General features: G+C 53.1%; 3 protein-coding genes and 3 long non-coding RNA genes across 14 annotated transcripts; 4 read left to right on the top strand and 2 right to left on the bottom strand.

Moving 5' to 3' along the window:
- The first annotated feature begins 652 nt into the window (after positions 1 to 652).
- GPR31 (G protein-coupled receptor 31) lies at positions 653 to 3,100 on the top strand. Its single transcript, XM_003986719.4, has one exon. It carries the CDS (start codon positions 776 to 778, stop codon positions 1,715 to 1,717), a length of 942 nt encoding a protein of 313 aa, XP_003986768.4. The 5' UTR covers positions 653 to 775; the 3' UTR covers positions 1,718 to 3,100.
- An 11,720-nt stretch (positions 3,101 to 14,820) lies between these two features.
- CCR6 (C-C motif chemokine receptor 6) lies at positions 14,821 to 43,207 on the bottom strand. Of its 4 annotated transcripts, none has more exons than XM_023254575.2 (3): positions 42,932 to 43,207; positions 17,609 to 17,714; positions 14,821 to 17,510 (listed from the first exon to the last, which is right to left on the bottom strand). In XM_023254575.2, exons 2-3 carry the CDS (start codon positions 17,615 to 17,617, stop codon positions 16,389 to 16,391), a joined length of 1,131 nt encoding a protein of 376 aa, XP_023110343.2. In that variant the 5' UTR covers positions 17,618 to 17,714; positions 42,932 to 43,207; the 3' UTR covers positions 14,821 to 16,388. The 4 variants fall into 4 exon arrangements, with proteins under 4 accessions (XP_023110343.2, XP_011280849.3, XP_023110342.2 ...); XM_011282547.4 differs by lacking the exon at positions 42,932 to 43,207 and adding an exon at positions 41,182 to 41,533; XM_023254574.2 differs by lacking the exon at positions 42,932 to 43,207 and adding an exon at positions 31,134 to 34,666.
- Positions 43,208 to 83,254: 40,047 nt separating this feature from the next.
- LOC123385614 lies at positions 83,255 to 90,103 on the top strand. The gene is made up of 2 exons (XR_006598492.1): positions 83,255 to 85,767; positions 87,942 to 90,103. It is a non-coding gene; the product is annotated as an uncharacterized LOC123385614 (long non-coding RNA).
- A 428-nt stretch (positions 90,104 to 90,531) lies between these two features.
- CEP43 (centrosomal protein 43) lies at positions 90,532 to 121,132 on the bottom strand. Of its 5 annotated transcripts, none has more exons than XM_045058354.1 (13): positions 120,945 to 121,127; positions 120,304 to 120,357; positions 116,583 to 116,637; positions 116,025 to 116,113; positions 115,008 to 115,145; positions 110,431 to 110,511; positions 108,281 to 108,340; positions 99,671 to 99,897; positions 97,691 to 97,821; positions 95,442 to 95,510; positions 93,009 to 93,048; positions 92,118 to 92,214; positions 90,532 to 90,991 (listed from the first exon to the last, which is right to left on the bottom strand). In XM_045058354.1, the coding sequence occupies exons 1-13, from the start codon at positions 121,044 to 121,046 to the stop codon at positions 90,947 to 90,949; spliced, it is 1,188 nt and encodes a 395-aa protein (XP_044914289.1). In that variant the 5' UTR covers positions 121,047 to 121,127; the 3' UTR covers positions 90,532 to 90,946. The 5 variants fall into 5 exon arrangements, with proteins under 5 accessions (XP_044914289.1, XP_023110340.1, XP_023110341.1 ...); XM_023254572.2 differs by having other exon boundaries at positions 90,532 to 90,959; positions 120,945 to 121,124; XM_023254573.2 differs by lacking the exon at positions 108,281 to 108,340 and having other exon boundaries at positions 90,532 to 90,959; positions 120,945 to 121,124.
- A 234-nt stretch (positions 121,133 to 121,366) lies between these two features.
- LOC109500047 lies at positions 121,367 to 122,236 on the top strand. Its single transcript, XR_006598491.1, has 2 exons — positions 121,367 to 121,568; positions 121,917 to 122,236. It is a non-coding gene; the product is annotated as an uncharacterized LOC109500047 (long non-coding RNA).
- Positions 122,237 to 127,598: 5,362 nt separating this feature from the next.
- On the top strand, positions 127,599 to 135,008 carry LOC109500046. Of its 2 annotated transcripts, none has more exons than XR_002157692.2 (2): positions 127,599 to 128,112; positions 134,673 to 135,008. It is a non-coding gene; the product is annotated as an uncharacterized LOC109500046 (long non-coding RNA). The 2 variants fall into 2 exon arrangements; XR_002157693.2 differs by lacking the exon at positions 134,673 to 135,008 and adding an exon at positions 131,326 to 131,475.
- The last annotated feature ends 6,271 nt before the right edge of the window (positions 135,009 to 141,279 follow it).

Genomic DNA, 141,279 nt, shown 5'->3' with positions numbered 1-141,279 from the left:
CCCCCGACATTCTGGGGGGAATCTGTGCGTCTTGACCAGCCATCGGTGTTATGCGGCTCTCAGGGCCAGTGGAGGCCCATGGGCCCGGACCCTGATCCGGGTAGAGTGGGAGGGGAGGGGGGGCCCCTCGGCAGAAAATCAAATCCGGAAAGTAAGGGGACAAGCATCAGGGGCCAGCCGTGAAGTGGCCGGGCCTCCGCAGAGCCTCCTCCGTGACGGCCGTGACCCGATCGGACCGCCCGTGTGGGAAACGAGCCCCGTGCAGAAAGAAGGGTCTCGGGAAATGCCCCTTCCGTGGAGGAGGAGAGCTTCCCCGCAAGGCTCTGCGACGCTCGCGGAGCCTGTGGTCGCCAGCGTCCCTCTGGCGGCCGAGGCGAGAAGCCTGACGGAGCGAGGGCCTTCCGGCTCCTTCCGCGGCCCCCGCCGGCGGAGACCTGTGCTCGCCCGGCCCTTGAGGGCCTCGTGGCTTCAGCGGCGCGCAGATGACGTGAAGCGAAACACAGCTTCTCCTTTCTAGGGCGAAACCAAGCAGAACAAAACCGAAAGGGTGTCTTCCCCTCCCCTCCCCGGTCCCCTTTCCCCAGACACGTTTGCGCTTGCTTTTGACTTCATCCTGTTCAGTGTTTCTTCCTACTGCGAAAATGCAGAACTCCCGTCCCCACGCGGCAGGGAGAAGCCCGCATCTCTCCCTCTGCAGGAAGGCGCGTCACCCGCAGCCCGGGCTCTCGGCCCTTGGCCACCTCGCGGGGGACCCCGGCGGCACGAGCGGGGGGACATGCCGGGTGCCAACGGCTCGTGGCACAGCGACGCGGTGGAGGGGACCGTGGCCGTGCCGCTGGTGCTGGAGTGCGGGCTGGGCCCCCTGGGCAACATGGTGGCCCTGTGGCCCTTCGCGTTCCGCCTCAAGGCGTGCCAGCCCGACGCCGTGTACCTGCTCAACCTGGTGGCCGCCGACCTCCTGCTCGCCGTCCACCTGCCCTTCCACGCCGCCTTCTACCTGCGCCACGAGACGTGGCCCCTGGGACACGCGTCCTGCCGCGGCCTCCTGTTCCTACAGGTGCTGAGCCGCGGGGCGGGCGTCGCCTTCCTCACGGCCGTGGCCGTGGACTGCTACTTCCGAGTGGTCCACCCCCGGCTCAGGGCCAACTCGCTGTCCCCGCGGGCGGCCCGGGGGGTCTCGGGGTGCGTCTGGCTCCTGCTGCTCGGCCTCAGCCACCGGAGCCTGCTCGTGTCGGAGGCCGAGTGCCCCGGCCTGGAGCCCCAGGGGCAGCTCTCCCTCAGCGCCCTCTGGCGGGAAGCCCTGTTCTCCGCGCAGTTCGTTCTCCCCTTCGGCCTCATCCTGTTCTGCAACGCCAGGATCGTCAGGACCCTCCGGGGGCGACTCCGAGACCCGGACCGGCAGCCCCAGCTGCAGAGGGCCCGGGCGCTGGTGACCGTGGTCGTCGTCCTCTTCGCGGCCTGCTTCCTGCCCAGCTTCCTGGCCCGGGTCCCGGTGGCCGTCTCCCGAGGGGCGGGCGGCTGCAGGGTCCTGGGAGCGACGGTGCACGTGTCCGACGTGAGCAACGGCCTCACGTACCTGCAGAGCGTGCTGAACCCAGCGGTGCACTGCTCCTCCAACCCCGCGTTCAGACGCTCCTACCGCAGGGTCTTCAACACCCTCAGAGGCCGAGGGAGGGAGGGCGAGGCCCCGGGTGACATCAACGACTCCTACTGCTGAGGCCGGCCACCCGCCCCCGCGGGCTGAGCCGTGACGACGGGCTCCTGGGGCTCCGGAGCAAGGAAATGCCCGGGCTGCGCTACAAAGGTGGGGACCCCGACTCCGGCGCACCCGCAGCGAACGTCTCCTATCCGCGGCCTACCGTGTTTCCCGCGTCTATTGTGCGCGATCGGACCTCGGATCGGTGAGCCAGAGGCTCTTTGCGCCCACGACGACGCAGACGGCACGGCCGGCCTGGAAACACACAGTCGCGGGCGGCCCCCACCGGGGGAAGCCGCCCTCGTGGGTTCCCGCGCTGCCCGCTCTCGGTGAGTCGCCTGCTGTCTGCTTCAGCCCCCGAACGCACCGAGTCTGCTTTCTTCCCACTTTGCACGGACTCGTAACGGACTCGGGAAAGTGGGGACGTGGGGCTGCTCGGCCAGGCTCTGGGCGTGCACCTTCCCGTGCTCTGTGCTGGGCCCTGCCTGGCACGGAAAGTTCTCCATTTCATAAAATTCTGCCTCGTCTGCGCAGACGGTGCCTTATGTCCAAGATCACGCGGCTCCCTAGTTTATCCTAAGAAACGCGTTCCTACTAAGCGAGTCGAAATTGCCTCTGGAACTTCCTTCTCAAGTCGGAATGTCTACATGCTTCTGAAATTCACTTTGCTTCCCTGCTCTGGGAAGTCACTGTACGTAATGCCTCGTGGGAGAAACGCACAGGGGGAGACCCCAAACCGCGGTCCCCACCCGACACTGAGGGGTGGAGGGGGGGCCACCCCAGCCCAGCCCTGGTTCTCCTGCAACAGCTGCATCGTCCCATGTCATACTTCTAAATTATGCCCCAAGCCTGGAGCTCATGATGGTGACAACCTCCTCCCTAACTGCCTTGTCTCTCACTCTCTGTCCAAAGCTGGTAGTGTGGTCCCCAAAACAGACTCCCCAGGATGCTGAGACACAGGATCGGCTTCGCAACCAGGCCCACACCTGTCACCCTGCCTGGAGCCGCACCTGCACTGCCCACGCAGACAGATGGCCCACGCTTCTCCCCGGGCCACCCCATGGCCTCTGTCATACTTAAGGTGGACGTGGGTGACATCAGGCAGTAGAAAATGGCAGATCGTCCCGGGTCTGTTCTACCAGGGAGGCTCCTTCTCGGAACCGAATTTAACATGTGAGTGTGTTCGTCTCACCGTGCCCAGCTCGTGACGTATGTCAAAATCTGCCTCACAGAGTCCCCGGGGGGTCACCGTCTCTCAGCGATGCTCCCTACTTTCGTGGGTTTTGTGTCCTCCCCGGGGAGGGGATTTCAGGGGCCTGGAACGCAGGTGTGACCCGCTGTGCCCGGCTTCCTGCGCGGACAGTCCTACGTGCTGCTTTTTAAAAATCTAACACTTACTGTAAACATTTCCCGCGTCGTGATAAGCTCTCCAAAGGCAGTTCTTCACTCGATTACGCAATAATCCAACCAGATGTCTCTTCACCACGTCCCTGAGCCTGGACGCGATGATCTGCAGTCCTGTCACAGGCAAATCACCCTGTGACATCACGCAGCCCCCACAGACCTCACTGCAGCCGTGCCCTTGGGGGCCCGAAGCCCCCAGCATGGCCACGTCCGTCTCCGGGCTCAGCCGGCCACACCTCCCACCAATCCCTGCTCATTGTTAGCCCGGCACGACGCCCGCGTGGCAGGTGGGGGGCCCAGAAAACCCTGATGCCTCGGCCAACCCCAGTGTTCTGACTCAGTCTGTCTGCGGAGTCCCGGGGACTGGTGTTTTTGAAGCCTCCTCGTTAGTTCTGTTAACGCACAGCCAGAGCTGACGCCAGACACGGGGTTAGTGGCCGAGGTCAGGGCTTTGGGTCAACATCCCGCTCTGTCACTTCCTAGCTTTGTGACCTGGGACATGCCCCCCCAACTGCCCTGTGAATAACAAACCCCGGGACCATTGCACGGTTTAAGTAAAACAATACATACAACGTTGGGCGCAGAGCCCGGCCCACGATCAGCACTCGGTGGGCGTCCCTTGGCTATTTTCAAGCTATCGGTTTATGATCTTAACTTTGTTTACGTCCCAGCCAGACTGGGCGTCCTTTAGGGACACAGCTTTTCAGCTGTGTGCCCTCAACACAGAGCCCGGAGCGGGATGGCCGGTCTTGACCTGGACGCCTCCAGCAACATTCTGCCAGGTCCAAGGTCTGTTACTGTGCGCTTTCTTTCCGGCGAATCCTCTCCAGATCCTCTGCGAGCATTCTGACTCGAGTTTTATTTTGCACATCTGTGAAAGGGGATAACTTCTCGGTACGCTGGAAGGTTCCGGATCCTGCCAACACCCACCTCTGGGGATGTTTCTCTGGCCTCCTGTCCTGTCACTCCCAACACAGAAGCCTCACGAGGTCTGCCCTCAGACGGTTGTCTCCTCCAAAGACATCCGAGGAGGAGCTGTCCTGTTCCAAACTCTCTTCTCTGGGTGAGGAAACGGGTCAGAGGGAACCGTGGGCAGGCAGAAGATGGGCCTCAGAACCACAACCACTTCGCTGCCGGCCGCAAGGTTTACTTTCTTTTCTCCTTTGACTCGCTTCTTCTAATATAGCAGGTGCACAGTCCCGTCTGTGAGTCTTGCAAATCTCAGCATTGTCTGAACTGTGGCAGATCCAGGAAGGACAGCTGGGAGCCCGGATTTCAACTTGAGCGATGAATCTGTTTCCCCAGGTAGATGATGCTATCAGTGTTTGTAAAGTCAGCAAGTGTTGTCTTGTCTTTTTCCAAAATCCAGTCGGCCACTGACTCCTCCCCGGCTACATAGACGTCCTCCGGGTGCTGGGCCTCCTTCACGGAACGTTCTGATCTCTGTCCTCTAACATCCTGCCTGCCCTTCCTGGTCTGACCCCTGAGACCTGCCTCTTCACAGAGCCCCCGACAACACGACACCTGCACCCCAGCACATTCCCCACACCCCACAGGCCACCCTCCGGTGCTCACGCCCGCCTTCCCCTCTGTGTCACCTCCCTGAAGCTTGGGAAATGCCCACCTATCTTTGTGTCCCCAACACTGTGCACAAGGCCTGGCACACGGTGCCCTTGTGGAGTCAATAACAAATCGATGAACGAATTAACCTGATTTAAACTTTATCACGGGCTACCAAAAATGATTTTTTTAATACAGTTTGAAATTCTCAGGCAAGGGTCCCAAGGCAAACTTACAATGTGTCTTCCAGAATCTTCTAGGAAGACACTAATACAAATGAAAATATGACGATTTTTCGTATTTTTTGGAGAAAGATTTTCCTCTCTATTTTCGTGGTCACTTCTGCCAATAGCCAAGTCAATAATTTTGATTTGCTGAGGGGTCAGGAGAATGAACCGACCGCCTATCTGCCCGTGGGCTGGGTCGGGGGCTGAGAGGTGCGTCAGTGGCTCTCAGAGGCTTCTGGAACATTCCAGTGCTCGTGGAGTGCTCACGGAATCCCCAAACAACTTCCTCCTTGAAATGTCTCCTCTGAAGTTGTGGTGAAATGTACATCACAGAAAATGTAGCTTCTTAACCATGTTTAGCGCATAGCCCAGTGGCGGTGAGTCAATCTCACTGCTGCGCTTGCGCCCACCATCCGTCTCCAGAACTTTCCATCTTCCCAGACTGAACTCTGCCCCCATCAGACAGCAGTCCCCACTCCCCCGCCCCTGGCACCCACCCGCCTCCTAGAAATCTGCTCTCTAGGAATGGTGCCCCCGTAGAGACCGCGTGCGAGTGGACTTGAACGGCGTTCGTGGTTTTGTGTCTGGCCTATTGACCTGGCACGACGCGCTCCTAGATTACCTCTCTTTGGCCTTTCACTGCTTACTTATATCTTGATTTTCCTCCTATCTGGTGGCGTCCCAGTAACTGGTCGTCTGGGAGAAAAGCAGGTTTGGTAGCCCCCCCGTGGCCAGCTCGCCGATTCCAGAATGTTCCACAGCTGAGTCGCTAGCACAGCACTGCTGTACCCCGCTTCTGTTCCTTTGCGAGCTGGCATCAGTCCCCGAAAACCCCGCGGGTCTACCCTCCCCCGCTGTCACCGTGCAGACAGGGAGACGGACAGAACCGAGATGCACGGACGAAGACCGCCCACAAAGACACCCACGGAGAAATTCAAGAATAATACAAAGGCAGAGCTGGGGAAGGGAAGCCTCCCGTGTCCCGAGCCAGTGTCACCCTGTCCCCCCCGCCTGTTGTCAGCAGAGCTCTGTGTATGTCCCGTGGAAACTTCTGGAAACGTCCTACAGTGGAAGCTCTTGGTAAAGGCTTCTAAGACGCCTTTCGAAGGTACTGAAAGCCACAAGCTCGGGCGGAAGCCAGACGCTCTTGGGACAAAATCCCAGCTCCTCCCCTCGAGGGCTGTCACTTACCAGCCAGAGCAAGGCCACTCCGCTCGCCTCCTGCCTGCTGATCGAGGTCCTTCTGATGGCACCCACGCCCTTTCCGTCCCCACGTGCTCAACGGCAAAGGGCTCCCAGGTCCAACCTGCCTGGAGACCCCGGATTCCACACCCGCCGGGGGTCAGCCCTCTCCCCCCTTCCGTGAGGAGTGATCGAAACAGCGGCACATCTGTAGTAGGGGATTCAGACGATTTAGAATGAAATACTATTAAGAATATTAAATGAAAAGAAAACTTACAAATGCAGGAGGTATTAACGAAAACCGCCACAGGGCTTCCCTTTTACATACATATTTTATTTTATCCATGTGCAATAACATGGAACAATTTTTTTTAACGTTCTAATCAGGGATAGCAGCAGGGATATTGGACCCAAACTATATTCTTACTTTCTAAGTTAGACCCTCTGAACACGGCGCAGCAGGAATTGGGGAAAGAGGCTGGGTTCACGGTGTCATTAGCAGGACGGTTACCAATTTCCTTACGGTGCTTCCTTCGGTCCTTCCTTCCTTCGGGCCTTCCTTCCTTCGGGCCTTCCTTCCCGCCCCCCGGGGTCCTGGCCTCTCTCCCACCTGCTGGTGAGACGCAGGGGCGGCATTTCCAAGCCGCACAGGGTCGGACCCCAGCTGCTCGCAGGATCTCCTCCCCGAGAAGGTTCCGTCCCCAGGCTGCGGCCTCTGGGAACACCCCGGAATCTTCTCTCCAGTCGGCTGCTGGGAGCACAGAAGGCTTTCCGCATTTTCATTCACTAGGCGGTTTGCCTCATGGGCCACTTTGACTGGAGGGAATGGCGTCACTACTCTGTGACATTTCTTCTGCCGTCTTCCCTTTGCACCTGCAGCAGGTTCAGAGAACAGGTGCATGAGGAAGGCGACAGGGACCCCCAGGGCCAGGCGGCCCCCGCAGACAGGCTCAGGCGGTGGGCAGGCCGCGCGGGGGACCCGGAGGACAAGCGTCAGACCCCCAGGCCTACGGAGCCACAGGAGCAGGGGGGCCGGCGGGGTGTCCCGGTGTGTGTGCGAGTGTAGACGGTTAAATGACTGTCCATCTCAGAATTCTTTTCACTGGCTGTCCAAAGCTGCATTTCAGCCCTACAGACAGGTTCTGATGAGCTCACGAGTTATTTTTATATTTTCATAGTACGTGTAGTTAAAAAAAAAAGACCACATTTTTAAAAGTCTAGGTTTTCAGCGCTTCTTGCAAACTGGAAGATTTACAAGCCCTGGACCCTGATTCCTGCACACATCGGCGAGGGGGCGGAGCCCTGCCCCGTGAGGTGGAGCGTGCCTGCCCGTCCCATGTCCACGGATGTGTGTCATTTCCTGGTCCCTGTGGGCGTTTAGCTTGTGGTCCCTCCTGTACAGCCCACCATGTTCTAAGCATGCTTTTCAGTGTTCCTTAATAAATGTGATGGTTGACTTTGTGTCCATTTGGCCACACCTCGGTGGCCAATGATTCGTGAGACGCTAACCCAGGCGAGGTGTGAAGGTGTTTTATGGATGCGGTTAACATCTGCAGCCAGTTGTCTATGAGTAAACAAAATTGTCCCTGCTGGTGTGGTGGGCCTCGTCCAATCAGGTGAAGGTCTGAAAAGCCAAAACTCTGAGTGTGCCTCCAGACTGGGATTAGCCACCCCGCCTGAGCTCGCAGCCTGTCCCCTGAGTTTCAGACTTGCCCGCCCCACAGGCACACGAGCCACGTCCCATAAGTAAATCCCTGTGTCTGTGTGCACCCCGGAGGGCTGTTTCTCTGCAGCCCTCACAAACTCTCTGCCCTGCTGCCCCCCATTCCCATGTGTCAGAGCAGCGACTTCGGTGACACCTGTCAGTGGGGATTTTCAGGTTTACTTTGTCACTGTGTTCCTGTGGCTGTCACCTGCAGCCCCCACTGACGTCTCCTTCACGTTCTTCAGACTTTCACCCAGGCTCTGTCCCTTCCTCGTCCAAGTGCCCTCCTGTCCCTGGAGCCCCTCATTCCTCCCAACACACGCGGCACCTGACCCCTGACTCTCCTACTCAGTCTTCCTTTGCCGGCTTGAGGACAGTCCAAAGCCCCCAAAGTTTGTCATTTGGTTTTTGTGTCACGTCAAAACCTCACGGTACAGGGGGCCCTGGGTGGCTCAGTCGGTTGAGCGTCCAGCTTCAGCTCAGGTCGTGATCTCGCGGCTCGTAAGTTCAAGCCCCGCGTCGGGCTCTGTGCTGACGTCTCGGAGCCCAGAACCTGCTTCAGATTCTGTGTCTTCCTCTCTCTCTGCCCCTCCCCCACTCATGCTCTCTCTCTGTCTTTCAAAAATAAACGTAAAAGAAAAATTAGAAAAAAAACCTCACGGTACGGCCACACCACGTGGGTCAGGCCACTGCCCGTCCAGCTACCAAACACAGGTGCATTTTTTACCTCTGCACCAAAGCTCAACCTCAAAGCTCTATGATCAATAAACTTGTATGACAGGTTTTATATTTAGCCACAAGGAAACAGCCTCCCCACAGACCCACCCCATTTAACACCTGCATGAAACAGAATCGCCGATTCTGAGCGGTGTGCGCGTTTCTAGTTAAAATACACAAAAGGCATATTTAATAATTGGTAATTACTTCTAAGCGTCAAAAACGCAGGCCGAAGAAGCCACTCTAAGCCTGAGCAGTAGCCTGAGGAGCAAACACAGTGCACGTTCTAGAGAAAATAAATACGCTCCCGGGAAGTGATTCCCCGAGAGCGCAGTCCAGATGCGGGACATGAGACGCGGGGCTCGGGCTCCTCCCTGCCGTCGGGGAGGGACCCAGCCTTTCACGACGCACTGTTTGCATTTTTGCTAGAACTCCGACGCGATCATACCTCTAGGTTTTAAGACTCCAATCGGCTGTGTAATCACAAACCTGTTAGCGTGACTAAATAACTGAAACACTCCCCTGGTTTACTATTTTACCCACAACACGTTACGAGCAGTCAGAGCTTTTTGTAAATTCTGAAACATGGAGTTTCTTTGATTTCAAGCCCCAGCACGAGACCATTTCAGAGCTAGCTGCCTGGAAAAACACATCGCTTATATCTTCTGCAATTACAGGTGAACGCTGTGAAAGTAAAGGAAAGGAACTATAAAAATGATGTAGCAAGGGGTGCCCGGGTGGCTCAGTCGGTTGGGCGTCCGACTTCAGCTCAGGCTGTGATTTTGCGGTTCGTGAGTTCGAACCCTGCATCGGGCTCTGTGCGGACAGCTCGGAGCCTGGAGCCTGCTTGGGATTCTGTGTCTCCCTCTCTCTCTGTCCCTCCCCTGCTCCCTCTCTCTCTCTCTCTCTGTCTCTCTCACAAATAAATAAATATTTTTTTATTTTTTTTAATTTAAAAATGATGTAGTGAAATTCACCGGAAGCCATGGTGACTTGGGAGGTCACATCACTTGAAAACCACATTCCCAACCTGACATGTAAGGGGCCTGGGGGGCGATGGAAAGGAACAGGGTCATTAGCAGAGAGGGAGACAGAGCCTGCCAGCCTCAGTGGGGGGAGACGGCAGGGGAGATGCCCACTCCCACCCAGACCGCAGCTCAGCATGGCCCAGGGGGCGTCCCAGGCTCCCCTCCAGGTCCTGCCCATGCCCCCTCCAGACCCCCTGGAGTGGCTGACCGTGGTGACCGTGGTGACCGTCCACAGCCTGGAGAAGCATCAGGAGCTGGAGCCGCCTGGTGAGCCGCTGGGCTGAGGGTCTCCTTCCGTGTCAGATCCTGACAGAGTCCTCAACACCCCAGGGTGGGCACGCAGGGCGTGAGCGTCCCCGGGAGAGGGGCGGAAAGCCAAACCCGCCACCTCCCAGCAGGGCCCACATCGGACCTACAGAGAGGGCTCCGAGTTTGCTTCTCTGCGACACGTGTCCTTTAATCCACCTCTGCCTTCTGCTTGTTTTTATTAACCATGGCTCAAAACTCAGGGGGTCGGGCGCGTGCAGGGTCCACGGGGGGCCGTTGCCAGGGGCAGCGATGGGCGCAGGCTGGGGGGGGACAGGGAGAGAGGCACTCAGATCAATGATCAACCCACTGCAGACGCCTGGGCCATCTTTGCGGAAGGTGACCGGCCTCCCCGTGATGGCATCCCCTCGGGGCTCCCCCTCCACAGGGGGAGGACAGTGTGGAGGAGTGGGAGGACGGCGCGGCCTGCAGCGGGAAGCATCGTGTGCAGGAGGAGGTCGGCCAGGCCCAGGCCGGGCCCTGCTCGGACGGGCCAGCCCTGTAATGGTAACAGCAAAAGGCAGGTTGGCTCAAACCCGATTTCTTGTTCCCGTGGGAGCACCCGGGAGTGGACCGGCCAGCGGGACCCGGGTCACCCAGCATGATGGGCACACAGGTACCCAGCATCTCCGGCTGGAACAGAGTCACCGGGCGGAAGGCAGTAGGCGTGTCGTGTCTGTGCCACAGTGACGGAAAACCTGGAGCCCACCTGGGAGTCCAAGGGGAAGGGCAGACAGCTGATGGCCTGGCTGTCGAGGTCCCGCGCGTTTCCACAGTGGGGCCCCAGAGCCCCGGCTCCCAGCTCCTGTGGCGGCCGCTGCGTGGCCCTCTCCGGATGACCGAGGCCCGGCTCCGGCTCCGTTGAGAGGCTCTTCCCAAAGGTGAGGCCCGGCTCCTGGCTTTTTCCCCGGTGCCACCGGCGAGGGGTCTGCAGGGGGGACGACCCACCACGCCCCGGGCCATCACGGCACAGACCGGAAGCATAAGGACTCTCCCCGCGTGCTGACTCGCCCACCTGCCACACTCCTGCCCTGTCGTCCTAATAATTCGAGGAAAATGAACCAGGTCGACCCAGAATTTAGAAAGCTAAGGAAATGAGTGTTTTATTTTAGAATCTGAGAATTTGTTTCTGGTGAGGAGGAGACTATATCTCTTCTTTAAAAAAAAATCTATTCTTTATGACTTCAGGAGACCCTAAAAACTGTCCTCAAATATATACTTTAAAGGGTATATAGATACTGTATTTTCTAGATCATTAACAAAATGCATACACATTCATAAACACATATGCATAGACCATGACCTGAAAACCAAACTGTACGTACTCACGTGGAAAAAAATTAAAATAAAGAGCCAATCTACTGTTATGTGACTACGAAAGGCAACTTAAAAATGAATTGAGCCATGCTGCCATCGATTCAAACTTAATAGTTCCTATAACGACTTTATACCAGTTTCTGGAGGAAATACCTCCAGTTTCTGGAGGTTTCTGGAAATACCCGTTTCTGGAGGAATGGTAAAAAATCCCATTCGTTTCGTACGTTTGGTTTCTTTCTGTGAAACAGATTTATTCGTTGCAAATAAATGGTCTCCTACTAAAACTACCAACTCCGAAGGCATCTAGTTTATTTTTGTATCTCTCCCCTCAAAAGGTGGAACTAGGGGCGCCTGGGTGGCGCAGTCGTTTAGGCGTCCGACTTCAGCCAGGTCACGATCTCGCGGTCCGTGAGTTCGAGCCCCGCGTCGGGCTCTGGGCTGATGGCTCGGAGCCTGGAGCCTGCTTCCGATTCTGTGTCTCCCTCTCTCTCTGCCCCTCCCCCGTTCATGCTCTGCCTCTCTCTGTCCCAAAAATAAATAAACGTTGAAAAAAAAAAAAAAGGTGGAACTAACGATCTGGAATCTCCTTTTTTATTACATGCCCCTTTCCCGTCAGAGCCAGTATTTTAGTTCCTGGATCCGTCATCGCCCATTCGGTTACTTTTCCTTTTGTTCATTTTCCAAATCAGGAAGTATAGCCCCACGTTTTGTTAAAGCTTTGCATTCCGGTAACCTACTTCCTGCGGCGGAAGCAAGCAAGGGGAGTTGGCACACAGTCGTGAACGTTCCCTGGAGAGCCTCCTTCCCGGTCCCCACCTTGTTTCCAGCATCATCCCAGCACAACACAAAACGAAACGATTACTCAGCAAGCACCGAGACGTGTGCTACGTAACAGGAGTTAGTAAGGCACGACACAACATCAAGCCCTGGGATGTAGCGACAGAATACAGAGCACAAGCAGAAAACGCGCCACGCTGAACTCAGAAGCCTCGAAGTGCAAGCAGAGTACACGTTTTCAGGCGGTTCCTTTTTTTCCACTTCGAATATTTGTTTTTGAGCCTAACCCCCCCCCCCCCCGCGAAGAGCCCCGGGGCACGCCCGCCACATTGCCGGCAACCCCGGCGACCGTGCGGGGGCGCTGAGCGCTGAGCGGACCTGCGCGCGCCGCCTGCGGCCACCAGGGGGCGGCAGCGCCCCGCCGGGGAGCCGGCCGCAGCCCCGCGGGGTCTCCCGGAGCGTTTGCCCGCCGGGCGGGGGAGGGGACCGGCCTCTGGCCCCTGCGGTGGGGGCGGGGCCTCCCCCCGCGGCTGCACCTGCTCCTGCGTCACGTGAGCGGTACCGCTGTCCTTCCTCTCCCTGAAGTTCGGGTTGCCGGCGCCCCTTCTCCCCTCGCACACAGCAGCGGAACCGCTGTGTGTGCCCTGCCTTTACAGGTGTGTGGACGCGACTCGTGGGCAGCCGGCGGGGGACTCCTCCCCGGCTTTTTTCCCCTGCTCGTAACCCCACGGCGAAGGTAAGGCCAAGGAAGAAGCGACTCCCGCAACTTGAAGGGCATCCCGTTAAAGAAAAGGCCGCCTGCTTTCCCCTTTTCCCCTTTCCGGTGGCCGGGATGGAGACGTGACGGAGGGAGCTGGGGCGGCTCCCCTGCACCAAGAGGACCGCCCTGCTGGTCATCGTGGATCGGCTCCGTGGACTCAAAAACAACAGAGAAGTCAGCCTAGGGATCAGCTTGCCTCTAGCTCCCTTATGGATTTACCGAAATGAAACACGAGACAAATTATTACATCAGCCAATGCAAGCCGGGGAGGAGCGTGAGACTGCGCGCTGGCCGTCGGCTGCGGTGTTGCAGGTGCGCGCACTGAGCCGAGAGATGCGAAAACAAGCCGCGGCGGGTGGTTCCGAGCTGCGCACGCTGCCGCCCCCCGCTGGTGGAAAATCTCTGAGCACAAACACCGCACGTGCCAGGTTCCCTGTAGGGCAAGGCGCAGAGTGTCGGGCTCCATCACAGGAGCTGGACTCGCTGGGGTATGACAGTCCACAGAGTTCACAGTAGACGTGGGACATCGTGGGACATCGTGGGACATCGTGGCTCTTCCCAGCGTTGCGAGGGAGGAGGTGAGGGCTCCCGGAACGGGGCCACGACAGCAGAGGCCACCCGAGCTCGGCCGCGGGAGCGCCCTGCGTGTGCACCGGGGCGGGCACAACCGGGCCCCCCAGGCACCCCCTTCCGCGGCCACGCTGCGTCCCCCGCCCCCACAAGAGGGCGCTGTCCACCCCAGCACAGAGGAGCTGGAGGGCAGCCTGGGGAGGCTGGGACCCACCGGCCTCTGGAATCCTGGGGCGGAGGCTCTCCATGCGGAGTGTTGCGGGTGGGTGGGGGGTGGGTGCGGGCGCTCAGTTACCGCACTGGTTAGGCGGTGGGCGTGGCCTGACCCCAGGCAGCCGCCCCTTCCCACCTTCGTTCCGTGGGGATGTGCGTCTGAAAACCTGAAAAAGGAGCGGGTATTTGCGACACAGCTTGTCAGGAAGGAGGAGACTCCCCGGGAAAGAATTCTCGAGTGTGTGACGTTAACCAGAGTGTGAAAAGTTGCTCCGCCTTCAGAAAACGGGTTGTTAGGAGCTGGCTTGTGGCCCCAAATTCACCTGGTGGAGTCCTCACCTTCGGTTCCTCGGATGGGACCGAATTTGGAGACGGGGCCTTACAGAGGTGAGTAAGGCAAAGTGAGGGCCTGTGGGTGGGCCCTGACCCAACGTGACCGGGTCACACACAGGGAGCAGGCGGCTGTCTACACGGCCAGGACAAAGGCCGCCGGAGAAACCGACCCTGCCCACGCCTGGATCTCAGACATCCAGCCTCCGGGACCGTGAGGCAGTAAAGGTCCGCCACGGCGGCTGCGGGGTCGGTGCCATTTTATTCCGGCACCTTCCCAAACTAACGCGCGATTTGCACGCACGCTGTGTTCCTTTCGACCAGATTCTCTGTTCCTACACCTCCGCGGTGCCTGGAATTGGCACGCGTTATCAGAAATCTTCAAAGGATTTGAAAATATTGTACTTTTCCGGCCTCCTTTTAAAACTAGCCTATCTGTCCGGAAGCAAATAACGACGCTGTCTGCAAGGTGATGCTTCCCTGCCCACGGTGTCCCCTTTGTGGAGATTTATGGGTAGCGAAGTCTCATTTGTCCGGAAATAAGTGCTCAGGATCGCCTCAACTACTCTGGAACAGGAACCAAGAGAACTTGTCTTCTGGCCAGTGCAAGTAGTTGTGCTTGTATACAAATCCGCACGCGTGCGTATGTAATCAACGTAAGCACATGTATACGACTTACGAACAACACACGGGCAAATCCTAAGTCGTTGCCCCTGGGAAGACAGTTCTTGCAAGAACAGATAGGTGATTCCCCAGCCATTGTAGAGTCGCGTCGCCAAGGCGCGGAGGGTGGCTTAATGTGAGACACACGTAAGGTCCAGCCAGAGCCTGTGATGGGAGCGGATTTGGGGAAACCAATGAAAAGAAGACACCGGGACTGTTAAAGAACAAACCAGAGCCACCTAATATGGGAGCGGATCCGTGTAGCTCTGGGTCCCCTGAGGGCGGCAGTGCATTTCGGCACCGAACACTTATGGGTGTGCCCAAGGCAGCAAGAAACAACGATATGTAATGAAATAAAGTATGTGTCATATTTTAGAAACGTTTTTATTCATTATGGCTGAAGTTTTAAACGGGCTAATGCATAAAGAAGTAAGCTTATCTGAAAAATTATACACAAGAACTTATTCCGGCTGTGCCCAGCAGACACGGTGCTTCTGTGCCAGCCGGGGACACACGCCGAGCTGCAGAGACCCGCTCGGCGCATCGGCCGTCCTGAGAGGGGCATCTGAGTAATGTCCCCGTGCTTTGATTTCTGGAGTCGAACGCTGACAGGTTCGAAGGAGGTGGGACCTCTGAACACCACAGTCTCCCAAGTCAGAACACCGATCCTGGAAGACGAATCCTACTTCCCGTGCAAAATAGTTTTATTTTGCAAAGCCAAAACTATCTGTAAACATACAGACGTTGGATCCTAAGCTATCACTTCGAATTTCATAGAAAGATGCGGTTGAAGCTTGTAAGAACAGTAGAAAGTTTCAAATAACACGTGAGTCAGGATTAAACACGTCAGTGTCTTTGTAACACTACCTGCATTTTTGTAATATTCGTCCTTCTTCCACTCGCGTTCATATATTTACAAAGCACTTTCAAAACTTGCGGTCTAGGAACTTTGTCTGCAAAGCTGAGGAGCGCTGTTAAAGTCTGGTTCCATGACTGGGGCGCCTGGGCGGCTCAGTCGGTTACGCGTCCAACTCTTGGTTTCAGCTCAGGTCATGATCTCACAGTTCGCGGGATCGAGCCCCGCATCAGGCTCTGCACTGACTGTGGAGCCTGCTTAAGATTCTCTCTCTCTCTCTCTCTCTCTCTCTCTCTCTCTCCCTCCCTCCCTCCCTGTTTGCCACCAGCGTAAAGCGCTTCCTACCCAAATCCCCCTGTGTGTGTGCCGCTTCTGACCCGCTGTGGACGCGCAGCAAAAGTTCTCTGTGTACTGTCTCAGGAAGCTTCCTTGCTCCATTCTAAAACTCAGATTTAAACACCTAACACTCCCGACTGTACTCCAACCCCCAATTTCACTACGCTTTGTGTGACAAGTATTTATTAAGCCCCTCCGTGGGCTGAAAGTGTGCCGATGGCATGCGTCTTCGTGGAACTCTGTCGAACAGATCTTTGGAGGAGAATTGTCGTATCTGCAGTGACCGTTTTCCCAGGGAAATAAAGCAAACGTTTGCTCTCCCGACGGCGCGTTGCGACCCGCTCTCTCCCGTCCCCCAGGCCGCTTCTCCAGCCCGGGGAACGCATTTCGGCACCTGCCTGTGCTGCCTCGTGTGAGGCTCTCGTGTGACGTTCTCTGCAAACCCTGCACGTGTGTGAAGTGACCAGGAGACACCGTGCTCTAAGGGGCGGTTACGCGCCTGCTTCCGAAAACGTCCACGTCTGCCAAGAGTCCTCTCTGCTTTGGGGAACGCCAGCCGTGGGGAGCCCCGGGGGGCTCGGGGCTGCGGGGAAGAAAAGTGGGGACACGCCACGTGGGGGCCCCGGCAGCCCCGTCAGGATGAGACCCCCGCGGCCGGTCCCACGGGGGGACGGGGTCCCGGTCCAAGTGCACGTTCCCCGAGCCGCCGGGGGGGGGGGGGAGGCCGCGGCCCCGGGCCGGTCACATGGTGAACGACGACGCGTTGTCGTTGTCCGCGGTCTCGCTGTTCTGCCTGGAGGTGAAGGCCTCCGAGTGCAGCCTGGAGCAGGAGAAGCCCGACGCCTTCTGCTTCCTCCGCACACACCACAGGTCCTTCACGATCTTCAGGAAGTAGCTCCGAAACTTCTGGCCGATGAAGGCGTAGAGCACGGGGTTGAGACAGCAGTGCAGGAAGGCCAGGACCTCGGTGACGTTCTGGCTGTAGCCCAGCAGCCTGGCGCCCTGGCAGGAGCGGTTCATCCTGCCCAGCTGCGCGGCCGTCACCAGGAGCACCATGTTGTGGGGGATCTGGCAAGCCAGGAACACCAGCACCACCGCAATGATCACGCGGATGGCCTTGTGCCGCTTGGAGTTCTGAGCCTGCACCAGGGTTTTGACGATGAACATGTAGCAAAAGATCATAAACACCAGCGGGATGAAGAAGCCGAAGAGGAGCTGGAGCCCCAGCATCAGCAGCTTCCACTTGATGGGGTCCGAGACCGCCTGGTACCGGGGCTCGCACACGTGGCTGCCGTGCACATCGTACTTCTGGTTGAACGTGAACGTCCAGCTGGAGATGAGGACGGAAGCCACCCAGACCACGAAGCAGATGGCCCTGCGGTGCGCCAGCGTCCTGGACCGCAGCCTGAAGGACTTGGTGGCCTGGACGATGGCAATGTAGCGGTCCATGCTGACGCAGGTCAGGAGCAGCATCCCGCAGTTGAAGTTGATGGCGTAGATGCCCTTCATCAGCTTGCACATGGCGTTGCTGAAGATCCACTCGCCGGTGGCGTGGCTGACGGCCCAGAACGGGAGGGTGAGGACAAAAAGTATGTCGGCGATGGCCATGTTCAAGAGGTACACGTCTGTCATAGACTTGGCTTTCTTGTAGAAAGCAAAGGTGACCACCACCAAAACATTGCCCAGGAGGCCAAAGACGCAGATCAGGGAGTAAGCGATGGGCACAAACAGCCCAGAGAACGTTCTGACCTCCTGCAGGGAGCACAGTAACGTGTTGTCATCGAGTGAGTAATCCGAGCTATTATTACCCGACCCAAAGTAATCCTCACTCAGACCGAAGACGTCGCTGATGTTCATCGGTTCCTGGAAGGCGAACAGAGGTAGAGTTAGCTGCCGTGTGATTTCCGAGGAGCCCCGGCTGACCGAAACGGTACCCCCGCCAAAGGAGACTAGACGCTCACCCCGTTCATCGCGCTCTTGTTTTCGGCGGAAAATACGGGCCTGGTACGGAAGGGGGTGGGCGTCCAGCCCCTCCGGCTCACCAGCGGAGACAGTAGAGAAGTGAGTCTAAGGAGGAAAGAAAGCAAGATACACTGTAGTTGAGACAGAAATGTTCCCGGGGAGCCGGAGAATCGCGTTACCAGCATTCCGTCTCACGAGGACCCAGAGCGTGCGCGGCATGCTGGCTTACGTGAAAATATCCATTCGGGGGGGAGCGCCTGGGGGGCTCAGGGAAGCATCAGACTCTGGGCTTCGGCTCAGGTCATGATCTCACGGTCCGCGTGTTCGAGCCCCGTATCGGCTCTGTGCTCACAGTACAGCTTGGGATTCTCTGTCTCCTTCTCTCTCTACCCCTCCCCCACTCTCTCTCTCCCAAAATAAATACATCAACTTAAAATTTTTTATTCTAGAGAGAGAGTGTGAGCAGGGTGGGTGCAGAGAGAGGCGGGGGGTGGGGGAGCGGCGGGGACAGAGGATCCAAAGTGGGTTCTGCACTGACAGCAGGGATCCCGATGCGGGGCTTGAACTCACAAACCCTGAGATCGCGACTTGAGCTGAAGTTGGGTGCTCAACCAGCCGAGCCACCAAGGCGCCCCCCCCAAAATATTTGTTTCAAAATATTCATTTAGAACAGGGGTCCACAACCTCTTTCTGTAAAGGAGCAGATGGTAAATATTTCCCCTCTGCAGGTCATATAGTCTCTATCCCAACTACTCAGACCTGCCCCGGTGGCGTGAAAGGAACCATAAACAATTTCACAAATGAATGCGCTTGAGTCCGTGGGGCATCATTTGTCAATCCCCGATCTATAGCGTAAAGAAGGCTGATAGCAGCAAAACCACAGATTCTGACCTACACAGAAATCTTGGTGCAAAAGTCAATTTAATTACGTTCAATACGATTCCACTGAACAACATCCACAGAAGTGTAGGTGCGTCTACAATACTTAGAATTTACAGTCTTTGCCTGTATCTAGTTGACAGAATCATTCGGTGTTTTTCATCCTGCTGGGGATGTGAGAATCTCCCGTAGAATTTTTTTTTTAAGTCTAAACGTGACAGTCATTCTCAAGATACACTGAGTAAGATTCCCGGGCTCGGAAGGCAGGAGGGACGTGTATATGCGTCTTAAAAGTCACGGCTGTTGCAGCCTACAACCACTAACCTGCAGGGGCAGCGACATCCTAATCGTCAGAAACCAGACCGCGGGGAGGAAGGTCAAAGCCAAGAGGGGCAGTGCCCGGGCCCGGCTCAAGAAATTCGCCGGGATACGAGTGAGTGCGGAGCTGGAGTCTCAGAGGGAAGGGCTCTGACCACTGGCGTTTGAAACAAACTCAAACAGGAAAGGATGGAGAATTCTCTTATCTTCACATCCAACCATTCCCTGTTATTGAGTGTGACCGTCCTGATATATCATCTGTCCCTCCCCGTCCCCAATAAATTCCCTGGCCCAGGATGCTGATAATCGTGTCAAATGTGTCTTCATCCTCCTCCTCCACCCTACCCTCCCCCCCCCCCCCCGGGTGCACCGGCAGGGAATCTATCACCTACACAGTCAGTACCCATACCTGACATTCTGGGAGGAAGTCAGGATAACACAAAACTCGCCCTCGCCCTGAAGGATTTTCTGAGCCTACTTGTCATATCGCTGGATTCTCATCGTGCTGTTTCCACAGTCATGGATGGGGCGGCCCCCAGCCCGTTCCTCCCCTGATGCCTGGAGCTGTCACTTGGGGAGTCTTTGCTGCCTTCCAGCCGCTGCCCTGGACGTGCCACTAGGGGGAGGCGTGGGTCACCTGTGCGCATCTGCAGTCACCTCCAGCATACATTATCGGGGCTTTAGGGCGGGCAGAAGAACCAGAAAGTAAAGCCTTTGTGTGTGAGAGAATAGGAGAGGGTGGATATAGCAATCAGATCATCAGGGGAACCATATCAATCAAACATGACTACAAGATTAACGGTTCCGGCCAGGAGGGATTAACAGAAACCGAATGCACCGTACGGCATTCCACAACCAGAAAACCCTGTAAAGTATGTCCAATAACAGTTTTCAGACATTGGTGTCACAGGGTTAGGGTCCCTGACGAGAAGAGAGCAGGCAGAGAGTGCTATGGCCCCGAGCTCTGTGAAGCCCCAACTTACACAGAAGCAGTTTCCAAGTGCAGGGCGTGGGGGCTACCTGACCTGGGCATGGCCACCCCACCGAGGACACAGGGATCGGAGTCCTGGGAGGCCAGGGCAGCTATGCTTTGCAAGACAAAATATGGGGGAGGAGGGAGCCACACACAGAAAAATAAGGACAGCGGCAGAGACGTGTCCTTGAGAGGAAGCAAGGCAAGACTGATCCCAGAAAGGAGAGACAGAGAAATCCTCGGAATCCTCGCAGGCTAGGAATGGTTCTCTCCCGCAGGAAGAGTAGCGGCACCTTCTAAGTCCCAGATCATGGGACAGCATCCTCAGAACAATACCGTGTTAGGAGGAATGCCACTCAAATAAACCTACCTTAAACGCTGCTCTGATCCTGCCATAACAAAAGAAGGTCTCGGATGTGATCCATCTGATTCCAGTAATATAACTACATTCCAGAACAAAAACATGCGACAAAATCCAGCCTTCGACCATGTGAAGTGCATGTCAGGCATCCAAACAAAAATCTCTAGACCACCGTAGGCTGAATGTCTGTGTCTCCCTGAAAGACGCTAAAGCCTAATCCCAAGGTGGTGGCATTTATAGGTGGGGCCTCCCCTCGTGTGGGATTAGTGTTCTCAGAAGAAGAGACACGTGACGGCCTTCTTGCTCTCTGTCTGCCGTCCGCCACGTGGAGGCGACAAGAAGACTGAACCAGGAGGGGGTCCTCCCTAGACATGGGCCTGCTAGCACCTGAATCTTGGACTTCCCAGCCTCCCCGACTGTAGCAATAAATGTATGCTGTTCAAGCCACCCTGAGGTAACCTGTCACAGCCACTAACGGGCTATAATGCGGACATTTGAGGAAACAGGAAAATATGACCCATAATCTATGTGAACAAACAGAAAAAAAACAAAGATGATAGAAAAAACTGTTCTGTAGCTAGTACAAATACACTTCAAATGCTCAGAAAGGTAGAGGAAAGCATAAATACAGTGGAGAAAATGACAAAAGATACAAAAAAGACCCAAATCAATGTTCTGTAGATGAAATACATAATATGTAAAAAACAAAACAAAACAACGCTGATGAGGATTAACATACACAGATGAGTTGTAATTCTCTGCCCTAGCAATATTTGGAACATTTGGCCATTGAAACTGGAAAAAAAATCACAATGACATCAAAAACATGAAATAAAATGCTTACGACTACATCTTCGAAATCGACACGAGATTTCCATACTGAAAACTATACGACGTTGTTGACAGAAAGTAAGATCTAAACGAAAGGAGAGTTGTATCGGGTTCAGGATTAGACAGCTCGATATTAGGGTGTCAGTTCTCTCCAAACTGATCTACAGATACAACACAATCCAAATCAAAATTGTGGCAGGACTCCTGAAGAAACCGACAAGCCGATTCCAAAATTTATATAGAAATCCAAGGGATTTAGAAGAGCCAAAGCAGTTTTGAAAAAGAGGACAGAATCGTAGGATTCATACTATCTGATTGCAAGACTTCCTACGAAGCTACAGGTGTCGTGACAGCATCCTGTTGGTAACAGGACGGACACACTAATCAACGGAAGAGAATGGAGTCCAGAAATAGACTGCACGTCAACGGACGACTGATTCAATAGGGAAAACGCAATCTTGGCAATAAATGGTATTGGAACAACTGGATGTTCATGCATAAGAAGTTGATGCTGGGGCACCTAGGTGGCTCAGTCAGTTGAGTGTCCGACTTCAGCTCAGGTCATGATCTCCGGGTTCGTGAGTTCGAGCCCCGCGTCGGGCTCTGTGCTGACAGCTTGGAGCCTGGAGCCTGGTTCGGATTCTGTGTCTCCTGGGGCACCTGAGTGGCTCAGTCGGTGGAGCGTCCGACTTTGACTCAGGTCATAATCTCACGGTCCGTGAGTTCGAGCCCCGCGTCAGGCTCTGTGCTGACAGCTCGGAGCCTGGAGCCTGCTTCCGATTCTGTGCCTCCCTCTCTCTCTCTCTGCCCCAACCCACTCACATTCTGTCCCTGTCTCTCTCAAAAGTAAATAAACATTATAAAAAAAAAAAGGAAGTTGATCCTTACTTTGATCTCCTGCTACAAACTAAAAGATAACTCAGAATGAATTATAGATTTAATGCGAGTGCCCAAACCATGAAACATCTGAGGAAGACAGAAGAGAAAATCTTTGTGCCCTGGGGAGTGGTAGAGATTTCTTATCTAGATTGCAAAAGGCACGAACGGTAAAAAAAAAAAAACAAAAAACAAAACAAACAAACAAAAAAAAAACTTTTGATAAATTGATCAGAATTTAAAGCTTCTGCTTTTTGAAAAATGCTTCAGAAAATTAAACACAGACCACAGAATGGAGAAAAAATTTGTAACCTTAAATCTGATCATGGATCCTACCCAGAAGATACAAAGAACTCTTACAATTCGGTGTCAGGAGGACACACCTCAACAAGAAACGGGCAGAAAGTCTGAGGTCAGTTCACCAAAGGACATACACGGACGGCAATTACCGCACAAGGAAAGATGTTCGAGGCGATTAATCATCGGGGAAACGCAAATTAAAACTGCGCTGAGACGCCGCTCCCCACCGGAAGCGTGGCTAAAAGTACGAGCAGACAAGACAGAAGGTGCGGGTGACGATGTGCCGTCCGAGCGCTCACGCTCTGGTGGCGGGACGCAAACCCCCGCGGCCACGGTGAGAAAAGAGGGTCGTGGTTCCATACGAAGTAAAACACGCACTTACCGCATGAACCGGCAGCCGACGCTCGCGTGCGTAGCCCAAGAAAATGAAAGGCTAGCGCTTGAATGTCTACGGCACGTTCACGCTCATCGCTAGAAAGTGGAAAGAACCGAAGCTCCCATCAGCCGCTGAACAGGGCAGCGCATCGCGCTGTCCCCGGGCGATAAAGCAGCGCCCGGCCGCAAGAAGGAACGGACCACAGATACAGGCTCCAACACGGGCCAATCGCAAAAGCCTCCCGCTGGGTGAAGAATCCAGACGTGTAATACCAGCTGCCACATTATTCCATTTATGTGAAGCTTTAGAAAAAGCAAAAACGACGGCAGTGGGAATCAGACCGGCGACTGTCATGGGTCAGCGTTGGCTGAGGGGGCACGGGGACCCTGTCCTGGTGATGCAAACGTTCCCCGTCAGGACGGTGACGTCGGCGTGCCTTGCCACAACGTATCGCATCACATACTTCAAATCGGTGACCTCAATGGTAAGTAAACCGTGCCCTCACGAGGCTAGTGAAATACTTTCGGACAACAGGTGCCATGGGTCAGGGTCCTCACAGAGGACTGAGGGGGTTGTGGCAGGTTCGCAAGGAAGGACCTGGGAAAGAAGGGGTAGAGGTGAGCGGGAGGGGGCTGGGGACAGGGCAGCGTGTGAGCCGTAGCACGGGGGCCACAGGGCTACTGCGGGGAACGGCAGGAAACGCTCAGAGGGAACAGAGCCGCGTGGTGACGGAGACGATGGACCACGTGCCAATCCGAGGGGCCCAGGGAGATGGGGTCACGTTGGGGGGGGGTGACACGGTGACATTCAGATCACATGGAGGCTGGGAGGCTGACAAGGGAGCCGTGGAAAGGCCGGGAGGGACGTCCCCATCTGCCGTGTGTTCAGCGCCCAGCCGGACCCCCACAACTGTGACATAGCATGTTTCCCGAACTCAAATGTAATTGAGCCCAACAACTGTTCGGGAACCATCTGTTGAGGACGACACTGTAGGTACAGAGACCAGTCACGCACCAGCTCCAGCTCCAGGAAGCTGTCGGGTGAACAGACCGTTGGGAACCTGCGTGGGACCCTGGAAGGTCCACAAGAACAGGTGACTGGCTCTTGGCGAAGAGAAGGCTGGGGCCAGAGACGCTCCGTGGTGAGGTCAGCCCAGCAGCCCGGGGGGTGGGGCGGGGGTGGCGCTCGCGCCTGCTCGGAAGGCACAGCCTGCGAATCTGGATGATGGTGAAGGTAACGCGGTTGTGGTTAAGCAGGAATCCGTGTTCTCGATAAAAAGTGTCGTCAAGTTCATGTGGATGCCAGTCACTTGCCGCGCCTGGAAATGATTCAGCCTGCGCCAGGCCACCATTTTCACCACAGAAATCATGTGAGTTGTTTTCAGGAAACCGTGTTGGTGACAGATTGGCATCTGTGCCGCCACATCACGCAGAGAAGGTGTTTTGCTCACGTATCTCGCTCACCTCCAATCTTGAGCAGCAAGATCGCCTCTTTGGAGACACAAGTTCTGCATTTCGTTGTCGTCGTTGCACAGACCGGGGTGGTAAAGACACGGAGACGTTTTTGAAGACCTGTGTCCCTGAGCCAGAGGTGACAGGTACTGTGTGTTGGCCGCCAGTGGTTGACAGGAGCGGCCGGCGTTACCACCAAATCTGATCATTCTTTGCCGAGCCGACGAACCCACAGTTGTGAGACTTCCGGACACGGGAGTCCCGCCCGACCTTGTTTTTAAAGCTCATCTCTCTCTCTCTCTCTCTCTCTCTCTCTCTCTCTCTCTCTCTCACGTCCTCACCGTCGCCAACATTCCTGCCAGGCCTTCCTTATTTCGAAGTCACTAGATCACATGTAAGTGCATGGGCCCCAACTGATTCCCAAAATGTAATCAGCTTAGCTTTGAAATGGAAGTGTTTCCTAAGTCGCTGCCTCTCAGACTGACGGGAATACAGACGCGCCTACAAAACCAGTTGGTTTTAAGAGAATCTGTGGGACAGACGGTTCTAAATTGCCCTTGGGAGGAAGTTTTGAGGCCTCGGGTGGAAATCGTGATGACGCAGTTAGAAATATTATGCCACTCAATCTGGTTTTGCAGGTAAGACTCTCCTTCCCTGGTGTGCAGCCGCCTCGAGTGAAGCGTTGAGCGTTGCTTCCGAGGTGCCTCACTGTCACCACCTGCCTGGGTGTCAGCCCCTCAGAGGCTTCGCACCCCGCCGGGCCCGCCGTGGCATCGCACCGAGTGAGAGGCGAGAGGCACGGCGTCCTCCTCCGCTGACCGACGCCCGGGGAGTCCCAGCAGAGGACAGACCGTGTAGGAACTCTCACAACTCATGTGCGGGGAGAGAAGGTAAACGCCTCCTGTGGGGTCAGACGTCTGGCGAGGATGCCCGGCAGGGCGCTGAAGCGAGTTAGCGAGGATGCCAGGGGGTGGGCGCTCCGTCGGAGACGCCCGGCTAACACTCCACGCCTGGCTGTCATGGCCACGAACCTGTGGATCAGGCGTTGCAGACGTCGCAAATCTACGATTAAATCTGAAATTTGCAGGGGCGCCCGGGTGGCTCCGTCAGTTAAGCATCCGACTCTCAATCTCGGCCCAGGTCATGATGTGACCGGCCGTGAGTCCGAGCCCCGCGTCGGGCTGTGGGCTGATGGCGTGGAGCCTGCTTGGGGTTCCGTTCCTCCCTCTCTCTCTGCCTCTTTCTCTCTCTCTCTCAAAATAAATAAACGTGTAAAGAATCTGAAATTGATAAGTAACAAAGATGTGGGAGTACAATCCGGATGGAGGACAGTTCGGTGGCTCACTAGGTGGGTGACCGCCTGGGCAAAGACCCCAACTGGCCCCATGTTGGGCCCTGTCCTCAACTCTGTGCTGCCCGTCATTTTTATCAATGTCAGGCACAAAAAGAGAGGAGGCAGGCTCATCACGTCTGAGGTGACCAGATGCCTGAAAATATAATCATTATGTTGGGTGAATCAGTGTGAAAAAACTCTGCACAGAATCGAACAATGAGGCAAATCCAATATGGCAAAATTCCGTGGCGAAAGTAGGAGGTGTCGCAACGTGGGTTCGAAGGCTGCAACTCGCAGGTGCAATCACACGGAAAGTGTGGCAGCAGGATAAATTTTAAGAGATTTATATGATATTTCATGGAGAGACGACTAAATCCATGCAAAGGGAACAACACCAGTCAGCCTGCTGGCCAGCCGCCTAACATAAGCTTCCTTTCACCCACATCGTATCCCCCTTCCTCGATCACGTATCGCTTGCACACTCACTAACACACACACACACACACACACACACACACACACACACACTGTGCTGACAGACAAGGTGGTCAGCAGGACCCACGTCCACGCCCCAAGCCACGTCCGCGCCCGAATCCCCGGAAACTGTGCGCGCGTGCCCTCATGCGGCAAAAGGGGCTTTGTGGATGGGACCAAGCGTCAGCGCCTTGAGATGGAAAGCAGACCCCAGATTACCCAGTAGGCCTGGTGTAGCTGTGCAGCCCTAAAAGTGGGGACCTTCCCCAGCTGAGATGGGGGCGGGACAGAGAGATTCAAACATGGGGGGGACTCAGTCCGTCGTCGCTTTGAACGCCAAGCAGGTGAGTGGGCTCCACGAGCCGGGCCCGGCCCCCACCGACAGCCAACGTGACAACGGGGACCTCACCCACCCCTGCACCTGCAAAGAGACGGTCCTCCCTTAGGGGCTCCAAAAGGAGCACAGCCCCTGCCAACACGCCCGTTTCAGCCTGCACGACCCGCATCAGACCCCCGACCTCCAGAACTGGGAGGTTCGAACCGAAGAGTGTGCGGGTTAGGCCGCTGACGTCGTGAGGACAGCAACAGAAAACCAAAACAGTGCTCGGTCCGTGCGTCCTGTTGAACTCAATGTGTTCACCCTCTTGGGCCAAAGCAGAACTGCAGGGTGTGCAATGAGGTGGGTGATGGGTCTCCGCCTCCGCTCCCTCGGATTTAGAGGAATTTTGAGTAAGTTGGGGAAAAATGCCGGCGGGACTCAGCTAGAGGCAAACGGCCACGATGAAAACAAGGAACGACTGTATCAGAACGGAAGCCGCCTCACCTAACAACGATCAGGGGTCAGGTGGGAAGGAAGTCACCAGCTCTCCCGCGAGGCTGTCCTGTGAACGAGGGTCCGGCCGCAGCCGCCCACCAACAAGCGGAGGTTCCGCAAACACATCGCCACCCCCAACGTCAGGAAGAGTTTGCAAAACCGGCCCCGGGCTCCCCCAGGAGATGCTTATCTGTCAAGCACAGGGGGGTGAGTCTGTACTGAAAATGAGGAGGCGTGAGGAGGATGGGACCTACCGAGTCAGCGTTTCTCGCGCTAGAAGCCTCTGGAAAGGAGGCCGCAAGTGGCCCCTTCCAGCCGGGGCGCCAGGGACCGGGAGCCTCGACCAGCCGTCCTTGGAAGTACGTTAATGGCATTTGCCGCAGGAGAGAATCCCGGGGGTCCCTACCTAAACATGCTTTTAAGCAGACCGACCCTGTGCCCCTACATTTCTGACTGGAGAGAAACCCGAGTTTAGGGATCGGGAGCATGGTCCGCGGGAGGATGGGAACTAGGCACCCGGGACCTTCCATCTGTGTGACGAGTGGGTGTAGACTGGGGGTGTCTGAAAACCATGTTTTCACACTCACTCTCCACCCACACCTTATGCTAGTTTGTCACCAAAGCCCATTTGTAGTGAGCTTGTCTAGTGGTTTGGGGCTCCTCTAGGAGAGGGACGTTTCTCTGTGCCTGGTGGTCGCCTGAGTCTTTTGATTTGTTAGAACAGCTTGATTCAGGTGAGATCTGTGGGTCCCGTGAATGTCTGCTTTGACCACTCGGCGGTTGGAGTCCACACACCCTGCACGTTACCGTCACCCTTATTCCCGTGCGGGAACTGCTCCTTCCCAGGGGGATTCCGGCACCAAGAGACGCAGTCACTGGAACGGACCAGACTTTAAAAGTGAGTCCCCAGGCGCCTGGGGGGCTCCGTCGGTTGAGTGTCTGACTTCGGCCCAGGTCATGATCTCACGGTTCGTGGGTTCAAGCCCCACGTCGGGCTCTGGGCTGACAGCTCGGAGCCCGGAGCCTGCTTCCGATTCTGTGTCTCCCTCTCTCTCTCTGCCCCTCCCCCGCTCACGCTCTGTCTCTCTCTCCTTCAAAAATAAACATTAAATAATAATAATAATAATAAAATAAAAGAGAGTCCCCAGAAAGGTTCTGGGTAGAAGGAGAAAAGGAAGGAAGGGAAGAGGGAAGAGATTGCTCTGTGGTAAATAAGTTTGGGAAATGCCACTAACCGCACCCTCCTCTTGGCTCCTTACGTGGCAGTGCATTGTCGATGGCTCTCAGCCCTGCTTGAGCCATCACAATCTCCCGAACCTACTTCACCCACAGACCCTTTGGAGCCAGTTTCCCAGTTGGAAACCACTTGGGAAACAGCTGACCCAGAGGAGGTATCCATCCGCTCATTTAAAGAGAGGGCCAAGCTCCGGGCACACCCGCCGTCCGCCGATAGATCGGTCCCGCCAGGGCTGACGGCGCCTGATACGGCGAGCGTGCGAGGGACGCCACCGAGGCAAGAGGGCCACCCAGCTTCAGGCACCGCGCGGCGTCCTCAGTCTCTAACCCAGGGCGTATCCGTTCACTCGGAAAGCGCACGAAACAAAAACGATGCGGGCCTCACGCTGATGCCTGATTGACTCTTCTCACAGCGGCCCCGACTCAGAAATTAGCTTTCGTTGGAAGACGTGCCTGTGCGGGTCTCCCCTTCCTGCTTTAGAGTCACGTGATGACAGGTCAAATGTCGCGTGACTTGCGCAGTCACATTCTGAAACCGTACAGATACATCGCCCTTCTAAGCGAAAAGCACATGTGCTAAAATCTGAGGACAACACGTAGACGTGCGGTAAGTGATCACAGTGTCTGCTTTTGGGTGTCGACACGTCAAAGGTTGTGTGACCACACGTGAAAAGAAAGTGTTACTTGCAGAAAAATGCAACGTTACCTAAGTGGAGTAACGCTCTTAAAGATCGCGTTTAAAATACTGACTTATGGGGGCGCCTGGGTGGCGCAGTCGGTTAAGCGTCCGACTTCAGCCAGGTCACGATCTCGCGGTCAGCCAGGTCACGATCTCGCGGTCCGTGAGTTCGAGCCCCGCGTCGGGCTCTGGGCTGATGGCTCGGAGCCTGGAGCCTGTTTCCGATTCTGTGTCTCCCTCTCTCTCTGCCCCTCCCCCGTTCATGCTCTGTCTCTCTCTGTCCCAAAAATAAATAAACGTTGAAAAAAAAAAATTTAAAATACTGACTTACGGTTTTATCGCAATAAACTAGCGTGGTTTTTGTTGGAGACCACAGGCAAGAGAGTCTCGGAAAGTAACCGCTAATTGGTTGACTCGTTCACAGACGAGGAGACCGTCTGATGGTCTGTGACCTAAAAGACCCCGCCCAGGAAGCCCAGGAAAGCGGCCCATCCACTGGCTACAGTTTAGGAGAACGCAGGGGCGGGCCGGCCGGCCGCCCCCAACAGGAGCCTGCTGGCTTCTTCGGCGGACCCCTCCCGCCGCACCTCTGCTCTGGAGCCCTGAGGGCTCTGGGGGGGGTGTTCGGTCACCTGACCGGGGGCAGGTGGCCACCACTGCGAGTGTCCTAGCTGGGACGGCTAACTGACACAGCCTCGGGCCGGCCGGCCGCCCATTGGGACCGGGAGTGGGCGGTGGCCGACACAGGGCAGCGAAAGGGAAGTAGGATCCCCTAGAGAAGGGAGGAGGCGCCGAAAAAGCAGAAGGGGGCGGCCGACAGGCCGGCTTCGGCTGCCTATTTGGCCAAGGGCAGACGCTGCCCAAGAACACTGAGTAAGGGGAAAACGTTCCTAGGATTCGTCAAAATATTATCAGCAAGGAAATCTTCACGTCTGAATGAAAACAAATTGTATCGTCGTTTTCACGGTCGGTCGTAGGTGGAATTAAAGCAGAGGGTTTTGAATCTGTGTCTGCTCTCGTACATAGCGATGGCCCGCAGGGCACAGAGCGAGAACCGACTGCGAGCGGGTATGTGCGTCCCGTGTGCACGTGTACCTGTGTGCCTAAGTGTATGAGTATGCGTGGGCTCTGTGTGTATATTTGCACGTGTGGACGTGTTATGTGTGTGCCCGCATATGTATGTCGTGTGCGTGCGTTTGTCCAGGCGTGTCTTAGGTGGGCACGTGTGGGCGTGTGTGCATTTTTGTGCACGCGTGTTTGTGTGCCTGCGTGTTGTGTGTGCCTGCGTGTGTATGCTGTGTGCACGCGGGCGTGTGTACGTATACGCGTGCATGGCTGTGTGCACGTGTGTGAGAGCACTGTGGGGGTGTACTGCACGTTAAGTTATAAGTGCACACTGGCCGCTGGGGTCACTCCTCTATCATCTCATTTAACCACAGAAACCCTTTAAGGCAGACGCTATACCCATTTTACAGATGGAAGGCTGGAGGGCTGTTCACCCTTACCGTCCCGTTCACTCTGTCTCCAGAGGGTTTTACTCAAGCCCCATAAATCCCCAGAAGATCTTAAACAACCTACTTATTGTACAGCCTCTTAACTGATACCAGAATCTCTCACACTGCAGTTGTCGGTATTCATAAACGTGTGTTTTCTCAATCACTTGAACCGCGGGCTCACGGTGTTTTATCCTTTTTTAGATAAAGAGCAACAGAGCTGAAACTCTAGGCCAGCTTCCTTCTGCTTTCGAATAAGTGGTTAAGAGAGAAGCCAGAAGGTTTTTTCCAATGATTTGTATATAGGTTGGTGATTTTTTTTTTTTCTTTTGGTTTCCTTTGCTTCTTTGGAAGCTCGCTTTTACATTTGCCTTCTCAGTTGCAGAAATTAAACTTTTCATCCCTTCAAGAATAGTTTTAATCCGGACCTCGCGTGTACGTCCTCACGGCGCCGATCTCCACAGTACCTAGTTTTGCTGCTACGCAGGCTTTGGAGGGAGCCAGGGACAGGCTTGAGATCTTGAAGATCATTATGTATTCTTTTGTGGTCACGAGACACTGACTTCACAATCGTGATGGCATTTGCAGCCCTTATCAGAGCTTCTTCTGTATTTCCCTGACTCTCATAAAAGTTTCCACCCCGTCGATTTCTCTTAAATAACACCTGATAAGCTCCTTCCCCCTCAATCTCCAGCCGCGCAAGACGCCCCCTCGCCGTGTTTCTTTGCACAAATCGCTTTCTGCATTGCTGCCAAAACATCTCTTAGCTAGCTCCTCAGACGCTGTGTGCTTAGCTACATAAACGGCTGCATTTCACGCGAGACTGCTGCCCCGTGGGGGTTTAACCCCGTAAAGTAGCAAAGCCCGAGTCGTCCGGGCGGTGGAGATGAGATCACCGCCCGCACGCTGAGAGGAAAGGCAAGATCCCCGACAGCCCGGCCCTGTTCCTCAACCCAGAAGGACAGCGTCTTGGCGAAGGCCAGCCTGAGCTTTATCCAGTGGCGCAGTCACCACGCCAGCCTTCTGGAAATCCCCGGAGGGCCACCGCTCCACCTGTGGCACCCATCAGGCGGGGGCGTCAAGGACGTGAAGATGCTTTTCAAAGAAGGGAGGGGCTCGGCCGTGCTCACCTGAGAAGCGCTGGGATCCGACGGGAATTGTCCTGCCCGAGGCCCCCGGGGATGCTTCGCGTCAGCACCGGGACGCTGTTGACCCGATGCAGTTTCTACTGGTCGTGCAGAAAAAAAACAGGGAGAGACCAAAAGTGGCCGAGAGCGAGTTGCTGAACTGCGACCACTTCCTACTGAAGAGTGACGCCTATGTGCCCAAATGCAGAAGGTTAACCGTGTACGGCCCGTAGGTGATCGAGCGGTCACATGACCCCGGGAGCAGCTCACGCCAGCCGCGGAGCCGAGCTGGGTGCTCCTCAGGGTGCCTTTGAGCTGCTTTTCCACGTGTGGCCGCTTGTGGTTCGCCCTCGCGCCTTCCCCCTCCTGTGCCCGTTTACTGCCCGTGAACCAGGGCGCTTTGCAAACTGCCCGGGGGGCCGTAGAAATGTTTGGGAAAGGGCGCCTGAGACTGTGTTCCGTGAGGCGGCCCCTGGAGCCCCTGTGCCCGCCTTCCCCCCAAACCTGTGCCCCCACGGGTAGGCCACTGGCCCTCTCCACACCCCGGTCCCATCCCCAGTCAGGTAGCGGCCTCGGCGGGTCCCCAGAAGCATCGGCGGCCGTCCCCGTGGAGCAGTTGGAACAGTGCCGAAGCAGACGGGGCTCTCGGCGAGTTTGGGTCCAACACGCAAGTCCTTAAGCCCTGGGCCTGGGCCCTTTGTGAGACGGCAGGTGACAGGTGGGAGCGCCCTGCGGTTCGACGTAGTAACCGAGGACTCGCCCGGGGGATTCATGTTTAGGCGTGAGCAGCTTAAAAACAGCAAAAAGAAAAAGAAATGGAGAAGGAATTCTGGGACCGTACTCCAGATCTTCGTAGGGTGTGTCGCTGCAAGTCGAGGCCCAGGAAGTACCAAAGGTCTTAGAGCGACGGGACCCAGAGACCAACGCGACCCGAGGCCAGACCGGCCGGCGCTGTCGGTCCTCCGCTCGCTGAGCTCGCCGGGCGCCCCCGACCGCTGGGCGCCCACCCTGCGCGGTGTCCACGCCCGTCAGTCAGGCTTCAGCCTCCTGCGCACCCCTGCACTCTGTCCCCTCGGCGCTCCTCCCGGGACCCGGCTGGCCACGGCGGTCGCTCGCCCTGGCAGGACCGGCCCTTCCCTGTGTCCAGCCTCCCCCCCAAACCGCCTGCTTCTTCTCCTCCTTCCCCTCACCCTGCGGAACAAGAACGTTTTCTGGTTCATTCCGAGCCACTCACAGACCTTATGTCGCAGGGACCCGTTGGCCCAGCCTTACAATAGTCCTTTTGAATAAGGATCTCTCCTCCCTGAGTCCCGAGGTGGTGTCTGTGGCAGAGCTTAAGATTCCCACTGAGGCAGGTGCCCTGTCCCCTGCTGCTCGAGAGGCCCGCCTCCAAGTGACTTCCCTCTGTCCCTGTGACAGGCGGGGGCTGGGTGGAGAGAAAAGGGACCGCCTCCCCGCTCTTCTTCCTGCCCATCCCTCCGCCCTTTGCCCTTCGCGCTCCTGCCCCTTGCCGGAGGTGGAAGCTGCTGGAAGGGCCGCCTGCTGGGGGCCCCAGGCGCCCTGGGGAACTGGGTCCCTGTGTGTCCTGCTCTCTGTCTCTGCTAACCTCCCCTGCAATGGCCGTGTGTGGTAGCAAGTGGAGAAAAGCTGAACGGTGCGGTCACACAGGGAAGCAGCCACAGAGCAGGGGCTCGGTCACAGCGCCCTACCTGGGGGGCAGGGACACCTGTGGCCGACTGGCAGGCCACCTTTCAGAAGTGGAACGCGCGGAGGCAGAGGTGGCACAAAGCCTCCCCAGGCTCGACCCCCTCCCCTCGCGCTCCTCTCCCACCCCCCAGGGAGACACGGATGGGCAGAGTCAGCCGCGGGCCTGGCGCCCTTCCATTCCACGGCCCCACGGCTGAGGCCGCTACCCTGGGGCCGCTGGCCCGCACGTGCCTGCTGTGTCCTGTGCCTCCACAGTCCTTCTGTATTTCAAAGCAAATCCATAGCATAGGTCACCCTTAGGAGGCTCGGCCCACTCTGCCTTGATCTCTCCAGAGCCTGCCCGGGTCGAAAACCCTGGGAGGTCTCAGCCTTACGTGATCTCCCCCAGATTTAAATCGGGCCGCTCACCTGCACCGACACGGCGAGCTGCGTGAAAGCAAGAAATGCGGCCTGCAGGGATGCATTTTCTATACACGACCCTCCAGTCCGAGAAGTTTGGCGGCGAATGTGACAAGTCCGTTCGGGACACATTCCGGGTGTGGTTTGGTGAATGAACATCGCAGCCGTAGGAATCGCTTTAGACTCTGAGGTGAGGCTGTTTGCTGCACGCTAACTGCCGGCCGGCAGCCCTGGGGCCTGAGAGGGCCTCCCCGGACCCTCGACTACAGCACCAAAGTGAGGCCCCGGCCAGGCAGCCACGGCCGAGAACCCACACTGGCTCCCTTAAGGAAGAAGAAGTTCAAAGGGAAACCAGGGACTCGGCAAATGCCGATAATCATGAAGAAACCGCTTCTTAAATCATAAAACGTATAGAATCGTCAAAATGTCAACGATTTCAAGCCACAGTCGTGTAGAGAATGTTTCTCAGTCCAGTCGCCTTCCTCACAGTTTGTACTGTTTCCTTAGAGGATGACAGAGGGTCTGACGGGCTTTCAGCTTGGAGGTTAGTGTCAGAAGGTGTTTGACACTCAGGTGACTGACGTCTGCTGGTGGGCGCGTGGCCGGAAAAGCCGATGCCCCTTCAACCGCTGGGAAGGCCCGTGGCCCTCGCTGACTCAACTCCTGCTGAGCAGTCCCCGAGGCCCAGGGTGCAGGTCACAGCGTAGTCATCTGCAGCGTTTGTGGGGAGCACATCCGGGTCTTGTTTGGGGTGGCGGGGTGCTGGCGTGGTGAGACCCCGCTGACCTGGGCACCTGTGGGTCGGTGCTGTGTTCCCTCCCTGGGATGGCCCTGGAAGAGGCCACTTTCACTTCCTTTCCTCCCCAAATGGGAGTGCCGCTCGTGCGTCCAAAGGTACAATCTAATTTCCGTCTTCTTGAACCTGCATTGCCCTTGGCCAGTGGCCTGACCGCTAGCATCCAGCGTGGGTAGTGATCGGGGATTTTGGAGGCCGAGTCACAGAAAGGCAGGCCCCCCACGGCCGGGGTGCAGGCCTCCTCTGGGACCCCGGCCGAGACCGTGCGAGGAGGGGCCGGAAGCAGCCTGGCGGGGAGCTCGGCTGGGGTCCCCGACACCAGCCAGCCCCCCGGAGCCTTCGCAGGACTCGGGTACCTGCCGCCCTCTGACTGCACGTGCACCAGAGCCGCTCAGCTGAGCCAAGTCAGCCCCCGGAGCCACAAGAGTTAATAACAAGTCACTGTTGTGAGCCACGGCTGGCCGTGGTTTGCCAGCAGATAGGTGGCCGGAATGCTCTCTACCGTTCATCGTGCATTCTACACCTCTCGTGAAATCATCAAGAGGCATTAAAAATGAGAAAATCCTGCCATTTGCAGCAACGTGGATGGAACTGGAGGGTGTTAGGCTGAGTGAAATAAGTGAGGCAGAGAAAGACAGATACCATATGTTTTCGCTCCTCTGTGGATCACGAGAAACTTAACAGAAGACCAGAGGGGAGGGGAAGGGGGGGAGAAAAGCTACAGAGAGGGAGGGAGGCAAACCATAAGAGACTCTTAAAAACTGAGAATAAACTGAGGGGGGTGGGGGTGGGGGGGAGGGGAAAGTGGGTGAGGGGCACTGAGGAGGGCACCTGTTGGGATGAGTGCTGGGTGTGGTATGGAAGCCAATTTGATAATGAATTATATGGGAAGGAAGGGAGGGAGGGAGGAGGGAGGAAGGAAGGAAGGAAGGAACAAAACGCATCCTCCCCAAGAAAGGCAGCAGTTGGCACAGGTGCCGGAAGTGGGGGCAGGATGAGGGAAGGAATGAGAAATGGAAAATAGTGGTATTCCGGGAAAGGCAGGAGCAGGTACGTCGGTGATAGGGTATCGGATCCAGCAGTGGTTTAGACCTGTGCCACACCGTTCAGGGTCTATCCCTTTTCTTCCGTATACAAATAAGAAAATGCTATTCATCGAGTTATGTCAGCAAATCCCCCAGTTAGGATAAAAGTGCATTTCGTAGGGGACTTACCGGCTTTGCCGACATCTCAAATTTTAGGATTTGCAGAGACGTCAAGATGTACACACTTCAGGTCCACTGCCTGCTATGGCTTTGCACCTGCCGAGTTTCGACACGGTTACTCTACGCCCTAAACTCTCTGGCCTGAAAACTGCACTCGTAAAAGGCACTCCACACTGACCTAATTTGCCTGCTATAAGCTCACATTCCAGATGACCTACCGCGTGCGTGGTCCCATGAACACAGATGGCTGGCGCGGTCTAGTTCCCGCTTTTAAGAACCTCACGCAGTGCTGTGCCGTGCGGCAGGGCTGAATTGTGACTCATCACCGAGGAGACGCGTCGAGAAGGGGGGAGTGGAGAGGAGGAGGGGGTGCGCGCTCTGGCCGCTGCAATGGTCCCAGGGGCCTTGGGGAAGAAGGACGGTGCTCGGTCAGGAAGCGCGAGGGGGACCCAGCCAGGTAGGAAGGGGCAGGGGGGCAAGCAGCGCCCTCGAGGGAAGCACAAACAGGGGCCAGAACAGGAGACCGGCAGCAGGCGAGTTTGGTGAGTCGTGCGGTGACAGGTCACGGAACCCACTGCAGAGGAAGAGACACCGGAATCGTGATGCAGAGAGGGGGGAGCCGGCGGACTAGGGACAAGCTGTCCAAGGACTGGCACCTGGCACTGTGGGTGCATACGTTGGCGCTGCCCTTACTCTATTTCATGAATCCTCACACAACACCGTGCCGGCGTTGTCCAACTGAAACTCGGAGAAATAAAGCAACTTCCTCAAATTCATACGCTTCAGACCTTGAGGAGGCTCAACGTCATGTCATCTGATCCCAAAGTTCAGGCATGTCTGGGAGATGGTTTGAAAAGTTAGTAAGAAACAAGAGAGATGAGGCCAAAGTTTTCATCTCAACGGGGTAGAGAGAGATGAGCCGGGGGAAGTTATTTCTAAGTTTCTAACGTGTTCCTATGAGGAGGAATCACAGACACTGATCTGAGGGGGAAGGAAACGAGTTGAATGTAGGGTACACGGGTTGTGAGGAAATGGAGGCTTGTGTCACTGGAGATTCTTGACAAGACTTAGATCCATCTCAGCCGCAGACTGGTTGTTTGTCAAGTTAATCTGGGGGTCTGTCTCCTCCTTGATAAGATAAAGGTTAGAGATTTATAAAGGATTCATGTGAAGATTCATAAAGTGCTTATCACGCACAGTGTTTGGCCCACAAAAATTGATGATGATGATGGTGGCGATGACGGTGGTCATGATGGGAATGATGGGGCTGGGGATGATGGTGATGATGATGGTGGGGACGATGGTGGTCACGATGGGAATGATGGGGCTGGGGATGATGGTGATGATGATGGTGGGGATGCTGGTGATGGAGATGACGGTGGTCATGATGGGAATGATGGGGCTCGGGATGATGGTGATGATGGTGGGGATGATGGTGGTCACGATGGGAATGATGGGGCTGGGAATGATGGTGATGATGATGGTGGGGATGATGGTGATGGAGATGACGGTGGTCATGATGGGAATGATGGGGCTGGGGATGATGGTGATGATGATGGTGGGGATGACGGTGGTCACAATGGGAATGATGGGGCTGGGGATGATGGTGATGATGATGGTGGGGATGCTGGTGATGGCGATGGTGGTGTTGGGTCCTAAATGAGCAGCTATAGCAGAGGTGCAGAAAGAGCTCTGTGTGGAGAGGGTGTGGTTGAGCTCAGAGGTGTGGACGGAAGCTCTCGGAGCCTGCACTTATGCTTAGGAGCAGAAGGACAAACTGAAGTGAGGGAAATGGAAAAGAAGTGGCCGGAAGGGCATGCCACACAAGAGTTGCCACGGGGTTACTGAGGCAGACAGGGCAGGACAGGGCCTGAAGGCAGGTGCAGAGGGAGGACTCAAACGCGACCTTCGTGTGCGGTCGCTAGGGTTCACGGTGCTCCCTGAGGACAGACCCTCAGTGGGAACGTCCGGGTGAGGGCTGGTTGCCAGGGTTTAAAGGAGACGACACTGAGGAAACCGAGGCCGCAGCTGTAGGAAATGTGTTGCCGAGAGATCAGCAGTGAGACTCGAGGCCATGGAATGGGGCGATGGAGAGCAGCCAACATGAGCGCGGTTTCCCAGACTCAGCGCCTCTGACCCCACACCGGACCCCCGGGACCCTCACCCGGGCACGGACACCGCCCCCTCTGGCTCTCTGACTCGGGTTGTTTCTGCTTAGCCCCCGGGCACAGCCCACGAGTGCAGAGGAGACCCCGGCCCCTGAGAGACCAGGACGGGACCCCCGAGCCCACAGCGACAGGGGTCAGCCCTTCACGCCAGCATTGGCCTCCTCGTTCCCCTCATGGGGCTGCCGGGATCAGGGCCGACCACCCGGGTTCGCCAGCGACGGGAGGGCCTCGCGGGATGCGGCAACCTCAGGGCTGAGACCAGGACGGTCCTGGGCCGGTCACTCTGCGTGTGATGGAAGTCACGGCCCCGGGGAATGGGGTGACGGAGCCCGTCCACCCTGCCACAGTTAGGACAGCCGGCTGCCTCGTGGCAGAGCATGACTGGGCCTGAAACCAGGACGGATGAGGGGAGGAGGGAGGCTGGTCGGCCCGGGGCCGGGGGGCCATGGGGAAGGTGGCTGCCTCCCCCCCGGGACGAGCGCCCGCTGGCCTCCTTCTCCGTTGTACCAGAGGAAAACTTGGGCCAAAATATACGGAGATGCTTCAGCTGGGAGACAGGAGGAACTGGTGGGGGAGAGGGGGACTCACCGGTCCTGGAGCCGTTCCCTCCCCTCCCCAGATGTGCTGTGCAGCCGAGTCAGGAGACTGGACACGGCGGGTCTGTGGCCTCACGTACCCGGGGAACGGAGGTTAGCCTGACCTGAAGCTAAGGAGCTAGGCGGTGGTGGGAGCAGGGAAAGGCTGGGAGGGCAGCGTGTGGAAGAGGCAGTCTGGGGCCCCGCGAAAGGGTCTGGGATAGCTGGGGAGTCCAGGAGAACGAGGTACGCGAGCAAGGCAGCGTAGGAAAGTGCTCCTGCGGGAGCGAGACAGGTGCGGGCTCCCCCCCCCCCCCCCCCCCCCCCCCCCCCCGTCTTCCAGAGACACAGCACAAAGGCAAGGTTTTCAAGGCGTGGGGTTGGCCTCACGCCGATAGCCACCTCTACAAGATTTTGCTCGAGGTCCCACGTTTAAAGCTCTAACTCTGGGGCGCCTGGGTGCCTCGGTCGGTGGAGTCTCTGACTCTGGATTTCGGCTCAGGTCATGATCCCAGGGTCGTGGGATCCAGCCCCACGTCGGGCTCTGTGCTGAGCGTGGAACCTGCTTAGGATTCTCTTTCTCTTTCTCTCTCCCTCTCCTCTCTCCCCCCCTCCCTCTCTCAAAAATAAATAAATAAAGTTCTAACTCTGACCACAACATTGTAGACACCGTAAGTGTGAAAAATTATGAGTTGTTATAAGTCAAAGTGAGAAAGGATGAGAAAACTCTGATCAGAATGGAGCGTGGGATGGGAAACATTAAAGCGACAGTGGTGAGGGCTTGGGGGGTTAATATAAGAAGTGTCCCTTTCTTTCCATGTCTCTCAGACACACCGTCAACGAGATACGCCATTCACACAATGAAACAATTTCTAAGAACAGGGAGATGGGGACGGCAACGACTATGACAGGTACCACTGCTGGAAACTTTGCGCCTTCTAGATGTTTCCCGACCATCTGCGCTGTCTGGGTGTTCCTGTAAGCGCCATTTTTTGTCAGTTTCCAGAACCGTGAGCAGACTAGTTTGCTTCAAGGCAGATCCAGGAGATGTCGGACTGCTGGGCACCAGCCCCGGCTGGGTCCGGGCAACCAAGGAACATGCCCTCCTCTACCGGACGACATGATCGCGATGAAGCAAACAGCTCTAAGTAGCCCTAAAACGAACTTCCAACGGGACGGGTCTGTCTCAGACTTACTGAAAGCTAGCACAAAATGCCTCCAGGCGGGCATGACTAGTCTCGCCACAAGATAGAGCGAGGACGACGGGAGGGTCTGCTCGGCACCTTTCCGCCAGATCGGGAGCCCAGAGGACTCCGGGCCGGGCTCGGACCCCCTGGCCCACGCGAGGCTGGAGACAAGAGACCCCCGTGCCCGTGTGCCGACCGCGGTTTCAGAAGCACTTGTGGGAGGAACTCCCTGGCTCAGTCCAGCTGACCCTACAGACCCCGAGAAAGCTCAAACTGACCAAGAGAGCAAAGGACACTGACTTGTCCCATCGTATTTTCATTTAATTGTACGCACAAGACGGGGGACGGTGTTGTGCTCAAATATCTGTTTATCTGCCAGGAAGAAATCTGGAAGCCACACGTCACATGACTTTGATGTCAGATAAAGCCACAAGAAAGGCTCAAGGCTCCTTCCTTGAGCCTGTAAAGACATCGTCGCCTCAGTTCCCCATGGGGCTCGCTCTGCATGGCAGGGGAGAGGTGTCGAGCAAAGGGCCGGAGGCCTCCGCCGATTCATAGCGTTCCCCGGTGACCCAGATTCGGGACCAGATGCATTTTCATTCTGATGGCAAAGGCCAGGCTGATTTATAAAGGTGCTACAGACATGAGAAAGGGGACGTGGGCATAGACGGTCACAGGCTGCTCCCACCACCCCCCCACACCTCAGAGACGCCACAGCTTATACCCCTGCACCCCCACACGCACATGCCTCACACCTCAAATACACCACATACACCACACACACACACACACACACACACACCCCAAACCCCTCTGGGAGTCACAGCAGGCAGCTGCTTCCATGGTTTGGACCAGAAAAGGGGGGTTGCTCATCCCTGCAGCAAGTTTACAGGGAGACCAAGGCCAGCAGCCAAAGCGGCCTCCTAACCCCGGCCCATCAGTACACTGACCCGTCCCTACACTGGCCTGTCCCTACAGTTACCCGTCCCTACACTGGCCTGTCCCTACAGTGACCTGTCCCTACACTGGCCCGTCCCTAACCCTGGCCCATCCCTACACTGGCCCATCCCTACACTGACCCATCCCTACACTGACCTGTCCCTACACTGGCCCGTCCCTAACCCTGGCCCATCCCTACACTGGCCCATTCCTACACTGACCCATCCCTACACTGACCCGTCCCTACACTGGCCTGTCCCTATAGTGACCTGTCCCTACACTGACTCATCCCTACACTGACCCATCCCTACACTGACCTGTCCCTACAGTGACCTGTCCCTACACTGACCCGTCCCTACAATGACCTGTCCCTAGACCCTGGCCCGTCCCTACACTGACCTGTCCCTACACTGGCCTGTCCCTATAGTGACCTGTCCTACACTGGCCTGTCCCTAACCCTGGCCCATCCCTACACTGACTCGTCCTTACACTGGCCTGTCCCTACACTGACCTGTCCCTACAGTGACCTGTCCCCACACTGACCCATCCCTAGACCCTGGCCCGTCCCTACACTGACCCGTCCCTAGACCCTGGCCCGTCCCTACACTGGCCCATTCCTACACTGACCCGTCCCTACACTGACCCGTCCCTATGGCTGAGGCTCCATGAGGAGCCCCCACCCCTGCAGGCCGGGTGGGGCCTGCGATCCCGCAATCCTAACACCACGCTTGAGCAGGAAGGGTCCACACGGCCTCCGCTAAGTGCTCCGAGTTTGCATTCAGGAAGCTCATGGTGTCCTGGCCCCCAGGACTTCAGCCGCGGTACAGCGGGGAGGAGGGTGTGCCCGGGGCTGGGAGGAGCCCAGGGTGCTCCCCACCTGGAAGGACGCCGATGGCGGGAGAAGGGCGCTGAGCGGGGAGGCGCAGAGCCCCGCTTCTGGGACCCCCACACCCCCGCGTGGGCGGGGACCCTCCGCCAGGGAGGCCCCGGCCCTGCCTCGGTTTCCCCCCTTTGCAGCCTCTGCCTCTCTCCGCCGACTTGTCGCCCTTCCTCCCCGGCCGCCCGTCTTTCGCACCTGTGTTCTTTGTCTGTTCGGTGCTGTTTTCGACACACCCGCTCCCTCGTTCTTCCTCCAAAACGAAACAAGTTTTGAAAAGGCAAGAAGGAATGTCTGTGTTTCCGAAACAGGCCTCTCTGCCACGGAACCCTTCTCGGATTTTAAGCCCTGTGTGTGGCCCTTATGTCCTCTGAGCTCTGACCACGGACCTGAGCACCGAGCCTCCCTCCCTCCGCGACTCGGCGGTGCCCGGCCGTTCCACGTGACTCCAACGAAGGGCGATCGTTGGCAACTTTGCACCGAAAGCCGAGACCTGGTCGTCGAACGCCAACGCGCCGGCTCGAACGGGCCGCCGGCCAGCCCCGCCCCGGTGTCCCCGCGGTCCCCAGCGCGGGGAGCCTGCGCTTCTGCCGCATCGCGCCCACGCCCACTGCCGGGCACCGGCTGTTCGCCTCCCGGGGCCCCGCCCATCAGTCGGCCCGACGCGACCCCCGGCGACGTGCGTGGCGCCGTCCTGTCTGTCCTTCGGGGTCCGTCCCCTCCCTTCCCCCCCCCCCGGGCCCTTGACGGCTGCCGTCGGCCTGCGGCTCTCAGGGTCTGACTCAGGCACTTGACCTTTCCACTTGGGGAAGCCAAACAGCCTCACTTATCAGAACTGCGCCTAAAATGAGAGTCGGCGCATCCGAGTGTGCACCTGAGGGTCTCCCCTGGGAAAACACTCACAAGGTTGAGGTCCGGGCTCAGCGGGACTTATTTTGGCTGCGCAGCCTCTCTCTGCGGCTTCATTTCCTCTTTCTGAGTCTGCCTTAGGGACCTGATATTATTAGATGAGAGACCTCCAGGTAAGGGACGGCTCAGAAGGTCTGAGACATTTAATACGAGCAAACACAAGGCAAGAACCAGGCAGATGTCCCCAGCATCGTTGTGTAAATGCAGCAACGGTATTTTTTTAATGGCATCAACACCGTAACCCACAACACGGTGAAACCATTTGTCACCCATTTGTCACTTTCGCCTGGAAGAGATGTTATCACAAGAATATCTTCCCATGAATTAGACTATGGGGAAGCCTCTTGGGCCGCACCCAGGAGGACGTGCCCATACGAACGCGTGTTCACGGGTGGCCCCGCGCCCCCAGCCGAGCTCCCTCCTGCCTCCCCCACCCCTCCTCCTGCCGTCACCCCTGCTGGCCAGCACCCCTCTCTCTCCTGCAGGCTCCCCCACCCCTTTCTCCAGTCGTCCATGTCACTCCCTCCCTCACACGGCCTCTCCCCTCCCCTGTACTCCATCCATGCGGACACACAGCAGCACCCCGTGTCACAACACAGCCCACGGCGTGCGCGGCAAGTCAGGGACACTGTGTGGGGCTTGGGTTCGTAGAGTGTGCCCCTCTCCCTTACAGTGATGGCTCATGCCCATGATTGCTCCTAGTTTCCTAGGCTCCTGGCCAATGCTACGGGCCTCTCAGTGGGCAAGCCCCCGGGCGTCAGGTCACAGGCAGCTGAAGGTCGTGTCTGACGTCTCTGTGAGACAGAAAGAACATCGACGCTGGCATCGGACAAACCTGGACCCAAATCCCTCCACTGCCCCACACTGACGGGGTGACTTTGTCCGAGTCCCGAATCACACCCGCCTCCAAGGACCGTCATCGGAACTTGGGGATATCAACTTTGCAACTTTTTTTTTTTTTACCTTCAAGGCATTAAACAGTTATTAAGACAACACAGGTACGACATTTTCTAAATTCCAAAACAAACCAGAAACTTACCAGTGGGAGAAGGAGCTCTTTGTTCCACAAAGAAGCGGCCGCTGCCTTTTCCCCTTCAATCTCAGATTTCTTAAATCGTCAGGGTTCTCTTCACCGGGGTAAACACCCTGGCCTTCTTGCACGCACGTAAGACCGCGTGGATGCTGTCCCGCCCAAGGGCCCCTGCGCCCTGGGTGTCCTCACGCTCACTGCCGGGCGACCTTCCCCAGCGACGGCTCTCTCATTCTTGGCCCACACGCTGGGCGGTGTGGTGAACTGCCTCACCACAAATTTTCTTCTTCCAGAACATACTTCAGATCACACAGAGGTAACAAATAACGTGGAGGAAGGAAGACGAGTTTCTGCAAGTAGGTCACTTGATAATCTCAATTTTAGGTACACATTCTTTTCGTTTCAGAATTATTAGTCTGTGGAATATCTTTTCATTCTTCTTGGAAATTCCAAATTAATGAGAATAATTCTAAAGTTCTCTGAAAAGCTCCACACAACACCTAATGAACTTTATAATCAACTACCCACGTTCCTGTTCTGAAAAGAACAAAAAGCCTGAAAGAAAATTTGAGTGATGCCTTTGCAGGTAAAAATACAACGAATAGAGAATCGGTGTGTCGCAAACAGTAGCGGCCAGTGATCATCTCAGAAAGGCATCGCCCGGTTGCAAAGGAGAAATTCCCCCCTGTTGTTCTCCTAGCTGTTTCTTGCAGCATGTGGCCATTATATCACAACTTGACCTATTTAAGGAGAGCAGAAACCCGAGTTTTCGTATCCCCAGAGCAACTGTCAAAATTCAGTTTGGGGACAGCCCTGTAATTTAAGGGGCAATTTGAGTTACCGTCTCTACCTATCTAAAATGGGCATTATTCAAGCTATGGAGGCCCCGGGAAACGTCCCAGCTCGACCATTGATATAAAACACAGGACTCTGTCGGGCAAAAGTGATAATACACACCCCTGGTTCGTCTGCCTCCTTTCTTTTTCAGAGGATAATCGGTAGTATTGTTAATGTCAATTAACACTTGTATAGACACCAATTAGAAGGTATTTTTCACGTTTATCATTTCGGTTCATCCTGACAAACAATTTCGGTAAAGTGTTTTACGAATAGAAATGTTTTACAGATGGGGGGGGGGCCTGGGTAGCTCAGTGGGTTAAGCGTCTGACTCTTGGTTTGGGCTCAGGTCATGATCTCGCGGTTTCATGAGTTCGAGCCCCGCGTCCCGCTCTATGCCGTCACCGTAAAGCCCGCTTGGGACCCCTACCCCCCGCCCTCTGCCCCTCCCTCACTTGCACTGTCTCTGTCTCTCTCCAAGTAAATAAATAAAAGCAAAAGACAAAAAAAGGAAATGGCCTACAGATGGAAAGAAATTAGCACGTAGATGTTAATTTATGTTAACATTCCAGGCTAACGTGAAGTCTGTAAATCAGGAATAGGGGACTCAAAAAGCAAAGCCCCAGGTCTTCTGAGTCTCCTTATACCATATTTGCTGAAGGAAACACTTACTGAGCACCTGCCACGCGTCTGGCACTTTTCTAGGCAAAAGGGTTACTTACAGCAGTGACTAAAACAGACAAAATCCTCGAGCCCGTGGGATTCGCATTCTAGTCATGGGAGCTGGACAATGAACAAACTAAATAAAAAGATATACAGTATGGTGGATGGTGGTAAGCTCCAGGGAGAAAAATCAAGCAGGGGGGTCAGACAGGGACCGTCGAGGCCATTTCAAGTAGAATAACCAGGGAAAGTTTCACTGACAAGGCAGGACTTAAGGGGAGCCCTGGGGGGGGGGGGGGGTGAGTCATACGTTCGTTCGCCCGGGGAAGGAACATTCCAGGATGAAGGAGCAGCAAAGACCGCATACATGTTTACGGACTCCAGAGAGCGCGGGGCCGGACGTGGACTGTCTGGGCTCATGGGCTTATGAGGTCACCAAGGGAGTGGGTGTAGACGGACAAGAGAAGACGCCCGGGGTCTGAGAATTGGAGGCCAAGCGCAAATGTGTCTCCAGAAGGGGAGAATAGTCAACCATGTCAATGCTGCCGGCAAGTCAAGCAACACAAAACTGAAAAAATTGACCACCAGACCATTTAGCAACATGCAAATCCCTGCAACCTCAACGCGGGTTCTGTCGAGTGGGGTAGGGGAAAAAAATCTGACTGGAAGAGAGTTAAAAATAGAGAATACAGACGTTTATCTCAGGGAGTTTGCATGAGGGAAGGAGAAATAGGCAGTAGCTAGATATGATACTAGAGTCAAAAATATTTGGTTCAGATGCAAGAAATAAGGGAGGGGTTTGCATATTGGTGGGAATGGCCCAGTAAAGAAGAAAACGTTGACGATGCAAGAGAGGGAGACGTGCTCACTCTCCATCACCGAGGAGACCGAGGTGTCTGGGAGAGAGGGTGAGGAGCGGGGCGGCCCTCCCTCCCCACCCTGCGCGGAGGCAGCACCCGTGGGCACCGAGGCCGGGAGCAGGTGGGGGTGGTCATGCTTCTGCAGGTTCCTTTCCGATTGGTCCTGAGCTCTCAGTGAGACAGGAAGCCGGGCCATGCCCTGAGAGGAACGATGGAAAGGGAGGTGTCAGAGCTTTGACCAGAGAGAAAGCAGAAGGAGGCAGCCACGGGGGGGAAAGACAGAGAATTCTCCAGCCGCCAGACAAGAGTCGGCGAGCAACCATGAATCCACAGTGAGGCCAGCCACCTTCGCTGTTTGCTGTCTTTTTGTAGACGTATCAGTTATGTGGGTGTAAGGGCTGAGTAGGAGGAGAGGTTAATTCACGCCGGGCCGTGGTTTAGCCAGCTGAGTAAGACAGAGAGAGTGCCAGCTGGGGACAGTGTGCAACAGAAGCGTTACGCTACCTTCTACCCACGTCACCCACGATACTCCAGTGATGGCCCACGGACAGACCCCTCCAACCAGAATATCCCGGTGACGGCCCAAAGATAAATAACACCCCCCCCAAAAAAAAAAGAACAATCACCATCTAGCTTCAGACACAGGGTTTAGCCAACCCACGGTTTTGTCTCTGACGCTGCATCTAATACACTCTCGTGTTCTGATATTTAGCAGGCAAGCCCACATGTCGTACAGGAACGTCCTCGATAATAATGATCATTGCATCGGGCTGTTTACGCGGTAGACATTTTGCAGGCAGGTAAAAGTGCTACTTAAGCGAAAGCTAACTGAAGTCGTTTCTGCGTTCTTAGCGAGTGCAATAAATAGTATGAGCGGTCTTGGGGTTACCTGCCCCCAATGATACCTACCGAAAGCTTGCTAATAATGGGTGCTCTTAGACATCAAATGTAGGCCCAGAAACCAACCTGGGCTGGGGTTTGGGAGACATTGCTCTGCTAAAATAACATGAATCTGGGGGCACGGAGATTTCTAACCTTTGGTTTTAGCTTGCCCTGGCCTCGCCTGTGATGTAGCCAGCACTCCACTAACCCTAAACTGGAGGGAACGCCCGGCCCCGGACACTGGCCAGACATTAGAGGAGCGTCACAGGCACGGGAATAAAGAAAAGAAAAGGTCTTCGGAATTAGGCACCGAAAGGGCAATTGTGTGGCCAGGGGCCGAGAGCAGTGTCAGAACCCTGGGACCATTGGGAAAGCAGGCGGCGGGACCAGGGTGTGGTGGCCCTGAGAGTCCCCTATAGGTGTCCCGCGATGACCCAGGTCGCACACAGAGCTTCCCACGTGCTACCAATAAGCAGGAAGTCGGAAGGTAAGTCACCTTCCGAGTGAGTTCTTCTCCACTGAGCTGGCTGGCCTGACTTTTCACCACCCGGAATAATTGAGTCACCTGAGCCCACGGAAACACACAGAGCGAGTCCCAGCTCGAACCCAAGGCCTGTTTCCAGCAAATGCCAAAGAACTCATAAAACTTGTAAACATTGCCCTGAGATAAATGTATGCCTTTATTGTTTTTTTTTTTAATTTTTTTAATGTTTTATTTACTTATTTATTTTCAGAGAGAGACAGAGGGTGTGATCGGAGGAGGGACAGAGAGGGAGACACAGAATCCAAAGAGGCTCCGGGCTCCGAGCCGTCAGCCCCGAGCCCGACGCGGGGTTTGAACCCACGGACCGCGAGATCACGACCTGAGCCGAAGTCGGACGCTCAACCGACTGAGCCCCCCAGGTGCCTTGTTTTGATTGTTTTAACACATACATTGTTTTTCAAAACATGCAAAAGATATCACAGTTAAACGTTTTGTCTTGTTGAAAGACACGATTGCGAGAACACCAAACGGGGCTCTGGCGGGGTGGACAGGAGACTTCCTTAACGTTTGAGGAGGAAACCAGTGCCCGTCACAAAACTCATTTATTCTGAAAGAGTAAAATGGGCCCAATCTGCCTCCTACTGCCAAACGGAACAACGTTGCAGGACTCGATTCTTTTTAAAGAAGAACCACTAATAACCACGAGTAACACGACCAGGGAGTGTGCTATTGCACGCGGGGAGTTTGAGACTCCGTGCGAGTGTAAGTACTGAAGGCTGTTCATTCTAACCCTCGTGGTAATGACTTCCCTTAGCGCATAGTGAGATCTCATTATTTAGAAACATTGCTGGCACCCATTGTTGTGTATCGGGTTGACATGATTATTACCTAAAGGCGGAGCTTCCAGGATTTGAACAAAACGGCTCAACGTTTCCTCGGCCCCCCTGTCCGTCCCACGGCTCCCAAGAAGAGGGGCCGACGTGAGGTCACAGTCAAATTCTGAACATGGCCGTAGAGTCCCACGCGCTGCCTTACATCTCTCCCGAGACTAAATTTCTAAACATCGGTCACATTCGGGCATTCGGCTTTCCGGTGATGCTCCCTGTTTATGTTCGTGCTTCGGAACCAACACGTGGTCAGATAAAACGGAAAGTTCATTCGTGAAAATAAGTGCAAAGGGAATTCTGAAATAGAGTGAGCTCCCAAGTGTCTGACGGGAAAAGGGTCACCATGACAAAACTGAAACGCTGACTCCACGGTCTGTACCGTCCGACCGCTGACCATGCTTCTCTGGTGTCTTATGAGGTCTCCATTAAGCCACTTCCTCTGGACCCACCTTCCATTTTTCGCACCATCCCGCGTTTCCCGGCTCTAAGTGGGCAGCAAATGTAGAAGAAACTACCTGTGGCCAGGCTGCGGTTCGCCACGTTACGGAGTAGCGGTAAGGATCCCGTGACGACACGGACGCCAGAGCCGATAAATCTTCACCGTCAGCACGGACCCGTCGCCAGCATCGCATCCTCAGCTGCCTTCAGGGGTCACCACTTGTCCCATTAAAGCCATTCGGAGCAAAACGGCCCGTCTACAGTCACGGGGCCTGTCCCGTTCTCAAGGTCTCCTTCAGAATCGAGACCAGTCTGTCGCTGTTCTCGAGACCTTGACTCCTGATGACTGCAGAATGTTCCTCAGTTTGGGTTTGTCCTTATGCCTCGAGGCGGGATACCCACTTCTGGCGGAGATATCACAGAGGTGACGCTGCGCTCTTATCCCCCGGTCCTGCCGGCTGGTGCTCGGCCGGGACTTGTCCCCGGGCCTGTGTTAACGGTGACCCCGTGACGGAGGTGGCCCTACCAGACTTCACCTCTGGCAAATCATTCTCTTCCACCTTGGAATGAATACCCATCATAAGAGGAGCAGCCCGAGAGGCTCTGCACGTGTCCCCGCCCCCCGCCAGCCCCCTCACTCCCGGGTATCTCTCGCATTACTCATTACCACTATCCAGGGGTGACTGTCCATTCCCCCAGCCCCTCGACGTCAAGAGACTGGCCTCCTGCTGAAAGCTTCCTCTTTTCCCCATTCGTCGATGTCAAAACAGACTCATGGATTCCTACTTTATTTGTTGAATAACCCACTGTTGCTCCACTAATGTTAACCTCATTCTTTATCTTGCTGGAACGTCGCTCCAGAGCTGACCAGTGGGAGCCCCTTCAGGCTGGGACCTCCTACATCCTGCGTTCAGCCCGTCCTGTTCTTCTTCAGCCCCCGCCCTGGAATCTGCCATTTCTCCAAGTCTGGCTCCTTTCTGCGGGGAACGGTATATAGAAAGTAAGACGTGAGCTCTAGCAGGTGCATTGCTGTGGGGTGTCTGCTCCCAGGCCCTCTGGGTGGAAAAGCTGGGGGTTACATTTATGTTGACACACGCACACTCACCTGCTAGAGCACACACGTGCCCCTGTACTCGTATCTGCCCACATGGGCTGAAACCAGGACTCCCCACGAATACCCCCAATTTTAATTCAGCGCCCGATGATTTATTCTAGTCTTCTCTCTTTCCTTCTTCATAATTCCCTTCCCTGACCACGAGAAACGTGGCTTCCACAACCCTCAGCATATTTATCTCTTGGATCAACCCTCCCTCTAGCCAACCAGGCTCCCATCACCACTGCCGCCGTCCTGAGAAGCTACCGACTCCACTTGCCTTGGCCCTCACACCCCACTCTGGGCTGCCACCCACACTCCCACATAAGCCACCTCCTTAACCCTCTCGTGTTCTAGGCTATGCGTCCACCCTGCACCAAGCGTCCACAGCCACAGCTCCCCCGGGCACTTGAACGTTAACTCACACACGAGTAGCTGTAAGCTGGTCTGCTGCTCATGGTTGCACAGGATGTACACTGAAAAAATCAGAGTCTGTGTACCGTTCAATCATAGTTTGGGGAGTTTTTGACCCTAGTTTCCTTTCCAGGCTCTTCAACTTTCTTCAGATATTTACTAACACATTAGCCCTTATGAAAAGATGACTGCAGGGGCGCCTGGGTGGCTCAGTCGGTTGGGCGTCCGACTTCGGCTCAGGTCATGATCTCACGCTTCGTGGGTTCGAGCCCCGTGTTGGGCTCTGCGCTGACAGCTCGGAGTCTGGAGCCCGCTTCGGATTCTGTGTCTCCCTCTGTCTCTGCCTCTCCCCATTCATGCTCTCTCTCTGTGTCCCAAAAATAAATAAATGTTAAAAAAAATAATAAAAAGAAAAAAGAACAGATGACTGCAAGAGTAAACTCACGAACATTGTTTCTCTCCAACCACCTGAAGAAACTTGTCAACAAAACTTTCCTCAAATAGAGTTCTTTCAGTTACTTGGTCAGTACGTACCGAGAGTCTGATTCATGCTAGAATGTGATCCTTTGGGTTAACGTTTATCGGGACCTCAGGATTCGTTAGGACTTTCCGAGTCCACACTTCCACTCCTCATTTACTCTCTAGAATCCAGGTATCTTCTCGGACCACGACCTTAGTTTGGTTTCTAGGACATTCCCTTGGACATTCGAGAGACAGAAATGACTTCTGTCCGTGACCAGTCATTTCAGCTGTCGCCAGTAAAAGTCACCGGCCATGTACCCTAAGCAGCCCAGAAAGAGCCTATTCCTCTTGTTCACAAAGGCGTTTGTTTCTTACTTTGTCCCCAAGTCCCTCATTCACTTCCTGGAGGGTCACGGCTGTAACCAAACAAACCCTGCGGGGTTGGTTGTCCCGGCGACGGCGGGCCGCCTGCACCACACAGGCTTTCGGTGCCGTCACCCCCCCCCCCAGGCCGGCTTCCTCTTCTCTCCACGGCCCCGGGGGTGACAGGCGTGGAGCACCGAGGCCGTCCCGCCGCCTTTGTGGGGCGCAGCTCTCCGCTAGGGGCCCTGCCTCCCGAAGCCACCAGCCTCCGACCACTTACACGCACACTCTCCGATCGTTGAACTGCTTAAAACTGCATCTTCCGTAGGAAACACAGAGACGACGCGGCTCCACGGGGCTCGAGGAAGACCGTCGGAGGAGGGCATCTCATGCGAGCCAGCAAGAGCCTCGGCCCAAGCCGCCGAAACTTCCCGGGCGTTTGTTCTGTCTTTGGACCAACGTGGGGCCCCGCGGGCGAGTCACAACGCGTGACAGAGGTGTCCGTGATGGCGGTGAGGGAGAGTGCTGTCCTAGAGACTGATTCCCCCCCAGACCGTGGCCCTGTCTCCCACCCTGGTGGGCGTTTTGCCTGCACGCGCGGGCCCCTGGGACAGAGGCCTGGGTCTGCACAGCAGCCTGGCAGCATCCAGCGCGGCAACGTCACACGGCCCTGGCTGGGAGGCGTCCGCGGCATTTGACCGTGGGAGCAGAGGGCCCACCCTGGGGAGAGGGGACAGTGGGGGGCAGGGAGCCCCGGGCCACCCGTCTAGGGACAGCTCGTCCACGGTATAGCAGAAAAAGCCAACCGCACCTCACCTGAGGCTCGATTTAAGTTTTCTGTGTGCGTTCGGACCGCCCGCGGCTAGCTGATACGGGGACAAAAGATAGCAAAACGCAACCACAGCCTTCCTGGGGGTTCGACCCAGGGCACAGATACCCGGGGACGGTCCTGAGAAGCGGCAGCAAACAGGCTCTCAAGGAGGTGAGGTCGGAGGCCAGGCCCCTGCGCTGTCTCCTGAAGGACGCAGGCAGGAGAGTGTGGGCATCGGGACATCGCGGGGAAGGAAGGCTGGGACAAAGGAACAAGGGGAGGACACCCGGGCGTCTGGGGGGTGGGGAGGCGGGATCAGCACGCTTCGTCCTGGAGAGGAGACAGGAATAAAGAGGCTTTGACTCGGCTTTTTCAAGCCCGAATTTGCCGTGTGGGACGTCGCGCTCACCCGTGTAAGAAAACTCACTTCAGGGTGTAAAAATAGTAAACCCTCAGGATCTTTGGGCAGCAGCAAGGAGGCCTGGGGTCGGGGGGGACGGGGAGGACTAGAGACAGGAGGCAGTCCCACCGCATACACCGTCGGGCAACGCTTCAAAGAGGAACGCTCAACGGGTTTTATGCCGCGTCCAAATATCCTGGGGGGGTCGTGGTCCTACGAGAATAATTCCGCACACGTGAGAACAGCCCACACGGTCAGTCACGCCGGACGGCCCGTCAGTACCGCCGGGGTCTGCAGGCAGAAGCAAGATCAGGTCGGTCCGAGGCAGTGAGAGCCGCCTGACCGTTACAGCCAGAGGCCCTCGGAGCCCCTGAGGGTCACGCACTGGTGAGCAGGTTGAACACTGCTCTCCAGTATGGTCCGTGTGCTGGAGGCGGGATGCCCGGTCAGCTGGAGGAAACAGAGGCAGGCGGACGAGTTAAGTAAACCACCGCAGCGGTCTGGACACAGCGAGGGCAAGGGACACGCCACCCCAAAATCTGCCTCTCTGGCGTACAGATTGTTTTGGACGAAAGCCCCTAAGAACCAGCAGATGTGGGAACAAGCTCTAAAGCTTGGCACACGTTCTCGCGGGGAAAGGGGCACGTCCCCCTGCCCCAGCCCAGGAAGCAGGGGCCTCACCGGTTCCCCCAGCGAAGCAGGCACAGGCTTAAATCCGCACGGCAAACCTGACTCGCGGCCCTCCTCACCCTACTTTCCTGGCCGTCTCCCCACAACCCGCCTCCCCCCCCCCAGAAGCTCTGGCCCTTCCCCGATGGTGTCCAGGCCCGCGCTCCAACCAGCCTTCGGGGGACTCATCTCCGGGCGCCCCCGCAAGTAAACACGATGCCGTCCGAATCAGCTTCTGTCGATCGGAGTGTGGCCAGCGTTCAGCCCTCCTCGCGGGGCCCCCCCTGGAGAACCCAGGGTGGGGGACGGCACAGGACCCGGGGGGAACGAAAGAGGAAAACCGAAATGTAGGAGAAGGTTCTGGAGGAAGAGTTAGCAGAACTGACACCTGAATCCGGAACTCGGGGGCCGAGCGTGACACACAGGTGGCAGGCGGGGGTCAGTGCCGGAGAGCACTGGGCGCCCAGGACAGGCGTGGCCCTGCCCCGAAGGAGCAGTGGGCTCGCAGGAAAGACGGTAAGAGAAGTGAGCACGTGGTGGACCCAAGGCGTGATGCCGAGTGGGCAGGAAAGCCTCCTGGAGAGCAAGTGGGGGTGTCCGGGGGGGGGGGGGGGCCCGGGCAGCTTCCTGGGGGGTCACACCGAGCGGGGCGTTGGAGGCTGAGAAGATCGGCCACCTTCCAGAGAGGGAGCGTGGGGAGAAAACGTTCCAGGCTTGAGCGAACAGCAGGCGCAAAGCCTTGAGGCTGGGGAGTCGTCCCCCAGCCTTCCTGTCCAGGTGTCACGGGACCTAACCCTGCCCCTCCCCCAGCGGCTCCTTCTCAGGTGCCCACGGGACCCTAACGCATGCGGGAGGCACAGGGGCTCACAGGTGCGGGTGTGAGGGCACCTAGAGAAAATCTGTTGTGTGTCCTTTACAAGTGAGAACATACTTCATGGGAGAAAAGTCAAATCGAGAGTATTAGGGAAGGTGTTGAGCTTTACGAAAACTTGGGAGGAGATTGTTCTCACTGTTTAAGTGAAAAACTCAGCTTGCCTCCGTGAACAGAACTTTTTATGTCTGGGGCTGAAGTGGCTCCAGGGTCCACCCTGACTGAGGCATTTCAGCAGTGACTTCTGCAGGACCTTGACGGTCTGAGTGGGTTTGTGCGGAGGCCGGCAGCCTCTGACGCCTGGCGGGGACCAGGGAACGGAAGCACGCACAGCGTGACGATGACCAATGTCCCGCACGCCTGAGGAGATGGGAGCGGGGGAGGGGGGGACCCCCACCGAGCTGCAGACGACAGATGTCCCGAGTTCCAAGAAGCAGCACGGAAAACAAGCACGGAGGACCAGCCGCCCCTCGACACCCAGACGCGTCTTAGTACGTGTTGTCTCACGAATACTCTCGGAGGCCGCTGAGCACGTGGTCGGAAAGCACCGTCTTCGCTCTACGTGGGCACAAAAAAATGGCGAGATATTTAAAGCCTGCGGCGTGATGGCTCGGTGCGTGTGTCACGTGACAGGACTCCCCCCGTGGAGTGACTGCACCCACGGCCTCACAGGACCAGCTTGGGTTTCAACGTGTGACAACACTGACGTTCCGCTCGGAGCAAATGTCGATCGCACGGGGTAGTGGCATCACCTACGGTCACCACGTTAGACGTTCGATCCCCAGACCTCGCTCTGAAAATTTGTACTCTGAAAACCGACTTCTCCCTACTTTCCCCGAACCCCCAGCGCCGGCCAAGCACTCTTCTGCTGTCCGTACGAGTGCAACTTTCTTGCCTTAGGTTCCACAGACGAGTGACCCCACGCCTCGTTTGTCTTTCTCTGCCTGGCTTGTTTCCCTTAGCACGATGCCCTCCGGGTTCACGCAGGTGGCTGCAAACGGTGAGATTTCTTTCTTGCGTCAGGACAAACAATGCTCCATCGTGCATGCGCGCCGTATTTTCTCTATCTTGAGTCAACACACACTTGGGTTGTTTCTGCATCTCAGCTGTGGTGAAGAATGCTGCAGCAAACACGAGAGGGCAAACATCTCTTTGAGACAATCGCTGCATCCCCTTCGGGCATATACCCAGAAGTGGGATTTCCTGGATCACACGGTAGTTCTATCTTCAATTACTTGAGGAACCTCCATACCATCTCCCACCATGGCTGCCTGCACCAGCTGACATTTCCACCAACAGTCCTTTTGCCCCACATGCTCGCCAGCGTTTGTTACCTCTTGTCTTTTTTCTGATGTTTTTATTTATTTTTGAGACAGAGAGAGAGAGAGAGAGAGAGAGAGAGAGAGAGAGACAGAGCATGAGCGGAGGAGGGGCAGAGAGAGAGAGGGAGACACGGACTCGGAAGGAGGCTCCAGGCTCTGAGCTGTCAGCACAGAGCCCGACGCGAGGCTCGAACTCACGAACCGTGAGATCGTGACCGGAGCCAAAGTCAGACGCTGAATCAACTGAGCCCCCCCAGGTGCCCCTAAACTTCTTGTTGGTTTTGACAGCAGCCATCCTAGCGTGGTTAAGGGGAACCCACTGAGGTTTGGATGGGCATTTCCCTGGTGATTCATTAGTGACGTTGAACATTTACCTGTTGGCCATTTGTATTTTCTTTGGAAAAATGTCTATTTTGGTTCTTTGCCCATTTTTCAATTGGCTTTATTTTGGGGTGATTTTCTGGCTCTTGAGTTGTAGGAGTTCTTTGTATATGTTAGATATTAACTCCTTCTCGGATATTCGGTTTGCAGATATTTTCTCTGTTCAGCACTTTGCCTTTTCACTTGCCGCTGGTTTCCCTCACAGTGCAGAAGCGTTTTCATGAGATACGGTCCCACTTGCTTATTATGGCTTTTGTTGCCTCTGCTTTTTGGTGTCATATCCAAAAACTCCTCACCGAGACTGATGTCAAGGAGCTTATTCTCTATGTTTTCTTCTAGGAGTTTTATGGTTTCAGGTCTTATGTTTAATCCATTTTGAGTTGATTGTTGTGAATGGGAGTAAGATAGGGGTCCGGTCTCATTCTTTTGCAAGTGGCTGTCCAGTTTTCCCAGCAGTGTTTATTGAAAAGACTGTTCTTTCCCCATTGGAGATTCTTGGCTCCTTAGTGGCAAATTAGTTGACCATATATGGATGCGTTTATTTCTGGGCTCTGTATTCTGCTCCATTGATCTATGTGTCTGTTTTTATGCCACTACCACATTGGTATGATTTCTGTAGCCTCATAATATAGTTTGAAATCAGGAAGTGTGATGTCTTCAGCTTTGTTCTGTCTCAGGGCTGCTTTGGTTCCTTGGGGTCTTTTGAGGTTCCGCACACATTTTAGGATTGCTTGCTCTATCTCTGTGAAAAATGTCATTGGATTTTGATGGGCATAGCATTGAACCTGTAGATGGCTTTGGGTACCGTGGATATTTGAACCATATTAATTCTTCTAATCCGTGAGCACAGAATAGCTTTCCTCTTATTTATGTCTTCTTCAATTTCTTTCATCAACGTCGTATACTTTTCAGGTCACTGATCTTTCACCTCCTTGGTTAAATTTATTCCTAAGAATGTTATTCTTTTGGATGCAATGGTAAATGGGATTGTTTTCTCAATTTCTTTTTCTGATAGTTCGTTATCAGAATTCGTTCGTTTATCAGTATAAAAATGCAACTGATTTTGGTGTGTTGATTTTGTATCCTGTACTGCTGGAATAATTTTGGTTCAGTCTTTGGTGCAGTGTTGTGGGTTCTCTCTCTATAATATCATGTCCTCTGCAAATAGAGACAGTTTTACTTCTTTCTTCTGATTGGGATGACTTCCATTTCTTTTTCTTGACTAATTGCTCTGGCTACAGTTTGCAGCACTATCTTGAATAAAAGCAGTGAGAGCGGGCATACTTGTCTTACTTCTTACCTTTGGGATAAGGCTTTAAGCGTTTCATCCCTAAGTATATTGTTAGCTGTGGGTTCATCATATACGGACTTTATTATGTTGAGGGATGTCCCCTCTATACACACTTCATTGAGAGTTTTTAGCATGAAAGGTTGTTGGATTTGGTCACATGCTTTTTCTGCATCTATTGAGTTGATGATGTGATTTTTATCCTTCTTTTGTTAATGTGGTGGGTCACATTAATTCATTTGCAGATGTGGAGCTGTCCTTCCTGGAATAAATCCCACTTGATCATTGTGTGTGATCCTTTTAATGTACTGTTGAATTCAGTTTGCTAACATTTTGTGGAAGATTTTTGCATCAGTGTTCATCAGGGAATTGACCTGTAATTTTCTTTTCTTGTAATGACTTTGTCTGGCTTTGGCATCAGGGCAATAATGTCAGCCTTATAAAATGAGTTTCAAAATGTTTCCACATCTTTTGTTTTCTAGAAGAATTTGAGAGGACTGGTATTAATTTTTCTTTAAATGTTTGGTAGAATTCACTAGTGAAGCCATCTGGCCCTGGACTTTTGTTTGTTGGGAGATTTTTGATTACTGATTCCATCTCCTTACTAGCAATTGGCCTGTTCAGATTTTCTATTTCTTCACAAGTCAGTCTTGGTAGGTCACATGTTTGTAGAAATTTATCCTCTTCTAGGTCGTCAAATTTTTTGTGTGCAATTGTTCACGGCAGTTGTTATGGTCCTTTGTATTTCTGTGGGATCCGTTGTAATGTCTCCTCTTTCATTTCTAATTTTATTTATTTGAGTCATCTCGATTTTTCTTGGGGAGTCTAGCTAAAGGTTCCTATTTTGTTTATTGTTTCAAAAAACAACTTAGTTTCATTGATCTTTTCTATTGCCTTTTTAGTCTCTATTTTATGTCTGCTCTGCTCTTTGTTATTTCCTTCCTTCTACTAACTTTGGCCTATTTTTTTATGCTTTTTCAAGTTCCTTGAGGTGTAAAGGTCCTTGAAGTGTAAAGGTGGGTTGTTTATTTGAGATCTTTCTTTTTACTAATGTATGTGTTTATTGCTATAAACTTCCCTCTTAGAACTTCTTTTGTTGCACCACATAAGTTCTGATATGTTGTGTTTCCATTTTCATTTGTCTCAAATTTACTTTTTGATTTCTTCTGTGACCCATTGGTTGGTCAGGGACATGTTGTTTTGTTTCTACATTTCTGTAAATTCTTCAGTTTTCTTACTATAATCATTGATGTCTAGTTTCATACCATTGTGGTCAGAAAAGACGCTTGATATGATTTTGACCTTCTGAAATTCATTAAGACTTGTTTTAATAAACCATGTATTTTGGCCTAACATATGATCCATCCTGGGGAACCTTCCACGTGCACAAGAAGAGTGTGCGTCTTGCTGCTGTTGGATGGGATGTTACATCTGGTAGGCCTATCTGGTCTAACAGTGGTGCAGTCCAGTGTTTCTTTATTGTTATCTGGATTCTCTACCCGTTGTTGAACATGGAGTGCTGAGGTACCCTACTATTATTGTATTGCTATCTCCCCCTTCGGCTCTGTTAACATTTGCTTTATATATGTAGGTGTTGCTATGTTGGATGCGTAGGCATTTACACTTGTCACGTATCCTTTTCCTGATTTGACCCCTTGGTCATTAGATAATGACCTTCTTTGTCTCTCGTTACAGTCGTTGACTTAAAGTATACTTTGTCTGATACAAGTATAGCTACCTCTGCTTTTTTTCCCATTTGCATGGAATATCTTTTTACATCCCTTCACTTTTAGTCTATTTCTGTCTCTTGCAGGCAACATATAGTTAGTTGGGGCTTTTTTAATCCAATCAGTCACTCTGTGTCTTTTGATTGAAAAAGTTAGTCCATTTACACTTAAAGTAATCATTAGTAGGTAAGGGACTTGTGTTGCCATTTTATTCACTGTTTTCTAGTGGTTTGTATTCCTTTGTTCCTTTCTCCTATTCTTGCTCTCTTCCTTTGTGATTTGAGGACTTTCTGGAGCGGTGTGCTCATTCCTTGCTCTTTATGCTTTGTGTATCTTCTATAGGCTTTTGTTTTATGGTTACCATGAGGCTTACATAAAATATCTTATATTCATAACCACCTATTTTAAACTGGTAAGACTCTAACTCTGAACATATACCAAAGACCCTCACCCCCACATATTTTGTATGTCTAGAAAGCTTTTTATTTCTCTTTCGATTCCGAAGGACAACTTTGCCAGGTAGAGTATTCTTGATTGGCGGTATTTTTCTTTCCATGCTCTAAATGGATTATCCCACTCCCTCTGGCTTACAAAGTTTCTGTTGAAAAATCTCTTGATGGTCTGATGGGCGTCCCCTCATACATAGCAGGTTGCTTTCCCCTTGCTACTTTTAAGATTCTCTTCCTGCCTTTAACTTTTGACAATTTAATGACAATGAGTCTCAGAGTGGGTCTCTTTAGATTCACCTTTGGAACTGTCTTAGCTTCTTGGATCTGGATGTCTGTGTCTCCCCCCAGCTTAGGAACGTTCTCAGCCATTACTTTCTTGAATAAACTTTCTGCCCCTTTCTCTCTGTTTTCCTTCTGAGACCACTAAAATGCATATATTAGTCCATTTTGTAAATTAAAAAAAATTTTTTTATTTATTTTTGAGAGAGAGAGAGAGAGAGAGAGAGAGAGAGAGAGAGAGACAGAGCATGAGTGGGGAAGGGACAGAGAGAGAGGGAGACACAGAATCTGAAGCACACTCCAGGCTCTGACCTGTCAGCACAGAGCCTGACACAGGGCTTGAACTCACAAACCTCGAGATCATGACCCGAGCCGAAGTCAGACACTTAACCTACTGAGCCCCTATATTAATCTATTTGATAGACTACTATATTTGATATAACCCTACTGGGGCCCCAGGCCCCTATATTAGTCTATTTGATGTTGTCCCATAAGTCCCTTAAGCTGTCTTCACTATTTTCCACTTTTTTTTCTTTTTTCCCCCTTTGAGTTCCAGTGCTCTGTCTTCAATCTTGCTGATACTTTCTTCTACTTGATCTAGTCTGCTTGTGAACACTTCTACTGAATTTTTCTGTTCAGTTATGATGTTTCGGTTCTGTGATTTCATTTGGTGCTTTTGAATATTTTCTATCTCTTTGTTGAAATTTTCACTTCATTCATACACTGTTCTCCTGATCCCTGTGAGCATCTTTATAACCATTATATTGAAATCTCTGTCAAGGAAATCACTTATCTCTGTTTAAGATCTTTTTCTGGATATTTATCTTGTCCGTTTCTTTGGAATGTATTTCTCTGTTTCTTTTCCTTTACTCTCTGCGCTGGTTTCTACACATTGGCCAAAGCGGCCACCTCTCCTAGACTTGACAAGAATAGTCTTGTGTAGATGAACATCATCAGTCAGCCTGGCCCATGCTCCTAGTTCCTTGTCTCTCAAACTCTGGTGATTTTCCAAGCCTCCTTCTTTGTTCTCAGCAGCTTCCCACGCTTGAGGGGTGCTGAGACCCATCATCAACCCAAAGGGGAGGATTGCAGTCAGCACCTAGCTGCAGGCTGATTAGAAGCTGAGAAAATAAATAGGTCCCTTCGAGGGAGAAACTTGGAGATGGGCATTTTTACCTGCTCCCTCTGTTCTGGGCCTGGGTGTATAGCCATTGGCAGGGCACATGGGGCAGATGAGGATATGTTGCTCCTGTGACCATTAAGAGCTGTTTGTTTGGGGTGCCGAAGTGGCTCAGTCAGTGAGGCATCTGACTCTTGATGTTAGCTCAGGTCACGGTCTCACAGTTTGTGAATTCAAGCGCCACATTAGGGGCTGTGCAGACAGTGCAGAGCCTGCTTGGGATTCTCTCTCTCTCTCTCTCTCTCTCTCTCTGCCCTCACACTTTCTCTCAAAAATAAATAAAGAAACTTTAAAAAAATAGAAAGAAATCACTTTGAAAGAAAAAAAGAACTGTTTGTTTGCTACAGCCCTGGGAAGCGTAAGCACAAGCCCCATTGGCCATTGGGGACGGGTGATCTGTGGCTCTGTCCCTTGGTGCAGCCACAAAGCTGAGAAGCCACACGTGTGTGCAACACTTTCCAAGGAGACACTGGCGGCTGGGTTTTATGACTGGAGGGCAAGAGGATCAAAGGTATCGACCAGAAGCCCAGTCTCGGGAATATTTCCACCAGCACCTTGACGCCTTCTAAACTAGACACGTGGCCTCTGGATACCAACTTTTAAAGTATGCAGATAACCCGCTTTCGGAGAAAGACTGGGAGATGGGCAATTTTGCCTGCTTTCTCCGGGCTGACTTTGGGGGGACGGCCAGGTGCCTACCTGCTTGCTCATTGACAATTGCCTCTCCCGTTGCCCCAGTCTTGTGAGTCTCAGGGACACACATCCCAGGGGCCTTTGGAGCGGGTTGTTGCAGGGGCCCTCCCCTCTGGCGGGAGCCTTAAGAGTTGGGTACTGGGTGGGGGATGCCAACCCTTTACCCCCCGGGGGGAAGCTAGGAGTTGGGGTTCCTGCCTGATTGGTGCTGGGCCAGGGGCAGAGTTTATGGTAAACGTGTGTCTCAGCCTTTCTTAGGCAATTGGACGTGGGTGTTTGTTCACATGTCTCGTGAGTGGAAGTCACTTCACCAGCGTCTGGATCTCTTTCAGAGGGAATTGCTCTGTGTGTGGCTGCAAATTTGGTGTGGCCGTGGGAGGAGGGGGGCTCAGGAGCGTCCTGGGCCATCATCTTGGTTGACTCACGCCTGGTTTCTGTTCTCGTGGTGTCAGTTCACTGGTGCATGCTGGGGAGCACCTCTCACTCTGCAGATCTCCATTTTAACCCCCGTTCTGCAGATCTGGATTTCCACAAGTGTGTTTTCATTTCGGCAAAGCACTTCACAAAACTGAAAGACGCTGTCACGAACCAGGAGAAACTCGCCGCACTGCGAGCACAAGTGTGCATTGACGGGAAAGGAACCGCTGGCCGAAAGAAGGTGGCTCGTAGAACAGCCACGACAGGTGATAAAAAAATCTTCAGTTCTCCTTCAAGAAGTTAGGGGTAAACGACCTCTCTGGTATTGAAGAAGTGGATATGTTCACAAGCTTCATCGATGAATGAAGCAAACGGAATTGCGTCAACTTCTGAAGAAGACAAAATGTGAAGAAATTACTGGGGGCTGCCATTTTGTTATGAATGCTTTGTCAAAATCGCGTTCATGGAGCTGAGAAAATCTAGATCGCTCATATTTTTAAAGCCCAAGCCCCTCGGACATCACAGCTCTTTTCAGTGTTTGCTTAGACACAATTCATTCTTTGCAGCTAATGAAGCTGAAGAAGCCTGGGAATCAAGTTCTTTGCCCAGTTAAAAAAAAAAAAAAAAAAAAAGATTTTCTCTCTCCCCCTGCCCCCGTCCCGCACCTGTGCTCTCTCTCTTTCAATAAGCAAATAAATAAAACTATAAACACGGAGGCTGGAAAGGTACTATCTTGAATGGTGTTGTGACACATGAGTCCCACGTGTAATTTTTAATTTTCTAGTAGGACATTTAAAAAGGTGAAGAGAAACGGAGGAGATTCATCTTTGAAATATTCGTATACCCAACATGTAATCATTTCAACATGTAATCGATACGAAATTTATCGGTGAGGTACTTTTCCTTATTTTTGTATGAAGGCTTCAAAATCAGATGTGCGTTTGGTCAGGTCAACGGAACGCATTCCAAGTGTGCCCTTGCCGTGCGTGGCTACGGCCACCGTACTGGGTGGCACGAGTCCCACGTGGGTAGACGTCAAAACTGCGAGTTGAAGGCGGTCGCTCGTAGGTTTGACGCGAGTCACTACGATAGGTCATCCGGTCCTGGACGGCACGGGTGGCAGGAGGTATCGGTGATCTATGGCCAAAAGGACACTGCGTGAGAAACAGCCCTAGAACCTCAGTGGCGTGCAACGCTGACCCTCGTTATCGCTCGAAAGTCTACGGGGAAGCTGGGCGGCTCTACGACCGAGCCAGATGGCCAAGGCAGACCCGTGAGCCGGGAAGACGGGTCCGCCTCCTGACAGGAGCCTGTGAAACCACATTGCAAAGGACAGGAGTGCTGGGCCACCACGAGGGGCCCCCGGGGCCACCGGTCCGCCTCAGGCGGGGTCCGCGCTGACCACACAAGGGGGTCGTCTCTTCCAGGCCGGGCACCGCATCCTCGGAGTGACGCGGCCTGACGGCTGAGCTCCCGGGACCCTGCCCTTTGTAAGGAGCCACACGAACTGCACCCGTGTGGGCCCCAGATGAGAACATGGAGGGGGGGACGGCCCGACAGCTGTCCTCAGGTTGGGGCGAGCCGTCCCGGGCAAGAAGCAGCCCTCCTCTCAGTTCCCCTATTTTCTGAGGGTTCGTGTCACACGAGGAAGTGGGCCAGATGAGGAGACCGGCCAAATAAGGGAAGTTCTAGCAGATACCGGTTCATTCAAAGGAGAACTTTCTAACAAAAGGACTCCTTCCTATCAAATGATGCACCTGCCACATGAGGTCTGAGACTAGAAGTACTCGGGCAGAGGCAGGGGACCGAGGGACTCCTTTCCGGGGCTGGGTCACGGAGCTGCCGCCCAGGGGGCCTTCCAGCACTTTCTTGTCTGCGCTGGCCTCCCAGCTGTGGCTCTTTGGCGCGTGGGGACACGTCACAGCACCCTCTGCCTACCGACCCAGCCAGACTTCCAAAGGGCTCCCATCGGAGACACGATGGCCCGTCTTCAAACCAGCCCCAAGTCGCAAGGTGTCTGGGGCACTGTTGTGTGACACAAAATGGGGAGAAAGTGTGGACCGGCCTGGGACTGGGGCTCACGTGGGACGACAGCCGGTGGAGCCGGAAGTAAAACGGAGGCTGGGCTCATCCGTGCGGCGCTCCCGGCTCCCGTCACCGTCCAACCACAAACCCGGACGCGGCGCCCGTGAGCCTGAACCCGTGCAGGACCTGCCTTCTCGTGGGGCTCATGGTGGGACTGCTGAGCATTCCTGTCCACAGCGAAGTCATTTAGCTTCCTCCGGGCGAAACCACAGCAAACGGCCAGCAGCACCAGAGCTGGAATTCAGGACCAGGAGAGCCGGGGCTTTGGCGTGAAAAGCAAGCACATCACGCCGAATCACCTGCTTCCTTACGAGTACAAGTTCGAGTCCCGGGAATTCGTGGTGGGGACGGCTGCCAGGGACACCGAGTCCCACACAGCTGGAGGGGCCGCGGGCTCAAAGCGGACAGCCTCCTGCCAGCCTCCAGAGAAACCCGAAGAGGTTCCGGAACCTTCCCGGTTCTCGGAAGTCATGTAAGCGGAGGACAAGGAGGCCACGGTGGCAGGTGGGAACGAGAACTTCTGTAGCCAGCTCGACGATAGCCATTCTCTGACTCAGTTTACAAAACTGTCAGGCTCTGGGGAGAAGGTACATAAGTCTGCACGGGACAGAGCCACCCCTATGAGAAAAGCGATAGGTTTCTTTTGGGGGTTCAGCATTACCAAAACTTCCAGGACGATTAGGGTGGTCTCCACTGAAGTCCACTGGCCAAGAGAACATCACAAGCCCCGGGGGAAACAGGCCATGAAGGAGGGGGGACCAACAGGTGACCAGGACTCATAGGTCTGCCTGTCCCTCCACCAGTGGGCTGAGCACACCGGGGAACAACTGAGTTTGTGCAAATGCAGGCTACACCCTTGACTCGGTGGTGGCGTCCACTTCCGTGGGGAGACCACTCGGGCCTGCACAACGTTCTAGACGAACCACCGCAAGGGACCACTCATCTTCCTACCACCACGCGACAGAAGCCATGACAACCGAAGATGTGTCCCCACGCATTCAGGCTGGGGGATGGGCCAGGGTCTCCATTTCCCCCCCAGTGGTGCCTTCGAAGCAAGACAAGCCCCTCGAGGACATCCTCCCAGGATTCCTGGGAGATGGGGGGCAGTCAGGTGTGAGCAGGGCTGCAAAGACAGAAGCAGCAACAGGTGCTGGGTTTTCTGCTCCCGTGGCCAGAAGAGCGATGAGGAAATTACTCAGAGCCGTGACGGGCGGTAGGCTCAACATTTATCAGCTGGCTTTGCGGGAGATAAAAAGGCCCAGCTGATAGCACTTTGCCGACTCCTGTGGTGTGAATCTGGGGCGTCAACCAAGGTCAAGCGGCCCCACAATGCCACCGACCCGGGACCGGGGAGAGATGTGCAGCTGGCCCCGGGGCTCCCGCCCACCGATGCACCTGCAGCGTGGAGGGCTCAGAACACACACAGGAGAGTACCTTCCGTGTGATTCCACGGACAGGAGGTCCAGAGGAAGCCGCTGGCTCACAGTGGCCCCGCACAGGTCAGGGGAGGCTCACAGCAGGGGGAGGGGCAGGGGGTGACGGCAGAGGAGCACAGGGAACTTCGGGGACGGAAGACAGATTTTCTATTTTGATTGCTGAAAGGACTTTGAAAATGAACGCATTTTGTGGCATGTAAGTTGTCTCTCCATAAAGTTGACTTTTAAAACACGTGCCACCCCCCCCCCCCCCACCGGGCGAAGACATCCGAGGTGGATTTCTAGAACTGGGCACCCGGCGGAACGGTGGCCCGCCCGACACGCGGCTTCGTTCCCGCAGCCGGCAGCTCCCAACTGTTGTTTCCCACGGGGGCTGTTTCTGGATCCCACGGGAACGTTGAAGAGCCTGAGCCCGGTCCTGCTCTGGGGCCCTCGCCTACTCTGCCCCGGAGGTCAGGGCCCCCTGGGCCCCGCCCCGTCTGGCTCCGTCTAGGCCAACATGCTAAACGCTGTCTGTGCCCTGAGCCCCCACTCCCGTTCCCCACGGAGGTCTTAACAAAGCACCACACACTCGGTGGCTTAAGAGACTTTTTCTCTCACAGGTCGGGAGGCCAGAAGCCCCAAATCGGGGCTGGTTCCTGCCGAGGCTCCGGCAGACAGACCCCGCCACGCCTCCCTCCCAGCTCCCGGGGGCGCCTGCAGCCCTGGGGCCCTGGCCTTGCAGACACACCCCTGTCTCTGCATCTCTGTGCCCTCTCCTCTGACAAGGACATGGTTTGAGGCTGGGCGGGACACCCCACCCTCAAGCCAAGATGATTCCCTCTGAGACCCGGAGCTCATTCCGTCTGCCAAGACTCTCTTTCCAGAGAAGGTCACGTTCTGAGGTTCCAGGTGGACGTGAATTTGGGGGAGACACTATTCCACCACCCACACACACCCCAAATTGTACCCCCAGTCCAGTCCTCTCTGGAACCCCAGATGTCAGGCTGCCGCATCTCTCCTGCCCCTCGACTCCCCGACTCCCCCTCCCGGACTCCCCAGATTCCCCAGACTCTGCCCACACAGTCACGCTGGTCCGGGCATCAGACGCCCCTCCCACCCCTCAGGCCACGCCCACCCGACAGGAGCCAATCCGCCCAGCCCTCCCTTCCAGATCCACCTTATCCTACGTCCTGAATCACGAGGCCTCCCCCACCCTCCTCTCTCGGCTGGTCTCCCGCCCCACCCCCTGCCCTCTGAGGTCCCTTCTCCACCCAAGGGACAAAGTGGGACTTTGAAATGCATTGGAATCATGTCTGTATTGTGTTCAAAATTCTCCAGGGGCGCCCCAAATACATGAGAATAAACCCCCGCACCCTGACTACGACCCCCAGGGCACACGCAGGACGTGCCGTCTCCCTGCAGGCTCCAGCCACCTCCCTGCTTTATCCCCCGAGTGCCTCTGTTGTGGACACCGGTCACCCCGACCCTGGCAACCAGGCCCTTCCCGGAGCTGGCGGGGCACATTCCTGATTCAGGGCCTTCGTCCTACGTCACTACCAAGAATGCCTCCCCCAGACGACCCCCCCCCCCACGCCCTTAGGGGGCCACAAATGCTCGAGCTTCCGACCACCGATTTGCAGTAGCTTCCGGGCCCCAACCCCATTTCTGGCTCCATCGTCCCCTGCCTGAGGCGTTTGCCTGCTGGCGCTCACCAGCGTGCAAGCCCCAGCAGCCGCAGAGCTCTGTTTTGTTCACGGCTGACTCCCACCGTCTGGAACAGGGCGGGCGTTCCAGAAATACCTGCCGCGGGACTGGGGGGACGAAATGGCGACGGGCTCGGGAAATTCGTTAGACAGTGTGGATCCTGTATTGTGTCTGTATTGTTTCTCTAACCATCCCCAGACCTGATCTCTTGAATCAGCCTCTGGTCGATGCACAGATAGGGGGAGATCACCACAATCTGGGGCAAGCCGATTTTGTGATTTGTCATCTCAAAAGGGGAAGAGGTTTTAGGTTGAAAGAAAAAAAGGTAGGCAGCCTTTCTATGGGCCGGTTCCGCGAACCCCGGCAGGGCCAGGCAGCTTCCTTTCTGACTTCTCCTTGCTCGGGACTGCTCGTTCACCGCTTGGCCAGAGACCCCAGAGAGGCCGTCAACCTCTGTTAGACAGAGAGTCTCAGTTGGCCAGAAGCCACAAAGGTGCTCTGGCCGTCGGAAAAACACGTCTCGGGGAAGTGAACGGACTCTCACACTTGGGATTTCCTTTGGAAGTTGAAATTCCCTCTCAGTTGAGATATGAAAGGGTACGGGCCTAGGACACGGAAACGATCAACACGTGGGGCACTGGAGCTGGGACTGCGGTGGCCGGGCCACGGGAGCGAGACGCCGGGTCCCAGCTGGCCCAGGACGCGACAGAGAGCGACAGGCCCTGGGGTCACATCGGCGTCTGAATCTTGACCACCTGTCGGGGGCGGGGGAAGGGAGGGGATTGTGCGAGTCGCTTCATCTCTGGGCCGCCATCTCCTCGAGTGTGGGGTAGGGGTGCAGGCCTCACAGGGAGGGGTGCGCCCGACGGGCCTGGGGGTTACACACGGAAGCTCGACGAGGAGCAAGCAGCTCCCACGTCATCCGGGGAGATCCGCGGCAGGAATCTCACTTTCGGTGGATCCCGCTTGTCGACACCGCGAAGGGCTGCCCGCCAACAACCGACCCACGGCCCCAGGCCACCGCCGCGGGCTTTTGGGAACCAACTCTTCAGAAAGCCGGTAGGAAAATTACTCATTTGGGTGTAATGTTGGCAGAAACACGGTGTCAGCCGGCGCTTTACATACGAGAACCCGAATGGAGGAAGTGGGTATGGAAGAAGGGAGAAGACCAGCCACAGAGGCAGGGCGGCCACGCCTCTTCCTGCCACCTGGAGGAAGCACACACCTAAGGAAGGGGTCACCAGGGTTTCTAGATTTGGGGTATTTGGCCGAGCCTCAGCCTCTCCCCCCCTCCCCCACCTTGAGTGGAAGAGAGAAATCCTGTCTCTGCTGTTCCATCGAGGGAAGGACACTAGTCCGGGAAGGAGCCACCCACTGTGGTTTCAGGGTGGCACCGTCCTCCTGCCCACACGCCCCCCCCCCCAGGCAGCCCAGCTCCCACCCACGGCTTCACGCTAGAATTCCCTTCCCCCATCTCCCCGTCCATCTTCTGACCCCTGTTGCTGGTGACGCGGCCCAACGCCGGGGGCTCCCTCGCCTCCCGTCTTCACCTCCAGACCACGGCCACGGTCGACTCAGGAGCGCCGGGCAACCTCCTCCACCCAACCCTGGCCCCACGGAATACGTCCCACACGTGGCCCCAAGCCAGCGTGGGTCCCCGAGGAGATGGCACTCATCTGTGGCCTCGGCCTGGACGAAAGGGGGCTGTGGGATCTCGCCGTGGCCCAGTGGCTCCTGTTGTAAACCACACAGCGGCCCCCACGGAGGCTGGTGTGGTTGGCCGCCCGTGGCCCCCTGGTTTCTGGAGGGTAAGGTCCCTAGATTTGTCGGGGACAGCCCCTTGTTCCCGGGGAATCCTATCTCTCCACACCGACCCCCACGGGAACACAGCTGCTTCTTTTTCAGTATTTATTTTGAGAGAGAGACAGCACGTGTGAGCACGAGCTGGGAGAGGGGCAGAGAGAGAGGGAGAGAGAGCATCCCAAGCAGGCTCCATGAGGTCAGCACAGAGCCTGATGCGGGGCTTGAACTCACGCACCGTGAGCTCTTACCTGAGCCGAAATCAAGAGTCGGATGCCGCCAGGCGCCCCGAGAACAGAGCTTCTTGTTAAAAGGAGGGGTCTCCCTGGGGTTCATCCTGGCTCCAGTCTGCGGGCGGCAGCGAGAGGGGTGGTTCACTGGATGGCCGCCGGCCGGCCCTGAGTCAGCCTGGGGGCCTGCCCGGAGGAAGGCCGCGTGCACCGCTGGAGGACACGTGTCCCCAGTGGGCGCTTGAAGCAGGGGGCATCACCCAAGACAGGTTCGGGCGTCACACTTCTCACGCACCGCGCCCAGAAAGCTCAGCTTTAACGAACTCCCAAGAGGTTCTGACATTAGCTGGATTTGAGAACGACTAAATTAAATGATAAAAAGGCTTTTTTCTCTCCAATGGGAGTCTCATGCGGACACAGTACTGCTTACACTTCTTCAAGTGTAACAGTGTTCGGAGATACAACCGATCTGAAAGTCCCACTTTACGCCTGGAAACAATCGGAAAATCTCAAGATATTATCAGACCTCGGCGGTTCACGCTGACCACGTGATCCTTCCAGCCTCTCCCTCCCATCCTCAAGGTGATTAATTCCAGGTATTCTGCTTCTCCAGATGTTATAAACCCTCGCTATTTTTGCTTTAGTCAACCATCTCTTAAAATGGTTATAAGAGGGGCACCTGGGCGGCTCAGTCGGTTACGCGAACAGCTCCTGGTTTCCACTATTGTCATGATCTCTCGGTTAGTGAGTGCGAGCCCCACGTTGGGCTCTGCACTTACAGTGCGGAGCCTGCTGGGGATTCTCTCTCTCCCTCTCTCTCTGCCCCTCCCTCGATCTCTCTCTCTCTCTCTTTCTCAAAATAAATAAATAAACATTTTTTTAAAAAGGAGTCTTCTGCTCAACTGACTGAACAACCAGGCACCCCAAATCCAGCTGATTTTTTTAAGAGAGCTCCACACCGAGTGGGGGCTCAAACTTAAGCACCCTGAGATCAAGAGTTACACAATCTACTGACTGAGCCAGCCAGGTGCCCCTCCCGCTCTGGAAACAATCTATATTTGCTCCTTGTTTTTGGTTTTTAACAGTTTATTACGGTATGTGGAGGTGAGTTTTTATTTTATTTGGGGGGTTTTCTTTGGTTGGTTTTGTTAGGTTTTTTCATTCTATTTTGTTACGTTTTGGTTTGTTTTTTGTATTTATACTGTTGAGGTTCTCTGACCTTGGCTCTGAGGTTTGTTGTCTTGCATTATTTTTGGAAAATGCTTAGCTCTGGTCTTTTTAACTATTTCTTAGGCTGTATTCATTCTCTTTTACTCCGGACTTCAGTTACATGTATGTTAGATCATTTTACGTTGTCCTGTGGCTCTTAGATACCTTGTTTGTAGCTATCACTCTTTTATTCTTTTTGTGTATCACTTTTGTCCATCTCTGTTGGTCTGTCTTCAAGTTCGTCAGTCTTTCTCCGGCTGAGAGCAGTCTACTGATGCTCCCGCCGAAGGAATTCCCGTGTCTTGTATCAGTTTCTACCTGCGGCATTCCTACTGGTCGCTTTCTTACTGTTTCTACCTTTCTGCTGAAATCCTACACGTGTTTTTGCACGCTACTTGCCTCTTCCTCCAGACTAGCATTCCTCACGGTTACGGTAAAATCCGTGCCTTAGAGCACTGACACCGGGTCGTCTCCAGTTCTGGTTCTGGGGCTGGCTTTACCTGTTGGCAGTTAGTTTTTATTTTTGTTTTGTTTAGCTTTCCTTTTTTTTCTTAAATTTTTTAACATTTATTCATTTTTGAGAGACAAAGAGAGACAGAGCATGCGCGGGGGAGGGGCAGAGAGAGAGGGAGACACGGAATCCGAAGCAGGCTCCAGGCTCTGAGCCGTCAGCACAGAGCCGGACGCGGGGCTCGAACTCCCAAACCGCGAGATCATGACCTGAGCTGAAGCCGGACGCTTAACCGACCAAGCCACCCAGGTGCCCCTAACTTCGCTTTTTTAAGTGTCAACTTTTGATCGACTGCTGAAAGCCATGCATAAGTAGTAGAGACTGAAGGAAGTGGTTTTTCTGCTTGTAAAAAATAATTTTGCCTGTGGTGTGGGGGCAAGATGGCTGTTGATCACGTTAGATGTTGAACCGGCTTTGAGTTTCGCTTTGTTTTAGATCATTACCTTCACAGCAGCACAGGCTTCAGAACCCTGCAGGGAAGGGCTGATTGCATACAGGGTTGCGGTGCTGGAGGGTCTCCTGGGTTCCTGCTCCATCCTGACTCTCGGCTGCCTCGCTGTGAGCCTGTGCCCCTGGGGGGGGGGGGGGGTGTCGCTGTCCCCAGGGGCTCTGGCCCCTCCCCAGAAATAGACAGCCCTTGCTTGTTAATGGTGCTCAGCTCCTAGTGGTGGCAGGAGGGATTCCTGATGCTGGGTCTTAGGCAAACGGTGCGAATCTGGGCCCCAGGGGGGAGTCTGGTGAGCATTCCCGCTCCTCCTTCCCATGGAAGCCATTCTCAGCCTTATATTTGTGCTGGTCTCAGGAGGGACAATGTCTCCCGTCCCTTTGCCTGCAGCACTGGGTCTCTGTGTTCGTCCTGGGACGGGAGGCTCGAGGCTTCTGCTCTACCGGCAGAAGAGGATAATGGGGAGTTTGTGTCCGTTTCGCAAGAGCCACTGACGCCCTCCTACGAGCCGGTGCCACCGAGGGGGCTCTTCCGAGGCCTCTGCCCCATCCCCAATCCCTCGGGCAGGCCCGTGGAAGGAGCCTGGCAGTGACTGCAAGCTTCCCTATGTCCCAGGCCTCCTGATATTTGAACCTGACCCGCTGGCCCAGGTTCGGTCCTTAAAACTGGCTGCTTTGCTCCTACCTATGATTTGGCCGCCGCCTCGTCCTCCTTTCTCTGCCACGTTTGGCACAGTTCGAGTGCCCATCTCCCCTCAGAGGGGCCCGCCTTGGTCTGGAGTCCGGCTCCGGCAGCCGTCTTGCACCTGAAGCTCTCTGACGGTCTCAGGGAGAGCTGTCGCCTGGTGGGCGACCCGGAGTTCTCTTGGAGCCGCGATCAGAGCGATGGTCCCCTGGGCCTTTCGACGTGGTTACGGGAAGCAGACGTCCGGCAACTGGCAAAACCCGAACGCGTGTGTGATTCTGGAGGCCGTGACCAATACGCCCGTCCCCTCCGCGGAAGAAACGCGCGTCGTAGGAATGAGCCCCCTCTCCTCGTGCTGGGGGCGGGGTGACACCCAGAAGGGGCGTCACCGGGTGGATCGCCAGGATCAAAGCTGAGCGCGGCCGGAAGGCGTGTGGAGTCGCCTGCTGAGAATGAGCCGGGCCGTGTCCCAGGTCGGGCAGAGGCTGGCCCTGGGGCTGTCGCTCAGGAGCAGAGCCAAGACGTGAGGAAGGCCACGAAGCTGCGAGTCGAGGAAACACATGTCCAGAGCGGAGTGTGAGCCCGAACAGAGGGCGGAGTCCCAGGAAGCGGCCTGCGGACAGCCCGGGCCGGGAGCTGCCTCGCCGGGACCGCGGCTCGCTTCCTAGGGCGCTCCGGGCGCCGGCTGTCCAGCTGAGAGAGCCGGATGAGCAGGACGGAAGGTGCGACAGCCGCGTGTCAGCACCGGGGCCCGGAGAGGACTCAGAGGCTGTCTTCAGCTCCCCTGCTGTGGGCCGGCTTCCCTGCCGTCTGCCTGTTCCCTGCAGACCTCCAGTTGTGGCCGGAGTGAAGAGAAGGCCATTTCTCCTCCTACCAGGAGTTGAAAGTTCAGGGGCCGTGGAGCAGTCTTCAAGGATCGGCTGTGCAACTGTCTGGCTTTAAAGAAGTCCTCCGAAAAGCATCTGTCTATTCTGGAAGGAATGTGAGTTGTTCTGTGGGCTGGGTGCTCCTCAAACTCCAACGGGCACACGAATCCCCTGACCCGTGGTGAGTCTGCAGATTCTGACACCCGGGCCCCGGGCTGGGGCCCCAAAATCTGCCTTTGTAACAAGCTCTGGGCGCTAAGATGCTCATACAGAGCGGGGACCACACTTCGGGCAGCAAGGTTCTAGAACACACACACACACACACACACACACACACACCAAGAGCTGGATCCAGGACGTGCCGAGCGCTTCTGAAGGATTCCAGTGCTCACAGCCTTGTCACCGCTAACATGCTGTGACAGGCGGTGGCACAAGTGGACATTCCACACGCAGACGGACAGGTGGCCTTGTCTCGAGGGCCCGAACCTGGGTCCCGCCGGAACCCTGCGCGTCCCCCAGGTCTCCCAGGCAGGCGGGACACACAGCAGCACCGAGGGCAGCAACATTCAGCAGGGCTGCGAGCAAACGCAAGCATTTATCAGGCGCCAATTCTGAGCCAGACGCTAAGCTAAACATCTTTAGGTGTGTTGTTCATCGTTTACCCACTTTTCCAAAGGCGCGCACCCGAGATGAACGAACACGGCCCCCCTGGGATTTACCCTGCGGGCGGCGGCACTCACCTTCCTGCTCTCGCCCTGCTGTTTCTGCTGTGTGTGCTGCTCCGTACTGGGACGGGTTTCCGTGGACACAGCTTACACTACAGCCGACCCGGTACCAGTAAGATCTTCCCAAGTCACCGCTTGTTCGGAAATGTGCACACGGGGATACAGGAGCTCTTGAAAGAAAGATCTGAAGCAAGACTCATTCCTCGATGCGATGTAGGACTGATCAGGTCTTATTTTTTTTTTTTAGCGTTTATTTAATTTTTTTTTTTAATTTTTTTTTCAACGTTTATTTATTTTTGGGACAGAGAGAGACAGAGCATGAACGGGGGAGGGGCAGAGAGAGAGGGAGACACAGAATCGGAAACAGGCTCCAGGCTCTGAGCCATCAGCCCAGAGCCTGACGCGGGGCTGGAACTCCCGGACCGCGAATTCGTGACCTGGCTGAAGTCGGACGCTTAACCGACTGCGCCACCCAGGCGCCCCGCGTTTATTTAATTTTTGAGAGAGTGCATGCGGAGGAGAGGGGCAGACAGAGAGGGAGACACAGAATCCGAAGCAGGCTCCAGGCTCCAAGCCGTCGGCACAGAGCCCGATGCGGGGCTCGAACCCACGAACTGTGAGATCACGACCTGAGCCAAAGTCGGACGCCCAACTGACTGAGCCACCCAGGGGTCCTCATGGGGTCTTATTTAATAACAGATCTACTGACATGAAAGTTGCCACAAAACAAAAGTTTTTGCTGATGCTCTAAATGGAAATACGGGTCATGGGAATCTGCTGTTTCTTCCTTAAAGGTTTTCTTGTCAGCATCTCAACTGCCCAAATTACGGATTAAACACCACACTGCTATTAGGAATGACTGCATTCAAGTTTTCATTCACAGATAAGGTCACTTCTTCAGTCTCTGCGTCTAGATCTGTATTTCATCATCAGTTCCTAGGAAAAGCTGTTCCTCAAAGTCACGTTGAATTCAGCTATAAACTGATGAGTCTTTTTTTTTTTTTTTCATTTCCCCTGGGAAAAAGCACCATCCGTTCTGACATCCGTGCCACGCAGGCCCTCCCAGAACATCAGCACTGCTTCATGGGTCAAGCAGAATCGATGGGTTTGCGTGCCTCGCGTTTCTGTGAAGTCAGAGTGCTGGTAATCGGTACTCAGTACTTCAGCTCTCTGCCGCCTGGGTCCACGTGGAGTGGCCTGCTCTCCTCCACCCGTCACCCCCGGGCGTCGGCAGCTGCCCCATGACTTGCTTCGGTTAATACAATGAGTCCAGAGGAAAAGGACGGCACTCTGGGAGAGGCCTGTAAGTTCGGTGTGACTGTGCCCCGTGCTCTCTCCATTCTGGAGTGCTCCCAACGGTAGAGCCCCGTCAGACCGCCTAGGGTGGAGAGCCGCGGGGGGCGCACCTGGAGCGGATGCAGGGCGCGGGTGAGACGCGGGGCTGTCTGTTACCGCGGCAGAATCCAGCCTGCCCTGACTTGCGTGGCTTGTTCGCTCATCTGAAGGGAAAATTGCAAAGGCACAGATGTCCCCAAAGAGAAATGACCCTAAAAATGCTTTAAGCTCTTAGGACGCTTCCTCAAGGAGTGGGTTTCAACGGCTCCAAAGCTGTGTACGTGCTGGGGCCACTTTACCTCTTTCTTGCCGTTGCCAGGAGAGCGGCTTCCCCTGCCTGCAGTGGAATCACAAAGATCGCGCGCGCCGTTCTGGCTAACACGCGTGCGGCCCCGCTGCGTGCCAGGCGCTCTGCGTGGACCGGTTACCATCTGTCCCACACGCCTGTGGGGAAATGCCCTGGATCAGGAAGGAGGAAGTGAGAGCGGAGGAGACATGTGCCCGGGGTTACAGAGCCAGGAAGCCACGACACTGAGATGAGATTCCAGGTGTGCACCTAAGGACTAGCATCCGGGCCACACGCTGGCCGCCTCCGACGCCCGCATCCTGTATCTGGAAGACCCAGCACGGGGAGACGCTGGCTTCGTGCTGGCGATGGCACACATCACCGTTCGTGTCGGCACGTGTCGCTTGGGACCAGGAGGCCTTGGCAGGAGCTGGTTCCTCTGGAAATCCGAGACACGTTGGAAGCCACAGAGGTGAGGAGGAAGACCACGAAATTGACAGTGAGGACCTGCTGCATCCCGGGTGTCGCTTTTCTGCGTAAGAGTCACAAACTCGGGGCGCCTGGGTGGCTCAGCCGGTTGAGCGTCCGACTTCGGCTCAGGTCGTGATCTCGCGGCTCGTGGGTTCGAGCCCCGCGTCGGGCTCTGTGCTGACAGCTCAGAGCCTGGAGCTGCTTCAGATTTTGTGTCTCCCTCTCTCTCTGCTCCTCCCCTGCTCGTGCTCTCTCTTTTTCTCTCAAAGAATAGATAAACATTACAAAAGAGTCACAAACTCTACACAAAGTAGGTGCAAACTCCATCTTACAGACGCAGAGACCAAGGCTTAGGTGAGGTTAAGTAGTGGGGCCCTGATACGTCTAGCCTGGCACGCATCAAAACTAGATTTCCTTTCGAAATCTGCCCCTTATGTAGCTCATGCTCTTTCCCCCATAACACGGTGAGGGGCTACAGGAAAGGCGGGTCATTCTGGACACCACTAGAAAGATCATGCGCCCAGACAGCTGAGCCTTGCGGATGAGGCCAGGGGACCCTGGAGAAGCGCTCAAGGAAACCCGCCCATCATCCACCCCGTGGGCCAGGCCCAGACAGCAGTGAAGCTGACCCATTTCCCTCTCGGATCTGCCCCAAACTACCCGAATGTCTAAGTCCTTTAAAGGAGAAATCGAACTTCAACTGCATTTTTGATCAATGGGTGAGGTTCCATTTTAGAGAGGAAAGACAATGATCCCACCGGCCAGTTTTCCCACCAAATCCATTCTCTCCTTCCGGAACACTGTCACTCAGGTGGAGAGAACATTTTCCCAAACGAGAAAATCGACTTGATTTCTAGAATACTTTTTTAATTTTTTTTTTATGTCTATTCACTTTTGAAAGACAGAGAGAGACAGAGCACAAGCAGGGGTGGGGCGGAGAGAGGGGGAGACACAGAATCCGAACAGGCTCCAGGCTCTGAGCTGTCGGCACAGAGCCCGACACGGGGCTCAAACTCACGAACCGTGAGATCGTGACCTGAGCCGAAGTTGGCTGCTTAACCGACTGAGCCCCCCAGGCGCCCCATAGAATACTTTTCATTTTATTAAATTAATTGATTTAATTTAATTAAGGCCCAAGGAATTATTATTACTGTAGTTTGGACAAAAACTATCCAAAATTTTACGTGAAGAAGTCTATTAACTAGGATTTATAAAATGCATGTCTCAATTATTCCACTTTTGAAAGAGTTAACAGAAAAAAAAGTGCTCTAGGAAAGGGTCGCCTGTGTGACTCAGTTGGTGAAGCGTCCGACTTCAGCTCAGGTCATGATCTCGTGCTCTGTGAGTTCGAGCCCCGCGTCGGGCTCTGTGCTGACAGCTCGGAGCCTGGAGCTGCTTCGGATTCCGTGTCTCCCTCTCTCTCTGCCCTTCCTCCACCTTATGCTCTCTCTCAAAAGTAAACATTAAAAAAAAATTTTTTTTTTAAGTGCTCTAGGTAAATGCCAGGTGACGGAGGGCGGGGAAACAGGTCATTTTGATCATTTTGAGTGATCGATTTTCCCTTCTCTTCTGGAACTGCCTCAGAAGACTGGAAAAAGTGCTTGCCTCGCCATCCTGGACAAAGTCTAATGGAGGTTGACTGAACTGCACTGAGGCATGCTTCAGAGCCCTGAGAGACCAAGTCCATCCAGGTGACCCTGCCGTCCCACTGTCCCTGTAAGATGCGACATACATCCGTGTCCAATGTCATTTGCTTTGCCTCCAGACCCGTGTTGAAAGTGGGACCATTTCACCGTCTCCATGGCCCAACCCAAACCATGGCATACTCACCCAGCTCCTGGTATGGCTCACGAGCTGGTATGGCTCCTGGTTTCAGGAGCGGGCAACAGAGGTGGCCTGCCCAGAGCTGGAGTCTGGATACCGGCCAGGTGACTCCCTCAGAGAGGGGAGGTTTTTTGACCCCTTTACACGGGTCCCACCGTGCAGACGTAGTACAGCAATGTTGCTATCCAAATATAATTATCTTCTCTCTTTGGGCAAATGTTCAGTTGGGACATTAAAAATCCTTCTCCCTGTGTTAGAAAGAGTGGAAGGAGGGGGAGGGGAGGGGAGGGGGGAGGAGAAGGAAGGAAGAAAGGAAGATTCCTCTCTTTCTCTACTAGAAAGGGACAAGCCAGAATATTTCTAGAAACAAAGAGAATTTTCACAGGAATTTCATAAACACCCTCATCGCATATATACACAACCCACGGATGTGTCACTTGTCTTCAAGGAAGAAGCACACAGAAATAAAACAGTTTATTCCATTTTTTTCTAAAATTAAAATATACATATTATGTAATGAAAGCAGAGAATTGTCCAGGAGTCTCCCATGTAAGAAATACAGAGTTTGGGGGCACCTGGGTGGCTCAGTCGGTTGAGCATCCGACTTCAGCTCAGGTCATGATCTCGCAGTTCATGGGTTCGAGCCCCACATTGGGCTCTGTGCTGACAGCACAGAGTCTGCTTGGGATTCTCTCCCTCTCCCCCTCTCTCTGCCCCTCCCCCACTCTCTATCTCTCAAAAATATACATTAAAAAATATTTTTTAAGAAACATAGAGTTTGATATGAGATATGCTATCTCGATTTAATATACGTGAACTGATGAAATAAGTACAATTATCCCCATTTTTGCGATGATCAAACTGAGAGGTTAGATAACCGGGTCAGGGTTCAAGCAGAGAAGTGAAGCCAGTAGAATATGTACATATTGAGTCTATAAGTCCATTTATCTCCACATCTGGTCCTGGCGTTTGAAACCCATAGGACACACAGGAAGGAAACCAGATAACAAATGGGAAAGATCAAGGACAGCCGGACCCTAAGTAATGAGCTGGAACCCATGAGGACAGACTGAAAACTGGGTCAGCTCTTCTGCCTCTGACCGTGGTGCCAAGAGCATCCTGCAGAGGCCAGAACACTTTGTCACACTTGGGTGAGGCGCCAGAGAAGGTGGAGGGATCAGCCTGCAGAAAATCCCAAGCCCGAGGATTTTATACGTAAAACATCATGGAGTCTTGGATAGGGACAATTCTGCATCTTCTTTCAAATCTGTGTACTTTCTATTTCTTTGTCTTGCTTTATTGCACTGGCTATCACTTCCAATACAATAACACACAGGAGTGATGAATGTGGACAGCCCTGGTCTTGTTCCCAGTCTTGGAAGGAAAGCATTCACTCCTTCACCATCATAATGAGTTGTGGGTTTTTGGTTGAGGTCCTCTAGCAGACTGAGAAACTTCCCTTCTACTCCTTGGTTTGCTGAGAATTTTTTTTTTTAATCATGAATGGATATTGAATTTTATCAACTGCTTTTTCTATATCAATTGACACGATCATGTGGTGTTTTTAGAATATTGTCATTTTGGTTTACATAGATCATTCTTCCAATATTGAACCACACTACCATTTCCCTGATAAACCTAATTTAGTCGTCACATATTATCAATTTTCTCTCTTGCCGAATTTGATCTGCTAATCTTTTGTTAAATATTTTTGTACCTACGTTGATGAGGGACATTTGTGTGTTGTTTTCCTGCATTGTCTTTGTCTGGTTTTGGTCTCCAGGGTAATTCTGGCCTCACAAAATCTGTTTGGAAGTATTCTTTCTTTGATTTTGACAAGACTTTGTAAAGGATTTATATTATTTCTTCTTGGGAGAATTTACTAGCAACACCATCTGGATCTGGAGCTTCCTGTTTTAAAAGGTTTTTAGCTCCAAATTTATTTTCTCTAACAGACTTAGAATCATTCAGGTCACATATTCCTTCTTAAGCGAATTTTGGTGCTTGTGTCTATTTGGGAATTCGTCCATTTATCTAAGTTGCCGATTTTACGTGTATGATGTTGCTAATAGTATTCTTTAAAAAAAAAAATTTTTTTTTACACTTATTTATTTTTGAGAGACAGAGAGAGACAGAGCGTGAGCAGGGGAGGGGCAGAGACAGAGGGAGACACAGAATCAGAGGCAGGCTCCAGGCTCTGAGCACAGAGCCTGACGCAGGGCTCGAACCCACGAACCGTGAGACCACAACCTGAGCCGAAGTCAGACGCTCAACCGACTGAGCCACCCAGGCGCCCCACTAATAGTATTCTTTTACTATCCTTTTAATGTATGTAAGGTCTAGTGACATCCCATATTTTCTTCATTATGTTAACAATTTGTGTCTTCTTTTTCTTGCTAGAGTTTAATAAACTTTATTGATATTTTCAAAGAACAAACTTTTGGTTTCATTGACTGTATTTTTCCGCGCTCAATTCATTGATTCCGACTTTTACCATCCTTTCACTTATTTTCCCTTTTTTTGATACTCTCTTAAGGTAGAAGTTTGGATTACGGATTTGAGCCCGCCCTTTTTTAATAGAAGCTCTGAAGGCTAGAAGTTTCCTTTTAAGCACTGCTTTTATGGCTGCTTTCAAAGCACCCACATGTTTTGATATAGGGTATTTTCATTTTCATTCAGCTCAAAATATTTTAGAACTTCTGTTGAGATTCCCTCTTTACTCATAGACTATAGAAATGTACCGCTTGATTTCCAAGACGTTAGGGTTCCTTGTGAAGCCTCAAGAATATTATCTTGTGAATTCTTTTCTTTTATTAAGTTCTAATTTAGTATCATTATGGTCAGAAATGTGTTCATACCATTTCAGTTCTATTTAATTTGTGAAGAGTTTTTTAATAATCTAACATATGGTTTATTTATGTGACTATTCTTTGTGCACTCGAAAAGAATGTTTATTCTACTGTTGTTGGGTGGGGTATTTTACAAATGTCGGATCCAATTGAATGATGATGATGTTTGGTCCTTCTACATCCTTACTGGTCTTTCTGTCAGTTAATTCTATCAATGAGTGAGACAGGAATGTTGAAATTTCCAACTATTATTGCAGATTTGTCTTTTACTTGCTTCAGCTGTGATTTTTTTTTCAGTTTTTGTTTTGTATGTTGTGAGATTTTTGTTTATTTATTTTGAAGTAATCTCTATATCTAGCATGGGGCTCAAACTCACAACCCTGAGATCAAGAGTCCCATGTTCCACCGACTGAGCCAGTCAGGAGCCCCTGTTTGGTAGGTGTAGAAGCTCTGTTGTTAGCGTCTTCTTGGTGAGCAGACACTCTTTATCTCTGGTAATGATCTCTATTGTGGAGTCTATTTTGTCTATTACTAAAAGGGCCACACCAGCTTTCTTTGGATTTGTGTTTACAGAGTATATCTTCCCCCGGGCTTTTTCTTTTTTTTTTCTTTTTTTTTTTAACAGTTTTATTTGAGACAGTAATTCACATACCATTCAATTCATCTACTTAAAATACATAATTCAGTAGATCCTTAGGACATTTACAAATACATGCACCTATCACCAGTCCATTTTAGAATATTTTCATCACCTTGAAAAGAAACTCCATGCCCCTTAGCATTCAACCCCTATCCCCACCCCGCCCCCCGCCACACCACCCCGAAGCAGCAACCGCTAATCTACTTCCCCTCCATACAGATTTGCTTGTTCTGGACTTTCATATGAATGGAATCAGAGCATGTGGATTTGGTGAATGGCTTTTGCACGTAGCATATGTTTTCAAATTTCATCCAAGTTACAAGCGTGTATCAGTATTTCATTCATTTTTGTGGCCAAGTAATATTATATGGATACACCACTTTTATGTATCCATTCACACATTAATAGCCACTCGGGTCGTTTCCACCTTTGGTTATTATGACTAATGCTGCCATAAATATCCATGTGCCAGTTGTTACAACAACTTATCCTGGGCATATACCTAGGAGTGGAGTTGCCCAGTCATAGGATAACTCTATGCTTAATCATCTGAATAACTGCCAGATGGTCTTCAAGCAATGGCACCATTTGAGATCCCCACCAGGGGTGCGTGAGGGTTCCCATTTCTCCATATCCTCCCCAACAGTTGTTATTATTTGACTTCATTTCTAGCCAGCCTAGGGGATAAGAAGTGATATCGTTGTGGTTTTGATTTGCATTTCCCTAAGAATCCGTGATGTTGAGCATCTTTTCATGTGCCTGTTGGCCATCTACACATCCTCTTTGGGAAAATGCCTATTCAGATCGTCTGCCCATTTTTTAATTGAACTGTTTGGAGGAATCCTTTTGCTAGAGTTGTAGGAGTTCTTCTCTACTTTGGATATAACCCTTTATCAGATAATGTGGTGTACAAACATTTTCTCCCGCTCAGTAGGTTGCCTTTTCATTTTGTCGATGATTTCCTTTACTGTGCAGAAGCAAATGTTTTCTTCTCTACACACTTTTTCTCATCTCTTTCTGGTATCCAAATGATACAAATGTCAGCCTTTTTGTGGTGTGATCCCAGAGTTCCCCGTTTTTCTCTTCAGTCTCTTTTCTCTCTGTTGTTCAAATGATCTCATTTGGTTAATTCGTCTTCAAGTTCACTGACTTGTTCCTTTATCACCTTTGTTCTGCTCTTGAACCCACTGAGTATCTTATTCATTTAAAAAATTTTTTCAGTTCTAATTTCCACTTAGTTCTTGATGTCTTCTCTCTCTTTGCCGGTTATTTCTCTCTCTCCATGCATCGCAAGGAGCATTACTACAATAGCTACTTTGAAGTCTTAATCTAATAATTCCATCCTGTGTCATCCCAGTATGTGCAACTGCTGACCGTCTTTCCTGTGCAAGTTAAGGGTTTAATGGCTCTTTGTGTGCAGTGCAAGTTTGGACTGTATCCAGGATAGATGAACATCAAAACCTTCCAGGTCTTGGTTCACTGTGTTTTAGAAGGCAATCAGTTGGTTGAATTTCAGTTCCAAGTCCCTATCTGCCTTCCATGGGTTTTGTTTCCAAAGCCAGATCAGTTCTCAAAGCCTTTGCGGGACTATTTAGGTCTATCAAATGCATATGGCGCCCTGTGGCTACTCTCGGGGCCGGGCAGCTCATCCCACAGTTCAGCACTCCATGTGTAGGGATACTGTGCAAGGTCAGATCCACGCATGAACAGCTCAGGGGTGCCCAAGTCATAAACAATGTTATGGGGCCATTTTGGGGGCTGCTCCCTTCTCTGCCACCTCCAAGCATTTTCTGGCTCCTTGGTTTCCCTTAAAGTCCTCCTGCCAGATGGCTCTGGCTTTCATCACCCACAATGCCCCTCACTCCCTCTGACTGTGCTTATACTCGGGGCCAAGAGGCAGAAGCAGAAGTAGAGAAAAAAAAAATCTCATACAGGTTTATTCTGCCCTCCGGGGACCTCACTTCCTCCCGTCAGAGCAGAGGGTCCTTCCTCCCTCAAAGACGAGGCAGCCGTGGGCCTCCAGAGGCTGGGGCGCAAGAGAAACGAAGCGGGACACAGACACCCCTCTGAGCGCTGGGCGCCCCATTTCCCAGTCTTGGAGCCAGAACTCGGTGGTTTTTGCTGACACTCCCTCAGTCCACACCCACAAAGTCATCCCTCTCCTCTGACATCAATCATTCTGTGCAAAACGAACACAGTCTAAGTCCCGAGGATCATTTCATGTTTAGAGAATCTTTTTCCTTTTGAAAAAACAGGAGGACAGTGTAACAACACTAAATCCGTTACTTAAAATCCCCAAGCCCATTCCCCTCTCGCTCCGCACTTCACCTTCCTGCAATGGATACATTTACATCTCTGAATCATCTTACCCAAACACACGATGCAGCTATGTATTTAGGCATTCCCCTATCCTTTCCGGCGTGGGCACGTGGGTCCGTGTCTGTGCCGTAGGAGCGAGCCTTGCAAATCTATGACGTGGAATCACACACACTTTTATGCAAATAGGGCTTATTGGGCAGAAGGCTTCTCATGCTGTTCTAATGTTGTCCACTTTACCACAGTGTCTGCTGTGACTTCCCGACACATCTCTTTGACCCGGATCATGGAATTAAGAGTGTAGTAATTTTTTGATAAGAAAAGAAAAAGCCCCGCTCAGCTTCTTAACCTGATTACCATTTTTGGTGAACTAGAACTATTCTCAGTGATGGCGGGAGGAGCACGAAAACGTAACCTTTCGTGGATGGTTACTGCCATCCCTTATCCCCCTCCACCTTATTTTTATTATTTTCCACCAGTGTGTTATTTTTACCTCTTCAAGTAATTCAGGAAAACTTGTATTTGATTGACTGTCATCTGTGAGAAATATTCTACTGTAATTCCTTTCTATTCATCACCTTTAGGAGTAAAGCAAATAACAATGAAAAAACCTTCGGGGCACCTGGGGGGCTCAGTCAGTTAAGCGTCCAGCTTCGGCTCAGGTCACAATCTCACAGTTCGTGGGTTCGAGCCCCGCATCAGGCTCTGTGCTGACGGCTCAGAGCCTGGAGCCCGTTTCAGATTCTGTGCCTCCCTCTCTCTCTGCCCTTCCCCTGCTCACACTCTGTCTCTCTCTCAAAAATAAGTAAACATAAAAAAAAATTTTTTTTAAGAACTTAATAGAGGGATTTACTTTTTATAAAATATCTAGCACAGCACAGGCCTCTCCTAATACTGAAAGTATGAATGACTGAATGAATGAGTAGGATTTTTAAGGAACGGGTTGGTACACACACTTTCTAACTCCTATAAAATGAAAACATATTGGCTGGGGCGTAAGTTACAACAGCGGCGGGCAGAGTCAGCTTCAAAACCTCTGTGACTTCACACAGGAGAACTTCATGGGCGGGGCATCTGCCTCACATGGCTATTCGGGGAACCAGGCTGCCCCTTCCTGCGGCCACACCACTGTCTGTGGCCCTTAAGGGTGACTCCGAAGGCCACCAACAAAGCGACAGCTGGAGACGGTCGCACCGGGATGCCGAACGCAGTAACTTCCCTACAAGCCCTGCGGCACCGAGGATTAGGCAGCAACTAACGTTGAGGACGATGAGCCTGAATTAGTGAAAGGTCCTAAGTCACTGAAAAAAGAAGTAAAGAATCTGGACACTCACGAAGCTTACTGATCAGTTACCCTACATTTTAATTACGTTCTCCAACCCTCTGATTTGGAGAGAACACCCGATCGACGTGAGTGCTCCTGGGTGCCGTCCCGGGCACAGGGCTCGCCTCGGGCGAGCGTGGCCGAGTTAAGGACCGAGGGCAGGTACGGCGGGGCTGTTACATAAGAGAACACTCGGCACACACATCACTTCTGAAACCACAGAAGCCAAACCACAGTGGAAAATTCAGCTACTCTGGAAAGAATCAGCAAGATAATTTTCTGCAAAGTTTCCTACCCTAGTATGCCTTCTTCTAAGGTGGCCTATATTTCTAGTGCTTCTTAAAGCCCACACGATTAAAGAGCACCGAGTCTCCGAAAACAATGTACGTATACACATCCTATCACCACGGCTGAGGCTGGGGACAGGTGGCGGACAACACGTGCCGTGGAAAAGCAGCAGGGGTCCCGCCAGCTCGACCCTGGGAAGGAGTCTGCCTCTGGCTCCGGGTTCGAGCTCACAGACGGGGCTACGTGTGACATTTCAGGTGTCTCCCAAGACTGAAGATGCTAATCCTTTTCTTCAACACGTATAGAAGCCTCTGAGAATTCTGAAGCTCTCATCAACTCAGGTGCTGAGGATCACCTAGGGCTTAACGCACACGTGGACGCCCCCACCCCTCGGGTCCCAGCGGTCCCAGAAGCGGGCTGGCCCAAACCTGCTGGACTCTGAGTCCCGCCGCGGGTCCCCGGGGCGCTGGCCGTGCACGGGCCGGTCACCTCGCGGCCCAGCACCGGCAGGACACAGGAGGACACGGCAGGGCCCTCTCTCTCGGTGCCCGCGCCCGGGGCTCCCGCCGCGGCCCTCCCCTCCTCACCCCCCTCCCCCCGCCTTCTCTTCTGCACCTGCGCCCTGGCCCATCGTTGCTCCCCTCTCTCCGTCCTTACTCGCCCACGACGCATCAACTGAACGTTTCTTTTTGCTTTTGTAAAGTTGGCCAGTAAACGCGATTTCCACGTTTTTTGAGCCCTCAATTTATTTTCTCCGTAGGGAAAACATGTAAGGCTCCCTGCTGTTTCTTAGGACACACACAGCCAAGTATGTTTATGCTCCCATGGCGACTGGGTTCTTTTTTTTAATAAGAAATGGGAATCGCTGCGCTGCTCCCCTATGGCTCGAACACACGGAACTAGATAAATGACATAATCGGACCTGTTGCCATCACTGAGCACACTGTGTAGACGGGGTTATTTAAATACCGAAACGTGAACAGAAGACCAGCAAGCACTTCCAGGCAGTTTTTGGTGGCTGGTGCTCTGACGACACAATTGCAGAGTCGCGCTGGCTTTGAGCACAGCTGTGCCCGTCCCCCCGAGGACCTCAGCCGTGTCTGCCCGGGCCCAGGGTCCTGCTTGGCCGGCCCGTCCGCACCCCCACCGGTTTCCCTCGCCAGGCGGTTGGCACCTCGTAGGCACCGCCCCAGCCCAGGCTGGCAGCTTTTTTCCCTGCATGACAGGGACGGTTCTGGAAGTCCTAGAAGGTCGGGGCTGGAGGCACCTGGGGCAGCGGCTTCCCCTGAAGCAGCAGAGGAGAACCCTCAGTTGTAAGTCCCACAACACGATTCTGTGTTCCAGGAGGAGCGATCGTGGGCAAAACTTGGCCACTTATCTTTCCTGAGGCTCACCTCAACACCTGTTTTGACTTAGCACTTAAAGCTCAAAACATTTTGGTCACTGTCCAGGAAATACCTACATTTCGCTATATCATTGTTTGGTTTCCACGGTAAAGGATGGGTCCGTGAAGCCATTCAAACGTTTGCTCGCTAGGATTTATCTCAATTGTAGAACAGACCCCTTCTCCACCAGTACAGACAACAACCTGAGAAAACAGTATCCTCAAGCCCCAGTTTCTGGAAGAATCACATGGCAGACCTTCGCCAGAAAGTCACTGGGTTGGCACTTACTGGTCCTACAGGCGTTAAGTGCGGCCTTGTGGCAACGAAGGCAGCCAACCTCAGCAGCCCGGCCCATCCCCCGACCCACCATCTCACCTCTGCTCCCTGCAGGGCGACGGCGGCTCATTCACCATCGGCCCCGGACTCGTCATCCCGGATGCCCGCTTCACAGTCTCTTCAACAATCACGGGCAGCCGCGAAAGCCTGTTGCCTGAACTTCACCAAAATCCTACCGCAGTCACCCGGTTTGTGCGAGTCCCAGGCAGCGGCACCGCCGAGGAGCTCGCCAGCCAAGTGCAAGGTAAACCCGGGAGCGCTCGGAGTCCCGTCAGAGCCAACCACGGCCCAGGGCTGCACGGGGAGCAGGTGACCCAGGAAAAGAAAGGGATGTCCTCCGGGGCTCGCCGTTGGCAGAGGGGTGAAGTGGGGGTTCACGAATACCCTGGAGAGGAAGCCCCGGCTGTCCCCTCCATGGGAAAGGCAGAGTCCCCTTGAATGGGGTCTTCCTTCCTCCCCTCTCCCTCCACTCCCGCTCCCTTCCCTCACTTTACAGCCTCAAGTTCCTTAAAGGATCTGAATTACTGAGTTGTTTTTACGTTTTTTTAATGTTTATTTTTGAGAGGGAGGGAGGCAGGGAGGGAGAATGAGTGGGGGAGGAGCAGAGACAAAAGTGAGACACAGAAGCCGAAGCAGCTCCAGGCTCCGAGCCGTCAGCACAGAGCCCGACGTGGTACTCGAACCCACAAACCGCGAGACCGTGACCTCAGCCGAAGTCGGACGCTTCACCGACAGAGCCACCCGGGCGCCCCAAGACCTAAAATTATTTAAGGCGATAATTATAACGGATAATTCTTGTGCTTGTAAGCTACAGAGAGGTAGTAAGTACAACAACAGCACAAGGACAAGACCAGAGGGAAGAGAGCTGCCTGGGAGAGGAGTTTCCCTAGGCTGGGGGGAAACGATTCGGTGCAGACCTATGAGAAGTACGCTGTAAACCCCGGGGCGACCGCTGAGAAAACGCCTTAAAAATACAGTGAGGACCCTCAGGAAAACCGTGAAGAGACTAGAACCCAAGAGTTCTCCTCACAGGAAGTTTTTCTTTCCTTTGTGCTTATCTGTGTGAGAGCACAGATGTCAGCTGGACCTGGCGTAGGATCGTTTCACGGCACACAGACACCTAACCGTCGTGCCGCACGCCTGAACTTACACAGCGACGCATGTCAATTCTCCTCAACGCAACTGGAAAAATATACAGTGAGAAAATAATCTAAGAAGTTAAAACGTTGCACTAGAAAATATTCACTTACGGGGCGCCTGGGTGGCTCGGTCGGTTAAGCATCCGACTTCGGCTCAGGTCATGATCTCACGGTCGGTGAGTTCGAGCCCCGTGTCGGGCTCTGTGCTGACGGCTCAGAGCCTAGAGCCTGTTTCAGATTCTGTGTCTCCCTCTCTCTCTGCCCCTCCCCTGTTCATGCTCTGTCTCTCTCTGTCTCAAAAATAAATAAACATTAAAAAAAAATTTTTTTTAAAAAAGAAAAAAAATGTTCACTTACTGCAAAAGAAAGCAGCAAAGGAACAGAGACAAAAAAAAGACATGAGACATTTACTCGACAAATATTAAAACTGCCCACGTAAGTCCAAACTGTATCAATAACAACACGGGATGTGAATGGACCAAGCAATCCAGTCAAAAAGTAGAGGTCACCAGACTGCATTTTTTTTTTTAAATCCAACTATATGCTATCTCCAGGAGACAAACTTTAGATTCAAAGACACAAACGTCATGCAAATGGCCACCACAAGAACAAGGCTGGCCACACTGTATCAGGCAAAATGGTTTGCTTTTTTTTTTAATTTTTTTAATGTTTACTTATTTATTTATTTATTTTTAATTTTTTTTAAATGTTTATTTTTATGTTTGAGAGACAGAGTGCAAGGAGGGGAGGAGAAGAGAGAGAGGGAGACACAGAATCCGAAGCAGGCTCCAAGCTCCAAGCTGTCAGCACGGAGCCCGATGTGGGGCTTGAACCCATGAACCGTGAGATCATGACCTGAGCTGAAGTCGGACGCCCAACCGACTGAGCCACCCAGGCGCCCCTGTTTGTTTATTTTTGAGACAGAGAGAGGCAGAGCATGAATGGGGGAGGGTCACAGAGAGAGGGAGACACAGAATCCAAAGCAGGCTCCAGGCTCCAGAGCCCGACGCGGGGCTCGAACTCACGGACCGCGAGATCATGACCTGAACTGAAGTCGGACGCCCAACCGACTGAGCCACCCAGGCGCCCCCAGGCAAAATGGTTTTAAAACAAAACGAAATTGCTAGAGAGAGACATTTTCTGAAGATACAGCAATTACACAGAATGCACCTAACAGCAGAGTTCCAAAAACACCAGAAGCAAAACCCGACAGAACCGAAGGAAGAAACCGGTAAGTCAGCAAAGGCTGGAGATTCTGATGCCCCCGCTTTCAATACAGAATAAAACGGAAGAAGATCAGTAAGGAAACCGAACGCGTGGACCTCACTGCTGAGCAGTCAGACACTCTCCCCGACGACAGCACAGAGTCACAAATGCACGTAAAATCACTCCAGATGCAAATCAAAACCACGGTGTGAAACCCGTTCACACCCATCAGAATGGCGATATTCAAAACGAGAGCTAATAACGAGTGTGTCCCGTGAGCCGCGGCTCCCTCTGACGGCCTCGACCGAACCACGGACCGACTCAGCAGGCCTGGGAGCCCAGGGACAGGAACGCTGTCCCCAGGAGGTGGCTGCCCAGCCAGAAGTGTCTCCCAGGCGCCCCCGCCGACACCCAACCCCACGAGTGGGCTACCGTATCTGTCCCCCCGCCCCGTCCTTACAGAGCCACACGATGGGCCACGTACTATTCCAGGTGCCAAAGACACACCCGGGTGGCGAAACACGGCACCCGCTCGGACGGCTCGCACACAGCCCACGGGCCCGCGTCAGCGACGAGACGGGAGTGAAATACCCTGGGTACCCACGACAGAGACGGAGTGGGAAGGACAACTGGTGTCCCCTCGGGCTGGAACGTCTGAAAATAGGAGGGACACAAGCCGGCGACTCTTGGGCAAGGGCGATGCGGACAAGGAGCCGGTGAGCAGCGGGGACAGTGTAGGCATGCTGACCATCACACGCGAGATGCAGCAGGTGCAGGGACACAAATGGGAAAATAAAGGTTTTTTTTATTCGCTTTGAGCCACTACCGGTAAAATGACACGTCGCACGTACCAGTCCCACCGCACAATCCAAGCTTTCCCATACAGATGTGTTCTGTGGGTTAGTATCTCGGAAGGTATTTCCAAACAAAAAGAAACTACTCGTCACGCTCACCCACTCAACACCTTTCTGCTCAAGGACGACGTGGGGAAATCACACTTTCCAGAGGGATGCAGTGCTAATGACAAATGAGGTTCCAGACGGGGCGTTTCCTGCCCATCCTCCCAGATACGACCAAAGGTCAGGTTCTCTGCGTAACAGAACAGTGACCAATTTCAGACGGTGCTGTTCCAATGCTTTCCCCAAATTTCAAAAGCCACCTCCAGCTGTCACTCCCAATCCTGTCACTGAACTCTAGCTCCAATCAGGTAACAAAAAACAAATCACACCCAGGGGCGTCTGGGGGGGGGCTCAGTCGGTTGAGTCAGCTGTGCGGACAGCTCCGAGCCTGGAGACTGCTGCGGATTCCGTGTCTCCCTCTGTCCCTCCCCTGCTCATGCTGGATCGCTCGCTCACTCTCTCAAAAATAAAGCGTAAAAAGAAAAATTGTTTTGAATAAAAAGTAAGTCACACCTGTGACACAGGTCCTGCCGTGGCTCAGAGAAAGTGTTTCCAGAGATGGCTTCCAGGCAAATGCAGTTTGGAACAAGCACATGGGGAGACTTTCGGCAACAGAGCACATCCCCACACGGCGCCGTTCACTCGCACAAAACGTGACCCACCGCCAGGACGGAGGCCACAGCCCACGGACCGAGGGCAGACCGACACTGCGGCTCCCAGGGGGCCCTGGCCCGTCTTCTGTCCTCCTTCCTCTTGGTGTTTATGGCTCAGTTTCACCGAGGGGCTATCCAAGCAGACTGTCAAGTTATACAATCTCGCTCCTCACGCCATCACCTCCCTTTACCTCTGAGGGCCCAGCAGGTATTTCTGCCCCCTTTAGGCTAACGTGAAATGAAAAACAGGCACTCCATGAACCACGGAGTCTGCTCACTTACTGAGATCAGTCACGTAGGTCTAGTTCACTCTTTATTAATAAAGGTGACTTCTAATAAAAAGCATAATTTAATTCAAATAAAAAAGTACAGAACGTAACACATAATCACAGCGTCACTTACACAAACAGGAACGGACGTGCCCTCTCTGGGCTGTCTGGAACGGAGACCTCAGAGCCCTCGGTGACCTACGTGGACAGCAGTTCGGCAGGTGCAGGGGAGGGGGGCTGCCCCCAGGCCGGCACTGGCCCCGTGTGCAAAGGGCCGCGGTGGAACGACCTAGAGTGAGTGGGTAAAGCCCGTCAGACCAGATGTGGTCTTAGGCCATCACCACTGTTCCAGTCCAATCTGGATTTGAGTACGACCAGCCTACACATCTGAAATAAAAGCACTGCTTCAGGCTTTCCGACACCTTTGGCATTTCGTCTGTTTCCAGGCATCTTTATAAGCAATAAATTATAACTATAAAGAACACAACCTGCCACTGATGCTCCTTACGTGGACCTGGGCAGCGACCACTAATGTCAGCGACAAGTCCAGGAACTAAAAGTCAGAGCAACCTCTAGGTTTCTTCAAATCAAGCAAAACTATGTAGCACACACACAAGTGTTTTCATACAAGCTTCCTGGTCTAACAACCCTTCCAGACGGAAGGAAATACACAATAAAGCGGACACATCAAATTCAACTTAAAGTAATAGGCTTCAATGCTGCACATGTACCAGGTCGTTTTGCCAAGTATGTGCAGAACCACCTAATATCGAATATGCTTTGATTCTAGATGGCTCAAGCCACACACACACACACACACACACACACACACACACACACAGTTGTGTGAACCTACAGCTTTATTGACACCTTTCAGGATGCTCTTAATACTCGTATTTTCATGGGTTCACTCCCTGTGAGGAGTCTGAGTTGTAGATAATCAATTTCCACAGAGAAATGTGCAGCCAAACCAAATTAAGAACTTGTATCTTCCACACATGGGCTCAAGTCGGAAGCGTTTTGTTTAGTATAACGAAAAGTTAATTTTTAAAAATATCTGCAGTCTTTTTGAAACACAAGGCACCAACAGGGAGCAGACATTCCAGCAAAGAGTGATTGTCTGGGGCGGGTGGGGGGATGCAACTGATCAGAGTCCTCTGTCCTTTGTTGATGAGAATACTTCCTCCTTTCGTGTCTATGCAACGTCTTCCAGATAATCCGCGACATCACTGAGCTGGGACACAGTCAGGTCCTGCGTCAGGTCATCAAGCTTTGTGGTTCAAACGGAAAAAGGAAAAAGAGCTGGTGTAAGAAGAGAGAGTCATAAATAATCTCTAAAACATACTGCTGTCATTTACATATTACCCTGTACTCCACAAACCACTTCGTATCCAAAAGTCCCCTAAACCCTCCCCTTCCTCCCCCTATTTCGAAACCTGGGACGATTACCAAAGGCTGAGCTCACAGCCCAAGGCCTCGCTAACGAACACTGTTACCATAACCCTCCCAGCTGCCCCGGTGGCTGCAGGTACATCGGGTGCGACCAGAGACCAAGTGCCAGGAGCCGTCCTCCCCCAGCCTTCCCGACGCCCCCGTGAGGCACACACCACCGGTCCCGCTGTGCCAACGGGCAGGCTGGAGATGACAGATCAAAGCGTGCCCAGGAGACCACAGGACGCAAAAGGACATGCTCCCGGAGCCTGCCGGCTCCGACGCGCCGCCTCTCCCAACGGCCTGCCGCGTCTGGTCATCCCGCGACGGTCACGGGGACTTGTGGAACACCCCTCGTCCACCTCCGGGCCGGGGCCGCCTACAGCCTGAGAGGCGCCCACCTGACCGGCAGCCGCCTCTGTGACGCCGACGGGACAGCCTGAGATGCCGCCTCCGTCTCACGTGCAACGTGCGTCCACCCAAGTACACTCTGCCCTCTGCCCGAGAACAAGGCCGAACGTGGATCTCCAGGACGCACTCCTAACCGCCCAGCCCGCCGCACGTCCGCCACATCGTCCCCTCCGGGCTTCCGCGCCAGCCCTGGCCTGCCTGTTGACACGCCGCCTCACCTCCCCCTGCACGGGGCTCCCGTGCCTGTGCCCACTCCCAGTCCTGTCCCGACTCCTCTGGCCTCTGCCGTCTACACCCCTGAGGCGGTCAGTTCGGACTCCAGTCCCGACCCACTGGAGCCCACCTATGCCCACGACGCCCAGCCACAGGGCACAGGTGCCCCAGCGGCACGCACTGACCCCGGGAGCGGCCATCAGGGGCACGCTACAGACGCGTAGAAGCCATTGTTTCTCGACTTGGGCCCAGTAGCTGTCACGTCACGATTTTCAACTGTTTTTCTCCTAATCTGTGTACATTTTTTGAAGCTTTACAGCAAGTCAAGGCAATAGGCACAAACAGCGTTCCATAGGAAACGCTAACACCATACTTTGTCACTGGTATTGATGTCGTCCATTTCCACAGAAAGATCTTCCTCGATCTCTTCACCAATACTCAGCTCACTTTTTTCTGAGCGATGGCTGGTACTAGTTTGAGAGAAGGAAACAGAATAAAGGACACTGAATATGAACGTTTAAATGGAATATCAGGTACCATTAACTTTGTCCGTATTACCTCACCTGATCCTCAACATAACTTATCGAGGGCAACAGAAACAGGAGAGTCAACTTAAGACATGAGAAAACCAAGGTCCGTGATGGTGACTCTGGCCACAATGTCAGGAAAAGCACAAACCCAGGTTCTTAAAATTTCATCTACAAGCCATGCCATCTCTCAAAAAAACTGTATGATAAATCATTCTGTTAAGAAATAAAATATAAATTCTCAATTGGAGGGGGGGGGACCCTGTCAATTACATAAAATTCTCAGGCTCTAATTTAAAATTTCTCATCACACCCACAACAATTATTTCCAAACCATCAGGCAACTCACAGATTATATTACCATTATGTACTTAAAAAGGTATCTGAACAAAACATGACCTGTCATCTGAATGAGGACACTAGCTGGAGAGGGCAATGTCTCAAGTTAGGCGCGCGTCCCCACCTTCCACGGGGCTGGGGGAGCGCACGTGGACCACGGCGACCTGACGCCTCCGAGTGGCCGTGTCGTGTTCTTACCAAGTTTCCTGAACATGACGCGTTTGTTCGCATTCTAATGCAAAACCAAAACAGGCTTTGAAGTGCAGGGTGTAACTCTGGAGTGACCAGCGTGCACGAGAGAGTCAAATACACTAAAATAAGCAGCAACCTAATTCCGTCACGCTTTCCTGTGTCACAAACTCTTTGCGATTTATTTGTTGCCCAGCTATTTTTCTTACCTGTTAAAGTCATCAACATAGTCGTCGTCTTCTCCAGTCCCTGTAAGTTTAAGAAAAGACGGGCAACGTTTACATCAGCATGCTTCACGATGTAGCTACGATCACACACACACGTTTCCTTCAGGAAAAACCCCATTACCGAATGATATTGCATCATTAAAAATGAAGTCTCTGGGGTTAGAAATATATTCCCCGTATAGGACATGAAAACAAAGGACCAAATAAACTACCTAAGAAATAACAGAATGTCATTCGTAAAATGTGGTTAATACCCAGTCTTTTATGCCAAGTACCCCAAAGCTAAATCACGTTGTATGTTTATTATTTGTAAAGTCGTCTGATATTAAAAATATCAGGTGCTGGATGTAATGGGAGACCTCAAAACCAGATTATCACGAACCCCCTACTGCTGCCTCATGGGCTGTGAGTTCGAGCCCCGCGTCGGGCTCTGTGCTGACCGCTCGGAGCCTGGAGCCTGCTTCCGATTCTGTGTCTCCCTCTCTCTCTGCCCCTCCCCTGCTCGTGCTTTGTCTCTCTCTGTCAAAAGTAAATAACATTAAAAAACTAAAATAACGTCCAGGTGGGGCTCTCAGTTAACGTACCGGCACTTTACAACCAGCGTGACCTCAGGCAACTCACGTAACCTGGCTCTCATCTGCAGAAATGGAGGAAATACTAAAACCAACCTCACAGGGTTAAGACTGAGATAAAACCACCTGTTGCCACGGTGCCAAGAGCGTGTCGCCAGCGTCATTATTACCCTAGGCTGGTCCACTAACATTCGTACGTTACTTCAAATACTGAGAAGTCCACAAATTCACGACGACGATGAAAACAAACAGGAAGCAAAACACGTCCGGCTGAGTGACCAAACTTCAGCTGACGAGTCCCAGGTCTTCCCCGCAGTGGCACCCACAGCCCCAGCCCAACGACAGCACAGGTCCCGGCGAAAGCGAGGGAAGCAGAGGGCCCCCTTCTCCCGGCTGGCACCTGCAGCGCGGCAGGGCCCCTTCCCTCCACGAGGGGAACGCTCAGCGTCCCCTCCTCAATAGCAGGCTGGGGCTGCCCTGGCTTTGACAAAGAGCAGGCTGTCAGAGCAGAGGGACAGCAGGAGGCAGAGACACCTGGCACAGGTGAGCCGCAGGTGAAACTAGAGGCAGCAGGCCGGGCAGGAGCAGGGGGCGGGGCCAGGGGCGGGGCCAGGGGGCGGGCCAGGGGCAGGTAGAGCCGGCAGCCGCGGGTGGGGCTGAGGAAGAGGCGGCCGGCCCAGGAACCGGGGGAACTCTGGGCAAGGGCTCAGGCCCGCCCAGCGTCACCGCCACCGCCACCGCCACCGCCACCTCCACGGCTGCAGAGTCCGTAGAGTCCGCAGAGTCCGGCAGCTGGGGCGCGTCCACGCTGCGGCTGCAGGGCGAGCCGAGACACCGCCAGAGGCAGCTGGCGCTCATAAGGCAGCGTTCACTAGGGCCTGCGTGTGTCATTGGAGTGTCTCCAGCGTACAAGGAGCTGGGTGCCGTCAGCGCCCGCGGGCAGGCCCGGAGAGGGCACGGCCGGCCTCCGCCTGTTCGGACGCGCCACGGAGGGAGGCCCCATCTGCGATGTCACCGGCGCCCACCCGCTCCCAAACCGGAGTCCTCTCCGCTCACCGCAGTGTCCTCCAGAACGGGGGGGGGGGGGGGGGGGGGGGGGGGGGGTCTCGCCGGGGCCCAGGGCCCACCCCGCGAGCGCAGATCCGGGGCAGCGGAACGTCGCGTGGGGCACACACCCCTGTCCCGCGGGGACGGAAGAGGGACCACCGAGCACGCGGGCCGAGCCGTTTCCTCCAGCCCCTCCCGGGTGAGGTGCACCTAGAGGACGCCCATCTGCCTATGTCCCTCCCCCCGGACCGGACACCGGAGGAGAGCCCCAGGGCCCTGGAAGCGCTCACGTCCGCAGAAACGCATTTCCTCCCTCAGGGTCACAAACCACCACTCCACGTGACACAACTAAACACCAGATCCACAGCCTGTCCCCCGCTCAGGCTGCTCCCCCAGGGCCTGGACGGCGCACTCCCGGTGCCCAGAGAAGGGACTCTGCCTTTGCACGGACTGTCCTCGGTCCGCGCTGAAACGTCACCCACCTGGTCTCCGCAGGGAAGTCGCCCCCGGGGCGAGAACGAGCCCACCTCCCGCCCGTTTCCACCCCAGCGCCCACTGGCTCCCCCCACACCGCGGGTGTCTGCAAGGGCCCGTCCCAGGCAGAACCCCCCCCCCCCGAGAACCCAAGCTCCACAAGCAGGGAGACTGTGGTGGCCGCTGCGTCACCCACCCCCGGGGACCACCAGGCGCCCAGTCAGGAGGCGCCTGCTGCAGGCCAACCCACTGCATTTAAGGTTTTATTCTAAAACATAATGGCCTTTAGGCCATTAAGACTAAAAACAGGAGATCTACTTACCTAACCCAAGAGATCCAACTTTATCATTGACCAACTTCAGATCTTTCAAAACCGTGTTTCCTCTTTTACCTGTGGAGGAAAAACATTCACACGGGATTGACTTTTAGAACCCAACAGTCTCTAAGGCGTATCACTGGTTTTTCCGGTATAGGGTTTATGACCATAACGTCATAACCAAAATCGAAGACAGAATTGCAAACTCTGACGAATGGTGCTCACATCATGCATCGCACCCCCTTTTTAACCACACACCATACTGCTCTTTATTGAAGTCTGACCAGGAAATAATTTCTGGCCTAACAGCACCGACTCTGAAAAGACTCATTAAGTGTGAATTCAGGCACTACGGTTAATTATTCTCAATTTTATTTCCTTCAATTTTGCTTTAACTCAACGGCTATTTCATTTACCAAACTGATTTTCAGTCCTAAGTGCTCAACATCCTCTCCCAGTCGTCATTCTCTACTCGCCGTTAAGAGCAACTTGACCATGACCCGCTAAGTTCTCACTGCAGGTGACAACGACTAGGGAAGAAGAACGGGGGCGGGGGGGGAACTGGCGTGGGCCACATGAACAGATAGGTGGCCAGTTTACTACCCAGCTCAAAGAAGCCACACGTCATCTCCTTCACGTCTCCTGGGGAATCCCGCAGCTGCACCACGTAACATGAAAAGGTTAGTAGGGGCGCCCGGGGGGCTCAGTCGGTTAAGTGTCCGACTTTGGCTCGGATCATGATCTCAGTCTGTGAGTTCAGGCCCCACGTCGGGCTCTGTGCTGACAGCTCGGGGCCTGGAGCCTGTTTCGGATTCTGTGTCTCCCCTCTCTCTGCCCCTCCCCCACTTGTGCTCCGTCTCTCAAAAATAAACATAAAAAAATTAAAAAACAAAGGTTAGTAAATACTGCAAAATTATGCAAAAATCACACAATTTCTTAAGAAAGATCTACTTTTTAGAAGGGTCTAAAACAGTGTCCATTAAATCTCTATTTACTGTGATATAGTAAACAAACTTCACCTACACACGTCTTCGTTCAAGGCTACACTTTCAAACCCTCTGTCTTGTCACCACCTGCATGTGGGAGGGGCAGGAAGGTAAACCCTGCAGCGACATGGCCCTTCCATGTCTGACAACCTGCCTCTCTGGTACGTGGAAAGAGAGAGGTCAGATTCACATTCCGAATAAGGAAATCTTGCCATTTGCAATGATGTGGAGAGAGTCAGAGAGTATAATGCCGAGGGAGTTAAGTCCGAGAGAGACAAATATACGATTTCACTCACGTGTGGAATTTAAGAATCAAAACAAATGAGCAAAAGGAAAAAAAGAGAGAAACCAAGAGTCAGACTCTGAACCATAAAGAGCACACGGATGGGTCACCTGAATGGAGGGGCTGGGGGCATGGCTGGAACAGGAGGGCATTAAAGAGTACACGCATCAGTCAGAGAAAGACGGATACCGTATGTTTTCACTCCTGCGTGGATCGCGAGAAACTTAACAGGAGACCATGGGGGGGGGAGAAAAGTTACAGAGAGGGAGGGAGGCAAACCACAAGAGACTCTTAAATCCAGAGAAGGAACTGAGGGTGGATGGGGGCGGGGGAGAGGCGAAAGTGGGTGATGGGGACTGAGGAGGGCACCTGCTGGGATGAGCACTGGGCCTTGTGCGTAAGCGACCAACCCCAGGAATCCACCCCCCAAGCCAGGAGTATACACTGTATGTTCGCCAACTTATCAAAAAAAAAAAAAAAGAGAACACGCATCGTGGTGAACAAACACATAAAATAAATCTAGCAGACCACACACACACACACACACACACACACACACACACACGATGATTTGGAGTTCTGATATCCAAAGGGGAAAAAAGATGGGCCGGCCCCGAATCGCTGAAGGGAGAATATTTTAACGTTCCCGTGATGATTATTTGCAATCATAGAACCTACAAAACAAATTCCTCAAAACTGATCGACTCTAAGTCCTGCTCGAGTCCATCTAAATGCCCCACACGGGAGAAATGACGTGACATACTCACGATCTAAGGCAGCTAGGAAGTGGGTTTTGGAAGCGTTTTGATGGCTGGGAAAGCGGCGGCACGAGGAAGCGAGGCGACCGCGACCGTGGTAAAGGAAGGTTCGCGAGCCGCCTCGGGAGCACCACGGGCTGAGGACTTGCGCAAAGGAAGCGGCTCACGGGCTACTTAACCAGAGAAAACCCATCGCCAGGCCTCGGGCCGTGTCTCCACCGCACTCACTTCCGGCCTCTGCGGACGAGGGGGCTCCAGGGGCTCCGGGGGCTCCGGTCAGGGAGCTGCGGCCGCTCTTCAAGGGGGGCGCATCCGAGAGCGAGGCGAGGCTTCCCGTGGGCGGCCCGGGCTCGCTCCTCCTGTGAACAAACAAGCGGGTCGCTTCAGTCGCCTGCAGCCAGGCCAAGGACACAGAGGCGACTCCACCGCGGCGGGAGTGCGCGCGGCGCCGGGACCCAACGTGCACCCGCAGAGAGTGAGCAGAGAAGCCCGCTGGCCTCTCCCAAATCGTCTGCGACCTTACAAACTGAACCCTTCGGCACCTTCAGGGTCTGTGATTTTTAGCAGAAGCCGGCGAGGGGCAGCACAGAGGCCACCTCCCCAGCGGTGCTCCGCCCTCGCGTGGGCCTCTCGCGGCCCCACCGCCCTCCTCACCCCTTCCCCGGGCCTCCTCTCCAGCCCTGCCCACGCCCACCCACGCCAGCAGGAACCTTCCCAGGCTGCTACCGTCACCCCCCACCCCCCCACCCTGCCCAGTGCACCCGCACGCTCAGCCCTGTGCCACAGCACCACCAAGACCGGCCTCTCCCCCGCACCCCTGCACATCGGTCCCCTCCCTCCTAGCACTGTCCTCAGCAGACAGGCGCACAGCCATTCCCCACTTCCCCACTTTATTGTTCTCCCCCCACCCCTCACACCCCTGTAAGACACAACTCACCTGGAGAGCACTCCCCACCTAACCATCCGCCCCCATCCTTTGCCCAACCCGCTCTAACCCTCTGCCACTGCAGCCTGCCGCCCCACGATCTGTCACCCCTGCCTCCGTGTCACCCCTGCCTCCGTGCTGCTACGCAGTGACTGACTTTCAGGACTCACTCCAGCCTCCTCCTTCCAGAACACCTCTCCCAATCCCCTGGGTCCCTTCCCTCTCCCTCCTCCTCCCCTCGCTGACTTCCAGGTGCCACCTGCCACTTCCCAGGTGACAGCCTCCAGGCTCCTCTAGGGGCAGCATCTAACACGGAGACCTCCCTCCCCCCTCACTGGGCCTCTAGCCCAGACCTCCCCCCCGAATGCCCGTCGGACGCCCTCAGTTACCGGCCTGAGGCCTGACCTCGGCAGCAGTGAGCTTCCCAGCCTGAGTTCTAGACCGTCACCTGCCCAGCTGTGCAGCCCAGCCCTGCTCTCCACCTGTCCGGCGGGGTTTCCAACCTTCCAGCCATTCAGCTGAAAACTCTGGACCCTCCCTCGAGGTCACTTCGTTCTCTGACACTGACCAGCAATCCCTTTCGGATCCGGCCTCCAAGCACACCCCCAAACTGCCAATTTCTCACCACTTCTGACATCGTCTCTCACCCGGATAATCCCGACCGCCTCCCAGCTGGATGCCCAGGGGCCAGACCCCGGGGCTCCCGGTCTTCCTAAGGGTGAAGTCATACGTACTCCCGCCGCAGTGCCCCTCGCCGCTCTCTGCTGTGCCCGCAGGGCTGCGCGAGCTGCCTCCTCTCCCCGGAGTTCCAGAAGCCCCGCCATCTGCCCGGCCGACTCACCAACTCGGTGAGCTCCCCCCCACCCAGGACGGACGCTCTAACCAAGCACCACCGGCCTCTGCTCGCCCCGTCACTGCTCCTGTCACTGCTCGGCCGTCACTCTGGCTGCGTCCCCCTGGCGGCTTGTCGGGACTGCCTCCTCCTTGGTGCCTCTGTCTACAAGACTGCAGGCTTCTGGAGGGAGGCGCCCTGCCTGAGCTCTGGCTGCCCCGTCCTGGCACGGGACAGGCACTCGGTACGTGCCCGCCGACGGAAATCAGCGATACCCAGGTTTTCACCACCTGGGATTGTTTCACAGCACGAAAGGCTTTAGTGACACAAAAACAGACTTACACTATCAATAATTACAGAAGCTTTAGTAGCTCGTTTTTAAATTACAAAATACTTGGAAATGATATTTTTAAGCCTCTGGCTTGATAATCCAAAAACACGGTTTACTCACCAACCGTAAGTTTTTTCTGGTTTAGGAATGGGATCATCAAAGAAAGAATCCCCTTCCATATCATCTCCGTCTGGACAAAGACCAGCTTTGTCTTTGACATCTAGACTTTTGTTACTTAGGAAAGATCCAATTTTCGTTTCATGAGTCAGCAAGTGGAGACTGCTTCTGCTCTTTGGTTCTGATGAGGAGAGACTCGTGTCACTCTGACTGGCCTCACTGTTGGCCTTCTAGAAAAACAGAACGGGAAAGAGAAGAGGCCTCCTTGGTGAAACGAAACATTAAGAAGCTATTTGACACAAGAAAACATCACACGGACATACACAAGCCTGTGTGTGTGTGTGTGTGTGTGTGTGTGTGTGTATGTGTGTGGGAGAGTAACCCTGTGACCTATCAGCGCGTCCCCAATTCACAGCATGGCTAACTTCCGAAGGAGAGAATGTCGCAAGTAATGTGTTCGAACCATTCTTCTTCTCCCTCCCTAAATGGAAGTATCTTTCCCTACCCCACTTATAAATAACTTCTGCGTTTCCTCTTACGTGTCCATCACTGCGTCAAAAGTTATCTTAAATTAGTAAGTCGCCAACTTGCAGAAAGGAGGAGGGCCCCCGGGTGAAGAAGGAAGATCAGTTCACATGAACGAACCAGGCAGTAAAACAAAGCATTCATCAGGGAAGACGGCACTTGTCCACCCAGCGCCAAAGAGAACAGGCGTCGAGGCGAGAGGGGCCCTCTCCGCCGCCCCCGCGTCCGAGGCAGATTTGCTGCCGAAAGCACTGGTCTGACTTCAGACACCAGACAACTGCCCGATCCACACTGCCTCACCCGTCCGCGGACAAGTGTCCCGCATCCGCCTCTGTGCACCTTACACGGTACAAGATCCTCAAGCGTCTCTCCCCCCGTCCTGCCCATCTGGTGTTACGGGCGCAAAACCGCACACCGCGGTTTCTTGGTTTCCGTTGGCCTTAATCCGGACAACCTCACTTTCCTCCATCCTTGGTCCCATTTCCTTTTGCCCTTAGACAGGTCTAGGTCAACAACAACAAAAACAAACCATGCTAGTGGCGATACAAGCAGCTAACCTTTCTGGAGAACCTTCCAATCTTCCTCCAGGCGATCTCCTTTTCATCCTCAAAAGCAGCCTAAAGCACGGGGAGGGAGGGAGGGAGGCGCGGGGGCAGGGGCCGTCTTCCCCACTGATTCGGAAAAGGCGGCGTGCAGACGTTTTAGTCACTTGCCAAGGTCCCCAGAAAGTTCAAGGGTCAGGTCAACACTAAGGTCTGATTCCAGAGCTTAGCCCTTAACACTCATGCCACGCCATTAGGTCGACTCCTATGAAATTGCACTTTTGTGGGTTCACACGGACAACTTCCCCAGGTTCGGCCTTCCGCACCACAGAGGGCAGTGCCGCGGCCGGGGCCCGCACGTGTGCAGAGGACTCTCCCGTGTCCCCCCACGGACGCCTCCCCCGTCCACGCTCTACTGCCGACCACACAAGGAACCGAATTCAACTAGAGTAGTATTCTCCAGCCGGGACTGCGGCTGGGAGTTAAGAGAGGAGGCGTGTGCAGGGGGAGAGGCAAGCGGGCGAGGAAGCCGTGAGGACGGCGCTCCAGGAGGACGCACCTTCGGTACGTGTACGGACAGGGTGGGGCGTGTGTGTTAACACACAGTTCACACTTCTCCGAGAGGCCGTGATCAGCCGACAGCAGGCAGGACACGTGCCACACAGTGTTTCGGGCCTTGTACAGAGCCACACATTCCAGAAGTTCCTAACGTAGATAAATCAATTCTCGTAAAAGAGACGTCCGGGAAAAGAAACACCAACTTGTCCTCCTTTAGACGACACGCGGCACTTTCACACGGCAGAAACGTTTCACCGTCTCCCAAGCACTTTCTGGAAGTTCCCCGTGTGATCAACTACAGAGAGGCACCACCCACCTACATGGTCCCCGGATTCATGCCCGATGTCATTTATGATCCATACCCGCTGAAACACGGATTATGTTTTCAAAGACATATACATGTGGAAATAAATACCCTGACTCGTGACATTTAAACCCATTTACAACTACAGATACCGAGAAACACACTCTCTCCGTCAGAACACTCCTGAGAAAATTCAAAAGGTCGAACCAGTGTGAAGTAAAATGGGACATAAACGTAAAGCAACTTAACAAGACACAGGATTACTGCAAAAAAGTCTCTCTCGCCCGTGAAGTCACATAACGGTTTATGTGATGTAACTCCAGTCCCCGTGATGAACTGCAGACGCTTAGTGATCCCTCCCTCTCCATCCCTGGTGATCTCTGACTGGTCCTAGGAGTATCGCCGGTAAAGGCACAAGGACTAGTTTTAGGAAGACAACTTCCACAGACAAGCGCGCTCTGATGTTCGGCACAACACGCATTTTTAAAAGTAATAATTAGTTTGTTTTAAAACTGCAGTTCTCGGGGCGCCTGGGTGGCGCAGTCGGTTAAGCGTCCGACTTCAGCCAGGTCGCGATCTCGCAGTCCGTGAGTTCGAGCCCCACGTCAGGCTCTGGGCTGATGGCTCGGAGCCTGGAGCCTGTTTCCGATTCTGTGTCTCCCTCTCTCTCTGCCCCTCCCCCGTTCATGCTCTGTCTCTCTCTGTCCCAAAAATAAATAAAAAACGTTGAAAAAAAAAATTAAAAAAAAAAAAAAAGAAAGAGTCTGGTTCTCATGGGGCGCCTGGGTGGCGCAGTCGGTTAAGCGTCCGACTTCAGCCAGGTCACGATCTCGCGGTCCGTGAGTTCGAGCCCCACGTCAGGCTCTGGGCTGACGGCTCAGAGCCTGGAGCCTGTTTCCAATTCTGTGTCTCCCTCTCTCTCTGCCCCTCCCCCGTTCATGCTCTGTCTCTCTCTGTCCCAAAAAAAAAAAAAAAAAAAAAAAAAAAAAAAACTGCAGTTCTCCGGGCGCCTGGATGGCTCAGTCGGTTGAGAGTCTGGCTTTGGCTAAGGTCATGATCTCGCCGTCCGTGAGTTCAAGCCCAGCGTCGGGCTCTGTGCCGACAGCTCAGAGCCTGGAGCCTGTTTCCGATTCTGTGTCTCCCTCTCTCTCTGCCCCTCCCCCGTTCATGCTCTGTCTCTCTCTGTCCCAAAAAAAAAAAAAAAAAAAACAAAAAACTGCAGTTCTCGGGGCGCCTGGATGGCTCAGTCGGTTGAGAGTCCGGCTTTGGCTAAGGTCATGATCTCGCCGTCCGTGAGTTCAAGCCCAGCGTCGGGCTCTGTGCCGACAGCTCAGAGCCTGGAGCCTGTTTCCGATTCTGTGTCTCCCTCTCTCTCTGCCCCTCCCCCGTTCATGCTCTGTCTCTCTCTGTCCCAAAAAAAAAAAAAAAAAAAAAACTGCAGTTCTCGGGGCGCCTGGATGGCTCAGTCGGTTGAGAGTCCGGCTTTGGCTAAGGTCATGATCTCGCCGTCCGTGAGTTCAAGCCCAGCGTCGGGCTCTATGCCGACAGCTCAGAGCCTGGAGCCTGTTTCCGATTCTGTGTCTCCCTCTCTCTCTGACCCTCCCCCGTTCATGCTCTGTCTCTCTCTGTCTCAAAAATAAATAAACGTTAGAAAAAAAGTTAAAACTATAGTTCTAGTCATCTAGGGGGTAAAATTTAAAAACACTCCATCTGCTTTGGAACTGGGCTCCAAATCCATTTCTAAACTACACAGGAATGTGTCACCCTAACTATGACTAAGTGTTTATCTAAAGAACCCTTACTCAATCGGGTTCCTAATGAATTCACTCAACGTGACTCCAAATCACTTCTCCCGTTGGAAAACAAGCCACACTGACAGAAGGATTTATCAAAACATCGACAGGTTACCACAAAAGCACTACAGAACTTTAAAACCAATTTCCACACGGGAAATCCGAGTCCTCTGAGCAACAAGAAGTCAAGTCACGACGTGTTCCCTAGAATCTGTTTAAATACCCTGCATCGTGGCTTGAGACGAGTCTGTCTTGTGCACATAGATTCAGTGACCGCAGTTTCCATCATGTACATGTGGACAAACTGGAGGAACCAAGGTAGCTAAAATTAAGCACTGTTTACAACAAACAAGTGTGACAACAACAGAAAGAATCCCTAGACGAATGCACTCCCTTCGCATTCACTCCCTGGACGAGCTCAGAGCCCTCAGCGGTTGTGACGGGTTAAACGGTGTCTCCCCAAAAGGGAGAAGACGGAGCCCTAACCCCCGGTGCTCCAGAGCGTGCCCTCACTCGCCAATCGGGTCACGACAGATGGGACAGGTCACGAGGGCTCACGGCGCAGGAGGCAGGCCTGGCTCCCCCACGGGGAGGCCGCCCGGGGAGAACCCACGGGGGCATCCCGGCGGGGACGGAGCGACAGATGCACGCCGTCCTCACAGTCCTCAGAGGAACCGGGCGTGCGGACACCCCCCTTTCACACCTGCGGCCTCCAGAACCATGAGACCGCAAGGGCTTGCTGTTTAAGCCACCAGGTGGGTGGTACCTTGTCACGGCAGTCCTGCTCAGGGCTCCAGACAGTAGCCAACAGGCCTCCTGGAGGTCGGTCTTTTCACAGAAGCCACTGAGCAGCACGAAAGCCGTCACTAAGTGCCCATGCCCCGACCTCGAGACTAATAACCACCGTCGTGGTAAATTACAGTAAAGTTGCAAGAAAGTTTCAGAATGTACCTAATTCTCTACAAGTACACTTACACATTTAGACTTCAGTCATTTCTAGATTAACAGAAAACTGACATCACAGAGAAAGAAGTTTCACGGTGAAAATAACGACAAATTTTCCAGGAACCAAATAATGAGTTACCACTGGAACATCTCCAGAACCAAAAAATACCAAAAAATTACCACTAGAACATCTTGACCACCAAAAAAATAATAATCATTCTGCTTTTCCAAACGAAAGGCTTAATCTGCACTGCTCATGCACAGAAACATCACACCTAAAGAAATAACCCACTTAAAAAAAAAAAAAAAAAAGAGCAAACCCACTTTTGCAAAACTACTAAAGGAACCTACGGGAACGAATTCCCTTCCTCGCTGGTGTCTCAAGCCCCCAGCTCTGCCCCCCCCCCACCCTGCCAGAGGCCTTTTTTGACCCAAGATTTAAAGAATTTTACTACAGCTGTAAAACTACATTTAGAATTCACTCACCTAGAAAATAACACCGTAGGTCTCAAAAGCCCCAGAACATTTAAACTCCTCTAAAAACTTTCTCTAGACCACCATGCCTTTGACCCACAGACGATCTGCAATCCCTGCAGACACACCCAACCTCCGGCTCTGAAAACACACTAGAAAATGAGCCTCTGCACCGAGGCTCCGCTCTCCCAGATCCGGCCAGCAGCCCGGGGGCCAGCGGGAGAGGGCCTGGCTGTCCCCTCTCGAACGTGAAGCGGCCCCGCGACGCGCGGCTGGCCGGGCACAAGTGCGAGTGGCCCAGCGCTGGGCCTGCTGCTCACCCACGTGTACCCATCCATTCAGGAAGGGGTGTGAGAGTGTGTGTGTGTGTGTGTGTGTGTGTGTGTGTGTGTGTGTGTGTGTGGGAGTGACGCTGCTCGAGTATCTAGAAAGCCCTGAGCAAAGTGCAAAGACACAGAGGCATGCCCACCCCACCCCCAAACGTACCCGCATGGCGGTCTTCACCCCTGCCCTCAATCAGTATCACGCTGGTCCGATCCCAGAATTTTGAAAACAAGGAATAACAAATTCAGAAGCATCCCTGTTTAAGAACTTGAGAAGCAATACGCTAACTAATTTGGATGTAAATCTAAAAAGATAAAAAATAAAAATTAAGAACAAAACAAAAAAGAAAGAACTTGGGAAGCAAAACATACCTCCACACACATTAGATTTAAAACCCCTGAGAAACGATTACAAAAAGGATGATCTTTCCCATTACATTCAACGCGATGACAGAAAGCCTCTGAGTCTAAACATCGCAAACAAAAACTCCCTCGCGTCTTAAACAACACACCTAAGTCAGTGGATTCCACCAGTCTGTCTGCACCACAACTGGCACCGGGTCGGCAGCACCAAAGGGTTTACGGTGAAACGGACCAGTACAGACTCCGGAAGTCTGGAGTCCGGACCAGTACAGACGACGCTCCGGAAGGAGGGCTCCCGACACACCGGGAACGTTTACCGCCACGCCCGCCCACCCAAGACCCCTCCACCCAGGACTCCAATGCCCCCGGCCACCCTCCACCACCCTTCAGCATCTCACAAAGGAACAAAAACCAGAAATGTAACTTTTATGCAACCAACTTAAATTCGCTCCAAAACCTTGGATTTTGCTCTGCATGTTGACAGGTTTATCGTAACAAGTACAAATCAAATATATATACGTACATATATATACATACACACGTATACATATACATATAGACGTGAATGATTTTTGAAGCTCATTTCTAGTATGGATATAACTTCTCTGAAAACAGCCAAGGATCTCCAAATAAGCCCTAAGTCCCGAGCCTTCCTGCTTCCTGCCTGCAGAAGAACACGACCCGTCCACACCCCTGCTCCCTGCTCGGCGTGGGGCTCTCCTGCCGCTCCGCCCGTGGTCCCCACACTGGCTCCTGGCAGGCGGGGCCACGCTCACAGCTTTGCACCCTGGGAAAGGCCACCTAGCTACCCTGTGAAGGGCCCGACGTCAACGTCCACAGGCAGCTCGGTATTTGATTATTAAGATGTTAAGAGTGTTAGGATATTAAGGACACTGGAAACCCACCGCACATGCAGGCAAGGCAGAGAGGCATTGGAATGAGAGCTAAGGGCTCACCTATCAGGCTGGAAATAGGGGATGCTGGGTGCGACACAGATTTATAATGGCAATTCAGAAACAAGATCAAGGAGGGGGGGAGCGGGGGAAGGTTTCAAAGTGGCTAAGTATCTTTGGTCAGAAATACAAAAATGAGGTAAAAGGGGCCCGACTGATAGCCTACAATTCCGGGGCATGGGCCTGTCCACATTCTTCAGTCGCCCCCCCAGGTCGGGGGACCACGAGGCCTGCCCGCTGTAGACTGAAGGGTAAAGTCTGGGCCCACCATGGCTGCATTTCACTGCAAAGTGAAAATTCATCTTTCGACGTGCTTTGGTTCTATGTATAGACCTCTTCAAAATGTCTGAACCAGGAAGATTGGATGAAAATGTAATACTATGAAATATGCTTTTAACGTTTTTGAAAAGTCCAACAAATTGATCAAATGTATCTTTAAAAAAAACTACGCTGTTTTATATCGTTAGCCATCTTTCTTAAGGGGGGGGGGTCTCACCTCTCCAATGAGACTGTCACCTGTTTCGGTGGGGACCACGGTGAAGTGCCCACAGCACGTAACACAGTGATGTGCACCACATACGTGTTCAAACGTACCTGCTAAATACCACTCCAAAGGGTCTTCTCACGTAGAAACACACACAGACGACACGAACAAGTACAATAACGGGAATTTACTGGCGAAACCACAAGAATGAAGGCAGCTAACACAACAAATCCAGGGTTTAAAAGCCCTTTAATTTTGAAGGTCTTCGATTATAAGCTAAGGTTCCACAAGAACTGAAGCATCTCACAGAACTAAAAACTAAATATCTTAAATATCTTATCCTAAACAGGTATGAGAACTGTCCTGATGAATAGTGTGCTTCTAAGAACTCTAATACTTAAATTTTAAAAGCAGCTAATCTACTGGCTGGGTCAATTTTTGTCATCTCTGGGGGAGGAAAACAACGCAGCCAGGCACAGATCCCTGACGACTCAGTGCGCCTACCCCGTGCACCCCCACACACCCCCCGCCCCAGGCACCCCCGCGGCCAGGGCTTCGCGGAAAGGCTCGTCATCGACATCGATGTGCAACGGGCAGGTGAGTTGCTGAATGCTGAACACCTTTCATTTATCGCCCGAAACTTATCCAAAAAGTAGTCTGATGTTCTATTTACCTCAGATAAAAATCATAACGTTAAGAATAAGAATAGGACCCCCTCCCCTGCTCATGCTGTCTCTCTCTGTCTCAAAAATAAAAACGTTAAAAAAAAATTTTTTTTTTTTTTTTTTTTTTAAAGGGGAGCCTAGGTGGCTCGGTCAGTTGAGCATCCAACTTCGGCTCAGGTCACGATCTCACAGTTTGTGAATTCGAGCCCCGCATCGGGCTGTGTGCCGACAGCTCGGAGCCTGGAGCCTGCTGCGGATTCTGTGTCTCCCCCTCTCTCTGCCCCTCCCCTGCTCATGCTCTGTCTCTCAAAAATAAATAAAAACATTAAAAAAAATTTTGTAAAAACAATATGTATAGGACCATCCAAAGGGAAAATAAATATTTTCGACTTTTTTTTGGACAAAACAAAGAATTCTCCAAGTAAAATTAACAGCACATTTGAAAAATACAACAGTATGATTTTCACCCGGATAAAAACTGAAAGTCAGATTACTTTTCTCGGCACCGTGACTTTATCACAAGTGACCGCAGACAAAGGAGCACGGGCCCAGGGCGGGCAGGGACCGTCCGGCAGGGACCCAGCACCCGGCAGGGACCCAGCGCCCGGCAGGGACCCGCGGCCCCCAGGCTGGCGGTCTGCTGTGGCGCGGGCTGCGCTCCCCCTCTGCCCTCGCGCGTGTTACCTTGGCACCAGACTTCCGCCTGCTTGTCTTCTTCTTACCCTGTCCTGTGTACCTTGGTATCTGAGCATGAGAATAAAATGACATTTTACCACAAAGCATAAATCTTCAAAAAGAAACTAATTCATCACCAAACTAACAAAGCTTCCGATTAGCAAAGTTCTTAAAACTGGAAACCTGAATCGATCTGTTCCTTTTAGAGGCCCGCTATTTTTTTTTCTTCTCTTGCCTTAACTCCCTTCCTCAAGTGGTTCAACCCACGGGGAACCGCTGGGCCTCACGGCTACCCGGTCACCCGTCCACACCGCGGCTGCAGCCCGCCCCACGGAAGCTGTGCGGGCAACCGCTCCTCCGGGCCCTGCCGGGCCCGGCTTCCCGAAGCTTCCTCGGGAGCACACGGCACGGGCTCCAAAGGTCGGGCTGGCCCCCAGGCCTGACCACGACTTCCCAGGGTCCCCAGGCCCCTCTGTGGGCTCCCGGGCCGGTAAGGCACCTGCTCTAAGACACAGGCTCTCCTCAGAGTCCAAAATGATTCAGAGAGCACCGAGCCGTAAAAGAAAGCAGGCAAGTGAAAGGTGGGGAAAGTGCTAAAACTCCGAATCCACACGTCAGCGCTACCGGGAACCGCGTTCCCACCATCAGAAGGCCTCCCGTTGGCACGAGTCAGCCGTGGCACCGGGAGCGGCCACGGCCACCCGGAGCACGGAGGACCGCTCTCTCAATCACCCTGCGAGACGACATCACTGTCCTATGAGCACGTGGGGCAACGTTCCCCCGCCAGCTAACTTCAACGATCCTCATCAAAACTCCTAGATCTTGAAACTTAAGTCTGTGCACAGCGAGTAAGAACATGCAAGAGGCTTTGCTGTCTTATCCTGAAGACCCACCGCGTGCAGAAGTCGGTGCTGCTAACTGGCTTTAAAAAAATACTGCTACTCTGCTAAAGAGAGAGCGTCCAGAGAGCTCAATGCCGTGGGCACTGATGTTCTGGAATATGCGTTAATTTGAACCCCTTCCCAGCCAGACAGTTTCACAGAAAGCAGTGCTGCTCACAAAGGCTCTGACAGGTGACAATTCATTTAAAGGGGCTTCTTAAATTCACTCACAACCTCGTTCTGTTACTGTGGTCACGGCCTCCCATGAGCATCAAGGGAAAACCTTCCCCACAGAAAAAGCTCACCAGACCTCGGGGAGAGGGGACCGCTAGGCGCGGGATGACGGCCCCTTCCCGCGGCGGGAAATAAAGCACCAAACGCTTTGGTCTCCAAATCGAAAAAATGAAAAGGAGCAGCCACATCCAAGAACCGGCGACAACACAGCAGGGGCCGCTCACGGTGTCTGAGCCCGGGCGTCTGAGAGAGAGAAACCCCCTCTACCACGTCCGGCCCCTACACGTCGCCTCACCTGGAACCACCCGCACAGCCCCTCCAGCGCGTCACCCTAACCCTGCGGGCTGGAGATCAGAGCGACGGTCCCAACGCCACCCGACCCGACCCCACCCCGGCTAGGACTGGCCCGTTCCACCGGTGCGCGCTGCGCCCGACCGGTCACGGGGCGGCACGCTCCCGAAGCATCCTGCTTCTGCCGCCCTGTTGCCCCCGGCTTCCAGTGCCAGGGTCCCGCTCTAGTCCCGTCCAGGGTGCCAAATCCCTGAGACTGGAAGGCCTCGGCTCAACAACCCATAGCCGCCCCCTACGCACGCAGCCAGAGCAAACGTACGTTCGTATGAATCCTCCAAATGGCTCGCTAACATAAAACCCTTGTAATTTACCATCCAAACTGGTCCCCCATCTGCGATATTCAACACAACGATATCCTGGAACCACAGTCTGGAACCTAGTACCCTCAAGCCAGGAATTTATAAGTGAAGAGTAAGCAAATGTCCTGGTCAGCTGAGGAAGAAGATGTTCCAAGGACCAAACTGAGGAAGAAGACGTTCCAAGGACCACATGAGCCCACAGATCCCCCAATTCTGTTATTCAACAGCATATTCCTCTCCAGGACACAAAATTCAACACAGTCCCAACCAAGGGAAATAATCTGTAAAACCACACGCTGCATCAGGGGAAAGACGCGTCTTCGCAAAACTATGCGGCACTGGTGTCAGTCACGCGACGGGAGAGACAGCAGCAGAGTCCCCGCGGCCGGCTCACCTTGCTGGGACCGCTGTGTGCGCTCGTCTTGCCGTCCGGTGACTTCGGTGGAGAATGCACATCAGAGAGATCTAGCGCACCCTAAAACATTTCACAGTTTAAAATTAAAACAGGTTCAGAGCAAAACATAAATATACTAATCATGCCTCAACGGAATTGTAGCATTTAAAACTACTACACGACGTTGGTGTTTTTGTAATTAACGTAAATATTCTTATGAGATTTTCCCCGATTTTAGTACAACAGAAACAAAACGAAACACACTTAGATCCCAATCACCTAAGTATTTCGCTCAATGACCTTGACCCAGTCTCCCGGCCTCCCACCCCCGCCCAGCCCGTGCATGTGAACCCAGCCACAGCCCTGCTTCAGCCCTGCTTCCAGACTCGCTTCCCTACCCCACTGTGTCTCCATCGTATCAAGAGCAACTCTCATGAGTCGCCCTCTTCGACGACCACGCCCCTCCCTTCCTCCTCTCTGAGCTCGGTACCCGTCCAGCCCTGTCACCGCCCACATCCGCGTCATACAACCAGCGTCCGCAGGGCACGGCCGGTCAGCTCTCGGCGCTACGCTAAACGCAAAGGAGGAATTCTGCCATGTTTCTTGAACGGAAATCACCTCCTAAAATTCACCCGCTCCATCATCACAAGCTCTGTGCACCGTATGCGTATTAAACATCGGTCACTTTGCCATAAGAACCCTTCCAACAACTGCAGCTTTTAAACACGAAAACACGCTGCGCTGCACACCTCCGCTCCTCCGGCGGCCCCGTGACATCGAGTAACGGCGTCGCCTTCTCCCAGGCTGACCGCCTCACCTCACCTCTGCAAACTTCTCTTCTTCCCGATTACCCTCCAAGGCCCTAGCCCTCTGCCAAGATAGTAGCTCACTCGGTCTGGCCGCTTCTTCCTTCACAGGGGATCTTTTTCTGCCCGTTTGTCTCTGTGTTTACAGCCACCGTCCTGGTCGAGATCCGCCTTCCCCCGATCTCGCCATCTAACCTTCCCAAACGTGTACAAACGTGTACCTCCCGTGGACGCAAGTCTACAAAAGCTTCCCACTGACCGTGAACGCCCGATCTGTTAAGGATGCCTGTCCCCAACAGAGGCCTGACGTGAGGAGAGAGGGCCGGGCCACAGCAGGCACGGCCACAGGCAGGTGGGGCCAGGGCTCAGCTCCAACGGCGGCCAGCAGGGAGAGAGGACGAGCAAGAGGCAACATCCCGAAAGGCAGAGTGGAAGAGAGGCTGGGAATGAGAAACTCCCCGGCCGGATGCGGGGGTGATGTGCCACTGCGGGGGGCCAAGGGATCAGAAGGCGAGAAAGCAAAAGCCACTTTCAAGGACGAGCCATCCGCCTCGAGCTCAAGGTCCCACGTTTCAAAAAGAGACGTAAGGCCGGAAAGACGAGTCGACGCGTCAAGACTGAGGAATCTGGACGCTGTCTGGTTGCCATCACACGGTGAGTGCAATTTCTAAAGAGGGAAGGAACAGATAAAGAGCTGAGCTTCGACACGGAGTCGGCAAGAGCGCAGGGTGCAGACCGAGCGCCGAGGGCACCCGCAGGTGCCGCTGAGCTGGACGGGGGCGACCACGAGGCGCTCCCGGGGAGGACAGGGCTCACCGGGGGCAGTGCAGACCGGCGAGTGCGGGACTCCACGCGGGGGCACATCCAACACCCTCTGCCAAGTCGACTCAAAGTCCCGGGCGAGGACGCGGGCCCGGCAACCGGATTCTTCAGGTGGTTTAAAATGCAATTTGGGTAAAGGCATCACTAACTGAGTTCAGTGGGCTTAATCCACAGCTGGTTTCCTTCCCCGGCGTCAGAAGTCAAAGATTAATTTAAAAAAAACCTACCATTTTTTATTCCACTACATAAACGACAGGCTTCCTCGCAAAGTTATGAACACTAGCGAATGACAGAAGGGCCAAAATGGCCCCCCGTGAGTTCCCCACTTTAAAGATGAACTCGACTCCGGATGTATCTGTGTGCACCCACACGCACACGCGAAGTACACACCCCAATATTAAGAGGGGAAAAGTAGCAGAAAGTAGGTATCTCGCAGCGGTCTCCGACCTCGTGACGCCACGGAAGCCTCCTCCGGGCCCGTCCGACAGACCGCAGCCGTGACACGGGTTAGGCTGATCGGGGAGGCGCCGGGGCCTCCGGTCACGACGACGGAAGAAGGCACCGCTGAGTTTCCATTTTCAGACCGAACCCACTAGGAGAGACAGCTCTGACCGGGTCCCGGCTCGAGGCCGACCCCCCGTCCGCAGCACACAGAGCTGGCCGGTGACGGCGGCTTCAGGCGGGACAGGGAGTCCTCCTGACGGAGGGACCGACCGAAGCCACCAGGGGAGAGGCAGCTCCTCGGAGCGAGACCGAGGAGGCACAGGCACACGACCGACACACACAGAGAAGCGGGGGGCGAGAGCTGGGGCTGCGCGGTCACACGGGAGGAGGCGGATTTCTGTGTCTCGTGCGGCTTCCGCTCGGTCAGAAGATAAAGCCGGTTTTTTCACACAGGACTCAGACGCCCGAGTGAGCCGACCAGGCGGGGATGTTTGTGAAGGGCTGGAAATCCTGGTTTCGAGCCGGGAGGAGGCACTGAGCCGGATGTGGGGAGTCCTGCAGACGGGAATGGGGTGCAGACGGGAATGGTAACAACACGAGACACGGTGGCAACACAGGCCAAACCCTACGTCTCCTCTACGTGCCCGGACGACCTCGGTCCTCACTACGACCCTCGAGGCTCATTTCTAGTCTCTCCATCTCATAGATGAGGACCCAGGGCGCGTGAAGGTTAAGTGACCTCCGGGAGGTGACCCCAGCAGCCCAGCTCCGAGCCAAGGCTGGCACGTGAGGGAGGGACAGCAAACCAGAGACGACGACGACACGGGTGGCTGGCACTGCAGGGAGATGGACCGAAGGGCGACCCGGAAGGAAAGAGAAGCGCAGACAGACAGACACGGCTCACCACCACCCACTGGCCCAGGAGAGAGCAGGAAGCGAGGAGGTCTGGAGTTCGTTAAGTTTACGCGACTTCTTCTTCGCCACTAGCTGGTAGGACGCCCATCCCATGATAAGCACCACCAGACACTGGGGAAACTACAAACGAGTGAAGTTACACCCACAAGCTGAGCGACAACGTGGGCTCTGCGTGGGCTGACTTGCTCACCCACGGGGACGCGGGTCTCACCGGGACGCGGGTCTGCTTCCTGCCGCTCGGAGCACCTTCCCGGTCCTGTCCCCTCCTGTCCTCCCGCAGCAAGATGGGGTTTAACGACTGGAAACGACCGCTGCCCCCGGGGCGCCCGGGGGGCTCAGCCGGTTAAACGTCTGGCTTCGGCTCAGGCCATGATCTCACAGTTCATGGGTTCAAGCCCCACCTTGGGCTCTGTGCTGACAGCTCAGAGCCTGGAGCCTGCTTCCGATTCTGTGTCTCCCCCTCTCTCTGCCCCTCCCCTGCTCATGCTCTGTCTCTCTCCCACTCTCTCTCAAAAATAAGTAAACGCTGAATTAAAAAAAGAAACCACTGCCCCCTTTAACCAACCTTACTGCTCATAAAATGCTCAGAACCAATCACTTACTGGATACTCCCTCTGGTATCACGAGCGTCACGTCAACGTCTGTTTCCTTACGTGAGCGCATTCCAGCTTGAATAGCTCTCAACTCTTCTAGTCCAAGAAACGTTCTCATATCTTATCTTTTCATTGGAAGTGTCTGTTAGGCCTTACATGTAACAGGTGCTCAGTCAGGCTTTCCTGATGTTCAAAGATCCTAACAGAAAACAAACTCTGAGGCTGAGTACGTGGCAGTGCGCAACCCCCACAACCTTACCTATAAACCCGGGACTCGTGGGACTAAAAGCACACCATCAGCCAGGTGTCTGAGACGACTACCATACCATCCACGTCTGTGAGACAGCGTCTTTACGTAAAGCTAACGTTTGCAAATAGAAATCAGACCATTAAGCTCATCAGTGGGATTTCTAAACAAAAGGAGTAAGAACACAGAAGCTTGAAAATGTCCAGAAACTAAGCACGACCAACAGCTTAACCGGCTCTACGTCTCTTTTTCAAAAGCCTTTAAGTTCAAAGTGTTGTTAACCAGCCTCTAATGCAGCCCTGTTGTTTGAAATGGTAACCAGACAGCGGCTGACAAGCGCAGTGTCCTCTACGCTTCGCGTGCCCTAACTCCTGCATCAGGCTCTGCGATGCCCGTGAGGCGGCCTCTCTCCCCACCCCACACAGGAGCCACTGGGGAGGGACGGCTCACCTAGAGCCAACGGCTAGTGGGTGGACGAGCTGGAGCCCGTTCCAGGGAGCCTGGCCCCTGACCCCAACACCCCCACGTCCATCTACACAACGAGTGTAGCTCCAGACTGGGAGCTACCACTTCTCCGATTTTCCTCAAACTGTGCGTTTATACAATCTGAGTGTGTTTCGTTTTGCTTTAAGGGAACAGCTTCTTTCCGTTTAAACTCTGATTCGCTATGTATGCAAACACGTGCGTGGCTCTGCTGAGCAGCCAATACTTAAAATAGAAAAAGATAACGAAGGCTAGGACTGTACTCACCTCCCCATTGGTTGATCCTTTTTCTTTCTGTTGACAACGTCTGATCACTTCTAATAATAAAGGTCCACCCACAGTACCTTCTGCTTCAATAATACCTAGGTCTCGGGCTAAATTCTCTCGACCTTCAAGACCTTGAAACTAGGGCAGAAATGAGACGTGAGAAGTAAGATATAAACTGCACAAAAGTATGCAAATTATTTTCAGAGATTAAAGAAAAATATTTTTGAAATTGAAAGAGATCTCTAACTCAGAGAGACCATTTTTCTAACAAATAAAATGCTTATTTAAAAAAAAACTATCTAGGGGCGCCTGGGTGGCTCAGTCGGCTGAGCATCTGACTTTGGCTCAGGTCATGATCTCACGGTCCGTGAGTTCGAGCCCCACATCGGGCTCTGTGCTGACAGCTCAGAGCCTGGAACCTGCTGTGGATTCTGTGTCTCCCCCTCTCTCTGCTCCTCCCCCACTCACACTCTGTCTCTCTCTCTCTCTTTAAATTTAAATAAACTTGGGGCGCCTGGGTGGCTCAGTCGGTTGAGCCTCCGGCTTCGGCTCAGGTCATGATCTCGCAATTCATGGGTTCAAGCCCCACCTCGGGCTCTGTGCTGACAGCTCAGAGCCTGGAGCCTGCTTCAGACTCTGTGTCTCCCTCTCTCTCTGCCCCGAACCCACTCGCATTCTGTCTCTGTCTCTCTCAAAAATAAACAAACATTAAAAAAAAATTTTTTTCATTATCTCTTTCCTTTACCAAGTCCCTACACCCAAAGTCCCCATTAATGGGTGTCGTCACACCACAAAAGACTCCTTTCTATGAAGGAGTTCTATGAAGTTCTATGAAGCAGCACTGGAACCAAGTAGCTACCGTGCAGATGGCTTTTATGAAAAACAGATAATCAACTACCAAAGAAATCTCTACACAAGACACTGCAAATTGTCAAATTTCACGAAGTTTCGGCTTAACCGAACCCACTTGTGACGGAGAAAGTTTCAAACCATAGATGCAAAAGTCATTATTCTTACTGTGCTAGTTTCAGGCTGAAAAACGGCCAAGGTGAAGTCAAGATTGAAAAACTGAAGAAATTCTGCAACAAGACCAGCCACCAGCCGGCCTGCAAAAAAGCGAGAGCTGATGAGCATAGGCCTCCCCTCCGGGAACCCCGAAGCCTCCTCGCGGACACCATGAAATAAGCCCAACCCACTGATGGGAAAAACGAGGCTTCTAAACCGTTTCACCGCAAACTGATCTTAGAAGAACACGGTCACGCAATGAAAATCTCAAGTCTCCTCGTTTTTCTCGTAGGATCATCAGTTTGGAGCCAACTGTTAATCAGACAACTTGACATTTCACAGGTGGCCTCGAGTGTTCCGCTCCTTAGAGCGCTTTTAGCCAACAATTTCCCATGACCGATGATATTTAAACAACTTAACAGCTGTTCAATAAATGGCAAGTTTAAAGTGAGGAGTTGTAAGAATCACAGACCTCAAAAAACATCTCAAACCCCTGCTCTCTCCGAAACGGAGCCGTCATTTGAAAATCCGGAGAGAGACAAACAAACAAGAACCAGCTGGACATCTTACCATCTCTCGTGTTCAAGAACTTTCTCAGGCTCTCATTGACTAGAGGAGTTTTGTTCTGTTAAAAAACGAAACACTGTGTCATGTGTTTATCCTAAAAACAACTACGACATGTGGTTTAACATTTAATGTTTTGGCAAAGATATGAGATACGGTCACTCGCAAAATTATGGTCAAGCCCATTCCAAAACTCTTAACTACTATAAAAACTCTTCCGTACTACTTAATGTTTCAAAGTTAATTAAATGAAACTATACGTGAAATGTGTATTTATTTATAGTTGGTGGGGTGCCTGGGTGGCTCAGTGGGTTGAGCATCTGACTTCAGCTCAGGTCATGATCTCGTGGTCCGTGAGTTCGAGCCCCGTGTCAGGCCCTGTGCTGACAGCTCGGAGCCTGGAGCCTGCTTCCGATTCTGTGTCTCCCTCTCTCTCTTCCCCTCCCCCACTCATGCTCTGTCTCTCTCTCTCTGTCAAAAATAAGTAAACTTTAAAAAAATTTATTTATAATTGGCAAACATTTCATAAACTGCTTATTAAACTACTTTAGAGCCTAGGTCTTCAAGCACTCCTGCAAAATGACATTACATTTACTTACAAAAACAACTGTTTACTATTCCAAACACGTGAAGCTGACATTTTGTCGCCGGGCACATCTAGCATTTACAGCACGCTTACAGTGAGCGGGACTCAAATTCCACACACACTTGCTACTCCCCGCTCGTCGGCAGTATGTGAGATGATTTTCCGCAGTGCACGGGCCAGCTTACTTCTGTCATTAGACGTGTATTCGCATACAGGAGAAATACCTGTGGGTCACCCCAGCTTCCTTAAGCAGACTGAACTACAGGTATAACGGGGGCCTCACGCTCCACCAACGGGACTGTAAATGGTGCAATCACTTGGGAAAGTGTTTTCACTTTCCCAAGTGGGAAATGACAATGTTTTCAAAAGCTGAAACTACCCCTCCCCTATGGCCCATCTGTAGGTATTTTCTCGAAGAAAAGCACGGATCCAAGCAAAGATGTGCACGTGAACGTTCCCAGAAGCCCCGTTTGTAAGAAACCTGGCAACAAGTCAAAAGTTCATCCCCAGGTGAGTGAACAGCCACGTGACCACACAGCGGGCACTACGCGGGAGGGGGATGGGACCAGCCAGCGACACGAAGGACATGAAGAATCTCGAAGCGTCACGCGGAATGAATGCAGCCAGGTCGAGGCAGAAAGGAGCCTATGCTGCAGGATTCCACTTGAATGGCCCTTACAGGCATGGATGCCCAGGGCCGGGAAGGGTGTTACAAAGAGGTCTGAGGAAGCCTTCCAGGGTCAGGACACGGCCACTCTCTCGCCTGCCTCGTGGTTGCATAAATTTGTTAAAATGTAACACGTTGTACATTTAAGTATGTTGAATTTATTGTAGGTCAATTCTATCTGAATAAAGTTGTTTTTAAAAAACCAAAAAGATAAAGAAGGGAAAGAAGACAAAGGTCCTTGGGGCGCCTGGGGGGCTCAGTCGGTTGAGCGTCCGACTTCGGCTCAGGTCATGATCTCACAGTTCGTGGGTTCAAGCCCCGCGTCGGGCTCTGTGCTGACGGCTCAGAGCCTGGAGCCTGCTTCGGATTCCGTGTCTCTGGCTCTCTCTGCCCCTCCCCCACTCACGCGCTGTCTCTGTCTCTCTTCTCTCAAAAATAAACATTAAAAAAAAAAAAAAAGAACACGGAGGTCCTTAATAGGTTGGTCTAGGGAATTTTAAGACAGTGAGTCGACTGAAATATTTAAAGAAAGTGGAGGGACAAGATCAGATGTGGATAAAAACAGCCAATCGAGGAGCACTGTGGAGAAGGACTTCAGGAAGACAGCGAGGGACACGAGCAAAGGGGAGACTAGAGGGAAGAAATGGGCAAGGTGGAAAAGAAGTAGCTAAACACAGGCCAGGAGGGCAGCAGAGAACCTCAGACGTCTCAGGTACAGTATGACACAGCCAGGCAACTCACTGGACACAGAGAAAGAGCAGGGTCCAGGCACCTCTCTGATGTCCCGCTTGGATACAGAGCTGTCCCCGTGAGCCCAATCGGGCTAGCAGGCACCGTGACAGGTCTGAGGCTCACGCTATGGATCAAAGCTGCAGGGCCGAAGTCACTGCTGTGGCCAAGGTCATCGGGGAGAGAACACAGAACGAGAACCACCAGATAACGCGCCAGGGATTTAAACGAGGTGCCCAGGACAAAGATCACGCTAAAGGAACCAAGGAGGGGTCAAAAGGAAAAAAGAAGAAAACAGAAAAAAGTCCCAAAACTCCGGGGAGATTTTCAGGGAGGGAAGGATCAAGAATGCCAAATGCTGCAAAGAACTAAGATAGGTAAGAACTAAAATACAGACAATAAGGAGATTCTTCTTGACCTCAGCAAAAGGAGTTACTTAGATGTAGCAGATTTAAAACCAATTTAAATGGACTGAAGATGTTAACGGATTAAAGGATGCCTAGACTTACGAGAAGGACCTACACACTCTTTCCAAACTTGGCTGTGAGGGGAAGAGCCAGCGGGGTATTAAAAGCGGAACATGAGTCAAGCAAAGAGTTAAGGGAGAGATCAAAGACACAGCAAACAGCTAAGGAGCTGAGAGTACCTAGAAGGCAAAACGCAGACAAAGTGACCACTGATGGACGAGACAGAGCCTCCTCCGCCAAAGCAGGAAGGAAAGAGGCACAGATAAATACAGATGTGGGCAAGCTTTTCCTGGGTGAGCGACAGATGGGGGCGGGGCACACACCAATCCAGGACTGGATGTTTCTATTTCCCTGTGAAGCAAGAAGCGAGAGTGGCCGTTGAGAGTGGGGGGAACGGGAGGTGGACGTCGGCGTGGGCCGAGCAGGAGGTGCTGAGCGAGGCGCAGGGCCTGCTCGGACCCGGCCGAGGCCGGCACCCAGCAGCCAGTCACAGCAGCAGGCCACGCTGGGTGACCGCTCTAGCACACACGTGCACAAGCAGGGAGGGGAGCAGTCTGCTGAATTGAAGGACCTTCGCGGCTTTTCCCAGCGCAAGTATGGCTGGAAGGCGAGGCAGCTGCGGTTTCTGAGACACGGGCCACGGGGTCCAGACAAGTCAAGAACAGAGGGCAGCCGAGAGAAGACGGACACCTGGACAAACACAGAAGAGCCAGGAATCGAAGCACTTCAGCAAGTTTGGGGGGGGGGGGGGGCGCAGGCACCTAAGTCTAAAGAGATAAGGAGATTAGACGGATTTGCCACAGAGGACGGTGAAGACCCTGATCGTGGAGTGACTGTCGCCGGATACTTAATTAGAGTGGTGGTGAGACTGTGTGCCCCCACCGGGCGGGTGTTCACAAGGGCACACTGACACAGTAAAGGTCCTGAAGGATCCTGCCGGGAACTCGCGGACCACGGAACCATTTCTTCAAGCAGCTCCTATGACCTTGTTGTCCAGACTTCCCCTACGGGAAGGGATCTACACCACCTAAGATTTACCACCAGCCTCAGACTTACCGTGGGACCTTAACTTTCTTTGGATCACTCCACACAATCTAAAATACAGGCAAAAAGAGAGTCATTTTGCCTCCCTTCCAATAGCAAAGAAATGTAATCCTTAGTAACTCAAACTCCTCGCCCGCTACACGCTACTGTAAGCAGCATTTTAGAATGATCTCTAAGTAATTAAAAATCAAACATCAACGAACAGGGTAATATTGAAATTTGTAGGTTTCATACCTCTACTTTTTCTTGCTCTTCTAGGGCTAAAAACACAGCTGCTCGGAGTTCAGCCTTTTTTTAAAGGGGGTAAAGGAACACAAATGGTTTCAAGGCAATTTTCACGGCAAGAAGCGCACACCTACGGCGTACGTTCCACGGGCGCCATCCCCACCGTCTAAAAGCCAAACAACGAAAACCAACGGCGGGCAGGTACCGGCGGGGAGGTCAGGAGGCGCCCCGCGAGCTCTCTCCGCCGCCCCCCGCCTTGCCCCGGGGCCCACCCACCCCCCCCCGGGCCTGGCCCCGCTTTCGCGTCCGCGACCACGCCAACTAGTTCTGGCGCCGCCCGAGGAGAAAGAAGTCCTCCCGGGGTGACACGCCGCAGCTGGGACCACGACCACCCGCACCGGGGGCAGGGGGAGGGACCGCCTCGCCCGCGCGCCGCGCGCCACCCGGGGGCTCCCCGCGCGGACGGCCTCGAGCTCGCCCGCCCCGCCCCGCCCCGCAGGGCCCCGCCCCCCACCCCGCGGCCCAGACGCGGCCGGGGCGGCCGGTCCCAAGCTGCCCGCGACCCTTTGTGACGCCCGCCGCCCGCAGAGGCCCTGCGGCCCGCGGGCGGCCGGCATCCCCGCGTCCAGGCGCGGCCCGGCCCGGCCCACCTTGATGCGGTTCAGGACCCCGCTGTTCTCCAGCGTCTGCACCAGCAGGTCTCGCAGCTCCGTGTCCTCCTCCGGCACCACCGCGGCCGCCGTCGCCGCCATCTTGCTTCTCCAAGACAACCGCCCAAGCCGCGCCAACGGCCAACGGCCGCCGCCGATTCCGCTCGGCGCGCGGCGACGCGGCCGAGACCACGCCCCCGGCGCCGGCGCGAGCCCGCCCCCACGTCGGGGGCGGGACCAGGGGCGTTAGTGGGCGGGGCCTGCGGGAGGGGAGGGGCGGGGCCCCGGCTGTCCGCGGGCCGCTGGCAGAGGCGGGGGCTTTGAGGGAGGCGGTGCGGGCGGGGACGCGGCGCTGCGGTGCGTCGTCATTGAAATTGTACTACTTCGCAGGCATGAATAAATCGTGTGCTTTGAAGGTTGGATGCGTTCCCACCGACCAAAGGGACGCCCAGTCCTGCTCAGCCCCGGGCGCAGCGGGGCGGGTGGAGGGTCGGTGTCCGGGACGCTTGAGACGGTCCCGGTGTCGCGTGCAGGCTGCCCCTGCAGACACACTGCAGCTGGGAAAGTCCTGATGTCTGCGTAGCTTCCGTGGTGGAGCCGAACTGTGTGCACACATGCGTCTGGGTGTGTGTGCACGCGCGCACCGCGATAGAGCCTGCACGCACATGCATGCATGCCTGTATGTAAATGTGTGCTCTTCAAGAAGAGCTTGTGAAAACATGCGTGTGTGTGCACGCCCTCACCGAGAGATAGCGTGCACAGACACGTACACACGTATATACACGCACTTCCCGACAGCCTTTACTTCCATGCATGTATGTGCGTGCACACGCTCACCGATAGAGCCAGTGCATACATCCCCGTGTGTGTGCACATGTCACAGAGAGAGAGCCCGGGAGCATGTACCGGATATACTGAAAGGAGATGCTGGGAGACTTACTATTCAGTGTCAATTATAGAAAGAATTGTCAGTTGCAGGTCTCAAGAGAAACGTGGTCAACAGGAAAGAACCATCAATCACAGGCCCCAACAAGGAAAACCGCACTACATCGTCTAGAAAAAATCAGCCTCTGCTGCAGTTCAGCCAGTGAGAAATCATCACCACCCTGAACTCCTGCTTTTCTCCAGAAGACTTTGGTTCAAAACACCCCCTCCCAATCCCCCCACTTCTCCACAAAATAACGTTCTGTCCTTTGTTTGGAGGACTTACTATGGTTTTGCCAAGGTTTGCATGTCCTAAATTCCAATAATCTGTTATTCCCAAATAAACCCGTTTCTGCTGGTGAAAATAACTGCCTTCTACTTTGTGTGTTTTTTTTTTTTTTGCTTCCAGTTTTTTTAATGTTTTATCTATTTATCGAGAGAGTGAGCACCAGCAGAGGAGGGGCAGAGAGAGAAGGGGACAGAGGATCTGAAGCAGCTTGGACCTAACAGGCTGACAGCAAGAAGCCCAATGCGGGAGCCAGGAGACCTTGACCTGAGCCAAAGTCGGACACTTAAATCGACTGAGCCACCCGGGCACCCCCTGTGACTTCTGGTTTTGAGGTTAACAATACACGTGTGTATGTGTGAATATGCACATGTGCACAGTGAGAAAGTATATTTACACTGGGGTACAATGCAGTTTACGCGAACGTTCAACATGCTGCTGTGCCGTTCCTCACACTCTGCATGTTTCCATAGTTTTGCAATAACGTGTTGGGAAGGTGAGGAAATCCAGAACTATGAGGAAACTGGTAAGAAAAAGTGCAGATTCTAGAACCCCACCCTGGGACCCTCACTGGGTCTCACTGGGTTGCCTCTTCTCCCCACCAGTAGCGTCTTTTAAAATTGTATATAGAGGGGCGCCTGGGTGGCTCAGTCGGTTGAGCGTCCGACTTCAGCTCAGGTCACGATCTCGCGGTCCGTGAGTTCGAGCCCCACGTCGGGCTCTGGGCTGACGGCTCAGAGCCTGGAGCCTGCTTCGGATTCTGTGTCTCCCTCTCTCTCTGCCCCTTCCCCGTTCATGCTCTGTCTCTGTCTCAAAAATAAATAAACATTAAAAAAAATTAAAATAAAAATAAAATTGTATATAGAAATGTTACCTACACACATACTTCTCCCCTTCCATAATTTTCATCCTATGCTTACTTTTTAATTTACTGGTTTCACTTAATAAGTCCTGACTATCTTTTGATTTTGTACACATAGGTTCTATGTACACATAGATTCTACCTCATTCTTTAATTCCCGCATAGTATTCGGTGTAAGGGTGCTCCAAATACTAGTTTTTGTAATTACGCTAGGATGTGTTTGAATTTGTTCTGGTTACCGTGGAAGTAATGCGTACTGATGATTACAAATCCGAACAAAATACACTTGTCATGAGCACAAGGTGCGGTAGGGAAGGACTGAATCATTATATCGAACACCCGAAACTAATATCACACTGTACGTTAACCAACTGGAACTGAAAAAGAAAATCTTTTCTAGCAAAATACAAGTGTCCTAACACTCAGGTTATTCATCATTAAGTATTTATAAAATATTTGTTGAGGAATCTACCCAAAAAATCCAAACAAAGTGGGAAAATATTAAAAGTAAAAGCGTGCACATCTTTCCTGCTCACCTACCCACCACCCAGGACCACACCCTAGACCCAACCACCATAAAGTTTGTTTTTAGTTCCCCTGGTTCTTTTCATATCAGTCTAAACGCTATACACTTACATCTTGACCCAACCAGGAATGGTGTCTTCCAAAGAATAAAAACTTATCTTCCAACTCCTAATTCTTAAAATTGTGTTACTTTTCATTTCACTGGTGGGGATTGTGTGACTTTGAACTGTCTACCTAAATCATCATTTGTCCATTTCACACATGACCTGCTGCCTCCCCGCCCTGGGAGATGTGGAAATTAGCATATCTGCACTCTAGGCTCCCCGCCCCCTCCCTCCCCCACATCACCGGTCCTAATGTTGTCAGTTTGATTCTTGTGTTTATACTGTCAAGAATTTACATTCTTTCCCTAATCACATCTTTCAAACTTTGTAGGTTGACCGGGAAACCATCCACAGCATTCACAATATTAGGGGTGTAACAGGTCTGTTAGGCAAAGCCCACAAGCCTTTGAAATGAACCTTTTCCTGCTCCCTGGACCATCCTCCAACTGCCAGACCCCAAGGTGATCTGCCTGCGGGTTTTCTGGCCACCAGAGCTTGCCCTGCCCGTGTTTGGGGAAGCCCTGCAGTGCCAGGGAAACACCCCCTCCTGAGTGCACCTCAACCCCTGGTGTAAGTGGATAAGGCCCCGCGACTTGCTCCCCAGTGGGGGAAGGGAGGGCACTTCAGCACTAGCCTCCATGGTCCCGACCTGAGCGCCAGTTAACTAGAAATCTGCCTGATAGCACAGCCTCTACGGGATCCCAACCTGCCTTGTCCCATTGCCCCCACCCCCCTGTGCTGTTTGCTGGGGTCCCCTCTCAATTTTATGTCTTAGGGTCTGCTTCCGGGGCACTGGAACCAAGACAGTTACCCCAGGCTCCGTCATGTAAAGCAGGTCCTAGGGATGGGGCCCCGGAATTGGATGGCTCACCAGCCAAATGGCAGGGAGGAGCCATTGCTGATGGGAGTGGGGTGGTCTCAATGCTAGCGGGTGCAGCGGCAGGTGGCTAGGACAAAGTGGGAGAGGACACGTGGAGGGAGGGGGGCCCGGCTTGGGCCACCTCTCTAGCATTGGAGATGGGGAAAATGGTACTTTTAAAGATTCTGGAGTCAGATTTTTTTTGTTTTAATGGTATCAAAGAGCTGAGGGAAGAGGATGACAGGTTCAAGTCAACCAACTGTCACCCCAGGGCCTGGTGTAAAAAACAGCCCTCGTGAGCCAGAAACTCCCATGACATCCCATCCGCAGCTTGAAATCCACTGCAGTAGGAAACTCTATGGACATCCGCAACTGCTATAAAGTAGGGCTTCGTATTTAAAGGGAGAGTCAGGGGGCGCCTGGGTGGCGCAGTCGGTTAAGCGTCCGACTTCAGCCAGGTCACGATCTCGCGGTCCGTGATTTCGAGCCCCGCGTCAGGCTCTGGGCTGATGGCTTGGAGCCTGGAGCCTGTTTCCGATTCTGTGTCTCCCTCTCTCTCTGCCCCTCCCCCGTTCATGCTCTGTCTCTCTCTGTCCCAAAAATAAATAAAAACGTTGAAAAAAAAATTTTTTTTTTTTAAATAAAGGGAGAGTCAGTTGTTAAGCCTCTACTAGCACATCTTGGCATTCACTCTGCTTCCGGACCTGAGGGTTTATTCTGTCTGTTCGTTCTCAAAGCCTCTAGTCCTAAGCTTCAGGCCCCTCCGCTGTGAAGTGTCAACCTGTCCCGCAGAGTTTGGCCACGTAAAATAAGACCCCTTGTTGGAAGTCACATCTATTTCCTGATATCGAGAAAGGATCTCTTGAGAAGTTGGTTTCTGAGATGGGCCTTAGGGAGAACAATTCCATCCGAAATAAAGGTCATTCCGAACGTGAAGGTTAACACGAGTAAGAGAGAGGGCTGGGGAGTATGGCCCGTGTTGGCGAACGTGGGATCAGGACACATGCGAGAAAAGGGGAGCCAGTGGATCTGGATGTGCAGAAAATGCGAGGAAATTCCTACCTGTAGACTTCAGGCAGGGGAGAGCCAAGAGCTGTGCGTGGGGAGGAAAGTGGGGCACAGAGGCAAAGTTCGTATCGGTGACAGAAGTAAATGGGGGCAGTTCCAGCAGGTAATGGCGTGTCATTGGGGGAAGGAACCAATGATCGACACCTAGGGCTGGCTCTCCAGGAGGCAGCCGGACACCCATTTGTCAGCACTGGAAGTGGAACCCTGGCCGTGGAAGCCACCGGGTCACCAGGGCTTCGTCCACCACAACATGGGTTCGACTTTTTTTTTTTTTATGTTTATTTATTTTTGAGAGAGAACATGTGGGAGCGGGGGAAGGGCAGAGAGAGAGGGAGACACAGAATCCGAAGCGGGCTCCAGGCACTGAGCTGTCAGCACAGAGCCCGACGTGGGGCCCGAACTCGCGAACCGAACCGCGAGATCACGACCTGAGCCGAAGTCGGACACTCAGCCAACTGAGACACCCAGGCGCCCCCAAAAGCTCACTAATTTCTTACGGGATAGCTCAAACTTCCTTAAACATGTTGCCACATGCCGTGTAACAAAAGAACTAATAAAATTAAATTATTGTAATTTTAAAAAGAGTATACGTTTCTAAAAGTCAGCCAGAGATTACGAGAGATTTCATTCAATACAGTAGAAGGAGGTCTGTTCAAAAACACTTCTTTCTTTTGTGAAAGTTGTTACCCGGTATAGTAGTATGTATACGGAGGGACTTCAATAAAAAGTTGTCATTTACTGTCTACAATGAGCCATTATTAAGCTCTGTAATTAAATCAGTAAACTCTGCACAATAACCAGGAACATCGGATCTTATCTTTACTACCATTGTTACTATTCCTCTGGCCACCCAGCTGGGACTCGGAATGCGCATCTGAGATCAAATCCACTCAGAAAGCCAAGGAATGAACCGGTGTGGCCCACTTCCTGCAACAAGTTGGCAGGCTGAAATGAGGGAGAGAGGGAGGGGCTTTGCCTCATACCCCGGGGCGGTCAGTAGCTGACGTCACAGGAGCTCTGGGAACATGCTCAGTAAGAAAGGCGCAGGGAAAACAGCCCAGCAAGAGGACCACGTCCTCAGCATGTGGCCGGGGCTCAATGAACCCTTCCTGAGGAGACAGCACTAAATGAGGGAGGGATGGGGGGAGGGATGGGGAAGGGGAGGCACAGAGAGGAAGTTGGGGGGGGAGAGAGGGAAGGGTGGGAGGAGGGAAGAGACGGGAGGGAGGAGTGGAAGAGGGGAGGGAGGGGAGGGAAAGAAGGGGTGGGGGAGAGAGGAGAGGAAGGGGTGAAGGAAGAGAAGGGAGGGAGGGGAGGAGAGAAAGGGGTGGGGGAGGGGAGAGGGGGAAGGGGGAGGGAAGGGAAGAGAGAAAGGGGTGGGGGAGGGGAGAGGGGGAAGGGGGAGGGAGGGGAAGGGAGAATAGGGTGGGGGAGGGGGAAGGGGAGGGAGGGGAAGAGAGAAAGGGGTGGGGGAGAGGGAAGGAAGGGGTGAAGGAAGAGAAGGGAGGGAGGGGAGGAGAGAAAGGGGTGGGGGAGGGGAGGGAGGGGAAGAGAGAAAGGGGTGGGGGAGGGGAGAGGGGGAGGGAGAGGAAGAGAGAAAGGGGTGTGGGAGGGGAGAGAGGGGAAGGAGGGAAGGGGAGGGGTGAAGGAAGAGAGGGGAGGGAAGAGTGGAAGAGGGGAGGGAGGGGAGGGAAGAAGGTGAGGGAGAGAGGAGAGGAAGGGGTGAAGGGAGAAAAGGGAGGGAGGAGAGGAAGGGGTGAAGGGAGAAAAGGGAGGGAGGGGAGGAAGGGGTGAAGGAAGAGAGGGAGGGAGGAGTGGAAGAGGGGAGGGAGGGGAGGGGAGGAAGGGGTGGGGGAGAGGGAAGTAAGGGGTGAAGGAAGAGAGGGGAAGGAGGGGAGAAGAGAAAGGGGTGGGGGAGGAGAGGGAGGGGAAGAGAGAAAGGGGTGGGGGAGGGAAGAGAGGGGAAGGGAGGGGAAGAGAGAAAGGGGTGGGGGAGGGGAGGGGGGAAGGAGGAAGTGGAGACCAGAAGCCGTGGGGAGGGGGAGGGGAACAGCTCTGACCAGCCCAGTGGACCAGGAGAAGCCAGCTTTTATGTGGCCTTTTCTGGGTCAGCAGCTAGGGTTCCTCTTTCAGCTAAACCACAGTTCTCCATTTTGTTTCTTTTAGCAGCTTTAGAAGAAAACTTCCTAAGTCACGAGGGCATCATTTCAATGGCTTCTTTATCAAAAGAGTAAAGGGACCTCCTTCTCTACTCCCAGAGAGCAGTTGACAAGGAGGGAATTTCCCCTCCAATGGGTGTGATTTTCCTATGGCAAAGACAACCTGCTAGGAGCTCTGTGCCAAGACACTAATGCCCTTGAGCAACCTGAGGCTGAAGACACCACTATCTGTGCATCCGTCAACGTGAGGTTCTCAATACTGTTGCTTAAAATGTATTTAGTAATTGAAGGGAAACATACCACTGAAGTCAAAGGATGTCCCAAAGAAGCCTCGAGTTGAGGAGGAAGAAATGGAAAATGATTCACTGGTTGTCTTCAGAGGTAAGAGAGCTAATAATTTATTAATTTTCATATCTCACCAAAGCGGATGGATTAAAGGTTAAAAACATTTATTAATTTTTATTTTTTTAATGTTTACTCATTTTTGAGAGACGGAGAGAGACAGAGCATGAGCGGGGGAGGGGCAGAGAGAGAGGGAGACACAGAATCGGAAGCAGGCTCCAGGCTCCCAGCTGTCAGCACAAGCCCGACTGGGGCTCGAACTCACGGACCGGACCGCGAGATCATGACCTGAGCTGAAGTCGGACACTTAACCGACTGAGCCACCCAGGCGCCCCTGGGTTAAAAAACATTTAAAAGGGAACAATGGAAAAGATGCCCTTGAATGTGTTACTGATTATGTGCTTCCCACCTGGCTTCTTGTGCTCTCGAATTTCGTCTCCGTGTTTTGTCGGAGAACACCGCAAATGCACAGCTTTTGTCGTTTTGTTTTATCCAAGCTGTTCGTTCCAATCGCTCTTTTTTCACAGCTTTATTGAGGGGTAGTTCACATTTCATGCATTCATTCATTTAAAGTGTACAAGTCAATGATTTTAGCATATTTACAAAAGGGGGCAACATCACCCTATTCTAGTTTTTGAATTTTTCTGTCCTCCCCACGAGAATTCCCCCACCCGCTAGCAGTCACGGAAGCCCGAGGCAGCCACCGATGGGCTTTAGGTCTCTGTGATTTTGCCTATTCTGATCTATGTCTATAAATGAAATCATATAACGTGTGAGTTCCTGTGACTGGCCTTTTTCACTTAGCATAATGTTTTCAAGGATCATCAATGTTGTAGTAGGTGTCTGACTTCGTTTCTTAGCAGCGATGAATGAATTACCGTTACTACCGAGTAATACTCCATTGTATGGATACATTTATTTATGTATCTGTTCATAGACTGATGGACACACAGGCTATTCTCCAGTTTGGGTTTTCATGTATAAGGCTGCTTCAACACACAAGTCGAGTTTTTGTGCGAATATATATTTCCTCGATGTAGCTCTGATGGACCCCTAAAAATAAAGACAACTTGCTTTAAAAGAAAAGAAGGGTCTGGACTCGGGCTGCAGAAATGAACGGGCACGGAAGATGGTTTGAAAGACAGGAATGAGCCACAAAAGCAAACTCTCTACCTAGATTCTGAGAATGAATTCTGGAGGCTACCGTAGAGAAATTCCTTCAGACACCCCACCTGCATGCTCTTGGCATAGAAAGTTCCTGAGTCTTTAGCATTACAAAATTCATATGACGTAACTCAATTAGCTAAAATAGAACAGAAGGATTGAATGAAGGCGGTAGGAATCCAAGAACTAGGAAAGTTGCTTCCACTCTCCCAAGGACACAGTCGATGCCACCAGAGGGCAGTGTGGACCAGGACAAACGGCAGCGGTCCCCTTTCTCAGCCTGTTTCGCTAGCTGCTCAAAGGCAGGACCTGGAGGCTGATGGCCACTGGTATCAGTTCATGGACCCTCCCTTTAACCGGTGCCTTTAAACTAGGTATTCTTCAATACCGAGAACAACGCGAAAGTGTTTTTCTTCTTTCCACTACTTCTGACTATTTATTTAGCTTTGCAATGCATAGCCCTCTTTTTGAGTTTATTTTATTTTTAGATGAAAAAAAAATTTTTTTTAAGTGATCTCCACACCCAGCGTGGGGCTCAAACTCACAACCCCGAGATCAAGAGTCACACGCTCCACCGACCGAGCCAGCCGGGTGCCTCTCCTCTTTACGAATTTACTCATTTTTGTGGCCAAGTGCATATCTCCCCATGGTTGATTGGTCCAGAAGCCAGAGCTTTGGTACTGCATCGGTGTGTGGTGCATTCACACCTTGGAAATACACATTCTCTGGGCTTCAGGAGCCGTGTGCGACTCAGACTTGAAGAATCGGGATTTTTAAAAATTACTTTGAATTGCTACTGCTTTTGATTCACTGTTTTCAGCCATTGGTTAAATAGCTTTGACCCTGAAGCTCAGCATTTGAGCAATGCGTTAGGACTAAAACAGATGATTAAAACCATGAGATGCCAGTACTATTTTAATTCCAAAATGGATGGGCATTGATTTTCTTTAACGTGAGTGAAATCGAAAAGTGGGCTCATTCAGTTGGCGACTCTACAAAATACTCCAGAACGTTAAATTACACACAACACACAAAGATCAGGATATATCCGTTGAAAGAACCCTCTAGCCTCTTAAAATGTCTTTCGCGTGTATTTGTATATGCACATATATGATGGCGAAAGATAGAGTAAAATAGGCAGGGGGAAAGGTTGGGACCCTCTGAGGTCCCTGGGTGGAGAATAACACATTTAAAAAAAAAAAATTTTTTTTAACATTTATTTATTTTGAGACAGAGAGAGAGACAGAGCATGAACGGGGAAGGAGCAGAGAGAGAAGGAGACACAGAATCTGATGCAGGCTCCGGGCTCCGAGCTGTCGGCACAGAGCCCCACGCGGGGCTCGAACCCATGAACTGGGAGATCATGACCCCGCCCAGGCGCCCCCTGCTTTTGGCCTGTGTCTTCAATTTGCACTTCCCCAGTGACTATTGAGGTTCCGTGTCTTCTCACCTGCTTGAGCTACTCGCAGCCACTCTTCTGAGATTCTTGTTGCCCCATTTTCACATAGCTGGTGTTTTGCTGACCGATTTCCAGAAGTTCTTTGTATGTTACGGACACCAACCCTTTGCTGGTAGCGTGCCGTGGCAGATGATGGCTTGCCTCTTCCGTTTCTTTGTGTTTGCAGAAAATTTACATGTGAATGTAGTTCTGTTTACCATCGTTTAATGGTTCCTACTTTTGGGGCTTTGCTTTTCAAAAATCCTAATGTAACCCAAGATTAGAAACTTATTATTCAATGTGTTCTTCCAAAAGTTTTAAGGTCTTGCATTTCATATTTAAATCCTAACCAATCTGAAATTGATTTTTGTGGCTGGAGTGCGGGAGGGATCAAATTTCACTTTTCCACATACATAAACAATTATCGCGCTGGTATTTATGTTGAAGATGCCCGTCTTTACCCGCTTACCGGCAACGCGGTCTCTAACATAAATCGCCGTTCCATACATGGGTTCTCCCCTGAAGTCTCTATTCTGTTCCATTTGCATGTCGGCCTGTAACTACCCCGGTAACACAGGTAAGTCACTATAACTGTATAATAGGGCTTGGTGTGTGACAGGGCGATCTTCCACTTTATTTTTCTTTTTCAGGAATGCTGTGGCTCTTCTTGGCTGGGCCTTTACTCATCCGGGTAACATGTTAAATTAGCTTATCAAGTTCCTCGAAAACACTTACTGGAATTTGCCTGGGCCTAAGTGTGAACCTTAAAAAATAAAACTGTCATTTTACTAGCAAAAAAACAAGTGTATTCAGGAATATAGCAGAGAACTGCAATCCAGGCCAAGCAAGCTACGGCAAAACCACACGCAGGTCCAGAGAACGGAAGAGTCGCACGTTTCATAGACCAAAGGCGAGGAGGAGGGGCTGTTGTAAACCAAAAGCGGATTGGAGTACACTGGGATTTCAAAGGCTTCTCATTGGCTGAACGACGACTGCCTCTCATTGGCTGGACAGTTGCTAGGGGGAGGGGGAAGATTTTCTTCCTCCGCAGGGGCGATAAATTAGTAGCGAAGGGGGTATGAACTCCCCAGGTGCTCTCTTCCTATTGGGTCTGCAAATGATGCCAAATGGTAGGGGCTGAGAGCTCCCCCTACTGGCCTAAGCGAAGTTTCCTTTTACTAATTTTCACTGATGGTGAAGTCAACAGCAGAGGAGAGAGAAAACGATAAAATGAGAAAAACCACCCTAAATAAGTCTTCCCTTCCACGTGTTCAGGAAAACTAGTGTTGCACAAAGACGCCTCACAGAAAAGGATGAAGGTGAAACCCCATGCAGAGTCGTTACAAGAAAAAAAAGAGGATAAAAAATAATCCTGTAAAGTAGTACATCATGCCAGAAAGTCATGCTTCCAAACAGAGGAACGCTGTAATATTTTAAAATAACTTACTCCGGGGGCGCCTGGGTGGCTCAGGTCATGATATCAGGGTCGGTGAGTTCAAGTCCCGCGTCGGGCTCTGTGCTAACGGCTGGAGCCTGGAGCCTGCTTGGGATTCTGTGTCTTCCTCTCTCTCTGCCCCTCCCCTGCTCACGCTGTCTCTCTCTGTCTCTCAAAAATAAGTAAATGTAGGGGCGCCTGGGTGGCTCAGTCGGTTGAGCGTCCGACTTCGGCTCAGGTCATGATCTCACTCATGGTCTGTGGGTTTGAATCCTGCATCGGGCTCTGTGCTGACAGCTCAAGCCTAGAGGCTGCTTGGGAATCTGTGTCTCCCTCTCTCTCTGCCCCTCCCCCCCACCTCAAAAATAAACATTAAAAAATTTTTAAATAATGTTAAAGGATAGAAAAGAAATGAATATTTTAAATATTAGACACAAAGTGTGCCCCACTTTTATCTCTATATAAATTTTTTTGTCTTTCTTTAAAAATATTTCTTCATTACTGAAAACATTGTAACAACAAGTGAAGTGTTGTTTCAAGTGTTGTTAGTGTCATAGTTAACATTCACTTCTTGTGTTTACCATGTATTGTAATTTTCATGTGGCAAAGCCCCTGGCTCCCAAATGTCATGACACAGAGACTACCAGTACAGTTAATTAACGTATTATTCTGATAGACAATCAGCCATTTCATGCAGCTTGAAAGATTTTAACTTGGGGGTTGGAAACTTTCTCATCTTTAAGATTTAGGGTGTGAGCCAGTATATACTGAATCAAGCTCATATATTCAACATTTATGGTGCGGAGTAATAAGTTACATAATAGCTAAATGGTCAAGAGTCCTACAAATGGTAATTGGCCACCTTTTGAATACTAAATGGAGTGAAGGAAGACAACCGTTCCCTTAGAATGTTCTCCCATACCGACTGATGAGTAAGGACAATCTTGCCTTGGGATATTTTAATCTTAAGCGGTGAAATTAACTAGAGAGGTCAATCACTAGGTAGAACATATCCTCCTGTGTTTGTATCGCATTCTTTTTTGTTAAGTTTCAAGAAATCATCTAATTCAGCTTGGAAGCCATGTCGGTCTTCACGAGAGATGTGCACACACACGCCCATGCACAATTACATGTCATGACAGCATCCGCATTTTGGTCCATATCTGCTCCTAAAGAAGTCTCTCACTTTGGAGGAGCAGCCTTCCCTAAGCTTCGATGCCTCATTATATTGTTGCATTACCTGAGTAACATTGAATGGATAATAATAATAATCGCAGAGAGCTCGGGGCTCCAGCCCTGTTTGTCGGTCGAGGCGATATCCTAGAGCTGCTCACATGTCTAAGCAAACCAAAACAGGAACAGAAAGGAAGGTGGTCAACACGACAGAGGAAAACCACAGTGAGATGCTACCTCGCACCTGTCAAAAGGGCTGTTACCCAAAGGACCCGAAAGGAGTGTGAGTGTGACGAGTGCCAGTGCGTGGAGAGGAAGCCCTCTGCACTGTGGGTGGGAATGCAAATTGGTCCGGCCACCAGGGAGAACAGTACAGAGACTCCTGGAACCCCTGCCACGCTGGGAGGAGCCGACTGGGCCGAGAGGCCATGGGGAAGCCACGGGGAGGGGCTCTGGTGACGGTGCCAGCTGGGCCTTCCCTCCTCCCAGGGGGCGGGAGGGGGGTGGGGGGCAGGTGGAAAGTGCGTCCTCCAGTTCCAGCCGCCTCAGGGCCCAGTCATGGGAACGGACGGAAAGTGGCTTGAGCCTTCCCGCCCGCGGCCTCAGGTACCAACGGAGCCTCAAATGCCACTCGGGACAGCCGTCCAAATGGGCCTTTCCACCCAGCCCGTGGGCATGATACAATCGTGGGTCCACGCTGCAGAACGTGGGGTGGTTGCCCACCCAGCAAAGTAGCAAACGCTCAGACCTGGTCCTGAGCCTGGAGGGAAAACAACCGAGGGGGCGTGGCTGGCACAGAACGGGCCCTGTGGATGTCAAGGCTGGGTGCAGGTGGTGGTGAGGGGTTAGGCCGGTCGGTAGACTTTGGCCTAGGGAAACGGTGCCTGTTTCTGAGACCACCCTTTTCTTCTCACTTGCCCACACATGACTTCCATGTGCTCATAGCCACAGATCGGCGAGCCCCACAGGGCAGGCTGCAAGCCGGGGGCACCCCTGGACTAAGACAGGAGGGCCCGAGAGCCCAAGGCCAGCACACGGTGACACTGGGTGCCGAACTTTGACCTCTTCCTCCATCCCACCACGCTCCTCCCTCCCGCGTTTCCATACGATCCTGCAACACACACAGATCTGTGTTTAATAGCAGTGAATAATCACGCACGGTTTCCATGCATGGGTCCCTCCAGCCGGAGGAGCCTGAGCCGGTGCTCAGGGTAGCTCTGATTTCTGCACGTTCCTCACCCCCACCCCCAGAGGCAGCTGCCCTTCCTCCTGCGGGACTCCTTGAGTACAAACACCCAGCTTCCCTCTGCTGCGAGATCCAGATCAGCCTCAGTGTCGAGAGCCACATTCCGTGTCCTTCTTAACGAGCTGCCTCTCGGTTTTTCTCAGGGGTCAGCCTCCAGCAAATGCCATCTCTGAAAAGATAGGAAGCAACCAGTGGTCTTCGGTCCCAAAGCACGCGTCTCCTCACACACGCTTCTCACTTCCTGGGTTAATGTCACCCGCTCTCCGTTATCCGTACTTCGAAGGACTGGGCCACCGCTGCTGGTGCTGGGAACTTGCGTGAACCTCGGCCCGGGCGGCACAACCATTAGAGTGACTGTGGCTTCCTTCGTGACTGCGGACGGAGGCCACTCACAGCCACTCTGCCACCGTGCTAACTCTGAGCCCTCGTGTTCTACCAGACGCCTCTTAATAAAATTAATAAATGACTTAATGCATAAATAATAAAATTTAATAAAATAATGTTAGGGGCGTCTGGGTGGTTCAGACGGTTGAGCGTCCGACTCTTGATCTCGGCTCGGATCACGATCCCGGGGTCGTGGGATCGAGCCCTGTTGTTGGGCTCCACGCTGAGCATGGAGCCTGCTTGAGATTCTCTCTTCCCCTCTGCCCCCCTCCACTGCTCACACCCTCTCCCCCCACCCATATATAACAGACCAAAAAAACACAAAACAGAACGTTGTCAAGGGCATTCCCCAGGAACCCTCAGTCTATGAAGCAAAGCCTCTGGGCCAGCAGGTCACAGAAAGGATGCTCGAACCCTGGGGGATGCAGGCACACCTTGCAGGGGGTGGCGGAGATTTAAGACCCATTTCCGTGTGCCCGTCTTCCAAGGATTCTTCTTCCTAATACTGAGCCTCCCGAAAAGGAATCTTGAGAATAGGAAGCCTTCTCCTGCTCTGGATAACAAAGATGTCCCCTCTCTGCGGGGCGCCGTCTTGGGGTGTCAAACCCTCTAGGGCCACAGAGTGGACAGCCCCTCACCACCCCAGGCAGCGTTTCGCTGTCCCCCCACAAAGCACACGGGGGCTGAGCTGCCGGCTGAAATGCATTTTTATTTGAGAGAACAACTTGACAGATAAGACACTGACTCAGACTTCGGTATTTAGAAGCCAGTTTCCCCCCCCAAAACGAATGGCGTTCAGGCGGTCACTTCAAGCAAAACAACACTCGTCAACGGTGACCGCGGAGGTTTCAAATGAAACTGTGAGAAAGCTGGCATCTGCCGTGGGCACCGAAAGCTCCCTAACGTTTAAAGAGCCGTCTGAGGAGGTCAGTGTGATATTCAGGAAGGTGACTCACGGATGCTGCACAACGAACACGTCCCCATCTCTTGTACGGGGAAACCTGCCCATATCCCGGTGCACCATTGCGGTCCAAACCTCCGGTGCGTGATGTTACAAAGCCACGCGTGCCGTACAAACCTCCCATCGCTGCCGTGACAAAGTACCGCAAACCCGGGGCCGACGCCACGAATGCCGCCTGACGGCGTTCCCCCTGGCTGGGACCAAGGTACCGCACCGGACGGAGGTCCTCTCTGGAGGCGCCAGGGGAGAACCTGTTGCCTGGACTTTCCGCGTTCCTTGGCTCAGAAGTCCCCTCCCGTCCGCAAAGCTAGCAGCACCGGGGTCAGTCCTTTCCATGCCGTGTCCCCCTGACTCTCTTCCACCGCGGTATCTCCCCTCGGCGTCCCCAACAAGCACATCAGCAAACGTCCCTTTTGCAAAGTCAGGCAACATATTTCCAGGTTGGGGGAACGGGAGGTGGAGGCCTTCCAGGGCCGTTATTCCGCCTGCCGCACGTTGACAAGCGATGCGTTCAGAATTCCAGACAGAGCGACGTCTTCCAAGGGGGCGGAGCACAAGCAATTCAGAGTCCACACCGCAGCTAATCGTTTCTCAGTTTTATCATTTTTCAATTTTTCAATGTTTATTTCTTTTTTGAGAGAGAAAGACACAGAGAGAGCACGAGCAGGGGAGGGGCAGAGAGAGAAAGAGAGACACAGAATCGCAAGCAGGCTCCAGGCCCCGAGCTGTCAGCACAGAGCCCGACGCGGGGCTCGAACTCACAGACCGCGGGATCATGACCTGAGCCGCTGTTGGATGCTCAACCAACTGAGCCACCCGGGCGCCCCAGTAACATTTCTGAAGTATTTTCCAGAACTTCTGTGGTGCAGGAGAGAAAAGTCTCTGAGGACTCAGGACACTGGGCTCACCCAGCAGGGACCTCTCTCCTGCACCTGCCCAGCGTCTCACGGCCCCAGGTTCCTCCTCTGAGACGTGGACGCAAGCACCCGCTGGGCCTGCCTGTTGGTGTGTGGGAAGACTGAATAAGATAATTGTAGCAAAACGCTCTCTAATCCTGAAATGGCTGCGTAAATGTAAGTTTTTTTGTTTTGTCCTTCGGCCTCTAGAGGGGCCATCTGTGAACAGAAGGCTTTTGGCTGAATGGATGAAGCAGGGCTTCATTTATTCCTTAGCAAGTGTGTGTTAATTGTCTGCCTCAGGGGTACACATTTCTTTTCCTGGGGATGAGAACTTTTAAGATCTACTCTGCCAGCCACTTTCAAATGTGACATAGCGCATTATTAACTGTGGTCGTCATGCCTCACGTTTTGAACGGATAGGATTGGACGCGGAGGGCCTCCGGCAGACAGGCAAAGAACGATGGGGAGAGAGCAATGGCTTTGGTTTCAGAGCCCACACACCGGGTGGCCCTTCGAGGCTCCAGACCTGCCGCTGGCCTGGCAGGAGGCAGCCTCCGCGGGTCCCCGGCACCCCGAACTCTTGGCTTCCCCTGCTGCGTTCGATGCTGTATTAACACAGGTAAGGGGATTAATTAATGACGAGCGAAATGACTCCCCCATGACACAGACCTTTTAGGGCAATGATGAAAGCCGAATGATGAGGAACCCCCGTTTACTTTAAGCCAGTTAAGACAAACTATGAGTCACCGTCTTGATCTGGTCCACGTAAACTCTTTTGTGGTTGGGCCGGCTTTGCAGAGCGAAATCAGCCCCGCGGCAAAGGGTAGATTGCTTTAATGACGAGCTGTATTCCGAAGGACTCTGTGGCCAAATACATACTTGAAAGGGACGAAAGGGAAACACAAAGATATACCAAAAGAAGAAAACAGAGTAACAACGTGAGCCCGTCCGTCCCAAATTTCACTCGGAAGTGAACCCATGATGCATTTTCTTTAAAGCTGAAGCCAAACAAACGGACAAACGTAAACGTATGTCCTAGATTTGGGCCTCCGCAAGGCCTGGAGACAGTGGCCACCCCGTGGGCAAAAAGTTGCAGGACTAAGATCTCTGAGTGCAGATCTCCGCCCGAGGGCTCGGGAGGCCTTTCGACAAAGAGCAGTAGCAGAAGCAGGGTGCGCATGAACGGATGTGGAATCCACGGCAAAGAGCAACGGGGAGACGTTTTCTCATGATACAGGGGAATTTTATAAAGAAAACCTAAAGTCATAACACCAAACGACTCGAAAGCAAGTTACACAGAAGTGCAAGACTGGGGCCAGGCTGTTACCCAGCTGGCACGGCGGGTGTCCTGCCGTGTGGAATCCACGGGACGTCACATCCCCTTGTCTGTCTCTTCTGATGTTGACATTGAGCATGGCTGCAGGGGTCAGCATACCCATCCGACCCCTGTAAATGCCCCTCTGTTTCTCCTCTACTGGTTTAGCCTCTGCTGACGCTCAATGCCAGGTGTGTTATTTTATTTTGGGTTCACAATGGCACTGTCGTAGTATTATTATTCCTTCTTCATTTTTTTTTAGCCGCAACTCTATAAAGAACTTTCCTGATCAGTTATTTGGTGAATCAGATGTGTGCTTCATCGAGGAAGAGTGAACGAGTGACTTTCACTCGTTCATCACAGGTGTTCGGGATACCGGACTGGTTTCATCGCGGTCCCCGAAGGACTGAAGCATTCACGGATTTTAACGTATTTAATGTGTATTAACGCACTGCCACTCTGATTTTTTTTGATGCTCGGAGAAGTATGATTCTGCCAATGGGAGCCCTCAGGTGCGCTCCTGAGCTGGGCGGTATTCGACAGCGTCCCCTCTCTCTCTCCAGTGGCACCGTGCTCCGGGCTTTCGGTGACCAGTCTTCTCTCCCGGCCTGGAAGCTGGGGTTCTCCAGTCGTGGTGCGGGTTGGTCCCAGCTGGTCACCACCACCGGGACGGTTCAGTGGAAAGGTAACAAGGTTTTTGTTTGGTTGGCTTTGTGTTCTCTTTTTACAGAAAATATACTTGAGGGGCGCCTGGGGGGCTCAGTTGGTTAGGTGTCTGACTCTTGATTTCGGCCCAGGTCATGATCTCACGGTTCATGAAATCGAGCCCCGTGTTGGGCTCTGTGCTGTCAGCTGGGGATTCTCTCTCTCTCCCTTCCTCTCTCTCAGACCCTCCCCCGCTTGGGCACTCAAGCACAATCTGTCTCTCTCAAAATAAGTAAATAAACTAAAACAAACAAAAACAGAAAAGAAAAGAAAATATACGTTGAGTTGGTGATAAGATTCACAACTTGGATCTAGAATGCCAGAACTTCTGCTTAACTTTGAGCACATTTCTTTATCTCTGCAAGTCTTACTTTCTCTTTCTCTTGTTCTTAAAACATCCCCAGTGCCGTTCATATCCTTCTCGACTTGTTTTGTGTGTCTATTTTCTTAGCTTCTGAGCAACAGCACCATGCACTTGCTACCAAAAGGGGCGCTGGGAACAGCTGGGTGCCTTCTGGGAACAGCTCTTTCTGCCTTAGGATGTGTCCCCCTGGGAAGCACAGTCCAATCACTGGGTTTCAAGTGACTTCAGCGGGGTCGGGGTGGCTCAGTCGGTTGACCACCTGACTCTTGACTTCTTCGGCTCAGGTCATGATCTCACAGTTGGTGGGATCGAGCCCCACGTCTGGCTCTGCACTCAGTGTGGAGCCTGCATGGGGTTCTCTCTCTCCTTCTCTCCTCACTCCTCTCCTTCTCGCACACGCTCTCTAAATAAATACATACATACATACATACATACATACATACATAAACTTCTAAAAAAGTAAAGTGGCTTCAAAGAATTCTTCCGTGTGGGCACACAACTATTCAATACCAACTTACGTTTCTTCCACTTCGCTTTTAATTACTAGAGGCTGCCTTTCTAAGAATTAAACTGTTGCCTAAAACACTGTTCCGAAGTTAAATCTACAGAACAACTCCTCTCAAAGAATCCTGGCTTCCCTCCTTGCTCCCTTCCGTAGCTCCATGCGCTGAGAACCATCTACCTGTCCCACTTTCCAGGGCTGGGAACAAACGACAGAAAACTTAGTGGGGTGCACAGCTGTTCATTAACCTCACTGACTTTGCGGGCCACGGGTCCAGACAGGCCACGACAGGATGACCGGCCCCGCCTTGTGATGACAGCAGGCCTCAGCTAGAAGAGGCCAAGGCCAGGGGGCCCGGGTCACCCACAGGAGGCCGCCGCTGGCTCTCGGCTCCCATCCAGATGGGCCTCTCCAGGCGTCTCTGTGTCTCTCTGTCCGTGCGAGCGGGTGCTTCCCCACAGCCTGCTGGTGGCGTCCTCACAGCCAGCATCCCGGGCTGTGGCAGCCGTGTGGCCTCGGGAGCCACCCAGGATCCCCTCTGCCACCTTCTCTCTGGCAGGGGTCAGCAATCCGCTCCAGGTTTACGGGGAGGAGGGGGTCTCCATATCTCGATAGAGCAAGGCAAGATTCTGGAAGAGTCTCTGGGCTGGAAAGAATGCCAAGGCCACTCTGCGATACAAAGTGCCACCACATTTTAATTAGGTATTTTTTGTCCTGATAATTTAAACGCTTTAAGAGAGGAGGAGTGGACGGAACTAGAAGGTATTATGCTTAGCGAAATTAGTAAGTCAGAGAAAGACCGATACCCTGTGACTTCACTCATATGAGGACTTTAAGATACAAAACAGACGGACAAGGGAAGGGAAGCAAAAATAATGTAAAACCAGGGAGGGGGACAACACATAAGAGACTCTAAAATATGGAGAACAAACTGAGGGTTACTGGAGGGGTTGTGGGAGGGGGGATGGGCTAAATGGGGAAGGGGCATCGTGGAATCTACTGGAATCATTGTTGCACCACATGGGAACTAACTTGGATGTAAATTTAAAAAATAAAATAAGATAAAAAATGTTTTTTAATTAACAAAAAGAGAGAGAGGAGGAAAAAGGGAAGAGCTATATAGCAGCATTCCATGTCACAGTGGATCTGGGAAGCCGGAGGAGGGTGCTGTCGAGGAGGGACAGGACCCCTAAGAAGGAGGAAGGGGGGCAGGGCAGAGAGTACAGGATGGGGGGGTGGGCGTGGGGGGGCTGTGAGGCCAGACCAGTAGGAGCCCTCTTTTCTCCATCTACTCCGGGGGAAGACGTTTGGTTCTCTTTGAATGAGCTGAGATTTTTTTTTTTAATTGACTTGTAAACGCTCCTATATAAGGGATAGCTGTTATTATGGGACTTGTATTCAAAGACAGCACAAGCTTCTCTGTGCAGGCAGCCTCATGCGTAATGCATGTGGGCCCCTGCCCAGCTCACAGAGGAAATCTTTCTCCAGAGGAGGTGAGGGTGGGTGGAATGACCGAGCACAGTGCAGCATAGCAGACCCCCTCACCCTTACCCCAGGGCCTGAGGGACACATCTCCAGCCTCGCGTGAACTTGTCTAACGCCACAGGGTGCCACTCAATG

This window comes from Felis catus, chromosome B2 (assembly GCF_018350175.1).
Source record: "Felis catus isolate Fca126 chromosome B2, F.catus_Fca126_mat1.0, whole genome shotgun sequence".
NCBI lineage: Eukaryota > Metazoa > Chordata > Mammalia > Carnivora > Felidae > Felis > Felis catus.
The sequence above is the reverse complement of the archived record's forward strand: the minus strand, read 5'-3'. Positions and strand labels throughout refer to the sequence as shown.

Bases quoted from the DNA above. Each gene is read 5' to 3' on its own strand.
- GPR31 (XM_003986719.4), top strand. From the start codon at position 776: ATGCCGGGTGCCAACGGCTCGTGGCACAGCGACGCGGTGGAGGGGACC.
- CEP43 (XM_023254572.2), bottom strand. From the start codon at position 121,046: ATGGCGGCGACGGCGGCCGCGGTGGTGCCGGAGGAGGACACGGAGCTG. The intron at 95,511-97,690 runs GTGAGTGCGGTG...TTTCCTCCACAG, and splicing joins CTCGTCCGCAGAGGCCGGAA to GTAAAAGAGGAAACACGGTT. The intron at 90,960-92,117 runs GTATGGTGTTAG...TGAACCACAAAG, and splicing joins ACATCAATACCAGTGACAAA to CTTGATGACCTGACGCAGGA.